General features: G+C 37.1%; 3 protein-coding genes across 5 annotated transcripts; 1 reads left to right on the top strand and 2 right to left on the bottom strand.

The window, feature by feature from the left end:
- Window positions 1-25,618: 25,618 nt before the first annotated feature.
- On the bottom strand, window positions 25,619-107,629 carry UMAD1 (UBAP1-MVB12-associated (UMA) domain containing 1). Of its 2 annotated transcripts, none has more exons than XM_062569164.1 (4): window positions 107,522-107,629; window positions 101,131-101,235; window positions 44,101-44,186; window positions 25,619-27,264 (listed from the first exon to the last, which is right to left on the bottom strand). In XM_062569164.1, the coding sequence occupies exons 2-4, from the start codon at window positions 101,210-101,212 to the stop codon at window positions 27,007-27,009; spliced, it is 426 nt and encodes a 141-aa protein (XP_062425148.1). In that variant the 5' UTR covers window positions 101,213-101,235; window positions 107,522-107,629; the 3' UTR covers window positions 25,619-27,006. The 2 variants fall into 2 exon arrangements, with proteins under 2 accessions (XP_062425148.1, XP_062425149.1); XM_062569165.1 differs by having other exon boundaries at window positions 107,472-107,533.
- A 104-nt stretch (window positions 107,630-107,733) lies between these two features.
- RPA3 (replication protein A3) lies at window positions 107,734-112,166 on the top strand. Its single transcript, XM_062569168.1, has 4 exons — window positions 107,734-107,868; window positions 108,079-108,153; window positions 110,109-110,217; window positions 110,727-112,166. The coding sequence occupies exons 1-4, from the start codon at window positions 107,770-107,772 to the stop codon at window positions 110,807-110,809; spliced, it is 366 nt and encodes a 121-aa protein (XP_062425152.1). The 5' UTR covers window positions 107,734-107,769; the 3' UTR covers window positions 110,810-112,166.
- Window positions 112,167-113,917: 1,751 nt separating this feature from the next.
- On the bottom strand, window positions 113,918-127,172 carry MIOS (meiosis regulator for oocyte development). Of its 2 annotated transcripts, XM_062569162.1 has the most exons (11): window positions 127,095-127,172; window positions 124,678-126,044; window positions 124,371-124,469; window positions 123,161-123,418; window positions 122,017-122,186; window positions 121,389-121,454; window positions 120,506-120,664; window positions 119,759-119,911; window positions 117,721-117,925; window positions 116,481-116,610; window positions 113,918-116,241 (listed from the first exon to the last, which is right to left on the bottom strand). In XM_062569162.1, exons 2-11 carry the CDS (start codon window positions 125,972-125,974, stop codon window positions 116,145-116,147), a joined length of 2,634 nt encoding a protein of 877 aa, XP_062425146.1. In that variant the 5' UTR covers window positions 125,975-126,044; window positions 127,095-127,172; the 3' UTR covers window positions 113,918-116,144. The 2 variants fall into 2 exon arrangements, with proteins under 2 accessions (XP_062425146.1, XP_062425147.1); XM_062569163.1 differs by lacking the exons at window positions 113,918-116,241; window positions 116,481-116,610; window positions 117,721-117,925 and adding an exon at window positions 119,061-119,201.
- Window positions 127,173-132,473: the final 5,301 nt, after the last annotated feature.

Genomic DNA, 132,473 nt, shown 5'->3' with positions numbered 1-132,473 from the left:
GATTGAGTTAACAGAGCTTTTCTTTTTTAAAATTCTGTAGTAGTAGAAAACATGGATAATGTTATGAACTATGGTCTTTTCCCTATTATTCGTCATGTTGGTTTTTGCTGTAAAGATAATATAAGTAAATGTATCAGTAACTTCAGCCCCTGCACTGTGAGCTAAAATTTTATTTGCAAGAAAAGATAGCGTCCTCAAGAGGTGCCAAAATTCAGAATTCTTTTAGAAAGGGGCCTCCACTGGTGTTCTGACAGTGTTTTCTGAGCATTTCAATATAATTCTCTAAGAAAGTCCACAGGCCCAGCTATCTCAAGTCCTGTTATTAAACGCTATGCATTAGTGACAAGGCTTTGAGGAAGGCAGCTGAGAAGTTGTGTGTGCTGGCACAGTGTCCTTTTGGTCTCCGGTGGAATTCAGCAGACTGATAGAAAGAAACAAATAACCCCTCTGCATAAGAACAATAGTAACATGTCTATAATCAACCATAATTATAAGATCGCTACCAATCAGAGCTGTTATGGTCTTGCCTGTAATCAAGAACAACATTATTGCAGAATTTACTACTCTCAAGAGTAATCTGAAATTTATGTCTCCTTGGAAAGAAAAGTATTACTCAGCAGATCTGTATTCGCTATTTGCCCAGAAAGAAAGCTCTGTCTTTCAGAGATCAGGACAGTTCCAGTGAAGTTCATCTTCTGAATGTTTTCTTCAGATTCTTCATAGTCTTAAATGACAAAACCCCCACACACTACTTTAAGAAATTATTTCCAAGTTTGTCATGTGCAAAAGTAAACTGGCCAGCCAGGTAGATACAGGCACACTTAATTTCTTGATTTAACTTTTAATTATTGTAAGTCCAGGATGAAAAAAAAAAAAAAAAAAACAGTCGCAGTCTTTTTCTCCACTTGAAGAAATGTCTCAGGTGGAAGTCCTTCTATGTTACTGAGTTATAACTTTGGCTCTTTCAGCAAACAGCATACCTCTGTTGTGTGAGAGGGAACTTAAAAGAAGGGAACTTAGAAAAAGACTGTATGAGGCAACTCATCATACAAAGTATAGGGAAAGGAAGTAAGAAATGCAGTTGATCATGCAAGGAAAGAAGGTAGAAGCTGTATCTTTTAATTTTGGAAAGAAGAAAGGAAAAATAATTTTTTGATGACTTCTTAGCTCACAAAGGGACAGAAGACAAGTCTGAATCCCAAAGTGGATGTTTGTGGGTGAGAAAGCAATGGAAGAAGAAAAAGCTTGTTACCTTAAAAAAAAAAAAAAAAAAAAAAAGTTATCTCAAAAGTCTTGGAAGCCAATTAATAAACCATCTCAAAGTTCCCCAGAGAAATAGGATGTTTTGTTCTGAGAGTTATATAGATGATCTATAAAGCTGGAGGGCACAAAGGGTGACACAGATAACTCCCCAAACCAAGCGTCTGAGATTACAAGAGTCAGCCCCTTAGTTTGTGCATATGTGGCCAGTTCTGCCAAATCTTTCTTGGATACAGAAGTAAGAAGGATCTAGACTGCCCTGCAAAGTCAGCCCTCCCGGTGGTGTCTTCAGACTTCAGGAAGGGCTCAGTTCTCATACCGGAAGGGTATAACGTGACCCTGTGCCTCCAGGTCGGCTGAGAGGTTGCTAGATCCAGAAGTCTTCTGCTTTTTGCTCTCTCTTTCTCTCACTTTCTCTTTCTCAAAACAAGTTTATCTTGGTATTACCTTCTTTTATCGTTTACGTATAAGATATCCAAAAGATGAACAAACGCCCGAGGCAAGGTGGGCCTTGGAAATGGATCCCCAACTAGAACGTCAGCAGACGAATAGGTAGCTGGGCATTTCCTGGTGCTAGGATGGCTGCGGGCCCTGATTATCATCTTACACTGACAAGTTTTGTCTGAAAACAGAATCTGATGGAGTCTTTCAGCAAAGCGAATCAGCTCTGCTAAGTTTGGTGTTTTAAGACTTTGGTACCAGCCCCTGCCTGAGACGCACAAAGCTCAGGTCTCCAAGTCTGGGCAACTGGGCACTTCCACGCCTTTGCTCGCGTGGTTCTTAAAGATGGATGTTGTCTATTCTCTCACTTCAAGGAGGCAGGGCCCCCATCTAAGGATGAAATCAGGTGTCTGATGCCACAGGTCTACTGGAGTCCTGTGAGTCTTATCTTGGGGGGGAAGCACAGGCACAACAGACATCAGACAGGCGAATGGTGATCCTCTAACCACCCTGGACTGTGCCTATTTATGGATCATAACCCTGAAACAGGGAAAGATATAAAATACTTATGTATATTTGGGGACTTGGGTTTTGGGTTTTTTTTTTGGGGGGGGGGGGTCTTAGAGGTCCATAAAGCAATAATGGAGTTGCTGATGAAATTTAATACATAAAACAACACAAAAAAGTAAGGAGGCCAAAACTCAAGCTTAAACAAATAACTATTGCATGACAATAAACAAGTGAGCTTGATTTTTTTTTAAAACCGGATACCTTTCGGTAGAGAAGCCCCTTTCCTCGCTGCTGGCTGCGTGAAGGAAGGAACAGGGGCAGCTGCAGCCACCTCAGCTTCAGAGATGAGCCTCTGAGTAGTCAGTCCTGCAAGAAAACACCTGGAGAGGCTTAACGAACATTATTTTCTAGAACGTTCCCCAAGCTCGTCCAGTAGAGAAATATACCTTTTAAGTGCAAACATAAACAGGCAATTTTCAAAGAGCACATGGTTTAACTTAAAAAAGCTTTCCTTAAGGGCAGAATTAATTATATATCATGCAGATCTATTTTATATTCTGTTTATACAATTATAAAGCATTATGGTTAATTAGTTGTGGTACAGACACCTGAAGCAGAATATGGTTACAGAATAAACAAAATGTTCAGTCAGCTGCAACAGTGATTAACAACTTACACTTTCAGATCACCTTTCGTACTGAATTCTCCTGAAGTGATTTATTAATTATGCAACTTGGTGAGCTGAGGTTGCTGGTTTTATAAAAGACTAGAATTCACTGGATCTGAAATGACCTGGGATTCTCATATCTTTAAGAGATTAAATTCAGAATATTCCTCAGTCTTTTCTAATTGAACTGTTTTCTCCGTTTACTGTCATAGCAGCTCAGTGAGCGAGTGATTAATCATGATCCTATTATGTCTGGTGTGGTACATGCACAGAACATAAATACTTCTCCATCCCCTTTTCCTCTAGTATGTACTGACTGGCAGTTGGTGGAAATCTCTATCTCTCTGTGTTTGTGTTCTAGCATAAACAACAGCTATTCTAAAAATATGGGTGAAATCCTCATTGTGAGGATTGGACTGGACTGTGTGATATTGCATATGTTTGGTTTTCACACTAAAATTTTACACCATTTTAATGCAATGAAATGAGCTGACGTGACACGTGATGTTAAGGCCTCAGACTATTTGACATGTTCAGATTTATTCCTCTTTTCTCATTACATTATTAAAAGAGATGTAGCACTGACTCTTATTGTTACAGGTGTCCAGGGAGGATATATGTTTTTGGAGATCTCATCAATGTCATGAGGCTAGAGCTAAAAAAAAAAAAAATACTGCAATTTTTTGTGTCCTGGAATATTGTAATGTTTGCTGTACACATACACTAACACCACAATTCTTAATGTGAAAGCATTTATAATATAAATATAGGACAATCTGAGGTAACAAACAAGAGGAAAGAGGGAGAAAGAATGAAGTTATATGAGAATATGTATTTAGTATAAACTAGATATAAACATACTACCAGATACACCACACAATGCATTTATAGGGCTACAAATATGCTGAAAAGAGGATTCCCCACTGAAAATGCCCCAGGCCATTATCAATTCTCAGTTTCCTGAATGCATCATGAGAGAAGTGAGTTTTGAGATACCTTTGTAGAAAGGCTGAGTAGGGTTTTTACAGGCTATTCTGGGAATGATGTTTTATACAAGAAGGCCTGAAATAAGTATATGAAAGCATTTTTGAGCGAAGTAGATACATGGGCCATTGAAAATGGCATAATCAGCTCTGAACAAAGAGCTGCACAGTAGGATAGAAGATAAGATTATAAATGAGTGTCCAGTTGACACTGCTAGTTTGTGTTCAAAATGGCAGTAAAGGGGAATGCCAGGAAAGGATATAAAGAAAAGCTGATAAATCAGAGCAGCAATTCAAGAGGCTGATCTTGACTTCAATGTTTTAGGCTCAAGGGGAACCAGATATGTGTAATGAAAGTGGAGGAATCTCACTGTAGTTACAGCAGTTGAAACAAGGTAATCCCTAGAAATCACCTAAGAAAACATACTAAGAGAATAGAAAGAGGTAAAAATTGAACCTGATGAGATCTTTGTTGAAAGAGAAAACTAAGGTGAAGATCTGCTACTGAACTAAAAGTGAAGGAATTGGCAATGATCTGAAAATGAAACTAGAAGGAGAGATTAGAGCCAAGAGAAGACAAGATTTCAGAGTCAGAGTATGATCAATAATGCAACCAGCAGCGGAGATAGAAGAAGTCCTGAGATTTGGTCACATAATTAATAGTAACCTCAGAACAGCTGAGTGGAATATATACAGCAGAAACTAAAGAAGACGAGCAGAGACAGAGTAGGCAGAAAGTCATGCAACGTAATTGTTCCAGGCAGTGCATTATTTTGTTTTGGAAGTTATAGACAGGAGGAAGACTAAGACTAGGAGTCCAGTGTCCTGTTCTCCCAGTACAAGAGAGACATGGAGCTACTGGAGAGAGTCCAGCATAGGGCTACGAAGATAATCAGAAGATTGGAACATCTCCACTATGAGGAACGGCTGCGAGAGCTGGGCCTCTTCAGCCTGGGGAAGAGAAGACTAAGGGGGGGGAATCTATCAATATCTACAAATTCCTTAAGGGGAGGTGTCAAGAGGATGGGGCCAGACTCTTTTCAGTGGTGCCAAGCAACAGGACAAGAGGCAATGGGCACAAACTGAAACACAGGAAGTTCCGCCTGAATATGAGGAAGAACTTCTTTACTGTGAGGGTGACAGAGCCCTGGAACACGTTGCCCAGAGAGGTTGTAGAGTCTCCTTCTCTGGAGATATTCAAAGCCCGCCTGGATGCAACCCTGTCTACCATGCTCTAGGTGACCCTGCTTGAGCAGGGCTGTTGGACTAGATGATCTCCAGAGGTCCCTTCCAACCTCAGCAATTCTGTGATTCTGTGATTAAGCAGAAATATGAGAGCAAAATGAGATCAAATGTAGGATTTTTGAAAATATGGATGAGACAGACGTCCTTATATGTATGCTAGGGTAGCCATGTAGAGTTAAGGAAAAAAAGAATAAGATGAAAAAAAGCAAATAGAACATTATAGGGCTACTGGGAAAAGAGGAGGGGTAGAAAGAAAATCTGGTAAGAATTGCCAGGATAAGTGATTAGGAGAGAGAGGGAAAAAGTGAGAGAGCAGATGAAAGCAAAAAGAATATGGATTTGTTGATCAGATCTTTTGAGAAGAACTGCTAATATCAATGAGAAAAAGGCAGAGGGGTAAAGGTGATATTAGGAGAGAATTAATGGTAGCTTTGTATTTTACAAAGTGAATATATTTTTGCATTATAAAAATGGAGAAGTCATTACTTAAATCAATGTGACAAATATGTAAAAAGTAAAAAAAAAATTATAACTTCACGTTTTAAGTGTAAATAGTATTAAGATCCTAAGTCGCATAGAATGTTAAAGTTTAAACACTATCAAGGATTTGTGTGGGAAAGTAGTTGAAAGCAACTGTGGAAGAGCTGATTTTTGTTTTCAGCTGTGCAGGAAAAATGTGTGTGGATGAAAACAAGATGACATTTCAAAGATATTACTCCCTAGTATACATAAACATTTGAGTTACCACAAAGAGATCAAATACTTATGAAAGTCTTATTCCTATGTTTGATGCGAGTTGAAGTCCACTTTTGCTATTGTTTTGCCAGTGCCCAGGCATTTCCCTGCTTCCTCCCTGGCAGCGTGATAAGCAACACATCACTGGTTGTTGACAAAATTCTACCAGCAGCATGTTAGTCTGATGTTTAAAAGTCATTTTTATATCTGCTTTATTGTTCTTCTATACCTATAAAATAAGCTTCTTGCTGCTTAAATTAACCAAGTTAAATTAACTTTTTGCTTTCAAATGATAAACTTTCCAAATTAGAATTTCCACTTATGACTTCCCATCTAGCAGTTTACTGAATTTAAATTTCAATATTTTTAGCCTTTTTCCATATCTACAAGTACAGTAACATGAAAATGTGCCGCTTTATTATATGCACGTGAAGAATTTTAATTGTTATTAGTTTTGTAGAAAAACTCAACAATTTGAATAATTGTGTTCTTACATATAATTCTTACATATAAGCCACTATTTAAGTATAATAAGAATCAAATTTATGAGAACAAGGATCACATTGATTTACCTTTTGCAATAGCATTTGAAGTAATTTATTTAGAAGTTCTAATACATGCTAGCATAATGTTTGGTCCTTTGATCCAGACATCAGAATGCATTGAACTGGTATCACTGTGACATCTGAGTGCAGCATTGATATATGTATCTCAGTTTTAAAATAGGAATTGGAATAGATAGGCTTTCTGTATTTGCATACTGGCTTCATCAAGTTTGTTAGTAGTCCAGCTTTTCTGAGGATTTCCTTCTGTTCAGAGAATCCTTGCTTTGCACAGATCTAGCACAGCACTCAGCACAGCTGTATTTCGCAGCCAACACAGGCTCTTGTAGTCACTGGCACTTAAAACAGCCAAGAAAACAGAAAAGCACTTTGCACCCCTCCTTCTACTCCAGTGTAGCACCTAGTTCATCAGATCCAGACAAAGAAGAATCTTCTTTCTGCATCCTGAGTTAATTCTCTGTTAAATATACATAGGAATGCATATCAAAGAGCAGGTAAATTCCAGCAATTAAGAAAAAATATGAATTCTGAAACCTTGTCTTTGTTTCTGAGTCTTCTGTATTCCCTATGTACCATTAGTGAAGCCTAAGTTTGGCAGCGATGCAAGGGAAAAGGTCCCCTTACACAAATGGTTTTTAAAGCTTTTAAAAAAAACAGTTGTGAATCAGTACTTTTTATCAAAGAAGAGAAAAGAAGCAGAGGTGAAGAAAGGAGTGTTTAGTTCTGAAATCAGAGAGATTTTAGGTAACAACAGCATTTTAGGAATAACCTATGAAGATACCTGTATTTCAAGCAGTTTCCACCTGCCCCTAATTATAGTAGTGCTTCACGGTAGTGCTGCATTCTCCCAAGCAGCTTTACACACTAGATACAAAAGTATGAGCTGAGACTACATATAAGATTTAAGATGGTCAAAAAAAGGAGCATAAATTAAAAGTACAGAACAAATTGTTATAAGACATTTAGATTTGTCTTGAAACCACCATTTCCTTCAGGAATTGCAATGCACTTTAGTGCATACAGTGACAACTCTGAAAAATAACATCCTCCAACATTTGAGCTTTAATCGAAGGGATGCTGCTTCAGTACAAGGAAACCTGAATATTTAGAAGTAAAATGTTTATTATAAAAGTACACTCTTAGGAATCTGTATATATTCAGAGAGAGGAAGAATGCTTACAGTAATGCTGTCAGTATGAGTCTGCAAAGGGCGTATTACGCTTAACCAACCTGATAGCCTTCTACGATGAGATGACTGACTTGGTCAATGAGGGGAGAGCACTGGATGTTGTTTACCTTGATTTTAGGAAGGCTTTTGGCATTGTTTCCCGTAGCATCCTCATAGATAAGCTGATGAAGTACAGGCTAGATAAGTGGTTAGTGAGGCAGATTGAAAACTGGCTGAACTGCTGAGCTCAGACGGTGCTGATCAGTGACACAGAGTCCAGCTGGAGGCGAGTCACTAGTGGTGTTCCCCAGCAGTCAACACTGGGGCCAACATTGTTTAACCTCTATTAATGACCTGGATGATGGAACCAAATGCACTCTCAGCAAGTCTGCAGACAATACGGAACTGGGAAGAGTGGCTGATACACCAGAGGCTTGTGTGGGCTTTCAGAGGGACCTTGACAGGCTGGAGAGAATCGCTGATCTTTTTACAATCACATTCAGAATATCAGTTATGAAAAAAATCCTTGACATTATCAAGAAGATGTCCATTCTCCTAGCCTCATTCCTGTGCATATTTCCTGGAATGCAGTTTCAGTCTAGATGTACAACACTTTACAACTACTTTTAGCTATGGTAATGTTTATATTTTGAATGGCTATGTTGATGCACAAAAAGAATAGCAAAAGGATAACCTAATTTTGGGCAGCCTTTTCTGTTTTCACTAAAACATGCTCACAGTTTTTATAGTAGATTCCATGCTGAAAATTGTTTTGTCAGCCCAGTGAATATGTAATACTGTAGAATTTTAGTCTCTTAACTATTTCAATTGACATGGAAGGTAAATGACCCTATGCATGTATTTATTTGGTTAAAACGTAAAAGGCATACATGTTTGACACATCTGGATCCACAGTTGCCAGCTGCGAACAACATTCACTCCATACAAACTATCAAGGTTGTGTTCAAAGAACTATTTTAAGAGACAAAAGCTTGCTTTCCTAATTTGAGAAAGTAAAAACAAAACTCACCTTGCCTAGTTTGTCAGCGTCAGGATGGAAATTTTCTAATCACTATCTTATGAAGTCAGATGTCCCTTTTTCCCCCTTATGTTGGATAGATCGTAAATATAGAATGTATAAATTGTAGGATACAAAAATAATCTATGAAATTACCTACTGCAAGTGAAAAGAAGAGAATTCATTTTGATTTGGATTACGTTAGAGAAATCTCATTAGATTTTGTAGAATAACATGGTGGAACCAAAAGACTGATCTATGTTTTCAGGAAATATGTCAGTGGCATTAGACATGCTATGTACTCTTTGCACAGCATGTACACACATACACAGCCCTGGTAGTGTTCACTACTCAACTGCATAGAGGACTAACAGGGAGAGCAAGTGCTTGGGCCTGAGATCTTCTCAGTGGGGGAAGTGGTTCCTCCCTCTCCAGACGAGGGACTGTCTGGTACAGACGCAAAGAAGCATACTGCAGCTGAAAGGCAATGTGGCGAAGTACCCATTTGTAGAAAGAGTAGGGAGCTGGGAAGGATTCATCACAGTGGCACAGTTCATCCAGCACTTCTTTCTGAAGTAATGCAGAAATACCACCTTTTGTAATGGGAGTGGGCCCCAAAATTGGGCCCCTTTCTACCTATCTGATGGTAGCTTGTACAGAGAAGAACAGCTGCATGTCACCTGTTATCAAGAGCATGGTTGCTGACCAGGGGACCTGTATTATTCCCTTCTGTTTTTAAGTTCTAATTTTCATCTGCTGTGGAAAGATAAAATGAATTCCAGTTTAGCTTGAAGTTCCTGCCTGCACAGATGTGCTTTGAGAATGCCGTTGTGATGTTCAGCTAAAAGTTGGGTGAATCTTGTAGCTGACTATGGTAATTATCAAAACTATTGGTTTCAGTTCCCCTTCTACTTTAATTTAGATCAGATTTGCCAGAAAGTTTCAGATGACTTTTTTCCTAGGTAAATAAAGCTAGAGGATGAAAAGGAAATGATCTTGCTTTTTGATGCACTATCTGGCACTCAAACTATGCAGAAAATGAGAGATGTATATTTAAGACACATCCTCTTCATGAGATTATTTGAATTCAAAATTTTAATTTCCTAGCTATACAAAACCTTTAATTATCATGTTATTAGTTTTTCCTGGGTGGGGTCCTCTGTGCCTCTTCTTGATTCTGTTGTGCTTTGTATATGTAATTAAATACTGCCCAGAGCAAGGAATTCAGCTGTCCAACTCCCTAGATGCACGCTCCAAAGAGCAGGGTGGAGCAGCATCTCTGGAAGTCAGGCAGGGAAGGGTTTGGAGAATTCCAAGATCATCCTAAACATGCTCAGCTGCAGGGTCTTCTGCCCTCCTCAGCTGGGGAAAGGAGGCAAGAGCCAGTGTCCCTTCTTCTCTGCCTCCATTTTTTCCGTCCCTTTGTTCCTTCAACAGAGAAAAAAATTGTGAGGGCCAGAAGTAATGTTTGTGATTTATAGGGGTAGACATTCTCTCCTACTGACCTAAAACTTACTATGCATCTTATGTGAAAGTGGGATGGAATAGTTAAAACAGGAGAGACTGAGGGAGATTCACCTCCAAACATCCTCTCTCCCGAGATTAGAAGATTCATCCAACTTCTCCTAATTTCACGTTGGGCTGGGAAGGGAACTTAATCCAGGTTCCTGCATCTTGCTGAATGAAGCAGCCTGACCATGCAGCTGTGCAGAGGGAGAGCCCATTACTCCAAACCTTTGTGAATTCAACACTTTGGTTCCTCTTCCTTTGTTATAAGTATCCCTAAATAAAACATCTAGTTTCCTGTCAAATGAAATGACTTACTCAAACTGAGACTTTTTCAGTTTTTCTTTTCATCAAGAAAAATAATATTTTGAGTCAGTCTGAACAACTTTTATTTGTTGTTAATTTTTTTGTCAGTTTGGCAACTGATCAAAAAAAAAAATCACTTGCACAGCTCTAGTTCCAGTGTTATCGCTCAATGATTTCTATAAATATAGCAAATAATTTGCCTGATGAAAAAGTACACCTAGATTCTTTCTGTGCATGTTAGTATTAGCTGTGTTAGTCAATTTAGGCCATCAATAACATCTTTGTAATCTACAATTTTTAAATTCCCATCCTAGATACACCTATGCCACACCTTTGTTTTCAGTAGCATTGTAAAGGATTGACTGAAGAAGGAACTGTGTCCTCAAAGTTAATTAAAATGTTGTTGATGAAGATCAAGAAGGAATACTTAGAAGCTATAGGTGGGGAGACTTAGCTACTCAACACGAGGCAGTAGTGCCTAGGCTTTCAGGCTCCTTATCTAAGGAAGAAAAGTGCTTCTGGTTTTTGCAGTTGTGAAACTACAAGCTAACATCGCATATACCTGAAGTGTAGCTGCTTAGGCTTCCCTCAGAGGCTCCTGTTTTCTCCTTTCTCTGAAGGCCCTGTCTCCTCAGCCTGCTGCTGTTACGTCTTTAATAAGATCAATAATCTTCCTCTGGCTTAGCAGCTTCATGAATTCTGACTAAGCTTTATGACAACGGCTGTGTATTAAGAGGGCAGGTTTAGCTCTGTTGGTTAGGGCATGGTGCTGCTGATGCCCAGGTTGTGGGTTCAGTCCCTGTATGGGCTCCACTGAGGGTTGGGCTAGATGGTCTCCAGAGGTCCCTTCCAACCTTACCATTCTATGAATAATAGGTAAGAAGAAGACTTTAGTGTCTCAGTCTCTGAGGCATTATATTTTTTTCTTTAGGCAAACTGCTATTGATTTTTTTTAGTTTGCTTTGATTTCCAGTGTGGCCTCTGTAAATAAAGTGCTAGTACACAGTACACTTACTGTAAAACTTCTCATACTTACCGACCAACTGTTTCTGAGAAAGACCTTCTTTAATTGTTCTGTGACCATTAATGTGTATAATTAAGGGCTCATACGGTCTTTGGTGAGAAAGTTTCACGTGCTTACAAGAATTAATATAATAAGAAATTACAATGGTGTCATCAGAAGTAAAATGTCAGAATGAGCTCTGGCACCGCATTTCAACGAAACATCATCATGGAAATTCTGCACAACAATAAAACATTAAAGCAACATTAAAACACAATTAAGTATTTTGGTGACTAGCACTGAAAGAATAACTGTCTGACTACAGGAAGTTATGCTGACAAAAATTTATAAAGTGGAAATTGGAAACCCATGCTCCAAAGCTCCGATCTGTTAACAGTTTGATGACCAAATATGTCATATGCAATTTATGAAAATTCTCTAATGTGATCCAGACTTGGATCCTGTACTACTTGCCTATGAATTTGATATTCTTATTTAGAAAGCCGTGATTTGAAGACCAAACTACTCTCTTTGATTTCTTAAGCCTTTTTAAAATAATTTTTAATATATATTGCTCATGGTAATTTTCTAAGGGCTGCACTCTGCAGATCCTTATTTCCAGTCCTCTCGGGCTCATTTCTTTGGTACTGTTTTATTTTTGGAGACAGGGAAGAGTTTAGGTGAACTACGTATTTGTGTGGGGGGAATGATGTTAGCAATGCAATCATGCAGAAGCATAGATAGACTTATAATTATTGCTCTGCTGTTTTCTATGAAAGTGTCATGCAAACGCAGATCTAGAATGACTTCTATTTTCTTCTTTCGGGATTTGATTTGCCAAATACATGCATAAGTCGTCTTTTCATACACTGAATATTTTGTTTTCTATGTTGCTCTGTTGCTCTTGTGACTGCAGCAGTAGTAAGCATCTTTGTTTAATAGCTTTTATTTTTTCTATATTGAAACCCTTTTATTTCTGGTATTTTTCTGAAATAGATTATGTGGAAAAATATTCAATAAAACTTCTTTTTGTATCTCATTTTTAATGTCTCCTATTAGTTATGAGTATCTATTCCACTGGAAGCTCTCAAGAGATACGATAGAAGCCAAAAGTAGCATATTTGGAAGTTGGCCTACAGTGAAACAGGAAAAAATTATCAACATGCTTTCTTTTATGAAGGAATCCAGAAGGACTTTAATAAGTAGAAAGGGAGGAGAGAGGCAGCCAAGTAGGAAAATATTGACATGGCTAATAAGCAGATTACCACTTGAAAATATGTGGAAATCCAAGGAGGAGGAGCAGTAAGTGAGCTCTTTGGTAGCTGCCATGGTAAAGGTGACCCTGCCCTTCAGAGCAGTTACCTCTGCAGTGAGATTGGTAAGCAGATATCCAGAACCTCAGGGAATATCTTGCAGCAGGATAAATATTCCACAAAGGTGAAGCTTGGGGAAATTGAATCCAGAAACAGGGAAATTAAAATTAAATGGTCTGATAGGGGAAAGTGAATGAATAATCATAGACACTAAGAGAGAGATTCTTTTAAAGTTATTTCAGGATGCGGATGTTTTTGAGGTACCTTCCTCCACGATTACCAACTGGCAATTTAAAGCAGTTAGCTATCTTGGACTCAAGATATCTAGGCACGAGCTAACCAGCTTCATGTTAGTTCACAGGTGACATATAGAAGAGTATTCGAAATATGTTTTATAAATAAGTAAACTTCTCTGCGATTTACTTTAAACTTTTTCTTTAGCAGAATATACCAAGAACCATTTATTACTACAACAGAAAGAATGCAGGGGGAGAGAACCTCAGTTTTTGATGCTTAATGTTGTACGTGTAGGTATTCTCTTTTTTTGTTTGTTTTTAATAAAAATAGTCCCATTGATTGTTTGGGTCTTTCATACATCAACAAGGAAGAAAAAATGTTTAAAAAATTAACTGTACAAGCCTGAGTATCTGCCACTACTTTAGAAAACAGTGAATTTCAAGCTGACAGTATTCATATAGATCCAAATATGACAACAGGCAACTAGTGCCAAAAACATCTGTAACAATACTATGGACTTATTGGGACTTAAATCTGATTATCACAGCAGTACCTTCAGTGTCCTGTTACTGGCAAACAGTCAGTATCTGGAGTTACAGCATCACATTGCTTTTTCTTCACCAGTTCCATACATACAGAGAAAACAGCTTTGCCAGTTATGCAATAGTGTACAATAAAGGAAATTTCTTCTTTGTTTGGAACAATTCATATATTTCCAGCCTAATCTAACTTTAACTGCATTATATATGCTACAAGGTTTAATTACATACGAGCCAAGATGAAACTGGAGGAGCCCAGTAACCATGGAGATTAGTGATCAATAATATACTACTTGTTAGTAAATTATCCATAGCCCATATATCCTTTTGTAAAAGGCCAATAGGCAACTGATATCCAGGCAGCACATTCAATTTATTATTATTATTGACTATCTTCCCATTAATAATGTTATTTTCAAATTGTTCAATACGATATTGATTAGTCAAGATGTGTTTTGAGTAGCAATATAAAGCTCTCCAACACAGAAGCAATATAAAGGAGTGACAGTAAAGCTAGATGAGTGAGGTATGGTGAAAAATGCTTCTTTTTTTGACCAAAACTCTTCATGGGCACAGCTATGATGTGCTATTATCCCACAGCATGGTTAGGAAAACATGAAAAAGCATGTGCACCATACACAAAACACAATTTGCTTTCCTAATTCCTTTTCCAGTAAAAAAGTCTTTATTGCAAAGCTCACTAAAAGTGGCAATCATAATTTGAATACTTTTTCAGATAATTATTATGAAGAATCTGGAGGAGGTTTTAAACCTTACAGTTTCTTTTCCTTTTGGCTAGATTAAGAAAATTTCTGACTAAATGTTATTTATCTTCCTCCTCACTTTTAAAGAAATTACTAATCATCCTGCTGAGAATATTTTCCCTTGGAAAATTGATAATCATCAAAATTTAAACTGCTCACATGGTTTACTATTTTGTCAACTATTTGGAAGATTTTCATTATTGTTAATTTCAACATTTTTTAAGATTTCTAGTTGGTTTTCAAAATTACATTGCTAAAAATGATATTATAATGTCAAAAATCTTTTCCACATTTTTTACAATTATAAGTAACGTAAACACAACAACAACCTGTTTTACATTTCACTGCATGAAATTTGGTGTGGATATTTGGGAAAATTGGGGAAATATTGATTCTGGGGAAAATAACGATTTGAATTATATAATTGTCATAATAAAGCCCTCTCTCATGATTTCAAAAGGACATGATTTCAAGCATCTCTTAGGCTTGACTCTGTGCTTGAAGAGTTCTTGCAGTGACGTCTTATGTAAAAGCAACGGCTGCCTTCTGGTGAGGAGAGCCTTCTGGTTTGGATCAGAAGCACATTTCTGAAGTCAGTCTCTTGGTCATTCTCCCACTTACTGTGCAAACTGGATTGCTGTTGAATGAAGCTAAACCAGAAGATATGCTGCAGAGTCCAGTGGACATTCAGCTCATAGGACAAGACTAGTGGTAGTCTAAATACTCCCTACCCACACACTCAACTAGAAATGCTAATAAGAGGGGATATTAGGCCAAATCTCCTGCCATAGGGCTGCTGTACTTGCTAGTGTAGTGCTGTGGTTATGGACAAAGAACTGATTAATGCTCTGGAGAGATCTGTTCAATAGAGTGAATGGGGCTCAGGATTTTCTTTAAACCTCCTGCCTGTGACCACTCTGTACGAATTTCAAACAGAGTTCCTCCATTATTTGCTACTTGCGCAAAATCCTGTAGAAGACTTCAAGCGGTTAAGAAACTATTTACATCATATCAACCCACAAATATCTTACCAGTTGCTCTAGTAAGCAGCAGATTGATTTTAAGCTGGCTCTGCTGACTTCTAAAGTGCCTAATGGAGTTGGTCCTAGATATTTGTGGAGTTTCCTTCTCAAACCTCCTGCTGAGGAGCAATACTTTAACACCACACAGAAATTTCACTTTTACACTGGAGGTACTGAGGAGTTGCAGTGTTGCTATGGTGAACCCAAGCATGTAGAACTTGTTTGCCCATGACGTCAGGCTTAGTTCATCCTTCACTCTAAGCAACACCTGGAAACATTTGTTTTTTAATGGTATTTTTATTTTGGCTATGAACAGACTCTTCTTGAATGATCTCTCCCTGATTGTTTTCCCTAAAGTCTTCTGTTCATTTTGCTCAGCCTCTAAAATTAAAACACATACCACTCTACCAGAAATGGAAGGAAAAGGCAAGGATTTAATTCTGAGGGTCAAGAACACTGATTCCTCATGAAAGCAATTTGGCTACTACTGATCATGGATATAAGCTATCTGTGTCCACCTGGGACGCAGGATGCTGAGTCCTGCAGCCCTGGATTTCTAATGGTCCAGATGAGGATCTACTAAAATGCACCACAACCCCTCCTCTGCCTACACACATTTTTTCCAAATGAAGGTAACACCGGGAAAAAAAAAATGGATGCCAAGACCTCATTTTGACATGCACCCAAGACACAGCTTGAGTGTGCATCTAAACAAGGAAGTTAATGCTTTTGACCTCTGAATTAGACATGTAATTACTAGCAACTGGTAGGTAGGAGTCACTGTCCATGAGAAGCGGGATTCATGTCCAGCTGGGAACCAGGAGCAACTACTAGTCACAGAAGCTAAATTTTGCCTTCAGAAGAAACAGAAACTCCTGGCTCCCAATTGATCTCCTTGCTTCTACTGAAATCAGTGACCATCCTCCAGGAGCAGCAGGCGAACCCAGTGAGGGGCTGTCTCAAGCCTGTATCAGTTAGACAGGCAATTAGCTGAATGGTGGTACCTACAAAGCACAACCCCTAGGTCAGCTGCCTTTTAGGAAACCTGCAGTTTGCTGAGTTTCCGGAAGTATTCCTGATCCAGACTATTCCTCCTAAAAGCACTGAAATTCTCATACTTGTTTTGTTTTGCAACCTTAATGTTCTTTTAGATTAGAAATTACATGTCTTTAATTGTCTCGATTTAAAACACACACACACACACACACACACACACATCGCACAACCCCAAGACAAAGTGAACCCATGTCCTGCCCTGAATTCCCTTACATTGGCTCAAATTGCCACCCCACCTGACTTAGCAGCACTGGAATTCAGCTTCCTCATCAGACTGGTAGTTGAAACCATCACTGCAAAGGCACAAAGACCTTTGCCAGTGCATTTCTCAGATATTTGCTAACAGCAGAGAAAAGGTGAGACAGAGTTGCCTAAAAATAGACATGAAATGCTATTGTAGGGTAAGTTCTGTTGACTAGAACACACAAGACGCACACAGAAACCTTGGCAGGCATTAAATACATAAATAGCACATTTTAAAAAAGCACGGAAGTCAGCCACATTTTAATACGTTCTGCCTGCCCATTTTAAATCTCACTTCAAAAAAGAGGTCACCAGAATTGCTTTTCCTCAAGCCTTATTCTTGAAAATATCTAATGTAGAGGTGAATTGGAAGTGATCCTGCACCGGGAGTGATCACTGTTCTTGACCAGATTCTGCAGCTTATTTCATTCTGATTATTTTCTCCTCATTTAGCACTTAAAATCAATCACTAGGGCAGGGAAGGAGATGAGGTGTGAAGGGAAGATGACAATCAAAGTCATAAGCAACTTGCTTCCTGATAGAGAATGTATGCTTTTATAAATGATAAGTAAAAGATAATCATTTTTTGTGTTTGTGAAATCAAGTATTTTCATAAAAAATCAGTATTAACATTTTTAAAAAGCTTTAGAAGCATACTACCAGGTTTTGTAATTAGAACGAGAAAACATTTTACATTGCATATGTGAATTTAATCTCTTCAGTCGAATATAAAAAATGTAAATACTTAGAAAAACCTGATTGCTTCCAGCTGCAATTTTCTATAATAAGAAATTATGAGGATAGAGTATAATTCTCTAGGCAAATATTTCATGTGAAACCAACAAAAATTCAGATGTAAAACTGCAACTTCATCTGTGTATATAACAACTTCACATAAGTTACAACTGGCAAAGTTCTGAAGTACTGTTTTTTTAAAAAGACATTTAAAAATATATTTACTCCTTCACACAGAACAGCTAGTAACTATGCTGTTAACAGCAGATATGGCACAACAACACAGAATTCCAGCCAGTAGAGTCATGTGAAGCATCTGACATCTGAATTAAAGGAAAATGTAGGAAAATTCTTCTGGGAAAACTAAAGACCAATCTTACACAACACGTCTTTCTGTGAATAATAATTTTTTATATATACACACTCTCTCTGTACATATATATCTGAGGTTATGACACACTTATGCTATCCAAATTCTTTTTACACTAATTTTCCTATAAGCTTTAGAACAAATCCTGTTCTCGGTTATGACAATGTAAATTATAACAACTTTTCTGAAACTCAAGTTTGTGCAAAAATAGCTTTTGCCTTTCAGAATTGCTTTTTTGTGTGTGCACAAAATAGCTTTTTATTCTGTGGACAAGATGTAGGCCCCCACTGGCAACTGAGCTTCATGGAAGTTAGGTAAACTCAGGAGGCCATTTTCTCACACATTTGAAGAAAGACATAGACCAAAAAACACCAGGTGATTTCTTTTGCTGACCTACCATTAAGCAGTATATTATGAATTCCAAATAAATTCATTCTGGGAAGTGGTCATTATAACTTAACTTCCTCCCCGTCTTTCTACTTTGAAACGTTGTTCACTTCATAACTAAAGCTGCACACACAGAATGAAGTTTTATTTTTAGCTGACTTTTCCTTAGATGCTGCATATTCTGATTTCCCCCTCTTCCCTCCACAGCTGGCAACAGACCAGATCTTTCATTACATTTGGAGCAAAGAAACATCCTACTGAACCTTTCCCAGACCACATTTTCAAGGCTTAAACACTCTGAGCAAATCAAAATACTTATTTAAAAAAGTAAATGAATTCCCACTTGATACAGCCTTCCACTATTAATGACAGGTCTGATCTCTGCAGAAATAACTCATCTGGGGAGAAGTGGGACAAATAGGCTGAGATAAATTCAGCCTAGCTTCAAGCCCTTAGCTGGAGCCATCTCAGTAACTGTCATATTTGGCTCCCTTCATAGTTGGACAAAGGAAGAGAGGACAAGCCAGAGGGTAATTCTGATTTTAAAGTTGGCTGAAGAGCTTCTCTTTCCCTCCTCTCCTGAGAGTAGAAGGAAACTAGGACAACTGGGATTCTAATTAAGTGCAGAAGCATGAAGTAAACAAAGAAGAGATTCTTATCTGAGAACTTCCCCTCTTAGACTCCCTGGCCCAGACTGAGCCAACATACCGTGAGGCACTTGAGCAAGACACCTAAAAGTTCAGGTTGGATGTATCTAGGACAAAAGGTTCAAAAGAGGGAATTCTCAGATAAGAATCTTCCCTCTTCTCTGTTTACTCCACATTTCATCATCTTAATAATATAATAAACATTGCAGAAGAGGCTTCTCCAGGTCAGAGGAGTTTAAGATCAATAGATATATACTGAGAGAAAAGGTAAACAGAGTAAGTGTTGCTGAGTTACAATGTTCTCAAGAACATCCCTGTTCAGATATTACAAAATAGATTCACAGTATCTTAAGAAGTACGAGGAATGCCAAGCTACCACCTCATGGGATTTTTTGCTGTGTGAAGCACAGGATATTCTCATTTCTGATGTTGCCAGTGCCCTGTATTAAATCCTATTGTGTAAGACACCTTCTCTAGTCTTCCAATCCTCTGGCAATTCCTACTTTGATCCAGTTTGCTGCTAGTTTTGCAAGATTTTCTATTCTGATGCCAGTTTGGAATAGTCTTACGAGGTGATGGACTACTCCGTTGGAGACTGACAAATATTAAATTATGATTCCCAGACATATATCAGAAGTGAATGGTATTTCAAAGGCAAACTTCTTCAGCATTACCTTCAAAGCATTTCTTTCGGGAGACACACTATCAATTTGTGCTTAAGCCATAGTAACTCTTTGAAGCAAGATGATGCAATAGATCCCAACAATAGAGCTTTGTTAATTGTAATTCATCTAAAAACACAATAAGCTATTTGCATATTTCCAAATAAGAGTTTATCCTTTACTTGAATTACCTCATCTGTTTACAAAGGGTGTGCTAGTTGGATTTTTTCCTTCCTAAATAACAATTATTTTTCTTTTGGAGAAAATAATCTTTGTATGGCTGTATGGCTCGCTGCGGTAGCACACACCCTATAACACCTTTTTGACAATACACTGTGAAGAAGAGGATTTATTTACAACTCCACCTGACACCATAAAGTAATTTTTTAATTGCTATGTGCATATTCTTGTGAATAGGCAGACTGTTCCATTGCTACAGGAGAACTTCACAGAACAAAAGTCTTATCTGACTCCTTTTTGATGTCTAAGGTAAACAGATCAGTCTTGGGATGACTTCCTCTTCTAGGAGGTAGCCTCTAGCATCTTGGACTAAATCTCTCATTTCAGTTGAAACAGGGCAAAATGGCTCAGGCAATCTGCTAAGATTGGAGGACCACCAAAAGATGACCACCAAAAGTTCAATGTTCTTAATGGTATGCTGTTTTCCAAGAAGACAGAGTAGGACTTCAACACCACTTTGCTCATTTATAACAATTGTGCCAGGTATCTGTCATTACCTGGCTAGTTCTGTAGGAGACAAGAATCTAAGTTGGTCAAGACATTCTGCCTTGCTTTTACCCCCAGGATGTTGATGTGAAACATCATTTTATTTAAGGACTGTCACCCCTGAGATGCCTATCTGCCAGGATATACCCCATCCCTGAAGGAAAGTATCTGTCAGGACCCTGGATGGAGTAGAGTATTTCCCCAAGAGGCCTTGGACTGACACTTCTCAAACAGCACAGCTTTCTTCTGAAGGAGAGACACTCACTGCAGGTGGTGGGGAAGAGGGTTAGTTTGAGAAAGGTAAGGATTGTAACCAGACTTACAGGTCTTAAATGTGAATGTGACCAGTTTTGGATAAAATCTATCATCTCAGGAAAACATTTTATTCCTAAAGGATCTCTCAGATTTGTACAAAACAGCAGCTAAATCAGTCTGTTGTAAAAAATTATCGAGATAATTGCAATGTGAATAATTTCATCAGAAATTCTTTAAAAACAAAAACACATAAGCTACCTTTATTTACTCTAATAATTCTGACAGCTGTCCTAAAATTTAAATTTTGTCCTTAATTTAAAATAGTAGGATTCAAGATGAGCTTTTAACACTGATTTCTACTGCAAAACATTTTAAAGTTCTATAGCAAAACACTGTATTTCCATTTTTGGTATTCAACAGCATATAATTTGATGCCATTTAAAAATCGATGGCAACCTTTGGCTTTGAAACAGTTATTTTGTTAACTTTATTGTTGAGTGGATGAATCTCCTGCACAGTACATGTAACAAACATGTAAAAAGGAGCTAGTAAATCTCTTTATTAATGTAGTATCCTTTGCCAATATGCCTCCTTCCCACCTTTAGCCTGCCCCCAAACGTCAGTTAAGCCACATTAAATTATGAAAAACATTGTATGTCAAATTTTAGCTATGATTAAACTACTATGACTGATATATCTGCAAATACTGTAATGCTACCTGATTTAAAATTTGGCAATCCTCTCTGAGGTAAATTTAATGCATATGATCTATTCCATCCTATCAAGTAGAAGCAGAGGTGTAAATGTTATTTGAGAAAACTGAAGGAGAGTTAACTGAACTATAAAAGACACAGAAGTCAAACAAGTATCAAAACGATCCTTTGGATCAGTTTTTAAGTTAAATATTAAAACTTTAACAGAAGTCCTGTGTACACATGTAACAGACAAAATCACATTTACAGAAATCTAAAAATGTCTTGAAGAGCAGAATAAGCCAAACAGATGTATCAGAAGTTTCTAAAAACAGCAGAAAAGGGAAATTACAGCACAGTGCCCAAAACATCACACATTTTCTTAAGCAGACAAATTGGAGCTCTTGTCATAAAAAGGGTGACACAGTGGTCAGACTAAAGTCCCAAAGTCTTTTTCAGTTCTAGCAAGTATCCGTTTTTTTTAAATAAGAAAACTGTCTTCTCACCATGACAGTCCTTTTTACCTGAGTCCTTGTTTTGTGAGCCCATCTGCTTCATGACTCATTTCCAGTGAGATTTAGGTGGATGCCCAAAGCTGACCTTTCTCAACACTTACATGAACAAGTGGCTACTCCAGCCATAATGGTGATATCCAGACAGTTGCATGAGGGATGTTTATAATTGAGGCTCATCTTTTTTTTTGTTTGTTTGTTTGTTTGCTTGCGAACAGTTTCTTTTATGTGCTGTTATTGAAGTGCATGTGTTGACTGACTTAAGAGGACAGCCTTGTAAATGAGATCTTTGATCTCAAGAGTTTATTTTATCTTTGCAGCAAGGAAAACTGAATTGAATTGGCTGGCAGAACTAAGCCCTCTCTCTTCTCTGTTCTACGGCTGCTACATCCTTCTGAGGTCATCACAGCTTCACTTCCACTGCTAGATACTCTGTTTTGCCACAGAATTAAAAAAGGCTTCTCCAACAGCTCTGCATAACCTGCTTTTTACAGCTTTAACCATTCAGTGTGCTCAGCTTGTTTTGTTTCTATAGAAGGACAAACCACTGAGCTATGATGGAGCAAAAACTAGATCTCTTCAAACTACCCCAGTATCTCATGAGAAAGTAAACTTTAATTAGCATTAGGACCTACAGGCACAAAAATGGCCAATTAGGCATTAGCACCTTTGGCCTACCTACTCCATGTACACAGAAAGACACTGTAAGGGACAGTACCAGCTTACTTCCTGATCTGGATCACCAAAACAATAGTGTCATCATATTCTAACCAACTGCACTTCATTTAGCATCTGTATTTTCATTACATCCAATGTTAGCTACTACAGAAATAAACAGTCTTGTATCACATAATACAAAGAAAAACCTCATGTATCTGCACGTAGAACCTAAGATCTGTGCTCCAGAACTAGCCAGACAGTGAGATACTATGCCTAGAAGATCAAATTTATTTTTTATGCTGTTGGCATATGAAAATGATGAAATTCTGAACTGTAGAAAATCTAAATCTTGTTTTATAGGCAGTAATAACTGACTGGCAACATAACAAGTTAGTGACTTTTCTCCTCTTACAATCAATATGAATGCTTACATTTCTTTTGGATGGTTTTGATTCAGAGAGGAAGGCTGGCTAACAAGTCTCTATGCAAACAGATCTCTCTTGCAGAATGAAGGGTAAGTCTCTTTGCTGAGAAAAGACTTGTCACTGTAAAAGATGTTGAAAGGAAAAAGATACTTCTCTAAGAGAGTCAAGCAAAGCACGTATGCATCCAATTCTTCACCCCCAGTCCTCCTCTCCCACCCTATGCCAAAAAAACAAACAAAAAAAAACCCCCAAAAAACCCACCAAACCTCTCCATACTCTCAATGGAGCATACAGGAAGATTTATAATTTTCCTTAGATTAAGGAATTCAACATATTGATGGGAAGAAACCAAGCCTAATGTACCTATTTCTGGCTTTGCAAGCTCATTACATAATGTCAAGCTTAATGCTCATGAACAGATGCAGCACAGCAGAAGGGTGGAACATACCCAACTTGGCTTATTGCTACACTAAAAGGGAATCTACCTTAGGATTTTAAGGAGTTATTCTCAGGATTCTGCCTCTTTGTTGCTGTCACAGACGCTCTCTGGCTTTGAAATTAAATCTGGTTAATCTGGAATTGCCTTGTCATCAGTAGAACAGTTGCAGTTACCTAAGAAGGGAAGGACTTACCCCCTATTAGTTGCAGTTCTGGTTTCTCTCCATACTCACTAGACTGAGAAGAGAAAAACAAAACCAAGATGAATTATTATGTCAAAACAAAAGGGTGGTGGTGAGGAATAAAGCAGTTTCTCATATGGAAGTTTTATGCTATGGTTCCAAACAACTCACTCATCTTGCATCAAAGGCTGGTTTACTTCTGGTTTGAACATAACAGTTTCTCTAGCTAACAATGGCGTATTATTTTAAGATACTGTAATTACTGCGGTGAATATACTCTGTGCCTTTTTCCTTTATTTGCTCTGGGGTGAAAACCTCTCATCTGTGACTACACAAGGGTACGTCTGGCAGCTGCAGTACTGCAGTATCAAGGTTTGGACCATACTTTACAGAAAACATCAACAACTGAATCTGTAATTGTCTCCTTGACTGACCTCCAATACAGTATTGTCTGATTCCATTTCTGAATTTGTCTCCAGGGAATTGTCTGTAGGGTCTAGTTCGCTATCAGCCTTCTGCTGGGCTGTTCTGGATGCAATTATTCTTTGATTTACCTTTGAACATGTGGGCTTAGCTCTCCTTTTTCTACTTTTAAAATTAGACTTTTCCAGAGACCTGCATTTACAACTTTTTCAGAGGAAATACAAAGTGTCTTGTTATGTTTGATTTATTAAGAAGTTCCATAAGGAAGCTATCACACAAAGCAGAGCATATCTCCTGCAAGTAAAATTTAGAGGATGGCAAATGAAACTCAAAATCTGCTACAAACTAGTATAACTCTATCTAAATAAACTATTTTATAAAAGAGTGAAGGTCTAGTATTATGTCCAATAATGGCAGTAACAAAGCTCCCATTTACAGCACTTCACTGGCACAGGTTTATACTTCAGTCTTCCATTATTAATTCTGGAGTTGACAACCTCTCTTAATTTTGATGTTACTGATATCAGCCACAAAATATCTTTCAGTTCTAGCTAAACAATCTACATACATATGCATAACACACATAGCTAACAGTTCTAGTCAAGACCTCACTTTTATATGTGGAATTTGCAGAAAGGACAGCCATGGTGTTCTGACATCAACAGTGATTACATTTCAATAGCTTCTTAAATGAAGTTTTTTTTGAATTAATTATATTCCTTCATCAGTGGTCAATGTTTGAGTGACAATATATAGAACCATTCAATATTTCTTGACAATGACAAATAGGCATATATTCCAATATTCATACATCTACGCAATAATCACTTAGAATACGATGTTAAACATGCCTTACACAAGTGATATGCATTTTTGTATTAATTAAGACTGTTTGAAAGCTTTAATTTTCACACGATTTTGTGTCATCTTCATGTCATTAGTGGAGAAATGCGAATATCCATAAATGCTATTAGTTTATAACAGTTTGAATGTATTTTTTCTTATCCCAGCAGGAAAAAACACACCTCTGCTGTTTGGATAGCATTAAATTTCAATCCACGTTTTATGGATGATGTTAAGCAAGGGAGGGGTTTGAGCCCCAAGGCTTTCTAAAGAGAGGGCAATGAGAAGACATATTACTAGTACTCTTGTTACATGCAGGTTTTACCATTTATGGAACACCTTTAAGAATGCCGGTCAAATGTTTACCTACTGTTGATATTTCTTATCATGGGTGAATACAACCCCCATACCCCTATGTCTCTTCTTTTCTTATGAAAGGACAACATACTGGTTTGTGAATATAACAGCAGGATTCTGACAAGGTATAATTATTTAAAGTATCTAACATTAATCTAAAATGAATGCCAAAAATTTATATGTGAAGTCAGTTAGCAAGCAAAAAACAAGTATTGTGAGTGTGCTGTCTCTTCAACAGTGTTTTGCAGTTCTGCTTATAGACTAGCTGAGCTGGAGAAACTTTCCAGATATGAAATGAAAAAGAATTTGAATGAAGAATGCTATTTTCCCAATAACTAATGTGTAAAGGTTAAATATAAAACAATCATGAAGATTAAATTTAGTGCTTCAGAGAAGTGTTAACTAGAAAACTCAGCACACAGAATCAGGTTTAAGGAGCTTGGTAGAGTCGTCAGAAGTCTGAGTACTTCCCGATTCACTACAGTATTATCCTCATAACAGTGTCACGAATAACAACTAAACCATTGCAAGACAGACATAGCACAAAGTGTACATTAGATGAAAATGTGATACATTTGATTAACGGGACTCTGATTTTTAAATGACACTGAAAAAAATTCCAAACAAAAATGAGTTCAAGCTCCCATGAAAACTGAATGGTCACAGCTATAACAAACAATATCGATGAAGCTGAGTAACAACCCCCACAAAAAATAACTCAATACTATTTTACCACTTTTTTATTTGAGTGCAGCACAGATATTTTCCCTGAAACAATTAGTTCCAAACATTCATGAACATAATTGACAAAAATATACTAACAAATTTACTTAAATACATACATTAAAAAAATCTAAACCAAAAATATTTAACAACCAACTCAAGACATATTCACAATGTAACTTCTCCACCATTTACAGTATTTATCTCAAATACCTTAAGATGACATGTCTGAAAATACATATATTTTAAGCTATCACAGATCATAGAAAATATATGAAAATACCCACTAACATTTGGCACAATATAAATATTCTATCCCAAAAGAAAACAAGTGTAATCTTTTGTGTGATACAGATATTTCTCAAACAAATCATGATGTTACATCAGCGAGCTGTTGTTCACGCAACAACTCAGGTTCTAGTTGGAAAAAACACTGCATACTCAAAGCTTGTGGGCACGCAACACAGTGGTCTGTGAAAATGCATGTTTAGGTACTTAGCTATTTAATTTAGCTGGACAAGAAACAATGTAATGTTTTCCTGTTGTTAAACATTGCCATCTGTATCTCTGGCACACAAATTAAAAAAAAAAGAAGGGTGTGACCATTAAAAGTACGTGTCCTGAGATTTCCTTCTTTAGGGGGCAAAGAGGTTAAAATGGAAAAGCTGATCTGTGTATAAATCAGGAACACATGTGGTAATGAGAACAAACAGCAACCAACAGGCAGCCAGAAAGAGCTTCTTAAGACAACAGGAGAGGCACAAAATGACAAAATGAAATGGACAAAACACCCACTGGAAAAGGAGCGAGACACCTAATTTTCACTTTGAAGTTGGTAAGTCTAATCAATTATATGAAATATTCATAACTCTGAAAGTATACATAATTAAGTCTCAGTTTTAAAACTCAGATTGACTGGAACAGTATCTGCCTGGTAGTATGAAGCAGTATTACTTCAGCACTAATAGTGGGCTTCTATCTCTAGAAAATCAAAGATAACCTTAAACATGCATAACTTGATCTATGTCTTAAGTATCAAGAGTAAAATAACTAATAATACAGAAGTGTGTAAGCTTCATCTTGAAGTTATGAAATGTTTGAGTCTATAGCCTACCTACTAGAAGTGGTTCCAACAGCAAGTCTTATACTCAGGCTGAAACATAGCCCTGCTTCATTTCTTTGGAGATAAACGTAATACTTAACATAGGAAGTTACATTTCAGTTAAAACTGAAAAATACAACACAGTACTGAATAACAACCCTTTTGATTTAATGAGTCTGATATACCACTGGCAGGCCCCCAAAACATTAAGATGTTAAAAATACATCTTAATGTTCACATTAAGACTTGCCTCGACGTAGCCAAAAAAAAATAAAAATAAAGAAAACATTATGGATTACAAAGTACCGAATTTTCAAGTGTAAAGTCATACCAGAATCTTGATAAATTATCATTGATGTCGTAGGTGAGCAGTCGGTCAGGAACGTCATTACGGGCGCCCTGTACTGCTACCACATGTGGCGCTAGGGCAAAGGGTATGTCACTCAGAAGATCTGACATGAAAGGGCTGCTTTCCAAATTCGGACTCCTTTCATTTCCCACTTCTGCACTTGATACGGTCAACTGCGATCGGTGCCCTGTATTTATCTAAAGAGAACAGAAGAACAATAATTTAGACACCGTATATCAGGCAGCCTAGACTTTCTACTTGAAAGAATCAAGACCTATTAATACATAAAACTAAAATAAAAAAAAAATCAATTTCAGTCTTTGGTTCAGGTAGTTTTAAAATGGCAGTTCTTAACACATGCTGGTATAATTCTTCGGGTGAGACTGAATTTTGTAAAGACTGATAAAGACTTTTTTTTGAATGATGAGTGGAGTTTCTCAACCTAATGTTGAGAACCTAATGTTACCATGCATGTACGAAATGGAGGATTGGTGGGACTTTGTGACATTAATTCCATCTTGTTATCTTGTTTATGGGAAATGCTCAATACAATTCATTTCAAAAACTGTTCCATCTTAAATACAGAGTTGTTCCCACTACTCCCTTTCTGAAGTTATTCTATGAGTACATGGCTCTTGTAATTAAAGGAAAAATTCCTATCCTAGTTACTCCAAAGTATTACTAACGTTGATTTCCAATTTGAAACAGATTGCTGGAGTTACCTGTTGTATGGTGATATATGCATTGCCAAACATGCACTTTTCTAGATTATTAGAAAAGCTCAGTTACCAAAACCACTGTCTCACCTAAAAAGTCCTCCCCCCCCCCCCCCCCCAAAGAAAACAATAAAATAAAAAGAACTGCCATGCAGAGGAAGCCAATATAAATCATGGAAAATGTCAGTAGACAAGATGTTGGACACACAAGACTTGCAAGTTTTGATACTGACCTACCAATAGTATCATCTTAAAGAGTTTACCTAAAACTTCTACAATTTTAAAAACTAAGAAAAGACTGTTTACTCTTCCTCTGGAAAGCAAACCTAAATTATTTTACTACGTATAGCTATGAAAACGCTATGTAAACCAATAATTCTCACATCATGTCTATAAGCAAGGTGATTGTTGCATGAATTGCTATAAGCACAAGCACAGAAACATTCAGCCACTCATTCAAAAGTGCTTAACAAATCAAATCGGAGCCAAGAACATAACAAAGGAATTTCTGATCTGCTGTCCGGCCTTATTCCTTTCAACCCTACATACTCAGTAAGCAGGCATCCAGCAAAACCCCAAACTTGCCCTGTTATCCAGAAAGGGAAAGCATGGGAAGCTTTAAATGCCGATTTACTGTTCAGCTGATCACAGGAGTTAAACGTTTTGTTTCAAGGAGGTCTCTTTTATTCTATGAGTCTGAGGGGAGTTATGTTGCTCAAGACCTGACCTTCTTGATGTGAATGTTACAGATTATGGTATAGGGAATCTGAGTTTCTGGCTGCTTGACAAAAGAGCAATAGGGGGGGGCGAGAGGGATTCATGTTTGTTTTCTAGCCTGGGGGGTATGTAACACAGCTATGCATTTAGCAAGGTAAAAGAGGCTCCATCCCCTCCTCATAGGAAGGACTGGATTTGAATTGAATGCAACCTGAGAACTACAGTCATTCCTTACACCTAAATCCACCACTTCAGCTTGTAAAAAAAAAAAACAAAACAAAAAACAGACAAACATTAAACCTTCTGTTGAAGTGTCAACAATTCAGTAGATAATCCTGCCAATTTAAATCTGTTCAGTCATTGCTCTTCTTAACTGAACTGAGGAAGCTCGCTCCTCCAGAAGCATGTAGGGGAGAGGGGGTTCGGGGTGCTGCACCACCTTCAGACTCACACAGAACAGACTCACACGTGGAAGGTGTTCTTCATAATCATGAGGACTAGAACTATAAACGTTATGATAAACTTCCCTGAATCCAAGACCATGATGTAACGAGGCATCGTTAAATGGCAAATTTCCTAAGGTTAAGAAGTTTTATTGAAAGGAATGGCTGCTAGGTTTAATTAGCAAACTTACTAGTTATGATCCAGTACAAAAGATGAGCGAATGAGCTCCAGTGAAGGCAAGCACCCAAAGCAGCTTGCTTCTCAGCTGCTGGGATTCACTTCCTAGTATAAATACTATTGTTTTTTCCCTCTTTCAGATCACCCTCAGGTACATAGCTGCAAAACTTTATTTTGTAAGAATCGAAAAGGAAAGAGTAGTCTCAGCTTTGTCTATTCTTCTAGGCCACCTCAGAGCCTTCTGGAGACAGAAAGGGTGCGTGGCTGGGTCCCTCCTGCACCCAACCTCCTAGCTACTCCAGTACTGACATGTCTGGACTACCTAATTCCTCTAGCTGCAGTTTAGGTGCTTTCTCTTGCTCTTCATTTCCTCTAGCCTTCTATTTTTCAGTTCCTTACTCTTATACTAGTAGCTAGAGCATTTCACTATATCCAACAGCAAAGGCAAGAGTTAGTAAAGATTGCCATTAGCTTTCCTCACAGATTCTGGTAACTTTAGAGGGTGGAAAGCTAGGAAAGCAAGCAGAGACAATAAGAAGATAGGTTTCCTACTGCAGCTTTTCAAGCTCTAAGTAAAAAAACCCACGAAGTCTTTAAGTTCAGGGAAAAAAAATACTTGTGTTTGTTAGTACTCTGTTCAAATTGGCACAGTTATTGTCAAGTCAAAGATCAGCTACTCTCACTTTAAGTGATCTTAGCAGCTAATTGGTAACACTTGTGTGGAAAACTTCCTTCTTGTCATAGGCAGATAGGCTCAAGGTGTGCAGTTTATTAAACTTCAAAACCATACTTCCGCTACAGACAAATTCCCTTGCTAAGAACACTGCCAAACACAAAGAACACCTAATGAATATTGTCAATAAAAAAGAAAAGCAACTGAATACTTCAAATATATACTGAAATTTGCAGCCCCTGTAAATTTAAAAACTTCCCTTTAGATTCTACTCTGCACAAACCTGTTACATTCCCTCTCAAGAGGAATACCTGCAGAGTATTTACTGAGGTGCTGGTATTTTCTTATATTACATCAGTTCCATATTCTGAAGAGGAGAACTGAGCCAGAAAGCCCCAAATGAAAAACAGGAAAAGTTTACATCTAGGAATCAGTTAAACAAACTCTTCAAAGAACCCTCCTCCTCCCCCTACTCCCACATTCCATGGAAAAATGATCCCTTGCTTGCTGTCCTATTCCCATAGCCCAGATGATAATCAGAAATCCCTAGAAGCTAATGTTTATTTTGTTTGGCAAATTATACTTTTAAGAACACCTGTTTACATCCTAATTGTCCCACAAACTGAATGAACTCCATTTAAAATGCAAATTAGACTATCATACAGCAAAACTAATTTCAAATAGAAAAAAATCAAGAGAACACAAGGAATCTTGGGTCTTCTTTTCTTCACCAAAAGCCTTACATTTTTTAAAAGGATGCCAAATGGGCAGCACTAGAAATTAAACTACATCTGCACAATGTAGATACTGCCTATTGGCATTGGCAGAGCAAGAACAAGCTCTCCTTACTCTAGTCGCACTTCATTTTTCAATGCAAGACTGCAGTAAGGAAGGGTGAATTAAATTAGAAATCTTTTTAACTCCATTTTGCCATCTTCAGTCTTCAATTTTCACTCACTACGTACTCTTTGCAAGGTTCTTCTGTAGATGCTGATATCATTTAAGTAGTCAAAACAATATCATGAATAAACTCCGAAATAGCTGAGAGCAACATGGTATGAATAACTCAGGGAAAAAAACAAAGCCAGGTCAGCATAAAAAAATGCCATAATCTAATCTCTGATCTAATAGTTTGTGGTCTTAGTTTACCCATCTCCTCATGGGAAGATCTTGCTTCCAGTATTGGAAGATGATCTTATGGCAGAAACGAGAAAATGACTCAACGTTTTCTATTTCAATTTTGCACATAAACCACTACTGTCTCTCCCATGAAAAGGGTGTTTTCCATTGTCTTAAAATTCTCACATTCACTTGGTTATTTTTAGCGAGTCACACCTTAGGTTATTTTATTGGGCTGACTTCCCAACAAATTACACAATGTGAAAATACGTAACTTAGGGAGGAATACTCTTCAATGCACCATGCCAAACCCAAGCATGGTATAAAGACAACTAGCCACAATTAGCCTGGTCAAACCTCCTTGATTCCATGATGCTCATATAAGCACTGCTTAAGATGCAAGGGGTGCTGTAAAGGTATGTGGCAGAGAGGAAACAGGCAAAGCTGACTCCTCTAACACATAACCCCTTGTAAAACAAAGTAGAACAGCTCCAGGGTGCAGTAGGTGGTGGTAGCAACAGTGTATGTGACATATAGTGAAGATAGACCACTGGAAAATTCTGTCACAGCTTAACTTCTTAAATACTGTGGAGCTCATCCATGATTTCCAAATACTCTTACAAAGGTGTTTAGAACAATGGTCTCATGCAAGACCACTGCAAGCTAGATATATTTCTGTGCTTCTATAAAGGCATCTTTTAAATGGGTTTAGACAATATAAAGGCATCTTTTAAATGGGTTTAGACAAATTTCACTCATATGCTAGCAAATTCCGTATCAGTGAAAGGAATCTGATGGAGCCACCTGACTAGCAGAGGCTTTTTTTGTTTTTTAAATACTGTGTGTAATGTAACTAAGAACTGGACATTCTACTAGAGAACATCAATAGCCCATCAATGTTAAAATCACCCAAACTGGTTACAGTGCAAATACTAGGGCAACGCTATGTTATACAAAGTCAAGGTTATGAAATGGCTTATGTTTTCATGCGTGCTTTCTTCTAGCATATACAGAACTGCAAGTGCTAGAGAATTTGATATCCCACATTAGTCACACTGGTTTCTATTTAAATGACTAACTTATTTATCCAGAATTACAATCTATTCAGAGCATATTCTTTGGACATTAGCTAAACAAAGCAGTGCCAAATGCTATGACACACAATCCTGCTATGAGAAGTATTAATCAAATGCATTTAGAATATCATCAAACAATTAACACTTCACCAAACATCAGGGAATCAAAAAATCTGTTACAATCACAAAAGGCAAGGTACTCAAAGTTAATTCAAAAAGCACGGTATTTTCTTCATTGTTGGTTTGGAATCCCAATGAAAATGGATAAAAGAAACAGTATATAAATATTTATGATAGCTGGTCAACAGACAGTAATTGTGCTCTGATGGCAAGGGTGAGTTATGTGTTATTTCAAAATTAGCAAAACATAAAAGTTATCCTTTAAAGTAAATGCATTCTTTTTTGCTCTTATACCTTTCATTTTTATGTTCCTCAAAAAACATTTAATTTGTTGCATCTATGTATGCTAACCTCCAAGTCTGCCAAGAGTCTTGTAAGAAAAAAAAAAAAAAAAGTTAACTGTACTAAGATAGAAGCTGTATTTACAGTGCTCTGAAGAAGAAGCAAGGATTAGTGCTAGCATTATTACTATCATCATCTGAATTACTAAAGAAGGTTTTCTAACAAGTCATTCATTTTATGAAATTTGCACTCTTCGTAAAAGAGGATTTTTTTTCCCAGAAGCAGACCCATTTTCCTTAAAAAGTCAGTCTTAAGAAACAAACAGATGTACAACATTCCAGAATATTTAGTAGATACCCCACAGCATCATAGTTATGAGAGAGACCTACTGGTGATACAGAAATATCACCTTTAATGCAGGTAATTTTGTGGTATTATAGCAAATACTGTATCATAATGCTACATAAATTCTAAAACAGATTATGCAGTTATTTCTGACGTATCTAGAGATGAAAACTATCTTAAGAGATTATTCTTCCAATTGTGGTTGAATTGATGCTTTTAAGGTATTCTTCAGCCTTGTTTTAGAAAACCTGTAGGAATTCCAAAGTGTGCATCACCATTGGTGACAACAAATCACTTTTCAAACAAGAAAAGTAATGGCAAAGAAGAGCAGAGGGAAAAAAGAAAAATTATTTGCAGGGCTCTCTAAATATTTAGCACTTTACATTCAGAAGTTTAAGCTAGCGGAAAATGATCATAAAGCCTTGCTGATATGACATGATAGTTTCTAAATGTCACAAAAAAAAAACCCTCCAAATCAAAAAAAAAAAAAAAGAAAAACAACCCCCCCACACACACACTGAACTAGCCAGTAGGCATGTGACCTATAATTTTACAGAACCACAAGAAGAGAAGAAACCCACTAGGACACGTAAAATCCAGATGCCCTTGAGATGGTTCAGAAACAAATTCACGTGAGTCATGATAGCTGCTATTCTTTAGAGGCTCACTTAAAACTTTAGTCAGCATCCTCCCCCAGGGATTCAAGAAAATAAAGTTGTTTCTACTGGAGAACCAAGCTAAGTTGAAGAAAAAGTGCAGGAGATCTTGCAGGAGCTGTAGTGCAAGAGTGGTTTCTGGTTAGTTATTCCTTTCTCAACGGAAATGCAGTGACTCAAGGGGGAAGACTTCTCCCTTGAAAGGTGCAAGCTAAGGCTGAGTCCTCGGAGCGGCTTTCATAAGCAGCAAAGACTGCCAAAGGGACTCAGCTTTTCCATTTGTCCAGGGCTGATTTTTAGGCTCCACCAAAATCAAGGTCAGGTTAAGCTGCTGAAATCTTAAGGAATAAAACCCTAAAGAAACAGTTAAAAGTACATGTAACGTGCTACAGTTTTTCTCTATTATAGTAAAGCTCCCCATAGAGTATTCTGGTACACAAAGAACATTAGCGCAATCCTTGCTAAACCAAGCTTTCAGTAAAATGGTGTACACTTGTACACTTTTATTGGTATAAAAGCAAGCAGAAAAATGTACTTTTTCAGAGTATTTTCTCTAATGTAGGAAAAATTTTTAATGCAGAATGAACTTTCTGGATTTAATACACATTCCTTGTTCTCTCAGACTGCTAAAGCTGTTAACCTATGCGGAGCGGAATTGCGAGGTTTGTCATTTGAACTCTGGATACTGTCAATGTTCGTTCCACGGTTAAAGTGTGTTAGTTTAATTATCCTAGTAAATATTAGATAAAAAGATGCCTATGACTTTTATTTGCTAAACACTTCTAAAACACAATTCTTCCTTGAAAAGTATTTTTAAGTAACAATATCTAGTCCCTAAACAGACATCTCATTTGTTCATTCTATCTTAATTTTTTTTTAACGACTTTGCAAACAAACTGGAATGACATTCAAATCCTTCTGTTTTTACTCAATCCCCTAGAATAAATATGGGCACAGGAAAAATTTGGAGGGGGTTAGTAATAAATCTCCTTAAACTTGAGCATCTATAATAAGAAATTACATAACAGTGAACAAACAGATGAGATACAACACAAAGGAGGGCTGCAGTACTACTAAGAAAAAGTACCAATAAGAAAGCCAAAAAAGGATTCCAAATCCTTATTAAAAATTCTGAGTCTTAAGTTCCCATTATAATGGCATTTCTGTCATAGCAATTTAGACTACATAGGCTTTTAAGTTGAGTATTTCCAGATTTCAGTACAATGAAAACACACCAAGTTGTACAAACCAATAATGCAGAAGCTCAAGGATCTAAAAACAGCAATTAAGTAAAAGGCAATTTTGCTCTTAGTGCTGCTACAGATTTGGAGCTCTATCACTCAGCGCAGAAAAATACTAAACAAAAAGACTGACTGTTATGTTGATCATGATGAAGAATTTGAAATAGCAGATACAAACAAACACGTATAATCCTAGTCTCACCATTAAGCCTCATGCAAGTGAGGTGGGACCCTTACTTCTGTAACAGAAAAGACTCGCCTGTTCCCCTTCCCTACAGCCAGTGATATTCTGGGTTTTGTCACCAGTTTAAAATGTCCTTTCAGGAGAACTGCAACTCATTTTTGTCTGGGAGCTGCACAACACTATCATAGAATCCTCCTATAGTAGATTTTTTTTTAGGAGAAAATATTTTTTTCAACAATTACATTTGTATTGGAAACAAAACTCATTTCTCTTATTTTTCTTTCTGTCTCAAATGAATTCTAGCATTTTTGAATCTGGTTCATTTCAGATCTGTATCAGCATTCATGCAGTCTCTGTAGCAGGGTTCCTGCGTTTGCTCCATCCTTGTGCCTCTCTGGAAGCCCCTGGGCTTAGGGCACTGAGCTAGCAGGTGAATTTTTGACAACTCTTTCCTTCTACAGCATGAATATTGTAGTAAGAATTATCTAGAAAGAAAGAGAGAGTAGGTTCAGTGAGGAACAGTTTGTCTAGCTCCCCTGTTCCTTGGAAGTACTAAGCAACCTATTCATAGCAAAAAAATTTATACAGCACAACAAGCAACATAAACAATATTCAACAAGTTGCCAGAAAGTGTTACTAAATAGGCCAGATCATTCTCTCATCTTCATTTTACTGTAGCAGGTATAATGAAAGATTTTTTTTAAAAAAAAAGTTAAGACAATAACTAATCTAAGCAAGCTACAAGCCAGAAGAACATGACATGAAAATATATGCAGCTTCATCATCCAGCAGTGCATTCAAAACCCCCAAATCACCAGTGAAGGACAAGTCAATATATTACAAAATGAATACAGAAGCCTCATGAATGCTAATAATGGATTTGTTCTGTAGTTTCAGTGTCATCCAAAAGCACAAAATACTCAATCTTGTTTTGCTGATGCCTGATGTAAATGCAAAACTTCGGATATTAACAATTAAAATTCAGTTATCTTTTGAAGGAACTTTGAACTGTGAATGAGCTATCTGTATGCAGTTTAGATAACCGGAATGCAAATGTTATATATTCCCCCAGAAAATAGTCTTTTAATAGGGCTAGAATCAGGGAAGAAAGGTTAGACTTCAACTTTTCATGGTTGCCAGAGAACATATTGAGAAATGAATCTTCTATAAAATGTTGATTGTACATTTAAAACAGTATTCAAATCATACATTGAGCAGCTATGTTTGGACAATGTGATTTGAGTTTCTCTAAGTCTACTGCTCCAAGCAAAGAAATATTCTGAAGACTTTTTGGGAAGGTTGAAATCTTCCTCTTCCAGGGGAAGTGTTTAGACAAAATGAATCCCTGCCTCCAAGTCTCTACTTTCTGCTCCTAACCTCTGCAATTGTGGAAGCTCCTAGGGCAGGAAAAGGATGACAGCTTCTCTGAGATGCATTTTCTCATTCTACCAGTGAATGAAAATCCTAGCACCTGAATGGGTAAGGATGCTGTTTTTCACAAGAAAAGTCAATACAATTTTGAGCAATTGTAGCACATCGGAAAAGCTGCCTAAATTAGAAGTTAAAATGGTTTTATTGTTTCAAGAAGAAAAACAAATCTCTCTTTTTTTAATCCAGGAGAAGGAAAAAAGAAATTCATCTTGGATTTGGTCCTCTGAAAATGTTCATAAATTAGAGCAATTATAGAAAAGAATTGCAAGTCTAACCCAAGGTAAAGGTCCCTCTAGATCTTCCTAACAGTATGTCTTAAAGAATACAAATGGATTCTCAGGCAGATACCTGAATAAAAGATGCTGCACTAAGTGCTTTATTCTGAGTTTTTTCCTCTGCTGCCTAAAATCCAAGCATGTGGTAAGACTATCAATATGACCTATTTACAAGTTTTAAATATTCTAGTGCTAAAAAAAAAAAAAAAAAAAAAAGTGAATTAGGTGAGTATTTCCTAGGGCAACTTTCTACCTGCTCTCCCCATAGAGATTCAAGTCAATAACTGTCAGAAAAAAATTGCAGTAAGATGGAAATTTAAGTTCCTCCGCACACTCTGTATAGCTGGAGCACTTACCAACAGTGCAGCAAGCAAGCACCAGAAAAGCCAGAGCTTGTAGAGCTTCAATCTACAACCATTAACAATAAAGGCTGTGTTGTGCACAGCTTGTACTACTAAGACTTTTGAGCCAGAGGAATAGAAGTAGGATGACGTTTAAAGCCGTAAAGGACCAATAAACAAAAAGAAACAAATACTGGTTGTCCCTTTGAATTACGGTTGTTTGTTGCAGCCTACTGGTTCTCTATGGAAAGCACATAAGTGGACCACGGTGAAAAGGAACATGGGCAATTTTAAGTATTTATGTTAATTTTATCAGTCAGGTTTACTAATAACATTACAATACTAGAAGAGTATTCTTAAAATTTGAAATAATATGGAAATAAAGAACTTTGAAAACAACTTCCGTTTTATACTGATGCATTAAAAAAGTGTTTTAGAACAAAATTTGACAATGCGCTATCCAGTATACAGGGTTCATGGCTGACAGAGTTGAGTGGTGGTGAAGTTGGCAGGTTTTAAGGCAGAAATTTCAACAGCACATTATGGTGAAAGGATCAGGCCACACTGAAGGAAAGCATGGAAAAACAAATTCCCAGTTTATCAATACCAGAATTTAAGACTGAAAAGAGGCAATTTTCATGTAATTTTCTGTTCTGTTAAAATGGACTGATCATGGCTGGTTGTTCCCTGCCATCCCCTTCCCTTTACTGTGGCAGTAAAACTAACTTAAAGACATTGTTACTTGCCTTAGTTGGTGTTTAGAGTAATCATTAATAAGCTGCACCGTATTACAGTCTTTCAGCCACCATTTTGCACTCATGAGTCATGTTGTAAATATCAATGTACCATCAGGCTAAATTAGGGCACGGTCTGATCAGGTGATGTATGATCTACACTGTATTTTAAATCAATTTTAATATTTTGAAAGCCCAGAAAGGTCACTCCCAGAGGCAGGACGACTGACCAATCCATTTGCTGACAGCAGGAACATGAATTACCGGCTTTTAGTCTGCCTTCATGTGCTTGGGCAGGAGATACAGGACAGTGAACAATTTTTTCTGGAGATAAAGTCAGTGAGAAGATTCCAAAATTACAGAAAGATTAAAGAATGTGTGCGGGAAGATCTGGGCACCTAGTTTGAATGTCTGTTACTACAACTAACCATCCAATGTAACTGAATGAGCTCAAAATTAAGCTGTGCATATAGTAAGCTTCTGCCTAAACTAAGCAGTGACTTACGCAAGTTGCGCTTCTGGATACATGTACTTTGGTCATTGTTTGCTCTATCTTTGTTCCTTCACTAAAGCCTAGCTCTCAAAGTGAAGAGGCTACCATCCAGGCCAATTTTACTATTTTATGAACTTTTTACATGCACGTATATACATAGTTATAGTCACTGAACAGTGAAAACGTATCATGTTTGAGTGCTACTTTTCCCTAAAAAGTCATTTTGGTGTCTTTGGTCACTCACACCTGGCCTTTCGTGTGGACAGATCACAGAACTGACTCACAGCTCCACAAGCACAGCTACGGGAGGCAGGGATGCTCCCATGTCTTCACTGGTGTGTTCCTTCTGTTTACAGCTATTTTCTCACCAGACAGAATGTTCAGGTCCCTTCCTAAAAAAAATACTGTCAAGCTTCTTCAGTTCTTGTCACAATGAAATCACAACAGAAGTTAAACAAAGGAACTAAGTTATAACTAGCAATAGTTCACATTTGCAAAGGGCTAGAGAAAAGTGATTTATAAGAGCACTGCTTTACTTTCTTGACAACGAGCTGTTTTCCAAGTTCAGGGAGGAAGCTGGTGATGACCAAATTAAGATTTCTCAATTTCTACTCTATCGATATTGATGCTATTGACATTACATTCTTGACATTATTTAGCATTCTTGCTTGCTAAGTATCTGAAGCAAGCCCAACTGCATGTCATGTTACACAGATAAGAACTCTACTTACGTTAGAATGAAAAAAAACTATAAGATGGCACTATTACAAGACATCGCCAGGTCCTACTGGCTGACCCTAGGTCAACAGATCGCACAAATCAGAGTTTATATAATCTTGGGTTTGAGGCCATAGTAACTTATCCTTTGTAACTTGCAGAACCATACTTTCTTATGGACGATCATGTTGTTTAAATTATATATGCATGGACATATACATACATATAAAATACACACACATATTTATACATTATATATAAGGTGGAGATACACACCAACTTGTGCAGCTGTTGACGGAAGACAGAAGTCCATTGGCCCGTAAGTTTTGGAGGTCTTTTTAGTATGAAGATACCTCTTAAATAATTTGACCAATTATCAAACAGACAGTAAAATAATCAATGCAATGCAATTAAGCTTTATAAAGTAAATATGCTATTGCAGTGGGATAGTTGATTCTTTAGCCAACTAGTCTATTTACCTTCTTTCTCAGTAAGGTTACAGCCCTATGCTGTGATCTCCTTATCATATGGCAGTCCTGCTTTGTAGGCATTCTTGATCTGCAGCTGCACAGTAAATGCAGGTCCCCCAGTGAACTGCCACCTATGTACTGCACATGCACACTATGGAGGGAGCTAAGAAAGATACTGTCCATTGCAGCTGTAACACTGAAAACTGTTTATCTTTCCTTAAGAGTAGTATTAAAACTTCACTTCCTATAGCACAACAGTTAAATAAAACATTAGATCTTTTTTCCAGCAGATTCTCAGGTACCAGCAGTCAGAGAAAAGCACAGGCTTGATGACCTGCTGCAGACAGTCTTATTCCAGTCCCTTCTAAGAGTGGGTAATTTCATTAAGTGATTATTGCTTACATGTCCCATTAAGCAGAAAGATAACGTGGACCCCTTCTTTATGGACTTTATAGGTGAAAAAGTACTCAGGGTTAAAATGACATATGATGAGCAATTAATCTAACCAGGCCATAACTAGAATTCTAGCTTGTGATAGCTTTTTAAAAAAACATCTAAGCAGTAATATTTTCTATAAACATTAGTATTTGTCAAAATGGAACAAACTAATCACAGTCTTTCTCCAGTGATTTTGAAATACCAATCACCTTTTCTAAAGCAGGTGTATGGAATTTGCAATGATGCTGTACATGTAGCTCAGAACATCCTTCTCAAGTTATTAAATACCAAAGCTTCTAAATGATAAGCTAAGAGCTGAGTGACAGAATAGAGATATGCTCAGGAATATCTGCTTTTCCAGTAACTTGTAACTAAGATAAAAATATCTTAGTCAACTACAGTAAAAACCAGGCAATAATAGGTCTGGAAAAACTAGTTAATATTTTTTTTAAAGGGGGAGGAAAAAAAAAAAAGAAAAAAGAAAGGTAACTTTAGCATTGTTCATGCCCTGTAATTATATCAGATTTTTACAAGGGGATCTGCTCAAAAGTCTATCTTAGAAGTCTATCAGCTTCAGCAATAAGTGCTAATTCCTCTGAAAGAGTAAAAAGTCCATTATTAAATTCATTTTTTCACTTTTAAGCTTTACAGACACAGTTTCCATTATCTTTTCCTTGATGTTTTATTGCTCATGATAGTTCTCTCTTCCCAGTTGACTGACTGATATGGCCCCAAACCTGATGCCTAAGAAACTACTATTTAAATCTACTCAGAATCATGAAATAGCAGAGCTTTAAAAAGGATCAATTTAATGATATCATCTATATATTGAAATAAAAATATATTTAATTGGATAAATCCTAATTTAATTGGATACTGACCCAAAACGGTGCACACTAATATCTATGTGCAGAAAACTATAGACAATTTTACATCTACCTCATGAAGTATTGGCCTTCTATTTGCTACATTCTCAGTCTATAGTATCAAATCAGCCAACAAGAGTTCACAAGAACTGTAGCAGAACCATTGCGATTCAAGAAAAAAACAATGTCCTATGATGATAAGTATCACAGTAAGCACATAATTAAGAGTGACTGTAACAACAACATATAAATTAGATAATTATAGATTAAGCAATCCCTTGGGGGATTCTATCTTGCCCTAGAAAACATGTAACAAGCTCCTAGGATAAAAGGCAGTAGTGATTAAGTATTTGAGGGAGAAAGAGAACTATGAAGAAAAATAAAAACAAACAGTAAGAGAGAAATATTCATTTATAGACTCAATATGTAGCTTTTTTAAAATGCATTTACTAGTATTGCAGTTTCTGCCCAAATCTGCTGTCATCTGTTGGCTAAAGGGTGCGTGTCAGATTATCAAGAAGGGCAATACCAGGAGAAACACAAACTGCTTCCCAAGGCGACAATGCGGAGATACAAAGCACTGCAGTTATTATAACAAACGTAATTTTTGTTTCTTGCGCCAATTTAATAATCCCAGGTGTCCTGAACACCAGACATACAATAATCTCTATAAATCCTAATTCACAGCCCTACCATCTGTCAAAAATAATTTTTATGTCTCCTAATATATATTCTACACAACTGCTCTCACAGTACGACAAAAATACATGATTGCACTAATTCGATTTACCAATGGAATAATTCATTCTCGAAAAAAAAACCCCACCCCAACAAAAAACACAAACAACCTAGCACCAACCACATGACAGGTTTTCTAGCACTTTTTATACATCAAAACTAACCTTCTGTTCTGTCAGTTTCTACAATCTTAAATTCTCAGGGAAATTAGTTAAACATTGAATTATCTGCAAATTGTACTATAAGAATGGAAAACCCAAAAGCATAAAAAAAAACACATAATATCTCTTTCTTCTCTGATGGTGTTACGATTAAAATTAGAAGCCTTGTGTTTCATACTCACAAAGAGACTAATTTAAGTTCTCAGTTCTGCAGAGCACTAAGCATTTTGGCCCCCATCCAGAAAAGCACTTAAACAAATGTATAACTTCTAGTTCATCAGCCTGAAGCGACTTCAGTGGGATTGTACAGGCTTGATTAGGTCCACAGCAGTCATTACCCTACCGGCCAACATGGCATCTCCCTCGGACTAAAGTATCACAGGGAGATGATCCTCCCAAAGCGGTGTCTGTGCTCATTGCAAATGCAGTGATTACGCCACATGGGATTGCTCAGAGGAGCTTCTTTTTCCACCCTGCAGAAGGAGGCTGCACGTTTAGACTAAAGATGGCCTTTCAGAATAGCCTTCTTCCCACCAATTTTCTAAATATCTGAGTTTCCTTTATCAGCATCTCATACAGTATCGGAACTTCTTAAAATAATGATGAAGGCTGTAGGCACTGCAATTGTTATGAGAGAAGCTGTTAAATGCTGCTAGTTACAGCAAGATGATCTTGTTTTAAACTTTTATTTGCGCATTAGCTTTATATAAATTAAGCAAGATTACACAGAAGTGTGCACCTGAGAGTTTAATAATTATACTCAAACCAAATCCAACAGTACCTAAGTAAATGGGAAACTCCAAAGGGATCTAAAATTACTAAAAATACTTCAGAAGATACTTTCTTCTTCAGAAACAAAACCAAACTCATTTCCTTTCCGAATGAGGGGGAGATCTATGAACAAAGTATTAGCAATTTCATTTTTCTTTAAATCACATTGCAAAAAAAAAATCACTTTTCACATCCCACAAAGTCTCACCTGTTAAGTTATAAAAACAGATCATACTTAAAAATAAAAGCAGGTTTTCACCAAGTGACAAGATGCGGTTAAATAACTAACAAATTTTCTGCTCAACTATGCATGACAAATAGCTAATACTACTTGAAGTCTAGCAAAAGCTCTTTTCACATACTCTAGTATGTTTACAAAGTATTCCCATATTAACAGCAACGAGTCCATTATTTCAAATAGTGTTCTCTATCTCAATGACACATTCAATATGTAACATAATGTTTTTCTTAAAACATTAACCATTAACATCAAAAACCACTAACTTGGTTTTTCTCCCATAAATTTATAAACATGGATATACTCACCATACTGAAATCATTTCATTTCTATGATCCTCAGTTGCTCTATTTAATTTGAGAACCCTTTCTGAGTAAATGTCAAGTCCAAACAGCCAAATCTAAACACCAGGATTTATAACTTAGATACTACCAAATGCTGTATTTGTGGTATCTTAATTTAGATGATATTGTCACAAACAACTCATATAAGTACTTCTGTGATATCTAAGTTTTTCCAATATAAAGATGAAAATAAAAGATTTACTTTCTCTGTCACGTCTACTGTTTTATTTGGAAAACTTTGCTTCATTCCTCTTACTTATAAAACACTTAAAATCTCTAAGATTACACAAGTTCCTATTTTACTGAAACTTCACAGAATTGATACAGATATCTGTATCAGGCACAGTTTTTAATTTAAAATTAAAAAAAAAGAGAGAGACTACATAGCACCTCCCTACACATCAACCATTTTTAAATGAGTAACATTATCATATATACCTCTGACAGACTACGGGACTTTGCAGTAATAAATATGAAAACGGCACAAAAAAGAGAGAGCAAGAGAGAGAGGAAATTTTGAGGACAGATATGAGAAAGAGGGGGAAGAAGAAAAGGCTAAGTAAGAAAAACCCCAAAATATTCCCCTTGCCCAAGAACATAAAATTCCAAGCAAAATCTTTCACAGTTACCTTGCAAATATCTAAAACTAAATGGCAATGGAAAGGAGGCTCATACACATTGCAAAAGCATTTTCACAGGAGGTGAAAAGAAGATAGTATATGTACACCATATTCAGCAATATTCTGGAAAGCCTCTTTTGGTACGCATGGGTTAAACAGTAAACAAACAACATGAAGAAAAGGGAATCCATACACTGAAAGAGAAACAAAGGCAAACACAAAGACATTCTATTATACTCACACATTTACAACACATTATTTATAATGATAGCTGTAGAAAGAAATTACTTACATAAAAGTTTCACATTTTCCATCACTATTCACCACACTAATGCTTGCATGCAATTCATTAACATTTGGGCTATAGTTTCACATTTCCACGTCTCAAGTATAAAAATAAAAAATACTCAGCAATACTACACAGCCCAACCTTGTTACAATTTCTTTTTCAAATCTAATACTGGTGGCCTTAGTAGTACTGTCATCTAGTTACTAGTAACGTTTCTTTTGTGATGGACAATAGGAAGGCTGAGTAGGAACCTAGTCTATGGAATATGTGAATTTGCCAAAACCTTCTCTGGCAGAACAGTCCTGGTTTGAGAAGCATGAATTTTCATCTTGCACACATAAAGAAATAGTCTCCTACCTGTGGAGGTTTATTGTACATTGGTTTGATCTCTGGAAACAATGTTTTATCCTTTGACTCTCTACTTTGATCATCAACTGTGTCACCTAGCAAAGAAAAAAAAAAAAAAAGCTTTAAATCATTGAAGTATGTTATAGTTTATAAGGAATAGGAAAAGACTTGAGTCTTCCTAAAATCAGATTACGCTGTTCTCCATGAAAGGGAGAATTCTGTTGTTACATTTATATTTTACAGTTTTGAACACAAGGAAACAGAGAAGTGTTCTGCAAAACCAGAAAATAAATCTGACTCAGTTAGTTGAAAGAAAAAGGTAAAGTAAAGGAAAAGTAAAGCCAGTCCCTATTTTTGTAGCATTATCAAATTCTAATAATGGCAAAGTGTCAGACAAAGGAGAAATAGCAGCATGCGTGTGTCTGGTGTGAAGGCTACACCAGGTGCACACATTAGTCACGTCCTAACCCCGTGTCAAGCTAGGAGCAAATGCACACCATAGCTCTGTCCTCACTTGCAACCTAGTTTCCACACAGATTTTATCTGTGCATGAGATCTGAAAGAGAGGGGCAGCGTACTCAAAGAAATTTCCTGTTTTTTTAATTTGATGGATAATGACTACTATGCAGTAAACTCACCCCACTGCACAGGTTTAGGTACCTTACTAAAGGTAAGGGATCTCACTGTTAAGATGTGATTCAGTTCATCCCAAAAGTTGAAACTAGCACCAATCTGAGAAGGGCACACTATGGTAATAAACCAGAGAGAGAATATTTCATCTGATTTTAGAGATTGAAAGTACCTTAACAATTCTGGCGAAAGGTAAAATAAACTGTAGTATTTATTTCTCAGATATTTTAAAACAAATATCCACCTAGCTTGTCTTTTCTAATGTTATCTGTGGGAGCTTGCACAAGTGACTGTAAAGATTTGGTGGATTATCTCATGCTGTCAGTGCTACTCAACAAGTAGTCTGTAAGAGGAGACATCTTAGAAAGACGAAAAGGATTTAGTCATGTAACTTTTTTTTTTTTTGATTTGAACTGATACTCCTCTCTGAAATGGATTATTTTATAAGTCTGTACTCTTAAAAAAAGTTCTACAGCAGCAATTCTAAATGAAAAGTTCTACTTAGTATATTTGAATTCCTTTGCTAAGCCTGTGTTTTTGCCTTGCTTGTTCAATTTTCTCCAAGTTTAAGGAGAATCAGTGCAGTCAGTAGACTCAGTCACAAACAGCCCCTATCTAGTTAGGTCTGGAAGCTCATGACACCCAAGCAATGCATCTTTCCAGAAGGACTAGTGCGTCAGGCCTCCTCAATGCAATGCAAATTTGGTAAAGTTTCTTAAGAAAATAAGCAGAAATGTTTAGTCATCAGGTATGCTTTCTATATACTATTTCTAACAGTGTATTTAGAACATCATCAGTAAATTAGCTTTGTTATAGGTCATTAATGCCTATTAATGCCATTAATGCCTAAGCCTGTTGATCTTTTTTGAGGTTGAAAAATGCTTCACAGTAAACTATTAATTTGCAACTTAAATTACTACAAAGTACTTGTACTCATATCACCTCTTAAAAAAAAAAAAAAGAGAGAGAGAGAGGGTGTGGGAAGTGAACAAATGAGACAGCGAGTCAGTTCGCCTTCAATTCCTCCCTGCAATACTGTGAAAAACAAAATTTGTAAGCACCTAGAAGGTAATGATATAGAAGATAAGATTAGTATCAGCCACGAAAATAAATTATGTTAAACCATTAGTTCACCTTTGTAATGAAGTAAGAAGATCTGCAAAGAAAAATGATTAGAAGTCTTGAAAACAACCTACAATGAAAGATTGCAAAGATTCTGGAAGGCATGAAAACAGTTAGCAGACACATGAAGAAGACAGTAATAAAATCTCTTTTTTGGGGCACCCATTTACTGTGGATGAGGAGGAGTGCAAATGAATTTAAATTGTAACAAATTTGGGCTAGGTTAGGATCAGTTTATCCAGAAGTAAGGCTGATTCAAATTAAGCACTTAAATCAACTATGTAAGGAAGGAGCGGAATCTCCACCTCTCAAAGTTTTTAGAGGTGAGTTGAAGAAACATCTGTCATGAATGGTGTAGTTAATCCTGTCAAGACAAGGGGGATAGTCCTAAATTCTTTGAAAAATGCAAGAGGAAAAACTCCACAGGACAGCCCTCCCTGAGATCAGCGTTTGACATGGGACCGTAGGCTGGCAGCAAGGAGACTTGTGAAGATGCAGGTAGACTGCAGCTAGCCGGACAAAGGCTAAGCAAGTGTCTAAGGGAAGAGGCGGGTAGCCAGCAAAGGGATAGCTAATTGAAATCAGTGAGATGACTCATATTGGGCAGAATTGGGTGTATGCATAAACATACTGAAAGAGTTACACTGGAGATTTAAGAAATATTAACACATATGAACCATTTTTTTTCTCATTTTCTTTACATACCCCCCCCTGAGCAAACACTTGGAAATTTTTATACGCATCAAACAAAAGACCTAATTCATACATGTTAGTGCTATCCAGACTATACTTTTTTCCTGTGATGATTTTTTCCTAAGATGAAAGAAGTCTTTGTTTGAAATCAGGACAAAAAAAAAGAAGGTCAAAAATGTAAAAACATTCACAGGAAAAGCATAATAAGAACAGCTCATTTGGAGAGAAATTAAATATTTTTTGACTTAGAACTTTGACATCCAACTCCCAAACGTCATAAGTTCTTAAGGAAACCAAAATGTAGTAATATCTATAGTGTTTTACAGTTCTAATTGATTTTTTGCAAGGTTAGTATTTAATATGGATCTTTTCTTTGCTCATAAAAAAAGCAAATGAGAAAAATCCTACCCCCCCCCCCCCCCCCAAAAAAAATACTTCAGTTTTATGGTACTACAATGATCAGCCATTACTCTTTTTAGAAACTTACTATTTGAGCTGGTGAAGTTAAAGCAGCTACAGCCAAGTGCACACTTCTTTGAGATATCCACTAGGATAGAATACTGAGAAATCAGTATCTTCTGCATACTTCTTTGATTATTTCAAATATCGAAACTAATTAATATTCCTTATTTCTAGAAATCCAAATAATGAATATCTCACATCATCTCCGCAATCCCAGGCTCTCACATCTCCACCAGCTACCAGCCTTGCCAAATTTGCCATAACCAGCCTATCTTGTTTCACCGCTCCCAGGTTTTTTTTGGTCAGCTGGCCTCGGTTTCCCACCCATCTAAGTTTTAATCTCTTCCTTCCACAACAGGTCATAGTTTCTCTTCCCAATTCAGTCTCAGCCCCTCAGGCTCTTCTTACCCATCTGGCATTTCCTCTTCTCCATGAGGATCCCTGCAACCTCCTCTTTCAGTCTACCTAGCTGTTAGGAAGGCAGATGAAGTAAAACATTGCATAGATGGCACCTCATCAGTGCACAGAGTTTGAGGAGCAGAAACTACACGGGGCCTTCTGAGCATCTTTTATGTTCTGATTTGTAGCTCAGTTATTCCAACAAAATTTTTCAATTTAAGTCCATATTGAAGTACCTTTTAAAAAACTGGCAACCTTTTCTTTGAACACAGGCAAAAATATTTCTGCCTTGTTCTCAGAAAAAGCTAATCTCTTCTGACTGAAAAAGAAAACCAAAATCCTATACAATCTTGATGCAGATAAGTCTATAATGATAATTTTGCCAAACAAGACAAGTGAAATCTGGCTCTGAAAAACCATGAACTCCTGACCTTAGTAGGCAGCACCCCTCCTGACTGCCCCCAAAAAGCCTTTCATAAGAATTCAACTGCAAATAAATTCACAGATAAGGCTAGAAGGGACCACTGAAATAATCTACGCTGACTTCCTGTATAAATACAGGCCATAACATTTCCTGAATTAATTTGTCTGAACTAGAGTAAGTTTAAAGCTGTATTTTAATTAAGAGATAACAGGCAAAATTTTACAAGACAATGAGATTCTGGCTTGGTTTAAGAGCATTATGTGAAGTTTTAGTCACAAAGCTCCTATTAAAAATATGGAAGTTGTATCTATAATTTGGTATGCTATTTAGAGAATACAGGAATTAGAAAGAAAGGAATACATGAGACAAATTCTACACAATGTGGTTTAAACAGTAGCAACATAATCTGTGACATGCAGGATATCACCAAGAGAATTTTTCAGGAAAAGTAAATGACATTTATTCCTCTAAAATATTGCCTCATCAATGGAAATACATTTTCAAGTTTGAAAAGAGAGCAGTAGACATATTTGTCCAATTTTCTGCTGCACCCACATGTCAAATCCTCAATTTTGGGTGGCTGATTTTAAGTCATACTAAGCCCTTCCCAGGTCCAAATGAGTGATGTTAAATTCAAAGGTCAAACATACATTTTTCCTTTGACTGAGCTGGTGCTGGATTTGCATCAACATTCTCTGAATTCCACTGGCATCTTCTTTTTCCAAGAACTCCAGGTAGTTGTTGCTCAGGGAAAAAAAAAAAAAAAAAAATCTATTCTGGTCTTCAACAGGCACTTTTCTCCTTAGATCTCAAAAAGAAGGTTTTTGTCTTCTTCAAGAACTAGCATGTAGCTGCCTGTCTAGATCTCAGCAAACTCTTGTATAGAAAAGTTCAACCACAAGTTTGGCTTCTACTCAACAAGGAAGTGGGGTTTCTATTTATACTCTTTCCTCTTCCAGCATTTTGTTATCCTCAAGCTTATAGTCTCTTGTTCAACAGATAGCGTTTCAGTACCTACATTGCTCATAAAAGTCTATCCAACTCTCAGTTGAAAAAAAAAACACTGTAAATATATTTTAGTGTCTTTTATAACTTAATAGCTATCACTTGTCCTAGTCTGTGCAAGCATCCTGTGAGAAAGTAGAGCATGTACAACACAACTAGCAGTAACTAGCTATCAAATAGATAAATTTCCAAATGTCACCTAAAATTCAAAAGAGAGACAGTTATTTTCCCTTATGCTTTAGGTAACTGCCTGTCATTACCTACAACAAACTACCGTTGCCACAGTACTACCTTTTAATACTATGTCCTACACAGAGATGGTTCCAGCAAATTTTATTCTGGCTTCTACTTGAAAGCAAAAAGACAAACAGTTTTGAGAGAGGATTAGTAGGATCTGAAAACAAAGGAAGCTGGCTCTATGGAAGTGTAAAGGTTTATTGCACTTTCTGGCCCCTCTTCTCTCTTACTCATAAACCTTTTCTTCTCTCTCTGTGATGAGGAAGGAAGATAGGCCAGACACACCAATATTAGGTCATCCTGCTCCAAAAAGAAACTAACAGAACTTCAAACTTCAGTCCATTAATAGTAGCAATGCTTTCAATCTAGAGAGATATTTTAAAAAACTACTATATTTCCCTCTCCTCTCTGAATATCTGATGCATAGGACTCCCTACAATCTCACTTTTCTGAATTCTGCTCTTCTCTCAGCCTCATTTAATAGCTTTCAGATCCTTCAGCAGGGAGGAAATGTGTTTCTGCTCAGTCCTCCCAGCCCTACTGGTTTCACCAACTGCCAGGGTCTCACAGCTTCCACTTGTTTCCAGCCCCACTAGAAACCTTTTTTAAGAAGTTCTTTCCCTTTCTTCCTCTTTTTCCTTCTTCTTTTCTTTTTTCTTAGCACATCACTTACTGATTCACCTGAATCAATAAAGTCCCTGGCCAACTGCTGTCCTCTTCAATGAGAGAGATAGGACCTTGACAGATGGTTCTTCTCCCTTCTTAAAGTGGGACTACCATTTATACAGTATTAGTACTGTGCTAGCTACACTTTAATCCTCATCAGCTTCTATGTGCACATGGCCAAGACATAATAGCCTTTTAAGAATATGTACAGTTGGCAAAACAATGAAGTCATCCTAGTTTCAGGTCACCCCATCCGGGTTTCATATTGAAGCTTTTCATATCAGCAGCAGTTTCATTTCAACAAGCTAATAATACCTCCTAAAATCCAATATATCAGCAAAAAGGTTCCCCACAGCTGTAACTTTCAGCAAAACAAGAGTTTAAGAGATTATGCTGTGTAAGGGTGAATGACAAGGAAGTCTTTGTCAGTCCATCCTAAGGCGTAAGTCTGTTAGCCTAAGCAGGCCCATGGCAAAGCGGTGGCAGCATTATATTAAGTTTCAATAGTGTTTTTATTGCTGATATAAAGAGGTCCTAAAAATGTACCCTTGATCAAGACTAAAATTTAATAAGCATTTTCTCTCATTACCCTGATGACCCACGAGAAAATTTGTATGAACATCACAGTTGCAAGTGAAAACCCTGAATGACTGACTTCCAACTTGTTGAAAGAGAGGGGGGAAACTGCAACAAGGTAAAATGGTTTTGTGTTTACAGACATGAAGCAACATGTACACTGCCCAATCCTTTTCTTTTTTCTTTCTCTCTCTCTCTCTCTCTCTTTTTTTTTTTTTTTTTTTTTTTGTCAAGCATGACTATTTAAGAGGAATAGCAAGTTCAAGCACTGCACACACCACTGAAGATTATGGAGGTGGTACTTCAAATTGCTAACCAGCAATCACACTGATAACACATCCTTCCCTAGTTGTCCTTAATGCAGAGTCTCCAGTTTCCTAAACAACTGTGTTAGATGACATGTATGCCTGTCAGAATGGGCTATCAAGATCACAGTAAACTACAGATTCATTAAACTATCCTACACTTTTCTTTTCCAGGCTAAAACTCTTGGGGAGATAGCAATAGAAAAACACTACAAGAGGATTAAGACTCCTGTAGAGTTTCAGCACCTCATATATAGACACTTCTAAGTTTGCAAGAAGCTTTTTACTTTTGTCAGTCTGCAAGCTGCATTTTTTTCTATTTCTATGCTTTTTGTATTTCAAGGACTTGAGTTCTTTCCAAGCTTTCCTAGACACTAAAATACAAGACGCTTAGAACTCAAGTTCAGTCCCATCTCCAACCACTTCAGTGAGGCTAAATCATTCCCGCTCCCTCCAATCACATGCCTTTCTCTTAAGAGGTGGCTGACTCTTTCAGAAAACTGTGAAGGATTAAAAGCTAGATTTGTAACAAAATCTCAGCTGGAAGGAATCCTTGCAGGTCACCTAGTGCAACCTCTGGTTCAGCGCTGAGCTAACTTCAAAGCTAAATTATGTTGCTCAGACTCTTGTCCGTCTGAATTTTAAGTCTCCAAAGACTAAGATTCCACATCCTCTCTCAGCTCTCAATTAAATCTCTCTCTCTCTTCAAATGCAATAATTTCTTCTCATCCAAAGAAAGCTCGAGAATTCATTCACAAATGAGCCAATATGTCAGCTTCCCCTAAGATAAAGTTTTGTTTTGTTTTGACATGATGATGCTTCCACGTAAAGCAAAATGAAGGATCAATCCCATTCTGTTTTATTGGTGCAATGCTTCCACATAAGCACATTCCACTCCATGATATACTCATATCAACCTTTCTAGGTAGCTCACCAAAATGTATATCCTCCTCATTGCATTTCTTTCAGCAAATCTCAGTTTTCTTTTTTGCTGTTCAGAAGCCCACTCTAGAGTTCATTACCCTAGATGCTGAAACACCTTTGTTATCTTGTTTTAGTACTGGAATAAGCAAGCAATACAATTTATTGGGCTACTCAATATATCTTCAGTGCTAAAGCAACCAACATATTATAGATCCAAGTAAGGGCTTATGACACGTTCAATTAATTTATACGACAGAAGCCAAAAACATCAGCCACCAAGCAGAAGCAGACAGAACAATCACGTGCCTTCCTAGGCGAGCGTGCCCAGACCTCAGGGAGAACGTCAAAATTATTCACTACTCTTCCTTTGTTAAACTTGCATTGTTCTGCAGATAAGCTCCCAACATAACTACTATTTGTTAACCTTTTTCACTTAGATTGTTCTTAAAAAAAATCTGCAAAACTGCCTGGAAGGCATACATTAGATGCCATAGGCCAGTTTCCACATGCATTAAGTTGCAGTTCTTGACATTCCTAGAGAACCTTTAATTCTTCCTGCCATTTACCTCATCTGTCAATACGTCTATTCTCTTCACATCAAAACAAATGCAAACCTTCTAAGCTTAGTTAGCCCAACTGAATCATACTTTACCGAAGAAGTAAGCCACCTAATCTTTCTTTTAAAGTGAAATTTTTTATAAATTAATTACTTCTTTCTTTAGATTTACTCTTTACATAGTTGCTGAGTGTCAGCTTATTGTCATGGTCATCTAAACCAATGCAATTATTCCACAAAGAAACTACATTAGCTTGATGTTAAGATTGAAACGGGAAGTGCTTTAAATTCTTAGATGTTTGGAGAAGTTTACTATTAAATCACATCACCTCCTTCCTTTCCACTTCAACCTCAGATCTGCTTCCTGGGTAGCGAAAGCTACCTACACTTAGCATAATCCAACTGTGTTATAAAGATGATGTGGTATGCAGCGAATACAAAAGAAGCAACCGTGGAAAACAAGTTTTTCTTCCAAAGTTACAGCCTGTACAGTGTCCTTATCGTTTTTCCAAGAGAGGAGAAGGAGGCAACAACAATATTATTTGCCTTTATTAGTTTTAGTACTATTGCTTAACTCCCTGTTCTTTACCTTTGATGAGGATATAACCATCCTGAACTTCATAATCCCTCCTGCATTTTCTTACTCTTCTTGGAAGGGTGATAAGAACTTTTATCTTAAAACAGTAAAAGTCTTTACCTCTTTAATTCCTGATAATTCCTGATTTAATTCCTGAAATAAAAGGCTATGGGGCAAAATTAGTAAAAACAACAAATTAAAAAATTTTAGTTGAAAACAACACTAAACACTTTATACAGTACTGCTGGTAAACAGCCTGCTGTTAAACATCTACATTTTAGCAATTTCTTCCCAGCAGTTCAACTAACATAAAATCTATCTAAGATTACAGGCTGAAGTGTTGTTCAACAGGTAAATATTTTTTGTAACACTCAACTTTGCACTATGAGGTTAAGACTCTTGAGGCATAGGGAGAAGAAATCTTGCATCCCTGTCCCTCCTACAGTTTCCATGGTGTGGTTTCTATAGGTACTCCTAGACAGAATGAAAACAGCACATCATATGCTTTGATGTGCATTTTTCTAGCACTTAAAAATCTGCAATCTGTTTGGATTGCTAATAGTCTCTTGGTTACACCAGGTAACCTACATGTCACCAGGCCCAGCATGCATTAGAATGATTTGCCTGTCCAAAATGGGGGTGTTGACAGCCTGAGGTTTGCATATGAAAGTGGCCACATAAATGCAAATTATGTTAGACAACCAATAAAGCATATTTAAGCTGATTTCCCAAGGAATTAGATTTGCATGACCCACCTCAACCCCTGATAACACAAGAAACCACTGTCAAATATGGTTGAAACTGGCACAAAGATAGAAGACTAGGTGATTTTTATAGAATCTGTAGCTAGATAGTGAAGAGAGACCAAAAGTCATGCCCTTACTGACAGAAAAACCCACTGCTCTCCGTTCTTTTTAGTCTGCAGGCAAGACAATCAGCAAATATTGCAGTGGTTGGTCAGCAGGAATGCTGGCGAGGGAGGCATAAGAAGCAAAAGTCATCAGAATAACTCATAGAAATAGCTATGTTTATCATAGTGAGGTAGAAAGAATAGCATATACCTCACTAAGAAATTGAGCTTCCATTCGAGGGAACAGTGTTTTACTCTGTCTTGATGGCTTTTTAGATACATTTCAACAAAAAGCAATTTTTAATAATAATGAAGGAGAGGGGAGAAACGCACAGAAAAATTAGTAAATCAGTCAGTCTACCGGTATTAGGACTACTTACATTTTTGTCTCGCTAACTGCTGCGGGAGTTTTGCACTGTGATAAGCAGGTGATCATGAACAGCCTCATTCCCTTAATCAGCCTTCATATGTGAGCAGCTACATATAACATTCATGGAAGTTATCAGGATTTTTTTTTCTTTAACATCTTCTAGAAACTTTCAAAGCACCAGAAAATCAAACTTTGTGGGAGAAGAAAAGATACATATGACAGAATATTCATTTAAAGTAACTTTTTATGCTACATAATTGTACCAAATCTTCTCTAAAGTAATCTCAGCTCCTACTTAAAAGAGTTAGCATCCTCTCAGAGGCATAGTAGTCCCTATGCAACTCTACAACAGGCTTTGGTGGAATTAATTTAAAACACAAGTACATATGCACTAAGTTATATTGATATATCAACATACAGTTCCTGTGTGTCTATTTGACCTACAGGGATCGATATACCTGCTGCAAAAATTCAAGTCAGAATATTTAAGCTTCCATCAAACACACTTTGGCAAGGTTTACAATATTCTGCCTCCAGAAGTTCACCTCCTCTCATTTTTCTAGAAGGCAGCCTGACTGCTGCAGTCCTGTGTCACCGTGACAATATATATAATGTCAATTCTGAGTGAAAACCTTATGCTATATCTGCTGCTGCTTTTGCTTTTCAGATGTATGCTTGTAGAATATTTATAAACACAATGTATTTTGTTTTCCTAAGGAAAGGAAGAAAGCAAACAAGACAACAAACAACAAACAAATCTGTTTGGTTTGTGTGTACAGACAAGTACAAGTTTGTAAATGAACCTAAAATGGTTTACACACAAGCTCTGAATAGAAAAAAAACAGGAAATCAATTTTAACAAATCATTCAAGAAAACAAACAACGAATCTCTGCCTCCAAGACCTCTTTAAATACTGGTTTCAGTTTACACTGTTAATTTCATTCTATTACTACCACTTTCTGATGTGCTTCAAACCTGGGCAGGCAAAGTGAAAAGAAACAAACAAAAAACTCCCTCCAAAATGGGTTAAGAAATAGCCAGTCTCCTCACAGAATAAAATACAAATCCATTTAACCTGTCCTCAGAAATGGCAAAAACCAGCACAGTAGCTAATCTTCGGATCAGACCTCTCTCACGAATAACTAGCTCCACACAGATGATTAAAGGACTACATAATTATATTTATTTATTTTTTTTAGAGCACATAGGTCAATAATGTGGATTAACTAGGATTAAAGTGTTATTTTCTGATTACTTTTGTGCTTTAAGCTGGTTTAGCATTTCTAGGAACTTTATTTTAAAGCCAGCTTTGTAAAAGAAACTACACTGTGGAACTTTTTGTTTACTTTTGACTTCTATGTAAACAATATGGAAATGTTCATTTTAAAGTATGATCAGCAGATTGCTTGAGTGAGTTTAAAGACAATGAAATGCTAGAATATAATGTTCACAGATTTTTAGTATTTCTGAATTCCTTACATTAAAACCTTTCTAAGCATTGTTTGGACTTTCACTTGCGTTTTCACATTACACAAGTAGAATAGTATAGGTTTATTAGGAAAAAATTTAAAGTATCAGGACTTAAAGTATTAGCAGACCTCTTTAAAATCATACAAAGAAGAAGGCAGAAATTATTTGGGGGTGGAAGAGGAGGGATGGAACAAATAAAGGCAAATACAAATTTCTGAACAGAGAGAGAGGTTTAGCTTATTATAAAGGCTAAAAAATGCATTAAAAATATCCATTCACAAGGATACAAGGATAATGAATCAAAAATTCTAGTTTTTATAATGAACACGGTATGTTTTCAGTTGCATCTTTCAATAAAATGTCAAACATTTGCATATACACGAAAAAGTCACATTGACACTGCCTGCAATGCAAAGAGAAACAATCGAACTAAACACAATCTATGCAGTATTCGAACAACTCACTAAAAAAAAAAATCCGCCAGAACTTTGTACCATATTCTTATCATACACAGAAGAAACGAAGAACAGCCACAGCTGTCTACAATTTATTATCAGCTGTTAAAACTGTGCTACTGATCATATTTATGTCAAATTATGCCTGCACTGCAGTAATATATGTCAATCCCTTTCCTAATCTCTGTATAGAAAAGGTATATTTTTTTAATGGCATTCTCTAACTGAAAGCAAAACATTCACATTGGTTCCAAAAAAAAAGAAAGAAAGGGGAGTAAAGAAAACCCCCAAACCCACGTAGGCTCATGTCAGCTTCAAGAGCACACGGGAAGCCGGGCAGTTTGCAGGAGGAGTATTGCTGGTTTCCTGACAAGCAACCACACACTTTGCCAGAGGCCTTTGGGAACTGACTGTGCGAGCTGCAGTGGGCTTTTTAAGCACTGCAGCCAGGGTTTCCAGGGAACGTCAGCCTTACAGACACCCACAATACGCTGCAACACATCAGGTAGGTTAACAGGGGCTATCAGAAAATGAGAGAAACTCCTAAGAGAAACTTCCCAATGTTCATGGATGAAGGACCACTGGAAAGCCTCTGTCTCAGGCTTTGGAGCATCCGAGATTGAGCACGCCAGAATTACAAAGGCTTTTAAATTCCCCCAAATCCAGTGGGCAGACTGCCACAGAGTCCAAGGTACACAGTTTTCCAGGTTCTGTGGTTGTTACCTACTTGCTCAATGTCAAGCTCCCAGGCAAATACACCCTGCATGTGTAATTCTTTTGCAGAATAATTTCATGCAATAACATGATTAGAGTAGAATAGGTATCTATTTCAAAACATAACATACCGAGAACATTCAAGGCCGCCCTATAAAAACAAGCTACGTACATCTGATAATTTCCTTCTGGCTATTAGTTGAAGAACTGTCATTCAGTGTATGGCGTGAACACTATTACCTAAGGGTGAGTTTTCACAACACTGCTGAGTCAATCTAACAGCCTGGTGCTGCCAAAAGGAGCAGTCCTGCTTCTCCCTACAATGCCCTGCAGTCCCAGTGTTCCTGTTACTTAGGAAAGAAAAACAAAAACCAGAAACCAGTCCCCACTTTTTGCCATGTTGGTTTTCTGCTGGTTTAAAGAGCTAAGTCGGAGATGTCAAATAAATACCAGAGCTGGCCCAAGGGGGAAAGTAATCATGCTTTCGGGAGGAAGGAGAAGTGGAATCACCCTTTTTGATGGCCGAGGGGCTCAGCTGTCTTGTGAAAGCATATCCTGTCACAGCAGTCTTTCTTTTTGTTGTGAAAAAACAAAAAACCAGTATTTCAGGATTAAAAGTAGGCTCCACTTTCCTGTGGACAGTATACAAATCACCATGTAAATTTTCAAAGATATATTAACATTCACTTCAAAATAACACAATAAAATTCTTGAACATACAACAAAACTCAAACACTTTATTATAATGTTAGGAAATGCTGCTTTTTACAGAACAAGTTGCTGCTACCTGTAGGCTGTAGAAAACCTGAGATCAATATATTTTCAGCTTTCCTCCTTTTCATCAGGAAGTGGTCAACAGAACAGCTGGTTTTCTGCCCTTTTCTTTCTCCTGATGAGAATCTTAGCTTTTACTTTGTCAGCCCCAGGGAATCAGACAAGTGAACACACACTACACAAAGCTGAATTGCTGTGCTCAGAGTCATCTCCAAAAGCAAACAACATTAGTGTGGATGACAACTCTCTCAGGACTTCCATAAACTGGCTTCACCAATCATTATGAGCACAGTGTTTTTACAAAAATCTAAAATTTTCCTTGAACAATGCAAATAATCTGTCCAAGTATTTAATCTCTTGCAGGTGTGAATATCAGTGAGTATCAGTAAAAATGTAGGTAGGATTATACAATTGCATAAATTCTGTTTAGGATACATCCAAATGGACCTGAAGAACACACATTTTACTAAGATGAGACACAAAATAGTCATACTCATATTTATTTCCCATTTCTTGCTATATTCCTTACCATCTTCATTTTGAACTCATTACCTGGTTAGTCAAAGAAAAGTCAAAATACAGATCACTCCACTGTTCTTACAAAACAAACCAACCTACGCCTAAAGGTCTGCATTACCAGATACCTATCTAACTGGTTGAAAATTGGCAGCTGAAATTCTAGGTCACAAAGACCTCAACTCTCGTGTTTGATTGGGAACCATTACGGTAGATTAATGATCTTCACAAAGCAAATGAGATTGCAGTTTCCATGATGCGGTTTCTACTTTTCATGTGCTCAACTCAGGAACATGTCCTGTATTTGCAACCTGAAATTTTCATGTTGTTACCTGCCCCCAATCCAATGTGTAACCTGATGTACACTGAACACTGGTGGGAGGAAAATCCAGAACAACGATCACAAAATGACACTCCCTTCTTCTCCCCAAAACACAGTGTCTATCCAGAAGGCTACTGATTTCATATTTTCTTCTAAGAACACAGGAATGCAGACTTTGTGCCTGGAAGTCTACAAACGCAAGCGCAGCAGAAGGACATGACTGCAGTTGCACTAGCTAAATATTGCCAAAATGAGTGGTCCCTTGCTCCTTCCCCAATTTGAGATGTTGTTTGTGCCACTTCCCTTGTCCAGTTCTTTGTCTGAGGCTAGTCCAATTCTTCAGGGCATCAGTTCTGCTCTCTGACCTGGAAGAAAAATTTTTTTTGCTGGCTGAATTTTTTGACAGCTTAGTAAGTGGGCCTGGTTCACTATCAGATACCTTAACATATTGTTTGATGAGATATTAAAAGGCTACATAGTATCTCACTGATGCCTTGAGGATGTGTTTCCATTCCCTCCTCCCATTCCCTCAGCACTCTGCCTTCACTCTTACCTTACGTGGTTCCATCACTCAACCCCTTTGTGCCAGCTCACCTTACTAGAACAGTACAACACTAATCCATAAGAAAAAGACAGTTCACAAAATTGCAGAAAATTGAATGGCAAGACTGTAGAGTCTGCAGCTGGGTGAGAAAACTGGACCTCCCACAGGGGGCCGAAAGATCAGCTCAGTCCGTATGGAGCCAGCCTAAGAAGGAGAGATTTTCTAAATAGAGCAACTATTTCTATGTGCAATATGATCAGTCGTCTTTAATTTTTGCCTGGAGTAAAGGTGAAATTCCGTGAGACCAAGTGAGCTGATCTAATCGCTCACTGCCACTAAGAAGGGGAATTCATGTTCCCTCTCCCTCTTATGACCCTGCCATTGCACTGACTCTGATGAACATCAGGCTTTCTGCTTATTAACCCAGCAGAAAACTACTCACTTGTTTTTCCTGGGAGTTGAACTGGTTCACAAAGAAGTCCAACAAACACCGGAGCTGAGGCAAAGTAAGATCACTGAAGTGGAGGGCAGTAGCGCCTTTGGGTGGCAATAAGTTGATAAAATCAGATTATCCTCTCTCAAAACCACCAATGGCCAAACAAATTTTACATGAACGAGATCGGACATGGGAGAAGACAACATACAGGATTCTATCATTCAGATATCCCACATCAGTTAACTTTAAAGGTTCTGTGGTTAAAAAATATTTCCTTTGTTAAGACTATGTGCTTTACTGTCTTGCCCCAAAGGAATTAATTAGGAACCAAGGCCTCAAAATCCTCTGATCTCAAACTTTCTAAGCAATTGGGAAGCTGGAAGACTGCATCTGTTTTGAGTTTGTTAAAAAGTAGTAAATTATCCCCCAAGCAATATGGGAGAATATGACAGCTCAAAAAATTGACAGACAGTTTACTGGGAAAGGGAAACAGGTACAATATAGACACCTAAGTTAGGAGATGAGGCTCCCCATGTAGTTGATGTTAATAAGCTTCTCCAAAGTGATCAGAAAGCACCTAAGTTAAACACTGGCTTTGCATGCAGAGAAGTCTCCTTCCCTCCAGTAATGAAATTGGAACCTTTGCTCCCAGATGAAGGCATCTGCAATCAAACCCTCCTACAAGTGATCTATTTCTTGATCTCCGTACCATTCAGCACCATAAAGAATAGACCTCACCTAACCAGCTATTCTGAAAGGCTGCAACCAGGAGAAAGGTTCTGCCATAGAGAGAACAGTGTCAGATGAGTGAACTGAACATGTGCACTTGCTTCTAGAGAGTCACATCTAGAAAGAGGTCCCAGCCACTGCGGAGATCTGGGAAGAAGGGAATGCTTCAAAGTTTAAGAGACCCCCACCTCCTCCCAGTTCCCTAAGATCCAACCCAAACTGCAGCCATCTTGTATGTGTTTTCTATCTTTCAGGCATCAGTGCAGGCAAAACAACTCCTACAGCGAAGGAAAGAACTAGGAGCAAGGATCGCTGCCTTAATGTGAAGATCCAAGACAGAAGCACCAGGGGACAGGTGTATAAGCTTCAGCTAGGCTTAAGTGTATATCTTCAAAAAAGGTGTAAGAGAGGGATTTTGAGTTTGCCCTACTTGATTTTGCTTCTAAATTAATAAAAAGGCCAGTAAAAAGTAACTGACCTGCGAAAGTGTCCTGAACCACGATTTCCTGTTCCTCATCTGCTGGTTTAATCAGCTTATAGTTGTAGTTACAATCAAAAGTAATGAAAATACAACATATCTTAAAATTAGTGTCTCTTTAATATTGTCCCAGAACCATAAATTAAAAGGCCAGGACAGACCAAAGAAACATTACCATTAGATTAATACTTGATCCAATTTTTTTTTTTTTTTTTAGAACTTTGTCACGGGAGATCTGAGAAAGGTGCTCTCAGTTGCACAGACCCTTCAAATATTTGCACGGACATACAAATAATGACTTTCTTTCACCATCTCACTTCTAATGCATGGGCGTCAAATGAGTATATGCACCGCTAGAATCCCCAGCAGCACATTAGAGAATGCAGTTCAGAAAACAACCTGTCCACCTTTCAATCTACCACGTGTGAGCTTAAAATATCCTAGCACTATCAACACTCTCAGTGTTCCCAGGGGTCTGGGAGGAAAACAAGATTATTTTCTTATCTCAACCCACATGGCATGGATATATTTACCTGCATTAACCTGAGACCAGGCTGTTCTCATCTGAAGTCTGTATTACCTTCCAACCTCCCAGCTTGCTCCCCATAAAACGAAGTGTCACTCGTGATAATTGACAATCACTGCTAAGTGAACCAGAAATGAGAGAATGGCAGGGATCCAGCTGACTCATTAATACCAGTGTAACGGATTAACCCTTTCACATTGTCTCCCCCCCCCAATTAGTCGGCATCAAAGAGGTTTGGGACTGCACACATCGGAAACATAAAATGGGACAAAGTGTTTGAAAACAAAGGAAAACATCTAGGAGCAACACAATATTCTGCCGTAAGGACTGTTATCTTCAGGGGCCCTTTTATGTAGTTGGGAACAGTGTTTTAAGAAGTTAAGCAAAATGTTGTGTAAAAGAGAGCAAGGGAAAAGAAAGGCTGGTCGGGAAAGAGTGAAATGTTCAGATCTCTATAATTAACTGTAGGTACAGAACAAACTTGTCAGACGTATGAAGAATGTATAGTTCAGCATGAAACATACAACTAGCAACTCCAAGTTCAAAACAGTTATTAACTGTGACTACAAAATTACTACAAAATGTGAAAACTCAACCTTTGTTTTAGTTTTTGGGTTTTTCTTTTTAACATATGGGCAGCACTTTCTGACTCATGATGTGAAACAAGATATTTTTGGTTTAGTCAAACACTGCTATTTAGAAAAATCCCATCCAAAACAAACTGTCAGTCTGAGGTTTTACATTATATGAGATGGAACACTTATTTCCCCATATTTACTATCTTTAAAAAGTTATTATAAATGTTTAACTGTCATAACTGCCACTAAAGATTAATGATTGCTCTCAATGCCTCTGGGAGCCTTCTATTCTATTTGATAAAATGTGAGGATCTTTAGTTGTTAAAACAAGCATATGTGTAAAAGTATGACGTATACCCTGCTGCTCGGACAAAAAACATATCCCAGACAATTTAAGAAATGAAAGAGACCTCAACTGTATTTGCAATAATACTTTTGGAAGACTGCAGCATTTCTCATTATGATGTTATGCACACACACACATTTTCCCCTATACCCCGATTACTGCATGGCATATAACTTGCATGCTAATATTAAAGACTTAAACCCTGTTTTATGCAATATATATAAAACACCTCCATAAACCAAATGTTTCATCATGTACATGGCGGTAGTAAATTCCTGTCCCTATATTATTTTATAAAAACTTCTCCTCTTTTTAAAAATTCAGTCACAGTTTAGTGAATATTCTGGTTTTAAAGACGTCCATTCAACATTTATATTTGCTTCACATAGGCCGTCTCAATTATACTACAGCTGTCTCACAGGGCATAGCTGGCCATCTCCATCATGAACAACCACCACAGAATCTGAAGTTCTTGATTAAAAAGCAAATGGTTTTGTGAGCCAAGCTAAAACCACCGCAGCTGCTCCATTTCACAAACCAAGCACCATTCAGCTGGGAAGAATGGCACCGACTCTGAATTGTTCTTCCTGAAAGTTTTCACAATAAAAACAAACCACACTACTTCCAAATTTTCAAAGACTTGGGGAAAAGAAAAAGAAAAAGAAAAAGAAAAAGAAAAAGAAAAAGAAAAAGAAAAAGAAAAAGAAAAAGAAAAAGAAAAAGAAAAAGAAAAAGAAAAAGAAAAAGAAAAAGAAAAAGAAAAAGAAAAAAGAAAAAAGAAAAAAGAAAAGGAAAAAAGAAAAGGAAAAAAGAAAAAAGAAAAGGAAAAAAGAAAAAAGAAAAAAGAAAGTCTCCACTATTCTGGAAACAAGTGTTTTCTTTTTACCCTGAGCTTTTGATTTTTATGTCAGTGTTTCTCTATGAATAAAAAAACAAAACCAAAAACAACCCCTCCCCCAAGTGTACACACATGCAGGTTCCTACAGATACTTTTAAAAAGAGTATCTACAGCAAGTCTGCAGATGAAATAAATGGGAACTACAATGCCAAACTTTAAAAATCAAGTTACTGGTCACCATTTGATCACTAGTAAAGCTGTTAAGTATCACATTCAGTCACAGGACAACTCCTGAAAGACATCACAACTATTATTATTGGCATGCAGTCACACAGTAACACAAAAACCTATGATCTCCTTCATCAAGACAAAATATCCATCAGCTCCTGATCACCTGCTCTCCAAGCAATTACTTGCCTACTCTAAAATATATGAAATAAAACAATCTCACTACAGTCAAAGTGCAGCAAATCAAGTCATAACATGTAACTTGGACGAAAACCATATTTAGTACCACTTGCAATGCAATACTTTTGTATGTATTGCCTCATTTTTTAGATAGTGGCAACAAAATAATACAAAACACAATGTTGAAATAGATTTTTTTCTACTCTGTTGGAACTACATTCACTAAAATATCAGAACTAATACTATTACGGAGGTTTCCTACAAAATCCTAACATCACTTTCTTGATGGTTCAGCTACCATGTGTCCAGGAAACACTCTAAAGCTAAGTTTACTTTTATACTTCAAAAAGAGTGAATGGTTAGTCAGATTTTTCTTTTTTAGTTATTTGACTGCATGAAATTTATTTGTGGTCTTAGCCAGAAATAAATTGTACATACCTGAAAACACTCTTCATTTTATTCAAATGAAAAAAATCAGGAATTCTCCTTAAGCTAATATTGACTGATGCCAAAATGAGAACCAATTCCTTCCAGGTGTTAAATTCACTCAGTTCCCAGTCATGAAAAAGAAAGCTGAGCTCTGTTAAGGCATTTTCTTTAAATCCCTCTTCTATCACCATTTCATTTTTTTTTTATCTTCATCCCCATTATATTTGAGCTAGATTAGAAACAACAAGTTAAGTACAGAACAGAGATTATATAATGCTTCAGAAAATTACCTTTGCAGTATAGAAAAACAGAAAAAAAAAAAACCTCACCAAACTTAGTCTATTTTACTTTTCATTTTATCTTTAGAATTTGGGAAGGGTTTGATTTTGTTTTCCTGATTAATGAGGATTGTTTTTAGGTTATATACATCACTGCTGTGTTTTAAAACAATTACAAGCAAATTTTAGGTTCTTGTTGCTAACTCGGGATAACACACTAACAACTATTTGATATCTTTTTTGTAGTTTTTTAAAAAAACTCAGTATTTTAAGAACACAATGGTAGATGGATTTGGTTTCCCATGTCAATGCAGTCCATATGAAAAAATTAACTGACTTTTTAAATTGTTTTAAAATATTTTTTGAATCTCTGTTGTATACAGAAAAGATATTGTGAAAGATGAAAAGAAAGTAAAGTTTATTTGCAAATAACTTGTAATTTTAGATTTTAATGAAAGACAATTTTCATTCTGAAAACCTTATATCCCATTTTACAGAACTGTTTTTTTTTTTATTATTTTTATTTTTTGACAAATTTTGAGCCTAGGAGAAGCAAGAATTTGCAGTGGTCTTACCACAGTCCCTGACACAAAGTTCTACTGTGCTACTTCCAGTTAAAAAGAAACAAACAAACAAACAAAAAAAAAACCACAAATCTTTGAGCCAGTTAAAATTCAGGATAAATTCTGAACTTCTTGAAACAAAACTATTAGTTTTGTTTTACAAAGTCATGCTTTAGTAACCATCAGACAGTATTTTCACTTTAATACAGCTACATACAAGATAGCAATGAGTATTCTAAATTCATACTTCTAACAGTAAAGATTAACAGTTTGAATATATTTTGATTTTCACTCTTGTATACTTATTTATCCAATTATGGAAAACACAGACTCTTTTGAGGCTGTGAGAACAGGCAAGGAAAGGACTCTGAATTCAGAATTCACCATCAGAATCCATGAATCCTACGGACTCAATGTTGTGGTGTTTCCCAGCCTTCACTGATCCAAAGGTAACTGGATTAGCAAAAAACTACGTTGCAGCCACATGATATTTCCTTTTTTCTTGCTATTCTGGACTATCAGGGCCAAAGGCCTTATTACTACCTTTTTGATATCTTGAGACAATGAACTAGAGGCTGGGGATTGCCGCAATACTTATAATTTTCAATGTAATTCTTTCTGTGCAGTAGAGTACAAATCCATTTCCACCAAAAGCTGTCCCCCCAGGAATTTTTATTTTGCTTTGATTTGAATAATCCTACCGGAAAACTAAAATATGAGTAGTGAGATGGGATGGATATTTATCCATAATATTTTCTCCACACAGGAGTTCCCACCTGATTCCAGAGTTTCTTTCACACGTAGCAAATAGGCAGGATTATACATCTGTATTCTGCGCTGCCAGCATTCAAGTTGTCAGCACTTGCTGTCACACCGCATTCAAAGACGAGCACTGTGCCTGGTTTTTACACTGACATGGATTATTCCCATCCATTAGTATCATGAGGGTAGATAGAAAGACACAAATTACAAAGAAAGAAAAAGAAAAAAGACTGTAAGATTAATCACAAGCTAGTTTGCTCCCGGACAACATAAAGGCATGATGTCAGTAATATTTGGGACTTTTCATAAAAGCCCAATTTAGCATTATACTTTTTGTGAGACGTTTATATAAACAATAGCCCCTTGCTGTATTTATATACAACATTATCACTCTGTAAATGGCTTAGTCTGGCTAACAAGACAGGAACATTAAAATATATATATATATATATATATATATATATAGTACTAGATGATAAATGATAATAAATTATTACCATTTTTCTACCAGGAAATCAGAGATGATGAAAAGTGTATTTCCTTAGAAACTACTCTATAAAGACATTCTGTTTAGGCAGAAAAGCTGGAAGGTTAGTTCAACTATTTACGTTTTTCAGTCAGAATTCATTAAAATTCCACACTGTGATTTCTAAAGATCTTCATGTAAATGACAAACCTCTTCCACCAAAACCTTTGAATTTAATGTTATATGAATGTATTATATAAAATGGAAGGCCTCTTTCGTTATATAACAAAAAGAGTGTTTACTTTAAATTGGAAGTGCTTGTTATTTTTACTACTTTTTCTTTACAAGGAGAAGTATACATCCATTGTTTTTCCTCTGAATTTTCTATCACAGTTTGGTCTGCCCTCGGATCAAACCACCCTCGCTTGAAGTCATACTAGCTGCTTTCCTTCAGACAACCTGCCTTGCCATCGCCCTTCTGCAGTGCCTTTCTCTTCGATATATAGGCAGCTGCAGCTCCACACAGGCTGGTCTTATTCCACTGTTCTGACCGTTCCTGCACTGACCATCCTTGTTCATTAAGAGTGCGGCCATAAGCTAGGAAGAAAAAGAGAGAAACGTATCATTTTCCTAGGGTGCTGTTCTATGAGCCCCTTGCAGAATCGTGGCAATGGAACTTCGCCCGTGCTTTCTCTACATCTCCTTGTTCTTAGGATAAGAAGATTCAGAATTCCTTTGTTTAAGTTTCTACTTCCTCTAAAACAAAAGTGGCTTTGAAATTCTGGTATTTGAAGAATTATATGCATTTATCTATAAATTATCATCATATATCAAGAGATACACTGTTTAAATTTTTTCCCAAGATTAAAATTAAGAAAACCAACCCAACCCACATGCAGAGCAATGCAGACAACCCCCCGCCTTTCAGCCTGGTCAAGCAACTCATTTCAAGCAAATGAGAGAAGAACAGAAGTCTCAAAAATAATTACATCTTCACAGCTTTCATGAAGAAGGCAGCTGGGCAGACTGAGAGTTTAATCCTCTGACTACAAAAAAACCTTCAGCCAGATCTTGCAATAAATCATGAAGCAAATCCATAGCAGTCAAGACTTCATTAACTCCGGCCCTTCCCAAAACGCTAGCATACTACTCCTTCTCCATTTTTTAATTTTTGGCTTTTTAGCGTAAGTGACATAGGGAGGAGAGAGGGGAGGAGGGAATTTAATGGACCTACATATTGAACCTATATTTTTAGTTTCTTCAGAAAATAATTACTCATTGTACTAGATCTGCTAAGGGCTACTTGAAAAACTTGTCTACATTTTTCAAAGGACCTGCTCCCACATCCTTCCAGTGTTTTTACAGAGACCACCTTCCTTCTTTGCTAGCTATTCCCCTGTTTCAGAGCTTGCCTTTCAATCACTGATGGGCCTAGGCCTTGTATAAGCAGAAAAATCTCTCACTTGAATTCATCAAGGATAGAGAGAAAAAGCACTATTACAAGTTTTTAATTAAGAACCCATTTGACATCTATCATACGTGACCATTTTTACTCACTAGGCATTATTCTCATGGCAACTGAATATTTGTAAAAGGGGATGATGAAAAACATAAGTCTTATTTTTAATAACCTAATAAACGTTTTATCAAGAACACTCTCCATTCTGGAGGTTCTGAATTAAAATAAATGCAGAATCATCATTAGGATGCAAATTAAAGAAACTTGTTTTAACCATAACACAGTACTATGAAACCACTTCTGTAGTTTTAACTTTTGATAATACTTTCCAATTCACTCAAATGTAAGACCTGCTACTATAGCAGTATGACTCACAGAAATCAGGTGACATTCCTTAAAGGCTCAAAAGAAAGCTGGTAAGGAGCATTTAAATTAAGGTCAAAAATCAAAGTAAGCTTCAAAAAAAGTCTTGAGGTCAACATTCACAAACATATATTCTTCACAAAAAGCTGCTTCAAAAGGAAGCTAAACTTGCTTAGGCATTTAGAAAAGTAAAATAAAAACTAAGCAAGATCAATATGCTTTCAAGAACACTCAAATGCACGATGCAAATACAGCAGTCATTGTGTTAGTCATTTGGCAGATCTGAAAGTTTGTACTGGGTATCACAAGGCTACAAAGTACCTTTTCTGAAATCCCAGCTATTTAAGTTTGACAGGGATTTGGTGACAAAGTACAAGGCACAACCTGCAAACACCAGATGTTAAATCAGAAATAAGCAGACCTAACAGTACTACAAATGGCAGGGGGGTGGAGTTTGGATTCAGTTCCCACTTTGATAAAATATCCTGGCAATAATGAAATAAACTGGATACTATCATGACCTTTGTTAGGAAGTTAATCTTAATAAATGTTTTAAAGAAGCTAGATACATCTTCACTTACCATGAGAAGCAGATTTTTTTTAAGCACCTTCCTGCTATGTACTATTATTATATTTTAAAGTTGAGTTTTGACTTAAATAATCCAGGATTAAGACCATTCAAATAACATGAACCCTCTGTTCTCAGCCATCTGCACTTCCGTTAATTTAAAAATTACAGTATTGATATTTGAAAGATCATAATAACATCAGATTCAAAAGCCAAAACATTTTCCGTTACCAAAAAAAAGAACCAAAAAAACAAAAAAAAAAAAACAAAAAAAAACAACTTATAAAGATCTTTTAGGTGTGGATAACTGAAAGAAAGGAGTAATTTCAAGGCACAACAGATTAGCTGCAGTACTACTATAGTACAGACTAAAGTTAGCAATAAATGGTTATATATGGCAAAAGCAATAGCAGTAGCTTTTTGCTGCAGCAAAACATTTTCCATCTTGCATAATTCGTATCCTCTCACTCCCTTAATATTTTTTTTAATCTAATACCAGAGATAGCAACATTCAAGACATGGAGGAGCAACCTAGAACAACAGCTGGGTAGAGAGTCAGAGAAGGATGTGCTTTATAGCTTGCTTTTTTAATTTTTAACAATAAAGTGATACAGCTTTATTTTTTTCACATATCATTTGCTGATTTACTGGCAAAAGTTTGTTCTGAGAAGGTAAATAACTTTCGAAAGACACAGTGTGAGTAGCGAGCCAAGGAGCTGGAAGACAAGACTGTGAGGCAGACCCCTATGACACACAGAAGAAAACAAATGCACGGTGGCTGCGCAGTACAGCTTGCCAGTGAAGGCATCAGCCTGGGTTACGACAGGCAATGCCCTGCACAAGTTTCTACTCTCAGATCTTACAAAGATCCTTACCACCTAGTTGGTACAGTGATCTGCTTTCTCCAGGGTTGGATTGGAGGCCAAGTGGCCCCTGCACACTCTCCTTCATACTTCTCACAAAATGTGCACTTTTTCGAAGAACTGGCAAGGGCTGATTTTATCTTTCAAGCATTTTAGAGATAACAGAAGTGAAATAACTAGTGCACAGAAGCAGCAGATTACTGGCTACAAGCTTCTGTTTAACTAATAGAACATTTGTTCAGTGATCAGTTTGTGTTTTAAATGTGTTTGTCAACATTTGGGAAAGTCATATTCCTTGGGACTGTGAGACCCTCCTCCCAACAGCAATGCGCTTCTCTTGACGGTGATATTTGTCTTTGAGGGATATTGTTAGTAGAACAAAAGCATTATCCCTTTTCAGTATTTTCTATCTCATTTTGCTCTCTAATGAAGCGAGCATCTCTGCATTTTTATCTCCCAGTTATGCCACTTCCTTTCTACAGACTCATTACCACTCTCCATATTTGCTCAAGTATTTGTTCAACAGCAGCAGAGTATCTCTGCATTTTTATACTGCCACTCTAAGTGCATGACCTCCAAGCTGTATCTCAAGTTTATTTTACAAAGTATTTACCTGAAATAACATGCTTTTGCTTCTTATAAATTATGTAGCATGCGGTCATTCCCAGTTTGTGATTTTTTAAGAGAGCGAACCAAGCTAAATGCTCGCTGCCGCTTAAAAGAGTTGGTCCTTCACACTGTCTTTGCTGTTCATCTGATGCCTTGGTGAGACAGTTCAGTTTATTAAGCAGGCAGGAAACCCCAAAGCGTTGGGGTTGGGGGGGAGGGATTGACTTGTTTTTCACCAGCTTAGTGAACTGAATCAAATCACTAAGAAATCAGGCAAGCGTCTGGACTGACTCAAGGAGCAGGGGAGAGCAGGCCAGCCCCTTTTGGGGACAGCGCTCTGTTAAATGAACTCACCAGTCCTGTCTGTCTGCACCTGAAGTGGAAGCCTCTTGGACAAAACCCCACATGATTTATGATCCCCCTCTAGTAGTCATAAATTACCCTTCCTCTTTTTTTTTAAATATCGATGGATGGTTTAAGAATGGTGCTCAAAGCTAGTAGGTTGTGCCTCAGAAATGGGGTATATGCGAACACTCACAGTTACTGCACATCAATGGAAAAACAGCAATTCATTAAGCTCTACAAATTTATCACTAATCACATATATAATGCAACGCTGTTTATGACACAAGATTTTTATATGCAAATATATCAATCAAAAAGCACCCTGTTTTTGGTACTGGAAGTCAGCCATTTTATATTAAATATTTGTGATAGGATTTTCAGAGGCATATATGACGGGTTCTTTTGAAGGTCTTTCTCTTGACTTGAAATTATCCAAAAGCAGAATGTTCCTTGAAATGTCTGTACAACAGAAGCAGCTGGCATTTTAAAGTTGCAAAAGCACAGTAGTATCCTCATAGAGAAATAATTATTAGAGCTCTGCAGAAAATGAGCCAGGGGAATAAAAAAAAATCACTTTATGCATGTCCATAGAATCTAAATAACTATTTTGAATTGCAATCTGAGATTTAATACAAAATATCATATTGTTCATACCCTAAATTTCATTTGTATTAGAGTCCATAGTACCTCAAGATATCAGAACATGCTCAACCTCTTATTGCCAAGTGTTTGGGGACATTCACAGTTTCCACAGTGTTGTTCCCACTGCTCACAGACACTCAAAGAGCTTCTAAAGTGGATGTTGTCTTTAACATTTTAGAAAAAAAAACAATTAAAAATACATGAACCATACACAAGATAATAAAGTTACATTAACTGTTGGACAAGATCTGCATGCACAACTCTGACTGTAGCACCACTAGATCAAGAATATCTTGTACATTCTATGTACGAGTAATTCATTATCACAACAACCTCACCCAACAATCACTTGCGTGGCTGCGTTGGCCCAGAAGTTGATATAAAAAGCCTTAAAAAAAAGTAACTCAATTATTTTACTTTTTTGTCCCTAGAGAAGGATCACTTCACTCCACTTCCAACATGAACATACTCTTTTTGGTGACATTCACTTGTAGGCACAAGATGCAGACTCCAGTCCTTCCCCCCAGTCACTGCCCCATTCCTTCCCCATCCACTGTTTCTGGAAACAATTTTGATTGGCCTTCATCACTCTATTTTAAATGTGGGTCAGTGTTGTTGGGTTTTTTTGGTGGGTAGAGGCAGAGAAGGGGGAAGGATTTGTTTTTGTTATTTTGCAATAACTGGAGGAATAATACCGAGTTACATATGCTATATAACAGGACTTTTAAAATGGTAATTGAATAGAGTAAAAAACATCACCAGCAAAACCTGTGGTATCGTTAACAAACTTAGCACATCTATTAAAACTCTACTGAACATTTATGCAGCATCAATCTTCCTCAAAATAATTCCAGTACAAGCAGATCCTCACCTACTCCAGCGAGCTAAATCCAAAGTGGTACCTTTCCCAACAGCCCTTACATTTGTTCTTTGGAAAAGCTGCAGGAAAGGGAGCAAGCCAGAAACTCTAGATAACAGAATGTCTCCAGATAACATTATTTCTTCCCTTAATTGTGTTACTCTTAAAATGCCTCTTGTATCCTCTCATGGGGTTTGTTCTTGGACCCATGAAAAGTAATTAATTTTAATGATGCAAGATCAAACCAGCTGTAGGAATAGTAAGGTTCTACTATCAAAAGAAGCTTGGCACAAATATCCACGTGCCAATACAACAAATTCAGTGAAGGTACTTATAATGCAAGCGGTCACTGGAACTTTCTTGGGGGCAAGTCAAAGTATTTCAGTAAAAATGCTAAATGCATTATACTAAAATTAGATATTATTACAAGTGCCTGTGCTCTTGATTTGTTTATGCCTGCCTTCTCCCTGCATCTAACACAATGCTGCTTTGCCTCCCTGTTTATACAACTTAGATCACTGCCATTATTCTGGTATGGAGGAAAAGGAAGGGAAGAAACATTAATCATATCCTTACTCATTAACTTTGAACTCATAATCTGATTTTTTTGTAGTTAGTTTGAATAATGACAGCCATATCTAGATGAGCAAGTCTGTAATTATATCATCCACATTATTTACCACAACATAAACATAGTTGTGTTTTGTAAGCAAAAGATTGCTTTATACAAAACCAGTGTCATTCATATGCTTTTTTTAAAAAAATAAAGATCTATGAATTATTAGAAAATATGAAGACATGTTCCTTTGCAAAGAAATATGAACTCTGCCACTTTTTTTTTTTTTAATACTTCGTTACTTGTATCTATTCATTGTCTCAGTTTTGTGATCTCTTCTATAGTCTTTATGCTGTGGAGACAGATGATGTTTCTTTGTTAAATGCTTTGCTGTTTCCCGTTGTGAGAAGTTAATTGACTGTTACTATTCAAGTCCTAACAAATAGCATTTCTACTGTCCTTTGCTAATTATGCTGTGCCTGCGTTTTACATAACATTTCACACTACATTTGGTTTTCTACTTTATATTTTATTTGTAAGAATGTTCATTTATGTTCATATTATCTTAACCTAACAGACCAGATCTGATTGCTTTTTAAACGTATGCGAGTAATTGGCTTGGAAACAACACTCACATACAAGTGCTGCATAGTAGTGTGAGGCAAGAAGAGTTAAACTGGGCTGGCACTTTAAGTGAGCACAACTTGCCATCTGAAGTGCCTGTTTTGCTTTTGGTCCAGTAATAACACAATTGATCCATTTGCGGATAAGAACTGAAAACTCTGCTTATCTCATTGAAAAACAAGCCCAACCTGCTGAAGAGAGAGCAAATACTAGACTGTCAAATGTAAAATGGCTGGTGTCAAGAAAAATTAAAGGGTACACTCTCAAACAACCAACTTTACTTTGCTGAAAAAGTAAAGGATCTTTCTACTTCTTTTACTACAGTTAAAGCAAACAAATTTAAAAGAAAAGTACTAGCATATATAACTGCTAAAAGACTACGAAATAAAACTAAAATTATTATTTTAGTCAAAAGTGTTATTTAAGATTTGTTTCTTAACAAAATGCTAGAACAAAAAGAGAAAGGCCAAAAAGTAGAGATGGGCAAGATAGGAGAGGAAAGATAACACATGCATCTTACTCCTTTTCTTAAGGATAGACTAAGAACCAGCAACAATTTTGACTAGATGAAAAAATTGCTTGAATAATGTTACGAATATGTAGAATTGCATATAGCCTAATCAGAGTTAAGACATCTTTTTTATTATCACTGCGTATCTTTTATTCTGGGATTTTTGATTATGTTTTCTCTGATTTGGCATGGAGAAAAAGCTGGACATGAACGCCTAGAATCTCAGCATCTCATGTACAGGTTACAAAAGAGTTTGATAGCTACGAGAATAAAATAAATCTCTGCCATTTAGAAATTCAGATAAATAACAAGGGACTTTCAAAAATAATTACAGAGGTGGTTTGTTGTAGGTCTAAGAACTCAAAAAGGACCAAGTTTCTGGGTAAAGGCATTATCTTTTATTAGACCAAATAGACTAGACAGAAAAATTAGGGTTTGGATTATAGAACACTTCAAGCCTAAAACCGCATGCAGTAGCTTTGAAAATGAGATATGAATGCAAAATGGCTGCTCAGAGTTGACTACAGCTTTTAATGTAGGTGTCTTATATTTTATTTTAACTGAAGGATACTAAAACTATGGCCTCAGAAAAGATCTTGGTTGTACAGCAATTCAAAATCCCTATCCTCTAACTAACCTTCCTTTCCTCTAAAAGAATGAGGCCTACAAACACTTCCTTTGCTTTTCAAAGTGCCACCTTTCTTTTCTTCTGAGGATACTTCAATTTACCTAAATTTTGAGCAGTTGCCTTGAATTCTATCTAGCTGAGATATAGCAGCATTTTTCATTTTCATACCTAAAGAAGTGCTTGTATTTCCAAAAGCAAGTCTAGTTTATCTAGCTAGATACATGGCTAATAAGGGATACTTACCCGTCCTAAAGGTATTTTACCAATTAAACATATAAAATATGTAAAATAAAACCAAAGTGAATTAAAAACTAATTTTGAAGGACAAACTCTATGCTAGTTAGAGAGATCAGGTTACCTAAATTTTGACTGTTCAACATTTCCTTTGAAAAGTATAGGAGAAATACAGAAGCTTTCAATATAACGTGCAAGTATGTTTTCACATATTGTGGTTTACTGAGAGAAAATCTGAACTAAAAATTCAAAGACTAATCTGCTTTTTAAACATAAGGCAAATTCAATTAAATTTCTGTAATTTTAAGGTCAAAGACACTAGAGCAAATAATCCATAGCATAAGTGTAAGATCATTTTTAAGCACAGAAAGTAGAGTCACATCTTAAACATTTATATTTTAAAATAACCTGATGGTGTTAACTAGCATCATTAATACAATGTATACAAACAGTTAACACAGTGTAATCATGCCTTACCTTCTGTATTTCCTGAGTTTGGCTCTCAGTTCCATAAGTGACACACCATCTGGCCAAACCTCAAGCAGAGTCTCGTATGTTATCACAATAAGGACATCTGACAACAGCTGGAGTAGCTGGCGACCAACTCTATGTAAAAGCCAGCAAAAAAGACTACACTGATGCCCTTTCTCTCTTTTCAAAGCAAAATCTTTGGCCTATTTGCCCTAGAACATCCTGTGATGTATTTACATTTTGACTTCGAGAAAAAAAAATACAACTAATGCTATTAGTAGAGTTTTCTGTATTCTAAGAGGTAGAAATACTTAAAATAATGGCTGATTAGAAAAAAAAAAAACTAAAGGTAACAATTCAATCTTAAAAGCCGGTGTTCTGATTTCAAGCACATGCTAGTCCAGAGCATGATAGTCCAAAGCCAGTGCAGTGGACAAATCTCTCAAACTGCACAACTTCTACTGAGAATAGTTTGGCTGACAGAAGTGTTCTTAATTCTGATGACCGTCAACTCACTGCATCGGCTAATGCAGTAACTCTACAATAAAAAAGTCTCTACGTAGAGCAGAAAGAAAAGGAAAGAGAAAATGTAGTCACCACTAGATTCTAACAGCCATCTATATCCATGGTCTGGGCATCATTTTAGTTATGACCATGAAGATTTGCTCCAAAAAACTCAGTTACCATACTAGTTAGCCTCTACATGAGTGAATTACATAACCTCAAAATGCTGACGCCAAAACCAGTCTGAGCTCCTCTTCTGACTACATCACGCTGACAGCCTTTTTATATTAGCTCCTTAGTGTGAATAAGCCTTCACCTTTTAGCTTTATCCTGCTGCTAATTTTCATTTCCAATTTACTCATGAAAATAACATAGCTGGTTTCTCTGATGAACTCCCTGATGCCAAGAGCCATCCATGTGAAAAATTACAAGAAAAAATTATAAGAGTTTTCATAAGAGTTTTCTGATCTCCGGAACATGTACAGCAGATTGCCACTTAGTAACAACAACTCCAGCTTTATTTCTGAAAAAGAAAAAAAGCCGCCCACTTCTCATCTCTTTCCTGATTTGTGCAAATGTTTTATCTATCTTTTAGACACAAACTCTCAGTACAGGGACTTTCTGTGATATGCATACACACCTTCCATAACAGTGAATCAGAAAGTTGGCTACTAGACACAACTTAGAAAATTACCACCAAACAGGAATTACTACTACACAACAATTTTGTCTGAATCAGTGTTGAAATATGACTTTTATTACAAAGAGCTGAAGAAAAAGATAGAAAAGAGAATAAGTAACTGCCACCATAATTTTCTGAAACCTATGTACAACCTTTCTTATTCCACCCCTGAAGTGAAAAATGTATGTCTTTGGGCTTTAACATATCCATATCTACTGAAGAAATTAAGACAGTTTATTATCTTGTATTTCCCTCAAACAGACTGTTTCCTAGTTCTTTTTTTTTCTAAATTATAGTCCCCATATTAGTACAGGGAAATTAAAAAAAAGAAAAGTTTTGCAATCCAGTGTAGATTCCTCTAATGACTAGCCAGCAGGAGTGTTCAGGCACAACATAATCACTCCTCCACTGTATCCATCACTATTGCATTAAGCTGTAATTTAGTTGATCCACTTCTAGGAGTCATTTATTGCATTCTGAGTTCTGTGGATAGGATAGTGCCATAAATGAAGCTATAAAAAAAACCAACTCTTATCAACTGGACATATAATTTTATTACATAAAAGTTTGGTACATATTAAAATTTATTACATGAGCATTGCTCTACGAGGACATTGTTTGTACAGTAAAGTGGAGGTGATTTTTCTTTTTCAGTCGGTAGTTTGTTTCACTTGCTTCCTGTACACTGTTAGGAAGCTGAAGATTTTTAATGTAGAGTATTTCTGAAAGTGAGATTTAATTCTTGACAAACTAACATACTTAGTCTTTTAAAAATATGTCTGATCTAGATTGGAACATATTATGGTGTTAGTATATGCATGATTTCCTTATGTTAGGGAGCAATGATAACAATGAGGAAGTTCGATGTTCTGAACGGCCCTGCACCTAATTCTCTTGTAGAAATGTGTGAACAGAACTTTGTGAATGCTAAGATTTGAATATAAGACTAGATTAAAGCCCCAGGCTTTATATTGGTCAATTAAAGCTGTACATTCTGTAGGTGTGAAACAGATGTCATAAGAATCTGCTTTCAAAGTTCTAAGGAATAAATTATTTTTGCTCTGCATTTAACAGAACTTTCTGGTAAAACAGATTTCTAAGTGATCTGTCACTTAATAGGAAGTTGCAATTAACTAACTGCACTCCTGAGACAAACTTTTTCTTTTTAAGTACTCCCTGATGCAAAATACTGATTTTACATTCTTCAAAACATCCCTAGTAACCCTATAAATAGAGGTATAAGAAGAAAATTAAATACCTAAGGAAAGCATATACATCAAACTGTTAAGTGTAACTGCCTGAAACCCCTAAAATATATTGCACACTACATGGTAAACTAGACTAGAAAAAAAGCTTTACAGATCAAGGATGTGCTAATCTTTACTTAGTTTGGTGGTACCCTATTGCACTTAAAAAAAAAAAAAAAAAAAAAAAAAAAAAAAAAAAAAGCCTGTGTGAAAAAGTTACTCAGTCATATACAAATTGACAATTTGTTACTGTAAATGAATGACTCAAGACTTTTCAGTCTATATGATTTTTATGGCATAAAAAAAAATCTAGTTTCATGCCAACAATCTACCACTTGCTTAAAATATGTTCCTTACTCAGAAACCAAGATTTGTATTTGCTTTAAGCTGTGCCAGGAGAAAATTCTGCAGCTACAGAAAACCCTGTGTCCTTAAACCCCTCAGACGAACACACAGCCCCCTCAGAGAGCTGCATGCGGATGCATCCTGCTCTCTACCTTCTCTATTAACCTGCTCAGCCTACCCGTGTAAGACAAAACCAGTGAAATCCAGTACGTCCAGAAAGCCAGAGCATGAAGAGAGCTAACTCGACTGAATTACTACATCAGTGAAATTAATTCAGTCATAATACAATAAATCAATTTTCCACTTACATTAAATGTATTCTCCACTTAACTGTAAGATATCTTATATTTCTAATTACTTCTATTTTAAGTCTTATTAAAGTGCCTGGTTTTCAGAAAAAGAACTGCTTTTGAAAACAAGCAGCCTCCCTCACCCTGCCTACACATTTCTTCTGATCACACCATCTTAGAATTCACACTGCGGAAAAACACTAACATTTACTATGAACATTCAGTCAATTGTAACAGTCTTCTTATAACATGTACTAGATTTTCCTCTTTTTTTTTTTTTTTTTTTTTTTTTTTTTTTTTTGTCTTTACAGAAACTCAGTAAGTACGCATGTGGTCTCTAGGTTTACCTCAAAAGGCTGATTTCATAATCAATCTGAAACAACCTAGGCGCAAGCTGCAGCTGAGCGAGGTCGTGCTGCCAGCCGCCTCCCCCGCGCGCGCGGCGGCCCTGGCGGAGCCCTCGCCGCCTCGCCGGGGCCGGGCTGGCCACGCGGCGCTCGGCCTGGCCACGCGGCGCTCGGCCTGGCTCGGCGCTGCGACGCGAGTGGCGCGCGGCCACGCCAGCGCGGCTCGCACCAGGGCGACACGCAGCTGCCGCTCCTCGGCGGCCACACGCGCGGGTCTGCGCGGGCCAACGAAAACGATCCGCCAGCCTGTCCCAGAATAGCAGGCAAGACAGCATCTGTCACGGGTAACGGCAAATGCTCATATAAACCTAAACAAGTTGTCATATATGCTACTCAGCAAGTTATACTTTAGCCTTCACTGTATGCGCTCCGGACCAGCCTGTTACAGAAAACTCAAAACTGCGTATACAAAAACCTACTTAAAAACACAGGCTTATGGCATTTTTTTATTATTATTTTTATTTCCTGTGGTAATCATGAATCATGGAATTCTCTCAATTGTGATTAATGGAGCAAGTTACTCCCTACTCCTACAACGTTGTTTGCTTCATTTGAAACGGAGTTATCTCAAGTCTGGATTCCAGATACCCTCTTCTCATAAAGCACCTACTGTGTGCTTAATTGACACACTTCAGGAAGATCCCTGTATAGTGTAGCACAGAAATGTTCTCATTCTGTATTGGATCACTAAAACTATCCACATTATTGCACAAATGAGTACTGAGCCTTTAGTGCACAAAAGGTGCACTAAAAAATAGCTGGGTTCTCATATATTCAGAGAACAGACAGCTATGAAGTTTAATATTATACAGAGATCAAACTTCAATAAATTGGTAAAACATAAATCAGGATTTTCAACATTCAATTATTTGTTTTCAAGAGTACACCACATGGCTGTATGATTAAAAATCAAATTAGATCTTGATCATCCAGCAATAAACTACAATGACTCATTGAATACAAATGCCAGCATGAGATCTCAGTGAAGTTAGTTCCTTTTTAATATGTTATTCAGAAGCAGATGAATGCAAAAGTGAAAGAAAAAGATCAAGAATGAGGTTCTTCGCTAATTAAACATGCTTATCACAGGATGTTGTGGCAAACTGACATGGTTCACCATACAAATTTACAATAGAAAAACAAAATATGAAACCCTCACACTCACTAATCAGCAAAATAGTCTAAGAAGGAAACAATTAGTGGTAAAAGTCTGGATTCCCCTTCACTTTCCAAGTTGGTAAATGTGGTCCTTAATAACAAATAGTAAAGAATCAGACAAGTTCTTTAATAAACATGGTTGGACTGAGCTATTACAGATAAACTGTACAACCTTTCACTACAGCAGATTTATGCCATTTGTCAAAGAACATATTTCTTGAGTAAACAAAGAAAAAAATATCAAAACCAAAACAGAGTCTTTCAAAATATTCCACATCCGCAATTTTAGTGGCTCTCCTAAGTTCAGCAGCTGGCCAGAAATAACATGGCAAAAATCAAATGTAAATATATTTGACAACTACTTACAACATGCTGTATACAACTTTTAACTGTTTTACCTTTAAGTTGACATCTACAGGATTCTCCAGCTAAATGCAAAATTTCTTATAAGACTTCTACATCAAGCCCTGACAACCTAGCTAATTCTGCTATTTTAAACACCATAGAAGAGGGAATAAAAAACACTGTCCTCACTCCAAAATCTACTTTCTCAATTTTTTGTCAACTATCAATATGAAACATTTTTATACCACGATAAAATGGAAATGAGTAAAGTGTTAATGCTAACAGTGTTAACAACAAATCTTTACAGAACACGACATGACATAGCTAAATAAGTATTCTTGGCATCCACATTCAGTTCTGTTTATCCACATTTTGAACAAACTTTTGAATAATTCTGAACGCAGATAAGTTGAAACTAAATACTGTTGTAGCCTGATGTCAGAATCAGATGGCAGGGGAAGCCTAGTCTTTTAAACTTCTTTCAGTTAGCAAAGTTCCCGTATCTAGTACATTTAGCTATAAAACCTGCAACTTTTTTTTAAAGGAAGTATTAAGTATACCCTTCAGGAGAAGTCAAAAATTTATTTCACTGGCCAAACCCCAGTACATATATTTACTACAAAACCAGAAAATTTTAGGTAAGCACAATACAGAGAATAGGAAAATATATTCAGATACACTACTGTGAAAGATATTACAATGTGCCCAGATAATGTGCAGGATTTTCCTTTAAAAACGGACATCTAAAATAAGATAGAATCTACAAATAAATACCTTTTTCCATTTATTTTGATTACTAATGCCTAAGAAAGGAAATTTCAGGTGCCAAAAATCAATTGAACTGGTTCTGATCAGTTCATCAATGATAAGTTGCAATATAATGCCCTCAAAAAGCCCTTTAAAAGCACAACTCTGCTTTCAGTTTTTAAAGATGGGACATGGACATGTAACTGAAACAAGAATGTTTATCAAGGCATATAGTTTTTAAGAATGACAAACTGTTAAAAATGTTTGAATTAAACACCAAGCCGTAATGAAAGCTCCCAATTCTGAGTAAAATTGCTGGATTGAAAATAATCACTACTGAGACAATAAATTGACAAGAGATTTAAGTGAGCTTATTAGTAAACTCATGGGTTTGGAACAAGACTGATGCCCAAAAAAGGCATTTAACATGACTTCCTTTTCTTGATCACGCTCAGAAGATTATATTACAAGACATGTGACCTTTCAGTTCAAATGCAGCTTCTCTATGTTACAGTTTACTGGACTGACATGGTAAAATAAGTCATAATATAACTTTTGTAGCAGCCAATAGCCATACATTAATTATTTTTAAAGCTGTACTGCCTTCATAAACCTAAAGAACCACCTCATCCTGATACTCTTGTAAGCCTCCCTCGTATCATCTCCTGGATGGGGACTGAGCAAGAGCCTTGCCCTTGAGCTGGAGGATGTGCCTATACAGGCGTACGCTGACAAGCAAGCTCCCTCACTGACCTTTCCACACTGGCAGATGTCAAGGCAGCTCCAACCCAGACAACGCAGCTCCAAGGTAATCAAAACCTTGCTCTCAGCAGGTCATTAGCTCAGGCACATTTCAACACTGCTGCATTTTAAAAAACATGGAAGTACCATGTCCAGTCAACCTGCCCAGTTCAGTCAAAATGAACCAATCTGTTTGCACTCATCTACACAGACAAACCCAGAGGCACCGAAGATGCAACCTTTGGTTAAATCAGCCCCCTAAACCCCTTTGGTTAAATCAGCCCCCTAAATCACAGGCCATCCAGCCAGAATGGCTTAAAAAAAATCCTAACAGTGTCACTAACTATTCTCTTTCCTACAAGGTTTCAGAAGGGCAAAAGTACAGCAGCAAGAAATTAAAAACACAGCTCATTTTTCGAGGGTATAAAACAAGCCACCCCTTTACGTCTTGATTCTGACTCGCAGGAATGGCAATAAGGCATTGTATTTGCAGTCACCAGATGCCAAGAGGCTGATTGCTTGTTCAAACTGACAATCCTTAACAAAACCTCTTCTACAAATTTGGGTGTTCATCTCCCCCTGGTGGACTATGCACAGACAGGGGAAACTTTGCTCCACCTAGAACAGGGCAGCTCCTCTCTAGAATCAAACAAATTTATTTATTAGGAATTTATTAGGAATTCCTCATCCTAGATGCACCAAAACCAGCAAGAGCATCTATGTATACTGCGACATCAGGATGGCCAGCATGTGGCCGTGTGGCCAAGCAGGTAGCTGCTGCACTCTTGTTCTGGAACTCACTGTTCTGAACACCTAAAAAAACAATTATTAATAGTACAAACACAGAGATTTTTTCTGGATTTACCTGCTGTGGCAACAAAAGACAGAACTAGAGTTCTGTTTGTACACAGTAAGTTATAAAAGATCAGCCATAATTACTACAGGCATATCATGAGAGATCTGCATCAGATGATGAATTGTTCCTTCACTTTTATACTGAAGATTTCTTCAAATCAGTTTGCCTCCATATTCTGACTATATCCCCAGGGCTTCAGGTGAAGAAGCAGCAGGACAATATTTCAGTCATATCTACAGAAAGCCAACATAATTCAGAGATGAAGCACAGCATACCTTACCCACACATGACATATGAACCTCTCCATCGTAATTACAGCTTTATCAAGCTAGTCAAATTTATCCATTCACAGCAGTATTTGGAATGCAACAAGAGAACATGTGGGTAAATATCAGAATTAAAATCTGTGGAAAATAGCAAAACGAGAATATCTTAGTCTTTTTTTAATGGAAAGGGGAATTTCAACATTTGAACAAACATGAAAATAATTTTGTGTCTTCCTACATAATAAAGCCAATAGAACTTTGTCCAAGTTCCTCTTGCATTGAACATACCAAGGATTTGAAGATTTACTCAGACATTTCCAAAATTCTTCTTTCAAATTGTGACTGGTACAGAAAGTCTCAACAACGGGTACATTTTAATTTAGAGCAACAGAGTTTACATGCTTCTACTTTGTATTTTCTAGGTCCCCCAAATTTAGCAATGTCTACACTCTAGCAGGACATGTAGCACAATTTGAACAGCCTTGCAGGGTTATACAGATTTTTTTTCCAGCTATTTCTCAACGCATACTGAAGTAGAACAGAGGTTAAAATAAATATACATGGAAGAACTGCTTCAATATCAAATCAGATTTACCAATTACAGTGTTTTATTCTCACAGGTCACCATGGTGTACAAATAAACTAAAAGATATGTCTCTTCCCCAGCCTGAGTTAGTGCAAGCTGAAAACTGCCACTGTAAGTTTTTTCAGGATGATAACTGCCCTATTCAACACTTAAGGATTCTTAAAAACTTTTATTTCATACTAAAAATAAGCTTGAAGTTACTTTCCACAGGCAATATTAAACACCTCATCTCTATACGTAACACACACAAAAATGTTAAAACTTTCTGAAAATCTAACTGTATTAAGACTTCATCAATCTTAACAAAAGCTAACTTGGTCAACACAGAGGAAACAGAAAGAAGAAAAGTTGGTATATAGAGCAGAAATACAAATAATGACCGTACTTTTCTTGGAAATTTACAGATTTTCTTGAAGCTTTACAAAATTTCTGACTTCATCTGGGTCTGCTGATAATCACCCATTTTTCACACTAGCACTAGAGTAAGTTTTTCTGCCTTCTTCAACCTGAATTCACTGCAAGATACAGCACATGTACTTAATTCACCATGAAAAGACCTGCCTTAACATCTCTTGTGAAAAAATACCTGATTTAAACAACACATTTTCTTAAACGTACCAAGGTATTTAATAAAGTCCCTTAAACACACCAGTAAAACCACTCATGTTTCAGATGGAAATACCCTGGAATCCATCAGGTTAAACCACAAATTCGCAATGGTTATGCATCTGTATGCATACATGTTTTATGTCAGTACTTCTTCCAACGTCAGTCCAGTCAGGGAGCTACTTTCTTTAGATGATGCTTGGCTTTAATAGTTAAGTGTCTCTGAAACTATCAACCAGTACCACTATGTATCATGCTTCATCCATCTATTCTCAGTAACCTTCACTGCAATTCCACATGGCAACTTGTGTTCTTAGGAATGTAGCAGTGGTAACCTGTCCCCATTTAGTGGCACTTCTAAAAACCCATGCATTTTTTGACGTGTTTCTCTTGTATACTTACCCTTCCTCCCTTTGAAAGGACTGAATCTGAAGTATCAAATCACCTAGGTATCTAGCCAGCATACAGATTTGCAAAAGCAAATAACTTTCTTTTAGAGAAAGATGCATCTGTGAAATATCACTAGCTTATCATATTCTTAAGTCAGCTTCTGGCATATGATTGCTCTCAGACAGGTTGCCTTGTTGTTTCTACTTAAACCAGTGAGCTCACCAGTGACAGGCTTTGAACTCACCTAATAAGATGTTTTAGTGACAGCAAATTTCATAGCTTTATTTCTGCAGAGAGTCACCCCTAATTTACATTCCAGCATATTTATTTCACTGTAGGTTTCCTTAGCACTTTCTTCTTGATACCATGTGCATATTCTCATCTACTTCAAACCGGAGGGTTGCAGCAAGTTTCCTTGCAGGAAGGCTCACTCCTTAACATCCAGCTTGTATCTGGCTAGACAGCTAGCCATCTTCCCCTGGCACGAGCAGAAATGATAGAAAACTTTCTTGCCAGATGCAATGGGGCAAATCAAGTCCTTGGGAACTGTAAGTACCAGCATTTTCCTAGATTTAAACATATCACCTTTTAATAGCTTTCCTGAAAGTTACTTTCATAGCAAGTCTAGTATAGACTTAAAAAAAAAAATCTAAATTTGAGGTAAAATCCTCCTGAGATAAGGCAATTATCTGCACAGAACTTTATTCTCCCTGATAAAGATACTGGGAACGGGCAGGCAAGTGTTCTCATACTGACAGACCTTGCTAAGAGGTGTGCACTCCAACCTATTTCCCTTCAAGGAATCTGTCATCTGTTTCCCATTCTAAGATGTGAAAGTAATAATCAAATTATTCCATTTAGAACAAATGCAGACAAAAACAAAAGAAGGACTATCAATTCAGTGTCACAATACTTCAAATAATGCTCATAATATATAAATAATAGGGTTTATGGAAGAGATTGAGCTACAGTTACTTAAGTTTGTGTCAATGTAAAACTAACCTAGCAAATCTTATATACATAAACAATAGTTATACCAATAAAAGAACACATCCTTGAACCATCCTATTAATACTGAAAAGAGAAAGCAACAGTGACAGGACATGAAAATCCAAGTTTTTCCACAATTAGTAAGTTCCACGTAATGCTTACAAACAATGAAAAATTAAAAAGATAGTTTGAAAATATTTCTAAAAGAAAAAGTTAATAACATCAATACAGGCACAAGGAATGAAAAATCCTACTGTTTCTAAATATTCAAGCCATAGGCAGCTAACGTTTCTTAAAAAAAAAATAAAATAAAAAAGGGAAGCTTTTGCAGTTTCAAGGCCTGCGTATTTTCCTTTGTTATTCATTAATAACTTTTGCGATCCTTGGTCTAGGTCAATTAAGCTTCACGAGAGTCTCTAAAATAGAGCTGCTAAACCAGATCACCACAACCAAAGGTTATGTGACTGCAAGCAGCCTCCCTAGCCACTTGCTACCCACCAGCAGCTCAAAGCCAAGCATTTTGCTACACTTCCCGGAGAGGGGCTACTGCTCTGTGTGCTAGCTGCGTTGGACTAGCACGCTAGCTGGTCGCAAAATGTGCTGCTTCTTGCCAAGCTGGCAGGCTAGAGTTAAAAGAGAAGTTTGCAGGGGGAGGGGAGGGGACTGAAGGAGAAAAAGGAAGGGAGCTAAGGTTAGGGTGTAATAAAGCAGTAGGAGACCAGGCTGTATTGGTTTCGCTGCTCACGGAACTGCCAGTTCTTTTGAAATGCGCTTTCCTTTCAGATGCATTAGGTATTGCATATTATTGCATCCTGCACTTGCCTGACTCACAAGATAAACAGCTTTCATACCTAGTAAGAAGCATGCAATCACACTAGCTTAGTAGATGATAACACACACAATGGATATGCTAAGTGTAAAATTTCAACTTTTTCACCGAGAAGTACATACTAAGTGAGCTAGAAAATCTGTATAATCTTTTTTAAAAATCTAATTACAATCCACTAGAAGAAAAAAAAAGTGTTGAAATGTATATTAATGCAGAACATATTAATGCAGAAATGTAGTATTTAGTTCCCAAAATATTTTTCATGTTTTTAGTGCAAGAATACATTGCATTCTTATTTTCATCATTATTATCCAAGATACTTGCATTCTTTACCTCTCTAACAGTCAAAGAGCAAAACAAGCCCAAATTCTTTGGGATAAGATGGACTTTATTTTAAATTATATTTTTTTCTCAAGCATGGGCACCATTCTGTGCCATAACTTCAAATTTTTAAATAAAAACATAACATTCAACTTTCATTGCATCCTACCAAACTTTTTAAAGAATAATAAGGCATACTACAGAAATAAATATGGAGAGGAAATGAAGGTATTTTCTGGAACTATTTATAGTAATCCAGTCATGCTGAACTGATTGTATTTCCTCCTATATTGAAAATGCACAGACAGCTGCATACAAAATAGATGGCATTCACTTTTAACTTACATTGAATACAAAAAACAACAGGTAACCATACTAGTAACCATACTAACACTGTTTCCAGTTTACCCAAGGAAAGAAAACTTTACAAATTTTTAGTTTCAAGATTTGTAAAAACAATCGTATGCATCTGCAGAATACATTAATACATGAGCCCCAAAGATTAAACTGATTTCTTTTTTAAAAAAACCTAGATTGTTACAATATTTATTTTCATCAGTTAGACACAAAGTAAACTGTTGTCAGCATGAAGTTGTTTTCTTTCTTTTTTAAAAAATTTTAATTAAAAGAAGCCATAATGTGTAGTTATAACCTAACATTTCCCCCAAGTGTCTGGAAACTAGCTAAGATCTATTGGTTTCTTTTAGATTTAAGATACAGTCTTACAAACAACAGAAGCTGAATTCTGAACGGGGATACCTAATACTTTGCATCATGTCTTTTGTAAGTTATGTTTTTTCTACCTGACTACCTATTCATTTTAAAACTTGCTAGCTTTGAGGTCAAAATGGCATTCTAATTTATGTGGACACTCTAACCCAGTGGACAGGCCACCTGAAATCAGTTAGCTCAAAAGTAAATTAAAGACATATTTGGCCGGTCTCCCATTTCTTCCCATGCTCTAAGGTAGTAACAGAGAATTTAGTTGCAGTGGTTTCATCATACACCATGTTTAATGCTCTGAAATTCCCCTGTGTCAAGAGAGGAGGTCATGATCATGGAAAATACTAATACACTTGACTCTATCGTGGTATTCTCCGTACAGTATTTCCTCCAGTGAACACAATAACAAAATGGTATTATGAGACTGGACCAGATATTTAACCTTTTCCTGTCTCTCGCAACTCTGACTATTATCTGACTGAGTAACTCCTCTGGAAGTCAATGGAATTACTGTTTTGAACAGTAAACAACAAGCTTTCACGGCAACAAGAATTGTGGAACTCTGCTTCATTTGATTAATTCTGTATTTAGCTTTGATTCTTTTCAACTTTAATTTTGTATCTAATCTATTTCCAATGCACATATTTATTTTAATTCAGGCTATTAATTCATTTGACTGTCAGGAAAATAATTCCTTACATTCAGATTGGCAATAGAAAAGCATATACATATGGCTTGCTAGAAATATTTTGTTCAGAAGCAGGTAGTGCACATGCAGCAAAATTTAGTAGCATTCTGAAAGTATTTTTCTCTGTATTGTGTAAGCGAGGGGAGAAAAAAACACAATAATTAACACTCCCATATTAAAACGTGTAGAATTTACAGGGAGAAAGGGTGACAGGACACTTAGTTTACAAGAAACTAAATACAACAAAGCCTCCCTCATCCATAATGTTGTTTATTCCAGCCATATTTATTCTATCCATTTACATCAAAGTTACTAATTTACAGAGAACCTGTGGATTTCCCCACCATCAAACATTTTAAGCTTCCACTGCCTTAGTTCATTAATTGCTAGCACTCTCTTCCTCAGCATATACTGAGATTTAAACATTGAACACTTCTACCACAACCATAGCACAGATTATTGCCACTGGCAAAGAAACCTCAAGAGATCTACTGACAGAAATAATAGTGTATAAATCCACAGTGGGAGAGTAGGAAGGCTACAGATATAACCGTAAACAAACACATCCTTGAGGTTTCAAGGGAATCTACAAACTGTTCCTGAGCTTCTTCATCAGTTTGTAGTTTCCCAAGTTCACAAACAAGAGTCTGTCCACCACGATTAGCTTCAGGGTGCACAGTAAGTAAAAATAAGATGTCAAGACATTTCCTTTAAGAAGGAAAATTCTAATTTGTTAGTATACCATTATAATGTGAGAAGCATAAAAATACAGAAAGCTCTTCCTTTAAATGTTGTATGATTTTGTCTGTCAGGTGTATGAACCAAGGCTTTTCTGGCTATCTTTGATTTATAAATACACAGTAAGCTAGCAATATTTAAAAGCAGATAGGGTATTAATAACTAGCAGTATAAAATGCACTTCAAGATCCTTCTACCTCTGTTTGGCTTGAATTTTGGCATGTTTTTACAACACTGCAGGTCCCATTAGTTATCCTGGTTATGTGCATATTATACTTTCTAACTGGTTTTCATGCAGCTCATTCAATTTATAATTCAGAGTATCACTTCTCAGTTACCAGGGTTGGCTTTTTGGAGGGAAGGAAGAAGGACAAGGACCACATTATACTCTTACTAGCTTTCACATGATTTCTGGAGGCACTGTATAGGGCATTTATCCATCTTAAATAACACACTCAAAATCCTGACCTCTCAAAAACTATTTGGTTTTACTATTTTAACACCAATCCTGTTCTTTTGAGTGGTTTTACAGTAATAAAAATCTTCTCAGACATATTCACAGAGTAAAATTAAAAACAAAAGCCACACAATATACTACACTGCACAGCCAGCTATCACCTTCTGCCTGCAGCACCTCAGGGTAGCACATGGTTCAAACCTTTCAAAGGGGCAGACTGAACTTCTGGAACATGAGACCAACAGACTTGACCTTAATGCTCCAGATACTACATTAGACCACTCACACTACTTTAAGTCATGCAGACAGATAACAAATTTAATTGTTGATTGCTCTCTGGATGGCAAAGGTAATGGTATTCCTGTGGAAAGTCTCCACAAGAAATAGAAAGGACAGACAAGTTTTGAAGAAAGAGCCTCCAAGAACATGTTCTTGCATCCCATGTTAAGCCTTATCTTCAGAGTCAAGATCAAAAGTGCCTAGACATGTTCTCACCAGAACGACCTTGATTTCATAATTCATTCCCTGTACAAAAAGCTCATTGATTTTAGGTACAAAATGCAAGCAAGCAGATGTCTTATGCTGTCAAGAATGTGCTTAAGACATAGAGAAATATCAGCCTGGGAGTGCAGAGGATTTAGAAGTTTCAGTGGTCCCCAGTTGAGTTGGGGAGGGCTAGGGGGGAGGAGTGAGAAAGGAGAGAAGGGAAAAACATAAGCAAAAACTTATACATACCATACCTTCTGAAGTAAAAATGCAAAAGAAAAAATAACAGACATCCCTAGCTTTTCATCTGGTTCATCAAAGAGGTTAGAAAAGAAAGGATTTCTTACTCAAGAATAGGTGTTAAGAAGCCAAGTGCAAAAGATGTGCAGCTGAAAGATACCTGCTTACATTAAGCAGGTATAAGTCTGTACTGCTTAATTTGTAAAAAGTATCATGAAAATAATTTAGAAGCATCTTTAGAAAAAAAAGGAGGAGCTATGCCTTTTTTGTTTTAAAACAGAGCACTGCAAAAAACCCAAATACGGCAAGATAAATTATCCCAGGAATATAAGGATAATGAGGGGACCAAGAGTGTTGCATAATTCTATTGCCCTATGCTATTTTAAACTAGCTACCACAGCAGTATTGTGCTTCATGTTTAAAAAAGCCTTATACAGGTGAGTAATATTTATAAAATATGATTTTATACTCTGAGGTTCTCTATAATTTATAATGATTAAATATCCTTCAGAATGTACCAAACAGTTTTTATTATTTCTACACAAAATAAGATCCTATTATTTTACAAATAAGCACTGTCAACTATAGTCCTTCTTACGGGGTTAGTGAAAAGGGAGAAAGTCAGTCCATGCTACTTAGTTAGACCACTAAGCCAGCAGAGGGAGCAAATACAAACCAAATACATTATCTGCTACAAAACAACTGGGCCTGCAACACATATCTCAGTAACAAAGCAAGGCTTATTTTTAATTCCATTTCAATGGATAATGGATGTCTAAGCAACTGTGATTTGTTGAGGATCATATTTCAAGTGACATTTAATTATTTTTCTTGAAGTCTTCTCCTTTTTAATATTTTATTATTATTCTTTAAAAGGTAACGGAGTGAAATGGCAAAGATTCACAAATACTGAACTTGACTGCAAATACTATTTAAAATGAAAACATATTATAATAAAGGACAACTCATTATCATCACACAGCACATGTATTTTGCTATCAATAAGATGATTAGAACAAGTATAATGTCCGGAAAGGCTTATCGAAACAACAATCTAAAAAAGCAGCTGTCTCTGAAGCCACAGAACACATTAGGGATCTAAATTCATTAGCTGTAGCTTCTGCACATAAACAGAAACATCCTGGATCTGACCAGGAAGCTGCTTGACTCCCACCTCACCTCCCACAGGGCGTGCTCCAAACACAGCTGGCACCTTTCCCCGGGAAAGGAAAGCAGGGGAAATGGGAGCAGATCCGGCTTTTCGCCTAACCTTCTGCCTGGAAGGCTCAAAAGCACAAACGTGAGAGCTTGGCCCCATGATCTGAAGGGATTCAAGCCCTTGCTTCCCCTGGAGAGCCCTCACAGTCATGCAATAGCCCATTTTGCTGGGGGCAGCTTTCTCCCATTTCAAAGTTGGACCTGAGTCATCCAAAAAGGAAAGGTTGCAGAGGCGGAGGTAAAGCAAATCAGAAGTAGTCTGAGCCCGATGTCTAAGAGCTGGGAATGAGCTCATGTCCTTTCAAAGCAGTTTGTATTTTTTTTGCCTTTAGTCACTTCTGTTAGAAAAAAAGAAAACAAACAAAAAACCCCCACCATCTAAACAGGCTAGGGAGTACAGACCGGTATCCAAGTTTCCTTCCTCCCAGGTCATTGAAGTTTAATGATTAATGCAATATCAGAGAAGCTCCTAAATCTTTAACTGTTGAAGCTGAACCAATGTGTAGCCAATACAAACAGTGGAGAACCTCCCAACTAGACTATTTCAGTCTTTGATGCTAGATGTGCATCTGACTGTGCTAAGACTGTGCAGACCTACATTTGAGGTCTCCCACTTCTTTGATGAATGCTTGAACGAGCAAGAATACATGCCAAACGTATTTCAAGAAGAACATTCTGTCACTTCAACTTTTGGTTTTAAATCAAGTGGACAGATGTGCTTGATGTACAGAGCCTTGTTCCAGAGCGCAACAAGAATTCAGGCATACTCATAGTCTCTGCTTGTGCTATTGGCTCATTTTAGACCAATTTACTCAAAATACATTTTGTAAATTCATTTTCAGAGATGTTTAATTCTATTTCTTGGATCATTCCTTCCTATTTTTGCATAGCACAATGTACAAGTTGGAAAGTGCAACTAGTGCTTTCCTGGGTCTCACCTCAGGTTCACAGAACAGTAAAGCAGGAGTAAATTTTTATAAATCATTGTGCCTCTCCTTATAACAGTGTTGATATAACTTATAGGTTAGTAAAAGGAAACAGTTCTAGCAAAAATAAAAAAATCTCCCTTCAAACTCTTTTTCCTAATGGGGAGCGCATTGGTATGTGTATTTAATGTCCATCTTTTAAAGAAAAAACTGGCTGCTTTCTGCTATACTATCTATGCTAATGCTTTTGTAAATCAAATCTTCCTCAGTGATAGCCTTCTCCCTCAACAAGAGCTTAAGGTGGAATCATTCAAAAGCAATTATTTTGGAAGGTCTCCTTAAAAAGAATTAAATGGCAAAGAAACAGCCATAAAGTCCCATTCTCTCTCTCTCAAATGCAAGTCAAGTTTCAAGAAAACTGAAAAAAGGATCAAAATTAATCCTGTGGGTTTCAAGTTGTTCCTCTCTCTTACTCACTCCAGAACAGGAAAACTATGAGCTTGAACTCCTGAACAACTGCAGCAGACTGCTGGTCTAGACAAAATCCAGCAGAAAGGAGATTTAGAATGTTGTAACAATATATATAACACACACACATATGTATATACGTATTGTTTCTGCAAGAAAGGTCTAGGACTTTGGATAATTTTAATGTAGTTTATCTGTTTTAAGTTAAAAAAAAATACATATTGTTTAATGCCAGACACATGCTTAAAGAGCTAAGCAGTAATAAGGGAGTAATGGGCGGGGAAAGAACATCCCATCAAAATAAACAAACTAAACCACCCCTCACCATTAACAACTTACTACTACTGATTGGGAGAGCTCTCTCTACTTCTATCTTTAAAGACAAAATACATATACACCTAACTGGAGGAGGGTCAGATCTGGCCAAAAGGTTTCAAGTTTATGTGTAAACAGAGAGATCAGTTAATTAGCATCTAACAGTTCTACCTGCAGATCACTGTGTAATAAACCTTTGTTTCAACATAACTCTGAAACCAAACAGAAAACCTCACGGAAATGAAGAGACTCTATACATCTGCTGAGCGTGTTCCAAATCCTACATTTATCACAACTGCTGGGAGGGCTTCAGAGGGAGAAATACTGCAACAATATTCCTGGCTTAAAACTCACCCAAGCTTTTGAATGATTTCCTGTCTGTTAACATTTTTGCCCCATACTTAATTTGTATAACAAATAAACAAGCATAAACTGAGGAAAAAAATATGCAGAGTAAGTCTGTGATGTACATCCTGTGACACAGGTCAACTATAATCACAGCAGGGTGTGAGCAGATGGTTAAAGGAACATGAAATTTGCACTGCTCAGTGACAAACTTCTCAAATTGCTTGGGTTGTCATCAGGCAGCCCACTATTTTGTATTCCCCTTGATTTTTTACCACCATCTATAAGGACATCTCTTTGACAACGGAAAAAGCAGTAGAATGATTCACTCAAAGATATAAAAAACAAACTGAAGTGATTGTAGTCACGACGACTACCGTGTAATTTCCTCAGCAAGCCATGGTCAATGCTGTGAGCAAATAGTCATCATTTTTTTGCTTTTGATTGACTGAAAATACTTTCAAAACTGACTCTACAAAGCTCTCATTTGGGGGAAGGAGGAGAAAGCAGCATGAAAATCCTGAGGATTATTCAATTGTGTGAGAAGAAATCAGAAAGTACATTATATTTTTCACAATCACCAGAGACAGAAGTAGAGAGATAGCACTGAAGTGCAAAATAAAATTGACTGGACCCATCACATATATCCGTTACATACTTTGGCCCTTACAGAAAGATTTTAACTGGTATAGCAAGAAAGAGCAGCTAAAGAACACCTCCATGTACAAGCAACAAGCCATCTTTGATTTTATAAGAAAAGACTTAAAATTATAGTACTATTACATGCTGAGGCTTATGACACAACTGACTCGTAACACATGTGAAATGCAGAAAATAACTTTGAGTTTCATTACACTACCTCTCTAAAAACAAAAAAAAAGACGTCTTTTACTCAGAGTAAGTCATAAAAAAGTGGCAGAGTGGACGGCAATTTGGCAAAGTATTTTCTTCTTCTTCCACTGCAAAAAGTACCAAAACATTTACTTGCCAGGGATGGGGAGGGGTGTGTGTAACTGCTCAACATTACATTTCATCCGGAGAAAATTAACGTCGATTAACAGCTGCACAGGTTTGAATAACTTCAACCAGAGAGATAGTGATTGCATGGGCTCTCCTTGGAAAGAATGTTCAAACTGGACTGCAAAAAAGAAGGGGACTTCAATATGAATTTATCATCTGCCAGGATAGCAACTCAGACTCCTGGAACACATTTTTCCATCTCTTGTTTTTCAGTTATTCCTGGCTGTAGGTTCACCTTAGATTGGAAAAGTAGACTTGGGCTAAAAATATACTTTGTTTTATAATGCAAAGAAAATTGTCCAAAGAGATTTTTCACTCCTAAAGATTTAATGACCAGTATATTCTGGGAAAATGTTCACAAGCAACATTTCAAAATCCCTACTTTTCCACTATGTTTCGCTATTCTTACTTTGTTTTACAATAAGCAACCAGTATTTTCCTCTTTTTTTTTTTTAATAAACATAATCCAATTGCAAGTTGCTTTAAGAATGTTATGCAGACTAAGGCATTAGTAGAGAGTACTACATATGGGAGTAAAGCTGTGAGAATTCATGTGTCAAAAGTGATCAGAATACTATAAGTAAAGATTAAAAAATAAGGTAATAACTACCTAAATACACTGTTGCGAAACTGTCATCATGTCAAAGGAATGCCTTGATTTTTCCTCTGGATAAGATTTTTTCTTTTGGGTGGGGAGGAGGATTTTCTTACTTCAACACATTCTATTTCTATCACTCTATTTGCAAGAGCTTTAAAACCAGCAGGACCAAACTTCTCAAGAGCATTTTGGAGACTTAGACATTTAGACAGTGACTATGATGACTTAAGTCAGAAGGGAGTTAACATGAAAAACAGGAATATAGCTCCAACCAATATTTTCTTAGAGGGCTGGCAGCAAAATGTCAGATGCATGTGTGACCTCAAAACAACCTTTTGCCAGATGCCTGTTTAACCTCTTAAAATTACATTAATTTCTAAAAGGACTGGTATGTTTTACCATTTTCCTCCTTTGGTTATGCAACTTAAGAATATGTGCTTAAAAGACAGGTTGAAAAGGGTTGATTTTGCAGACAGAAAGTGTATTTTTCCCCATCTTAAAACCTCAAGTAAGAACCTCTAATACACCAGCACATACTTGAACTTTTTTCTTTTTGCCTCCCCAGAAATATAACTGCTGTAGGATTTAAACAAGAAATCTTCAGCTTCTTTCCATTCTCCTCCTTAATGTCACTATTCAAAACCCGGTAGCTTTCTGAAATAGCTGTGAAGTAAGGGCCAAGACAGTATTTAGTCTAACTAGCAATGGAAATACCATTTTTATCATAAAAAATACATTATACATCATATGCTGTAATCAACAGAAGCCAACACAATGATTCACATTATTCATATTCAGAAATTCCCTGTATGCCAGCATTTCAAGAAGGATATTTTTGAAAATTTAAAAATAACCAAATACATAACATAGAAGCATCATGAATGTGTTTCAGGGGCTAAAATCTTAGAAAGCAAAAAGGCCAAAGAAACAAAAAGTATGTAGGTCATGTATACTAGAATGCTAAAAATACTCAAATTTAATTTGTGGCTGAGAGGACTATTTATAGAAATCAAGAGATACACAAGTAAATGACCGATTCAGCCTTTTTTAATAAAAAATATGCTTTGATAAAGCATTAAAAAGAAAGATAGTTTTCCTATACTGTATAGAATCTAGGCAAAAGAAATACATCCTTTAAGAAATATACCTACTTATGCAGCAAAACAATGAAGTTCAGTTGTTCTGTAACCCGGTTCCTTTAATCTGCATAAGAGATGCTGACTGAGTTCACTCAACCAAATCACTACTGGCTTTCAGAATACAATCAACACATGCTTTTCAACAGTATTAATATAGCATGAAGCTTGTGCTCCTAATTATTCATGTTTTTGCATTCTGTTTTTTCCCCCTGCTGTAAAATATGCAAATTTACTTCTTTGTGTTATTTGGGTCCCACATGGGCCTCAACAGATCCGTTTGGAAGGAACTGAAAGCCAATATCTAGATACATGCTGTCAACATTTCAAGCTTCATTATTTTTATTAGCTTGGAATGCCATTATAGATTTGATATTAGGCTTTAAAATGCTTTTCTATAAATCTGCTGAAAACTTACAGTTTAATAAAATGGTGTACTGATAATTACTACTACCCGACTGTGTAGGGGGGGGGCTGTGTGTATGTGTTTGCTTGTGTGAGAGTGAAGAGACTGAGAAAAAGCACTACAACTATAGAATACAAGAGAAATCACCATCTAGTGGTACTATTGAAAAATGCAGTTTGTTTTTGTGTAAAAAACAGCACCCAAGAGGATTACTTGACTTCACTACTGAATAAAGGGTAGCCATTACCTTCTGACAATTTAAAAGAAAAATCAATGTCAGAGAAGACTGTTTCTTCTGATTTTTTCCTCCTTCCTGTGCAGTCAACTCTGACTTTAGTATTCAATGCCTAAATGTGTTATTAACACTATTTTTAAAAGTATAAAAATTCAGAACGCAGCTCTTCAAGACATAAGTCATTTAATACAGTAACTTTTTGGTGCATCAAAAGTGTTCACCCATATTGGCATAAAATGACATTTAAAGCATTCCTTAGATAAATATTAAAAAATGTCCCCAAAATCTCAGATTATTTTAAAGTTAGCATTAAATATTTTTACACTCAAACAATATAATGAAATAGCAGTTTGTTTCTTGGAAAACTGGAACATTGGAAATAAACACACAAACACTGCCATATTAAAAACATAAGCAAATTAAGCTCATTGAGGCAGAAAGTGAAAGGACATTTTGAGACACTTTTTCCAACTGGCACAAAGCTCTGTGCATTTCTTTAATGTAACAGTGTATTTAAGAACACTACAGCACCCTAGCATTCCACACTGGCACCACTAAAGCTCCTTAAATATTAACAAAGAAAGAAATGTGCAGAGATTCACAGGATCCTCCTACACATTACTAACAACTCATAGAAAACAAACAGCAGCAGCAACACTAAGAGTTTACAATCTCTTGATGTATTTAATGTTTGAGGTGTGTGTATACACAGGAGAAACCAAAAAGCTATTAGAATTACACCAGTAAAACAGTACAGAAACCACTCTTTGATTTGGAAGGATCAGCATATTAAATTTACCTTTCATAACATACTTACTCTTGGAGATTTTAAATCTGCAGATTTCTCTCACAAACAAGCATTTAAGAAGTTCTTTAAAACATCTGTAGAGATTTTACTAAGATCAGTATTATATATACACTAAAGATCTTACTGGAAGATCAATTTAGATGAATGGTGACAACATGGGTGTTCCTTAATTCAGATATGCAAGTTACCCAATTCCTTTTTCCACAGATCAAAAAAAAAAAAAAAAAAGACTGCATATAGAAAAGATTCATGGGAAAACAGAAAAACAGAAATGGAGGAAAAGGAAGGGAACAATATACATAATATTGCTCTTCGGAAAAATAGGGTCAAAATTTCCAGTACTGAAGACTGACTTTTGTTGATCATTTTCCTTCTTTACCTCTTCAGTACAGATGATTTCCTAATTTGTTAAGGATGTTATTTTGCAATATAACCGCAGTAACTATCGTTAACAAAGGGAAACATTTAGGTGGCTGTAAATCCTATTTTTCTCAGGCCCACAGCTGGGTGAGGATGCTCCTGCCTACAGATGAGGAAGATCCTCGTCCTGTATGAAGGAATTGTAATGCTGAAATAACTCAGTAATATATATACTATATATGTGTTTTATATAAAACAAGTTTTATATATTAGTCCAAGTCTGACGACATTTGTTTTGTAAAACTCCTTCTCTTCAGACAGCAGCATTAGACATAAGGTATACTTTGGTTAATTCCACAGATCCAGCACTTACTTAACTGCCACAAATTCTTCTCCTTACTGGGAGATTTCCAAATATTTCATTTCCATGTCTATGACTGTTTATATTCTCTTGAGAGGAAACATAACAGGCAAAAATAATGTTTGCTCCAATAGTTGTTACTATAAATTTTGTTTACTAGTTCTGTATGGCCTTCCAGGATTTATGAAGGCATAGTAGAGGAAAGGGAGACTTACGGAGCAGAAGTATTACTTTATTAATAATTTGGATTATTAAATTCCTACCAATCCTTCTCACAACAGTCACAGCCTCTCTGCTTCACTGACAGTCATTTCATTCTGAGGAGAATCCTGTACATTTTCTTTTTTTCTTCCCCTTGGACACTATTTTTGAATCTCCTAAAAATTCTCCACTAAGATTGCTCAAACTTAGAAAAAAACCTTCAGGTAACAATTAAGTGCTTCCTGTCAGTCAATAATAATATTCCTTATTGACATGGTTTGTCATCATGGTTTGAAGACAGCTTGGCCTTTAAATACAATTAAAAAACAAACAAAACATAATTGAACTCAGGTATGGTCAAAGGTGTAGATGAAGAATTACTCAAAGATCAGCACTATCTGTAGATGTTAGTGACAGAGAACACAACCGTCCTGGCACTCGGGGTCTGAGGTGCACCAAGCTCTGCACCTCCTCTCTCTATTCCAAGAGTTTGGCTGCCTGTGCCTAAGGCAGCACGCTGTGATGCAGCCCTCAGCATTTGGACCAGGGTCTGGTGGGCAAAGAGCTGTGTGAAGCCCTGTTGGGGGCCTCTGCCCCTTGTCTCAGGAGTTACATTTAAGCCAAGACTCTTGCTCACGGTCCCTGCATGGGCTACATTGAAGAGATGCCCACGTCTGCTCTTGTACCTGTCTGCTCTGGCCTGCTGACTCAACTTCCTGGCCTGATCTCAGACCTGCCCTGTCACTACGGACTTGTCTGGCGATCACCAGACTCTTAAGATCTAATGCGATAGTTGTATGTCAAAGTAAAGTTCTTAGCACTAACCTGTCTTCCATGTGGCTACCGACAGTAAGAATGGATGGCAGACTGGCATTTATTTTACATGGTAAAAGCCTCAAAATATGATAAATTCCTCAAAAAATAGCTATTCTTCAAGATCCCCAACCTAGCTGAAAACAAACAACAGCATTCAGAATGTTAACTTTAAAAACAATTTGTAATTATCAGGCAAATCCCTGAAATAAATTTTCATATCACTGCAACCGATTCACCCTTTAAAACCTACTGTGTGTGTTGAACATATCCCATAAGCCTGTCTTCCCTTTACAGAATAATAATTTTGCCAGTTACAGAACATGTATTACTTTTACAACTTCACAAAAAGATAAGACCACGAGCACTTGGGAAATGGGTGAACTGGCAGTTAGGTATAAAACTCTCTTAAACAATTTTTATAATTATTTTATATAGATTGCATTTTTTCTTGCCTCTCACACACGCAGTATTTCCCCAATATGGGAGAAAATCATGCAAAATTGTTTTTGGTGCTTCAAAAGTTGTCTTTCCAGTTGAAGAACTTCCTTTGGAGATTGAGAGCACAAATGTAGTGATATTCTGCAAACAAAAGTAGATTTTGAATATCACAATCTATAACACAGCTTGCAGGAGTTACAAAAAAATGAACAGCAAACATAAAAAAGCTAATCCTCAAGATGCGACATGGTTATAGTTCTGATGGATCTTTCTCAAGAAAGTGTTGAACCTTCTTCCTCACTTTTTAAAAAAATTAGATGATGCAGAAGCAGATAAAATAATTAAATGTTGTTAGGAAAATCACAATTATCTACATATAATTGTGACACTAAGTACTCACATTACCTTCCTGTTTAGACTTCTTTGATAATGGTAATGGGCACAGGCATTTAATTCTTTCTTCGCAAGTTTCTTCAGGACTTCCAGTAAGAGTTACGGCTTATGTTATCATTGGTGCATGGAGTGAACAAAGCCTTCCAAGGGATTTGTGACAGACAAGCTTTCCTGGTCTGTCAGGAGCAAGTGTCCCCTGAGGATGCTTTTTTCTCCTCTTTTTCCTCCACAGAAAGGAAGAAAAGCACTTCCTTCCTGTCTATGGAATATTAGCAAACCAGGCTTTCCATTCTTCTATTATTTGGATGAAAAACTGGGTTTAGGAAACAACTTAAAACATAGTAAGTTAAATTCTCAACCTACTGAAGACTTTTCACTGTCTAAAGCTGTATTCACACTAATAACCTGAAGATGCAGTTGTAAGAATGGCCATCCTGTAACTCTCACTGAGATTTGTTGAAGACATTTAATATTGGCATTCTAGACTATTTTACACCCAAGTTTAAAAGTTTCAGTAGCTCCTTTTTGAATAATAAAAACAAACCAGCAGAATAGTTACATTTTTTGGACTGCCCCTACTTCTAGATAAAAAGCAACAAAACTTCTAGATAAGTATCTACTTGAGTACTGACCTAGAACTGCCTCTATCTAGCAAGATAGATATGCTCCACTGGCAGAGCTGATGGCAATTCTTTTGCCAAGTAAAAGTAAGGCAAGATGAAATCACAGTCCATTTTGTAGTAGCCTGCAAAATTAACTGTTGTACTAGCAAAAATTTTTTAAAAGAAGAGAAGGTTTAAGCATAGTTGATATTACTAAAGTTTATATTTTACAGATTGCTTTTATAAACATTAATATGAACAAAGTTTAAATAATCACTGATAGTGCTTCAGGAAAACAGAATGAAGCAAAACTGAATTCAGAATTGGGACCACTGAGATTATTTTTGTGGCACCTAAGAGATATTTGGTGCAGAATGCTCTGCCCATTGCAGAATTTGAAACTCACGGACTATTTCTTAAATAGTCACCAAATCTTTCTGAGATCAAAGTATGTGTCCTTTAAGTTCTCTACAATGCAAGTGTTGGAGTGATTTTATATAGCTGTCAAAATAAGGGCGAGTAGACAAAGTGCAGAGGAAGAAAATCTTGTGGACACAACTGTTAAAACATGACATCACAAAGAGTCACAGATGTGACACCAGTTCTATTTTAACAACTGGTAGGTGGTCTGGGATATTTGTTCTATTGGAGAAAAATTACAATGAATTTAAGTGCTCCTAATAAAGCTTTTGTATTACTAGATTTTGATAATCATGACTTAAACATTGAGAAGTCTCAAGAAGAAGCAGCGCTTAAATAGAACAGCACAATAAGATTCCTGATGAGAAAAAAATCAGTAAACCAGAGCAGCAAAAGTTGAATATTGATGATGACAGGTTAACAAGGAGGAAAGCATGAATTTTTAGATGGTGAAAAAGAAAAGGATCAGTTACAGCACAATGACAATAAATTCTTGTCTTCTACATTCTTGAGACTTCTTACAAGACTGTGGAAGAGTTTACTTACAGCTGAAAATTTATGCAGTTCACAGGTTAAGAACACTACAGTTTCATTTTAGAATAACAAAAAGACCTCAAAAAACTAAACTGCTTAATTTTCTTCAAATTAAGCAAGAGTCAAATTCTGAGACAGAACATCTACACTCACTATATGACTAGCTATACAATGATGCAATGAGGCTTTTAATATAAAAAGTATTTGGGGGGCATACTAAAAGGAAGGAATCTGAAAAAAGTCCTCTAAAACAGCTAAACAGTCCTCTAAAACAGTAAGATATTCTCTTCTCTCAACTCTAGCCATAAAGCTAGAATCCTCAACATTGAGTTTATTTGTTTTGTAAGGAGATAACTTTTCCTTGCTCACAGTATGAGAGGAAAACAAGAAACATCTTTAACCATCTCAAATAAGAGTTTGCGCCTATTCAGAAAATGAAATATGAGGAAAAAAAACTTTAGGTTTTAGTCCAAATGATGAGATTAGGAGTATGAACTCCTTTGGGAATAAAAGTGAGAATTCTGAGTAATTTTTATTATAGCTTCTGTTACCTTTTTTCATTTTGTCTAAGCACCACAAAGAAATCTTTACATTTCAAAGACAATAAAAACCATTTTATACAGCTGTATCACTTACCCACAATAACAAATCCATCTGCTTCTCTCTCTGGCACTGTAACCTTCTTTGAATCTTGGCTTTTTCGGAAGAAGCTGAACATAGCCTCTTTTTTAAAGTTGTTATCTAAAATGAAGACAAAACCTTTTAGGTAATCATAAAACAATAGAATTCAGCATAAGAAGTTGGCACTATTCCAAAAGCTAAACACAGTGCAGTTACAGTTAAGTGCTTATCACCAGATTTGAAATTTGTCTGTCAAAGTACCTTACTGATGTAGCAATTGACTTTCAATATACACACACAAAAAGAGTTATGAATGGAGGCAGAATCATGAAAAACCTTCAATCTTTCTAAAGAAAAGTGAAAGGAAACTTGCTTCATGTTTGTCAAGCACATTTCTGTATTCTCATATAGCTTCCGCCACTTCAAATTGTTGTTACACAAACTTTCTTAGTTCTAAAGCATCTAAACTTCGAAGCCCAAAGCACAATCCCATAGGAAATGTGTCTTCATGGTGAAGCTGTACTTGAATGGAGCAAATTACTCTAGAGATTTTCAATCTTAATTCTTGCACATTGATTTAAAAACAAAAACAAAAAAACCCAAAATCCTACACAATTTTAGCGTAGTCCCTAACTTAATTTTTCCAGATTGTAAAGGCAGCTTAACACTTGGGTGTATTTGGTTAAAGTCACTACTGATTCCTTTAAAAGAAAGTGCAACATAATTGAGTATGTTTTGCATAACAGTAATTCACTAAAAGAATCTCTCAAGGTGGCTAACAACTCTCAATTCACATCAAATAAAACAATAGGGCATAATTTTAATGGGATAAAAATGTTCACTGCAAAATATTATACTCAGGATTTCTTCCAAGATTGGAAGACAATATTGAAGCACTTTGTAACAGCTTAAAAAAGGACAAATTCATATTAACAAAAACCCTATAAGCATTACCCAAAGATACCCAGCTCTGCCAGCTTTTACAGAAGTGCAACAACTATGAACCACACCGTAAATCTGCATACAAGCAATAGTCTTCTAAGCAAATAATCTAACTATTCTAAGCTTTAAGATACAGACTCCAAGACAAGACATACAGAGGTTTCATTTCTCCAAAAACTTACGAAAACCTTCATAAGCTCTGTTCCTATGAAGAACAAGCAACAGGACTTCAAAAAGCTGAACCCGCAAATGTGTGCTTATTTAGAGCATACATGAAACATCTACTATTTGCTACCTAAATTTCACTAGTTTCTATTGAATGCAGCAACAGTGCCATTCTCCACTGCTACTTCCAGCAACAGCAGCCTGAGTCCATAGATCTTGAGATAATCAAAAAAGGAAAGAGGCTCTTGGCAGCAGAAGCTGCTTGAACATTCACCTTCCTCCAGCTCACAGGCAGAGGTGCAGACAGGCACCCAGAGTGCTGAATTCAGACAGCTGGACAACAACCTATGTAGCAGTTTGTGAAGTGCCTTGGATGAAAGATGCTATGCAAGTGTCAGGTGCAGAAATAAAGGTTTAAAGGAAGCTACATAAAGCTCTTCTCTACTAAAATACCAATATAACCCATGGAAATTTGAAAAATGTCATTTCAAGTGTGAAACAGTTAGAGAATCCTGATTTACTTTGCAGACACCAGTATTTAAAGGAACAGGGAAAGAAAAAGCAACAACGTTTACAATATACCTCCAAAAGAGGAAACGAGCAAAATCTAAAGAAAATATGTATACAGTACAAAGTTTTGACAACATTATTTCAGACTAAATTTAAAGAAGAACCTTTAGAAGGAGTAAAACAGAGAACTACCATTTTGTGTTTGTAAAAAGAAAAAAAAAATAATAATAATAATAAAAAAGCTTGGATTATTTTCCAGAATTCCTCACTTACTATTCAAATTTTAATAGTACTATAAGCAGGATTTTTTTGTCCTAGTCAGTTACCCATAGCAATTTACTTCACAGTCCGCACTGATTATTCCCCATATATAAACTGCCCCACACTCCGCTGTTACAAGTGATATCAAGTATTTCTATAAACCAAATCATAGAAATTCCTATATGAAGTATGAGCATTGGCTTTGAGGAACAATACATAAATAGTAGGCAAAAATCAGCTGCAATTCAAACAGTGGAATGATATCTGAGAATTAAATACAACATATTTCAGAGGCTGGCCAGCTACTGTTTGCTTGGGCAGATGCAGTGGAATTTTGAGCAACCAAAACTGCACTGACACACACAGGAACAGGCCAGACTATCCTGTCTCAGGTAGGTGTTAAACACACACACACACACACACACACACACACACACACGTACATTACTTATCCTCACCTTACTCCTTTTTGCTGGTATTCTTACATTTGAAATACTAATATGCCCAGTTCCATGGAGATTACACAGTAGAAAACTCCTAATTACCTCATTTATTCCTTGCCTTCCCCCCACAGCAACCCCCACATCCTGGCTCAACACATGGCGCCAGCAACATATTCCTTTTTCAGCCCCTAGGGAGTAAGTCTTCTCCTGCTACCAATTAGGGTTGTCAGTCCTATAGTTTAAGTGGTAAAAAACAGTGCTGTAATGCTCAAGAGTCAGGTTTCGGCTCCAATGATGTATGAAGGAGAGGCAGTTGTGGAACAGTTTAAAATGTGATTTTACCTTCTTCCTAAGCACACAACAGCAAGAAGCAGAATCAATTTGATGTGCAAAGTCTCAGGATTAGCCTTAGTAAAGGCTTTCAGATTCCAGTCAGCTACTTAAGGTGCCAGAGCTGTGGTTGCCCCATGCAATCACATTTTTTCCTCTTTCAGACAAATGTTTTTGTGTGGTTATCAGTACTATCAAATAGTGTTCTTCTTCCTCTCTTTCTTGCACACACCAAGGAAACCATTTTACTCAGTATACATGTAATGAAGGTACAAAGGATTTGTACAGGAAGCCATACCTTTGTCATCTTTTAAATCCTGCGCGTAACATACATAAACTTCAGAACTTTAAAAAAACAAGCAAACAAACAAAAAACCCAGACATTTCAATTCTGAGTCAAATTAACGTTACAAGAATTTTAATATACAAGATGTTTTCCTTTTGCTGGCAGAAGGCAGGTCTTTCCAAATATCCCAATTTTAAAAATACAGAAATTCACCTGATCTGTATAGGGCTTCATCTTTATTTTGTAGTTCACAGTTTTCTGAAGTAGGCTTCTTTAACTGAACTGCATTACCTGCAGTACTTCTCAAAAATAAACCACCTCTCCCCTTTGCTTCAAAAATAAACAAAGCAAAGTATCCCATAAACTGAGGCCTCAAGTTCTTACTGATGAAACCACTGGAAGGTTTCATTAGAAGGAAGAAAATAGCACATGTCGTATTTTGTGGTTGTGAATGTTAGGGAGGTGGTAAAGAATCTGCATATTAAAAGACTAATATGCTTTATGGGGCTTTCTCTTTCTCTGGTGTTCACCACTGAGACACAAAACTAAATCCTAAATCACACAGATCCACATAACTCAAATGAAGTAAGGAGCATGCCAATTATTACTTGAAGTATTTCAATAGGTTTGCTGAACAAAGTTATTAAGTCTAAGCTTAACAAATATCCATTAAAAATAGGAAGGGGGACACAGAAACAAAAAGTAAAGCAGTAGAAAGTACGTACATATGTAAACAAAGTTCTTGATGGGCAACACTATGATATTTGCTGTCTTAAGAATTTTATCAACTGTGGTACTTTGGAAGTAAACATAAACCTCTCAAGCAATGTGAAAGTAACTGCTAAGTTTCTTGAGTTACATGTTAAAACCAGAACAAAGCTGCTGTCCAACAAAGAAACACCAAATTGAATGGAAACCATCATGCTCTTGAAGATAAGAACACAGTTTAAACACTTGCAGAATCAGGCTGAAGTTTTACTCCTTGTAGACATGATGAGGTTTTAGTTAACGAAAGCTGAGAACAACTGGTTTCTGCACAAGTTTAACTTCAGATTAAAAACTAAATTTGAAGTTAATGGACCTGGATGCATGGTCATATAGAATAAAAAAAATTTTTTTTTTGAAGCTGACAACACAAAATGACAGAAAATGCATCCATCATTCAGGGATAGTACCACAGTCCTGCAGTAATGTCTTCTATATAGCACAGCACTTTCCCTCTCCAGATGGGATTCATTTTATTTCTACAGGAGACCTGAAATTGAATTCACTGCCTAAAGATAAAAATCTCCCTTGATAGAAACAAGCAATTCCCTTCTCCTTATGTTTCACCCTCACCGAAAAGTGAACATAATTTTTTCTTCCTACAATCTCAACTGCTGATAGTTAAGAATAACACTTTTGGCACTGCTTCAGTCATTAGCAAGCAATAAACTGCAAACTATAGCAATTCTGTGGAACTACACAAAATATTTTGTCTTTATGTGAGGCTCTGAGAACATACACATGACTAGACAAAGATGAGTTACAGAGCTGTACAAAGGGGTTAATTTGTTCCTTGTGCTTTTTGTCAACCTCATTTGACAAGAAGCATGGGTGACCTTAGAGACAAAACAGTATGTTGCATCCAATAAACTTTTTGTATACAGTGATGATCCTGGCATTCAGCACTATTTTTTAGCTGTTTTCTCAGGATGCTCACAAGTGACAGGAAAAGTAATTTAGTGTTAAAAAATGCCAACAATGTAGCCTAAGACACAGAGAGGATGCCCAGGAATACAGCAAAGCAGAACTGCAGTGGCATTCTCAGCAATTATATGAACAGTGAACTGAGGTCAGAACAATGTACAAAACTTGATCTTAAAAAAATCCACACAGCTTGACATCTAGCAGCTTAAGCTATATAATTTATGGAAGGAGAAAATGAAGGGCATTACAGAGATTCTCAAACCCTTCCACATTAGCATCCACCATGATTCACAAATAAAGTAGTAATATGAAAAATAGCAAGATGCTTACAGCCCTGCTTAACCCTCCTTGTGACAGGAACAAATTTAAGAGTCAAGAATAAGCACATTAAAAAGAAGGTATCTCTCTAACACTGAAAGAACAGTTTAAAAGGTTCTTGCCTAGTATAAGTTACTGTCTAATCATCATATTCTCTGGCAATTGAACTACTGAAAAGGTGAAACATGTAGTGACGAGATGAGATGACATCCAACTGCAGCCCATCAAAACCATGACGCCACTGCTGTCTCATTCCTGGCTGCATGCTGGTTCCGCGCAGGTCCTGGCAGTAGTGGGATTCCTTGGTGAGCTGGTTCAGCTTGCTGAGCCATCACAAAACTAACACAGCAAAGCAATAAAGTTGCTTTCTGCTAGTCAGCTAGCTGAACTAACCCACTGCGGGTCAGAAGAGACAGCCAGCACATAGGTGGTGCTGGAATTGCCCTTTTAAGACACAGCACCGTTAGATAGTCTCAAATGTTTCCTGAAACACAACTCGGGGCAAGGGAAAGGAAAGCTGAAGGAACTTCTGCACACAAAGACGTGTGAGAAAATAGTGAAAAAGGCGAGATCTTATGGTAAAGGCACCCAGGTCCAGATTTTAGCTCTGTCTTATGTCAGTTAGTTGTTGGGTTTCAAAAAGATGAGATAATTAACTCCCAGGACTGGTACAGCAGCAAGCATATGTTCTTTAATGTGAAACACTCAGATAATACTTTAGCAGCAGCTAAGAGGTGTTTTTAATCTGAACAAAGAAATGTAAACAGTACACACCCCTTAAAACAAATACGAATTAGGAACGCAAAGCTTTAGCAGCTTTACTCTGAGGTGAGTTCTGAAAGTTTCTAAAGGGCTAGACAAAACAGTGAAAAATAGTCAATACAGAGCAAGATGCTTGGCTAAGAGGAAGAAGGAGCTTCATTTTAGGAGGAAGAGGGAAAAGGGGCCAACTGGGAAAAAGGGAACATCCATAAATAGTACGATTCTGAATAGTGGGGAGATGTAGGAACGAGTAACAGCAGTACTGGAAGACGCGCCCCTCTTCAGCAGCCTAGAGAAGAGCCCGACCGGCTGAAGGGCAGAAGCAGGTCTTGCAGGTTTTCCTTTTGGCGGAAAAGTGAGCAAAGCATCACGTCGGGATCTTCGAGGAAAGAGGGAAAACGAAGATCGGGAGCACGAGCACGGCCGAGGCGAGGCGGCCGGGCCGGGTGGGAGCCGCAGGCAGCCCGGGCCCCGGCCCCGTGGCCGGGCAGCACCGCCCCGGGGGGGGGGAGGGGGGAGGGGGGAGGGGGGGCGGCCCCCTCCCCCGCCTCGCGCCCAACGGACGGCGCCGCCCGCGCGGCCACGCGCCGCCGCCCCGCCCCGCCCCCGGGGGGCGCTCGCGCACGGCCCCGCCCCCCGCGCTCACTCACCGGCGCGCCCCCACCAGCCCGCCCGCCCGACGCCGCCGCCGCGCAGCCACCTCCGCTTCCGGGTTCCGTCACGGCCCAGCACCCGGCGCGCGCCCAGGCAGCTCGACGCACCGAGCTCACTTCCGCGCACTCCCTCGGACGCAGCGCGCCTGCGGTGACGTCAGTGCGCGGGAGTGCGGGGGTGAGGCTTCCCGTTGCAGCAGGAGATTGGCAGGCGAAGCGGAAGTCCCGCCCGGACGCTTCCCGCCGTTGCCAGGTAACGGCGGCGGCCCCGGTCAGCGCGGGAAAGCGGGCGGCGATGGGGGACGTGCACGACGTGCCGCGCCCGCGCATCGCCACCAGCCACCTGGCGCAGTACATCGGGCAGCCCGTCTGCTTCGTGGGCCGCGTCGAGAAGGTACCGCGGGCCCTGCCCCGAGCCGCGGCCGCCCTGCGCGCCGCCTGCCCCGGGCGCGGCCGGGGCGGAGGGGCCGCCGCGGGGCCTGGGGCGGGCGGAGCAGGCCACAGCGGCGCTGTGGCGTCTCGCTTCGCAGTTCCGACGTAGAAGAGCTTCGTCTGCAAGGTTTACAGCTGTATTTTGAGCTCTCGGACTTGGTTTCTTTTGTAGATTCATCCTTCTGGGAAACTTTTCGTCCTTTCGGATGGAGAAGGAAAGCATACAACTGTGGAGCTGAGCGACCCAGTAAGTTAAAGATCGCTTTGGAAGTAATTGGCACGGCCTCTTTAGGTTGCGGGGCTCTGTCCTTTTTGATATCTGTGCGTGTCTCGAATGTATTGCGGTTTTAGTCAGGAAAAAGCAGAATCTCTCTTGTTTTTCCCTTTTCCACCTGCTTCTTTCCCTGTTCTGCTTGCTTCTTTGGCTGAACTTTGCAGTCTTGGTGTTAATCAGTTCAACAATTTTCAGACAGTGTGACAGATGCAATTCATTCCCTTTCTTCAAGGGCATTGCTGGTTGACTACTTTGTCTTACTCTATTTGTTGCTTACAATGTGGTATATTCTGCTATATTTATTTGCTTTATCTTTGTTTTGCTTTTTTATATTCCTAACAAACTATTTTGTAAAGACAGTGCAAAAAAAAAAAAAAAAAAAAAAAAAAAAGAAAGAAGAAAAAGAAAAAAAAAGAAAACTATATTTTCAGGAATCTACTCTTGAGCTGCCATTTCACTGTCCTCTTAGAATGCTTTTCATAGTATTCCAGTGAACTTCATCATTAGCTTAAGCATTCTTTTTATTAAAAAAATTACTAAGCAATTAAGCATTTATATATTGACTGTACATAGATGCTGTTAAGAAGTTTTGCTTCCTGTGTTACCATATTTCTCTGTTACCACTAAAGGAATAAATAAGACTCTGACATTTTCTTGTCTTGAAGATTTTTTTCCAGCTATCAGATAGTGCATCTATGATGGTAAATACTATGGCTTAAATGAATATATGCGTAGTGTTTCCATACGTTTCTGTAAATGAGTTGTTAAACAGTGATAAATCTGCCCTTTCTTGTGAATTAATTCTGTGTGATACTCACTGGCCTTCAAGATAAAAATATGACCTGACTGAAGAAAAGTACAGTTGGATCTGGCAAATACTTCTGTTTTATAAAAGTGAAACTTACTGTTTTCATCTTCATCTTATAGGATGTCTTGTATTGTCTTGCAAGTTCTGCCTGTTTCTTAATTCTTATGTGAGCTGGTGAAAAGTTTTTCTGTATTGTGTTGTCAGCATCTGAGCGTGTATGATTCTGCAACTTTTTTGTAACAGAATAAATGGGCAAAGCTTATAAGTGCATAGTTGCATTAGGCATTTCATAGTCTGCATTCCAGTGCTGTATGAATAGGTAAGGGAGGAGAAACTGGTGTGTGCAGAAATATCATGCCAGGCTCATCCGTCTGGTCTGCATAATGTAAATGGAGAGACTTCAGATTTGCTTATCAAATGCTTTCTAACTTTCTTCCTCTGAGAGTTTCCTTTGTTTCTGTGTGTGCAGTCCCTGCTTTCAACAGAAAAACACAAAATTACATGGTGAGAGAGGAGATCTATTTCTGTGTTCCAAGAAGCTTACTAAAAGGTTAAAAATAAGTATTAGGCTACTATTAGAAGGACATCATAGAAATAGTGTCATATTCTTAAAATGAGAAACTTAAAAAAAAAAAAAAAAAAAAAAAAAAGCTAGATCTGTGTGAGTTAAATCAACATGTGGTAAGATATAACTTGTAGCTTTCTTTCTTATTCAACCACAGGTTAATGCCAGTGTCCTTGTATTCTGAATACTTCTTGACAGATAACTTTAAGAAAGAGAAAGGCATTAAAATCTCCTGGATTCTTCTGCTGTGTTGTAGATTACTACCTCTGTTCAGTGATTAAATGGCACAGCTGTATATACCTATTACAGTGTTACCTTCCTTCTGATGCTTCTTCATACTTATTTTTTGCTCTGTTAGAACCAAAATGTGTTACAAAAAACATACTATAAAAGCTTTTGCCTTTTTTTTCAGTCATACTGTATTGCAAGACAAAGAACAGAATCTATCATAATGAACAAACCTTCAGTTTGCTAAGAGTTTTTCTCAGTTCTGTACAGAAGACAGTGCACCTAGCTTTACCAAGTTGCTAATGTCATTTTTGCTGTGTTCTCTAGTTAGATGAAGAGATCTCGGGAGTTCTTGAAGTAGTGGGAAGAGTAACAAATCAGGCAACCATTATGTGCATGTCATATGTCCAGTTCAGAGAGGATAAAAGTCCTTTTGGTAAGTAAGAATATATCTTTATAACATTAATTTTGCATTCTGAATTTGCTTCCTTCAAGAAGGAAGATGGGAGAGCCTAATAATCCTTTCTTTTGGACAATGTCATGCTTCAAGCTGCCAGATACAGAGAAGAATGTAGGAATAGACACTACCATGGGAAAAATTATGCACAGAATATACAGCCCTACTGATAAGCTGTAGGAATAAACTCAAAGCCTAAGCTGATCTAGATTATGGCTGTGGTCCAATCATTTGTCTGCTTCCAGCCCCTTGGTTCTTCATCTTCCTTTATCTTGTACTGGGGCTTGTTGATTGTGCAGTTGGCTGGCCTAGAAATAATCCTCCAGGAAATGAAAATTTGGGAGGCTTGGGCAGAAGTAAGGGGGGTGAGGACAGAGGTGAAGAAGGCTTAACTATACTGCCCCCAAATAAGCAACATTTTAATGCTGTCATTCGCTAGTCAGGAATTTAACCTATGCATCACAACCATTTTCTTTGCCATCTTTCAGATCTGGAACTCTACAATGAGGCACTAAAAATTATTCATGAATTCCCTGAATACTTCCCATTTGGTCCTACGAGGAACAATTAATTCTTCTTAGTGTTTGTTTGGGACTTCAGAGGGGACAACAATACCATAGCTTTCTTGACTGACAGTATAAGTTGCATAGATTTCCAAATAATATACTGAAGAGATGCTGTTAAATATGCCGTGTATGGCTAGTGAAAAACATTTTCACTGAGAATGAATTTATTCAGCTAGAAGCAGAACACTCTTGTGGCCATCTCACTGTTTGTATATATTTAACCCCTTTGCATCCATTAGGAATTCTCTTTCAAGATTTGAGTTGCTAGAAACCGAAATTTTTATAGGCATTTTTTTGTTGTTGTGATTCCAGGATGCTTAGCAGGAAACTCCTATTGAAGACACTGGGGATATAATGAAAGATATTTTTTAAGATTTAATTACACCCAGTAAACTTACGTTTTGCATCTTGGTAATGGCAACTTGTCCAATTAAAAAAAAATCTTGACTGCATTTAACTGTTAGTATCATATCTCAGAGTGCAATTTTCAATGATATGTGGTGATCCTGTTTTGTTTTACCTCACACAAGTTATTTAATTCTAACATAATGCAGCATATAGGCTACTTGCCTTTTGCACTGATGCTAATGATGTTGCAAATGTCTAATTAGGCTTGGTGATTTCAAGCACTGAGTTCCTATCACAGCCCTCGTTCTTGGTGGGAGCTTAAGCAGAAGTACCAACAGTTCAAAGGCATGTCATGACTACTTTAATCATATAAACTTCTACAGAACTCCCAATTTTGTTATTCTCCAAGCTACTTATAGTACATGACAGAACTCTTAGATCTGTTAAGGTAGCACAATCAAAGTAGAAGTATAACTTCTGAAATGTTCTCTGTGAGTTAATAACATTTCAAAGCATTTTAAATAAACCTTGTTAGTATTCATGTTGATTAGCTTGTCATACGAACAGTTTTGAGTTTTAATATCTAGATATAGTGCCTTATTAAGAATGCTCGTTTTATGATTATTTATGGAGAGACAATTTGTAAGTGTTTGATATCTTCAGCCAAGGAACATTTTACTTTTTTAAGACTATTCATTTATCAAAGTTGCTGCAAACTGCAATACTACCAGAATATGTACAAGACATTAGTGGATTAGTACATCTATCTGTAACTGGATGGATGATCAAGTTGACAGGTTATCCATTTTTTTCCCTTCTGTAATTAGAAGATGGACCGTGCCAAAGTTATTGTCATTGGGAAGGAGGAGGGCTCCTTAAAGTATGAGCAAGTCTTGTATTGCAAACTAGAGCAAAAAGGTCCACGTTGGATGCTACCATGCTTTCAGCTGTATTGCTACCACTGCTGTAATTTAGGGCTCAACAATGTTCAATAAAACAAAATATGTCACTTAACAGTTGCATGCTTATTTTTCTTAGGTATTTCCTAAAGTCTTTGTTTTGTATTATTTTAATTTAGAAAATAGGTATGTTGTGCAGGTATATATTCTTCTGTAGAATGTTACATACAAATTGTTTCAGTTACCTGAAGACTATCCATAACTATTAGAATAAATTCTGCCATGAGATGGCTATAGCACTTTACCCTCCCTATAGAGACCATTCTTAGACGTGTCTTGCATATGAATATTAGAATGCAGCAGTGTTGTAAATGATTCAGTATCCACTTGTCATAAGCAGTCAGGTCTCTTATTCTTTCTGTTCTGCAGTGATGTTTGGGTAAGCAAGTGGTATAAAGTTAGTAATTCCCCCGTTTCCTTTTCTTTCATCGGCTTCCCTACATTGTGCCAAGAACTGTAATTAAATGGCCTACCTTTATTGTATGGCTATACCACCAGTGTCTGAAAGTGGTATCATAGGGCCTAACTCATTACTTTCCCTATATTTACACTAAGAGGATCATAATGTGGGAAATTGCCAGGCATTCCAATTACCAGAGACAGGAATGTCCATGGACATTCCTAACCTTTGTTTATGGAGACAATACACTGACAAGTTAAAGATGGGAGAAACTGCCACAGTCAGCTGGCTTACTGAAAGAGAAGTATTAGGGCAACTCTAAAGGGATAGCATGTCAGCAAAACTTGGGGGCGAACAGCAGAAGTGTAAATAGGGGCTGGCTGTTTATTTGGGAAGAGGGTGGTGAAGGGGAAGAATAGGGGAGAGGAAAGAAGAAATGATGCAATTGTGGCTGATTGCAGGGGTACTTCTTGATCAGTTCTGCCCTTAATCACTGTGGTTTAGAGCAGGACAATAAACCTACTGTTTCTACTGCGCTTATGTCTGACTTCTGGGGCCTGGCATGATTTTCCGTGGTGTTGGTGAGGAAACATCCAGAGAACACTTCCCACCATTGACAAGGGGACATCATCACATCACCTCTTTCTCCTTTATCATCTGGCATGGATAGTAGTATCCTGATCTGAAGGCATCTGATGCAAGTGTAATTGGAGTACTAGTCATACATACAATAAAAAAGAAAAGAGAAAGCTGATGTCTTTCTACCATGGGTTTAGTTAGAACACTAAAACCTAATGATAAATTATGCCATAATGATGCTGTTAGGAATACCTGATACTATTGCCAGCCTTTATATCAGAACCAGTGGACAGTAAAATTTTCTGATCTGAAGTACACAAAATATAGAAGCCTCAGTGGGCCTTGCAGGTGCCTGTTGGTGACAGGTTGTTATTTTACAGTCATTTTGTTGCACGCTGAACTGCTGGAAGAAGGAGGTATACAAACATCAATAAAAGGGATAATCTAAACATTAGCTGACATGTGGGGACAACTAAAGCATTGTGATAAACTATACTGTAAAGTGATTTTAGACTACATTTACAGTAAAAAAATCAAATCTTGTATTACAAATTATCCTTTTTAGCACACTTCACAGCTGCTGTTTAGTCAGTGCGTCTGAAAAACCATTTAATTTTGCTCCATATTCCTATGGTCACAATTTCATTTTATCTAGCTATAATATCCTCTTTTGTATCAAGTGATACTAATTTGGTTCAGAAATATTTAACCCAAACACTTAACTTTCCACTACACAGAATCCAGCAGATAGTAGGAAACTAAAATGTAAACATAACTTCAGTTAATGAAATGGCTGTAGCTATGTTTTTGGTTAAATGACAACATACTACACACACAAAACAAATTTTATTAATTTAAAAGAAAAGCAAGAAAATATTGATTAAAAGCACAAACCTCTCATTTTATCCTAACCTTTTGCAAAGTGAAATTATTGGCCTGGAAGCTTGAACGTAAACTACTATAACCAAAGTTGGTACTTACATTGGGTCAGAATATGCACACATTCATAATCTAAAATGTTTCAAAGCCATGCTGAGAATCAGAGTATGCTTCTAAATTAATGAAATGATAAAAATTGACACAAACATGTATAGTTCACTGTACAATGTTGTAAATGAGTTTTCTTCATGTACAAAAATGAGAGACTGTAAATTAGTTGCATTCAACTAGACGTGGAATTTCTTAGGGAAATTTTGCTAATTGTTACAGCAGAGGAATAACAGCGTATATTTGATGCTTACAAATCTTTGTTGCCATTAGATGAAAGTTTTATTGCCCATATTTACAGAGAGTATTAAACACCAGTTTACATTTATTAACACAGGACATTTTAGATCAAGAAAGCTCTCTTAACAGCGGCAAAAATATTGGAAAGTGAAATAAACTAAAAGGAAAAAACATTTACTGGTCTTCTATAACAGTCTGACTTAAAATATCAAGTACCTCTTAGATTTGAATTTATAAAGATCTTTGTCATTTGGCAAGAATTTTAGATCAGAGTAAATGCAGCAGATGTATTTACAACATCAACATTAAATCAGAAAACATAAAGTCCCCAATGATGCATCATCATGTACATCTACAGAAAATACATTTTCGCATTCTATCCTGTTGCAATCACACTACACACTTAAAACTAATGGTATATAACAGTATATTCCCTTTTAAAACACCAATTTTCACAGTCCTGGCAATACGGTACCAGTTTATTGCTAGCATTCCATTTAGTATTTCATAGCACACAAGTTTTAAGTAACTCATTTACTGTTTCTACCAGTAAATAAACACACACCAAATAAATTGATGTTATTATCACATACCTTAAAACAGATTTTTCCCCTAATTTGTGTGAATTTTGTTGCCTACAAAAATCAAGGACAACAATAGTGATGAGCTCCTAGCACCGTACTAGCAAGTATCATTGACTTTCTTATAAGTTAATAAATAATCTCACTTTCAGCTGGAAATGTATCTACAACTATTTTTAGTCAATGGTCTAAAGTTCAACTTTTGGGGATCAAACCTGTGTTCACTAGTGACCTGAAGCAGGTGTGCAAAAATACTGAAAAAGAAGTAAATATTCTAACAAGGAAAAAACATTTACTGGTTCATTTCACACTTCCCAGCATATTTCAAAACCACAGGTAAATCCCAATTATCCAGAAGTCTTTAATATTCAAATATCTTTGCTATTCATTTGTAGCCAAAACTCAGCATGTAGTTTAAAACTGACTATTTACAAGTCTCCAGTCTTTGAGATTTCAGATCTTCACAGCACTATATTAAAAATAAATTAATCCAATCCCCCTTGGTTTACCTGCACTTTGCCCTGAAACAGATACATGATTTTCAATGAACTCTTCTCCAGGATGCAGATTTCTCTGTGTGGAGAGGGGTGGGTTGATCCTAACAACTGCTTAATGTTAAAATTCACATCCGTGAGGTATTAGGTTTATTTTGTAAGATCTTGAATTGCAAAGATATTGCTTTACTAGTAACAAAAGTTGAGAAAAAATGGATTTTTCTTTAAAATAAAAATCTTTAGAATACAACTAGTAGTGGCATTTTGAAGAACTTAGAAGAAAATGACTGCATCCAAAAGTTATCAAGCAATGAAAGGAGGAATCCACAGTATGATTGTGTGATCTTCAAAAAAAACACTCTTCGGGTGTTTATTTTGAAGGTCCATTTTCACCAAACACAGCAAATAGGTGGGTTTTTTTTTTGTTTTTTTTTTTTTTTTAAGAAAACATATATAAGAGCACTATCCTGAAAACCTTGTTAAAAGTGCTTTGAACTTTAGCAAAGCTTCTAGGAGTGCTTTTGAGCTGAACTGCTTTAGCCTACTGAAAAAGCTCACATAATATACCCTGAGCTCACTAGCTCATTTCAGGAGTATCTCTCTCTACCAAGTACAGTCATACACACATTAGTTCATTAATCTGGTAACAATTTATTTTTTCACAGTCACTGAGTCACAAGCATCCTTCTAAAATATATGCTTGGACTGTTACGGAAATCCATCAGAGCATTCTACATTTTCAAACTTAATATTTATGCTTGGACAGTCTCTGCTGGAATGAGATTCCCTGTTGTATCCAACTGCATACACTTACATGAACAGGCAGAAACTGGGCACTCAGTATGGTCCCTAGATAGGGTAAAAAGGGGAAGAAATAGTAAAATAAAATTAACAAGAATTTTGTAATCTGTAAATTTAAGCCTGTGCAGCAACACAATATCCACAAAAAACTCAACAGCATAATAAGTTGTGCATACACTTAAAAAACCCCAAAACATAACAGTAGATACTACAAAGGAGGCACATCCTATTCAGTGTGCAGTTTACAAAATTTAAGTGAAATACTAAAAGTTTTTAAATCAACTTACCTGAACCAGCTGAGCATATGTCCAGCATGTCCACCATGTCTGCAGTTGTGGCACCAGGTAAACCAGTTGTTGAACTGGGCTAACTTCTTGTCTTTGCTCAGATCCACTTTTTCATCAGACTTGGATCCTCCTGTACAGAGGCACATCCCCAACCCCCACAAATATCCTTGTAAATCATTATATTTCATTACATTTCAGTCTCAGTAACATTATTTGAATAAATTTGAAATTAGGATCATCATGTGAAGAAAGTGGCCTGCTTTTACAAGAAAAGTCAGTAAAATTATTAAACAGCTCAGAAGCTGTGAAAAAACAAAATAATAATTATATTGCTCAACTATTGCTTCATATCTTACAGACATGCTAAACTTGCTTATTAAAAAGCTTTTACAGAAAGAATTTCTTTCAAGCATGATTTATAATTCAGTGATTGATTTCGGTTCCAGTGATTTATTGACCTGTTTTACTGCACATGAACTGTTCTGCTTTAGAAATATACCAAAACAACCAACAAAATCTAAGTTATGAATTGGAACAATTACAATATAAATGTCTTAACACAGATTAATGAAAGAATGAGAAGATACAGAAGATACATGAATAGAGGGCAACTGCACAGTTCACAGCTGCAACAACACTGACATATAAATATGGATAAAATGAAGATTTAGATGATGTATAACACTAAGCCCAAGACATTTACAACCAAGAGATTCAAGTCATACCATTTCTTAGCTGTCATAGTATGACAGGTATATTCTTTTATACTTAGGGATAGAAAGTATGCCATGTTAAATTTATTCTCTCTTCCTCTTCCAGTTAAAATAATAATAATTTACATTCCAAGATTTTTGTACTCTCCCTACAATTCACCTTAAGAAAACATTTCTTACAACTTTAAGACTCTGAATACTAAACACCACAACACTTGAATATTTTTGTCTATCTAAGCCATGGAAATTCACGGACAATCTCACTGAAAAATGGTCAAAACCAACTAATTGTGCATACTGCCTGACACAAAAAAAAACAGAGACACAGGTTTCATCACAGGATTGGATGGGGAGGTAAACAAGTTTTCAGTTACAGTCTCCTTCCTTCAAAATTAAGAGCATGAATCTTTACAAGGTAAGTAGAAATACAAAGAAAAACGTGCAGTGGAATATCTTCTAACAGGAACTGTTAATTTAGCAGCTAAATTAATATTCTAGCTGAATAATTGAAAACCATTATACCATACCTGGACAGCTAGAAACTGGTGTTCCCATATTTATCAAGCAAAGTGCACAGCGAGGAAGAGGTTTACGACAACCAGGACAGCTTGTAACCTTTGACTTGGTTGGTGAACCACTAACCCCATACTGGCTAAAGCCTCGTCCCTGATGAGGAATAGCTGAACAGCTGTAAGAAATCGACTTTCCACAGAAATTGCAACTCACAAACACCTAAAGAGAACAAAAGCCAGTTAATGTTTTGCTTTCATTTCTGCTACAACTGTGAGTAAAGTTGTTCCAGTCAACCTATCAAAAACATATTCACCACTCACAAACTAATTTGAGATTTTTTTTGTAAAATTGAAGCTGTATGTTACTGACTCTTTCAGATATAGAGGGGCATTAACTAACAGCTTCTGCCTCCCAGTCATTAGCTCCTTGTTATTTGTATTCTTAGCATAATAATTTGTCTCTTACATCCTAGAACGGCCAGTAGAATTGGCAAACTAGAAAAATGCAAGTATTGAAAAGGCAAACATGCTGATACTGCTCTCCTCCTCCATACTTCTGGATGTCATCTCCAGACATGGAGGAAAAGAAGGTGATCAGGAGTAGTTAGCATGGATTCACCAAGGGGAAATCCTGCTTAACCAATCTGATAGCCTTCTATGATGGAATGACTGGCTGGGTAGATGAGGGAAGAGCAGTGGACGTTGTGTACCTTGACTTCAGCAAGGCTTTGGACACTGTCTCCCATGGCATCCTCCTAGGTAAGCTCAGGAAGTGTGGGTTAGATGAGTGGACAGTGAGGTGGATTGAGAACTGGCTGAAAGGCAGAGCTCAGAGGGTCGTCATCAGTGGCGCGGAGTCTAGTTGGAGGCCTGTGGCTAGTGGTGTCCCCAAAGGCTCAGTACTGGCTCCCATCCTGTTCAACTTGTTCATCAATGACCTGGGTGAGCGGACAGAGTGCCTCCTCAGCAAGTTTGCTGATGATACCAAGCTGGGAGGAGTGGCTGACACACCTGAGGGCTGTGCTGCCATGCAGAGAGACCTGGACAGGCTGGAAAGTTGGGCGGAGAGGAACCTCATGAGGTTCAACAAGGGCAGGTGCAGAGTTCTGCACCTAGGGAAAAATAACCCCCGGCACCAGTACAGGCTGGAGGCTGACCTGCTGGAGAGCAGCTCTGCAGAGAAGGAGCTGGAAGTGCTGGTGGATGACAAATTGGCCACGAGGCAGCAACGTGCCCTTGTGGCCAAGAAGGCCAATGGTCTCCTGGGCTGCATTAGGAAGAGTGTTGCCAGCAGGTGAAGGGAGGTGATCCTGCCCCTCTACTCAGCCCTGGGGAGGCCTCATCTTGAGTGCTGTGTCCAGTTCTTGGCTCCCCAGTACAAAAGAGACATGGAGCTACTGGAGAGAGTCCAGCGTAGGGCTACGAGGATGATCAGGGGGCTGGAGCATCTGCCCTATGAGGAACGGCTGCGAGACCTGGTTGTCTTCAGCCTCAGCCTGCAGAAGAGAAGACTGAGGGGGGATCTTATCAGTGTGTACAAGTACCTGGGGGGGGGGTGTCAAGGGGACGGGGACAAACGCCCCTTGAGTTTGTCCAGAGAGGTGGTAGAGTCTCCTTCTCTGGAGATCTTCAAGGCCCGCCTGGATGCAACCCTGTCTACCATGCTCTAGGTGACCCTGCTGAGCTAGGTTGGACTAGATGATCTCCAGAGGTCCCTTCCAACCTTACTGATTCTATGATTCCATGATATCCAGTAAATTGATGGCAGGCACACATACACATATACCTACACATACACATATACAGCATATACACAATCTGCTAAGATTTGGAAAGGTATTATTTAAGATTATAAAAAAGTTGTATGTGAAATAATGAAAGAAATTAAGTTTACTCTACTTAGCGTACAATTAAAATCATGTCTCTCCCTCTTAATAGTCAGCCAACCTGCTCCAGAGTCCCCAACATGAGGTTTTTCCTAACAATCTTCAGCTGCATACCTTACAATCCTTTCTGGATTGTCCACACTTCTTTAAAGAAGAATCACATTTACCTGGGCTAAAGGTTTTGAACTGGGATCCAGCTTACTCCTATGAATATCAAATTCTGCACGTTTATGCCAAAATCTCCAAGCATCTAAGAGATTCCTGTAGTTCTCGATCCAATACTGAACCCTCTCATCTTTAAGTACATCTGATGGAGAACCCTAAAGCAGGCAGGAAAAAAATGCCAGATACAGTAAATATTCACAATTCAAGTTACTCATCTTTGAGAGAAGTTTTACATTGCATACCACAAGGTAAGTGTAATGTATCTAGAAAAAGATAAATTTTCTGCTAAACTATAGCTTAATTTGCTAAAACTTAATTTTCTTAAGTCTGCCTCTCAGGCTGAAAATACTTGTGCCACCATGTCTTCCTAAAAACTCATATCTGTCAGACCAAGGATTATAAAATTCTATCACATATCAGAGTATATGTATCAGTATCATCATTAAAACATGTTTTGAACCTATGAGGAAACCTATCAATAATAAACAGGAGAATTGGTATTCCCAGCTCAGCTAGTGCAAAGAACTTTTTTCTCTTTTTGACTTTCCCCCCCCTACTATCTCAAGGTATTCTAACCAGAGAGAGTGGAAATGTACTTGCAGCTTCAGATGGTTCCACAAACCAGACACGATACTGCCACAATTTATTTCCTACAATACTTTCTAGTTCACACTACACTGTACTATAGTGCTTAAGAAAGTTTGTTTAGTTCTCTTACATAAAGGTTTATTTTTGAGGGAAACACTAACCTGCAACATACAATAGCTTGCTGTCTGGACATCTCCAGTTCTGTCAACGTAACTTTCCATCAAGTCCACTCCGTCTTTTGTTAGTCCTGTTAACAGTATTCCCTCCAAATTCCCAGCATCTTTCATTTCATTTGTTAGCTTTTCAATAAACCTATTCAGCTATATATATATAAAAAAAAAATTAACTTTTGCTTTCTGTTTATCCCTTTCTAACTCATTTATTTGGCATATGACAAAACTTTCAATGATTTGAATAACTCTCTTTTGCTAACAAAATATGCTATTTACTGAATGTTACACAGAAAAATGAACGTGGATTCACTATACTGCAACAATGCAAATCTTTATCTACATACTTAAGCCTCCTGATATGAAATGGAAAGATGGAAAACACCTATTCTTTAGGCACCTCAGTGTATTTAAAGGAAAATATTCCTACTGTAAATTCAAACCTGAATTCAAGAGAAGGTAAACATCTAGAAATAAAAGTAAGTTTCACCAAACCTGTTTCAGAATCAAAAGACTAAACTGTGTTCACAATTAAATGTAAGCCACAAAAGAAAGCATGACTGAGAAACAAGCTGTGACACAAGTGACTCAATTTTAATGGCCTTATTTCCCAAGGACTGGACTCTTCACCATCACAGGACCTGACTAAGTATGCAGGATATGATCTCAGCATGGTTTGTCGCAGAATCAAAAATAAATTGCTATGAAATTGATACCATCCCCCACTGAATATTTTATACTATGAACAAGTAAAATAATCTCCAGTAAGACAGACATAGAGTTAATACAATATAATTTAATAACTAGCATGGCATTAATAGTTTTCGGGCAGGGGGGGTGTTACATTATGACAAAAGTACAGCCGCACACTTACCTGAGCATCATTGAGGAACTTACAAGCAAATGCAACTCTGTCTCGCACAGCTACATTATTTTCATACTTGGGAGAAAAAAATGGAAATACTATCATCACAAGCAAATTTCCAATTTTTCAATACATTATAAAAAATCAGAACATTTGTCTTATTGAGTAGCTAATATTATGAATTTGATGATTTACAAAGAAAGCATCACATCTGAGAAAGTTACTGTGAAGTATCAGCTGACTTAATCATTCTCATGTGTACACATACACACACACACACACACTTAATCCATGGCACTTTTATACAAACTTCTGAAGATGTGAAACTATCCTGTTTGCATATTATTTCAGCAAAGTAAAATTATTTTAACAAATAAATATGAAAGAATAACATAAAATTCAAAGAAAAGATAGCTTTAGAAAGAGTTCTGTGAACTTCCTTGTACATTTTGTTTCCTTTTTTTCCATTACGAACTTCTCTCTCTTTAACAAATAATTAAACAGAGGAAAGAAATGCATTTCTAATGGTTTAAGAGTTCCACATTAAATTTTAATGGATTTACTATATACGAGAAAGCGATGTCTTTTATAGTTATAGTTATTCAAAGGAATTTTAACGTAACAGAAATTTACTCACCAAAACACCATCATATGAACCTGATTCACTTGTCAGAAAAGCAAACATGGCACACAAGTAGGGATTGTTCAGTTGCAATCTAAGAGTGCTGCACATTTCTCGCCAAAGTGAGTTCTTCTCATCTGTGTAGCCTGATAGAGCCATTGCTACCACATTAAGGTTTAGATCACCTGATTTATTAAAAACAATCAATGAAATAATATCCAAGTTTAGGACTTAAAAATTCAGTTAAAAATATAATTGAAAGCATCATTTTGAAATAGGATGTTTAGTCAAAATGCAAGAACAAATGATATACAATTATCACTAAACAAATACATTTCCATAAACTAGCATTTTTTTAAGTCTGTTTTAAATGCCTTTGTACAGCTAAGCTACCAAATCTCAAAAACACAAGCCTACAAGCATGACTACCTGAATTATGCTTTCAACAACATCACACTGATTCCAGTATTTGTAATAGTTTTCAACTTCTATATGCATCACTACTTCTATCAAAAAACACTGTCATTACCATAATTCATATCCACAAGAAAAGATGGGATTGTATGTATGGCCATTACTAGCAGAGCTAGCTGGAAGATGACAATTGAATTTTGTAATAGCTTAAAGTTAATAAATTTTCTAAAAACAATTCCAGCTACTGGCTCTAAGAACATTAACTTTTTCCTCATACATTGAAATTCTGCCCAAATATTACTCCAAAACAAATGTTTCCTGCAAATCCAGAATATTACACTTCAGTTATTCCACAGCCACAGCACTGGCAGAAAGCAGCATACAGCCAACTAGAAAGAGATATACATGACATATAACCAACATGTATGTCATTAAAAGATTTAAAAAAGTCTTGACTGTATCACTTTTTGGGGCATATATCAATAGGAAATTCTAATATACATCTTTTTCAACTAGAAAGTATGGCATACAACAGTCTCAGTTTAAAAAATACATTAAAAGGGGAGTCAAAGATCAGCATTTGTCAAATTCTCAGGCTTCAACCCAACCACAGCCAAAATCAAGCAGGTTTTTAACAAGACTGAGGGTACCTTTTTCATACTGCCTTACAGATTTTTTTTTAACAGAAAAATCTACTAAGATGATAGATAACTCCAAAATAAAAAATACTAAACACAATACACACCTTTTCCTGAGGAAGCACCTTTATTTAGGATTTGAATTGCTCGCCGTATGTCCAAGTTGAAAAGTGCTACAGCAGCAGCACGTTCCCAATCTCCTTCCTGTTCCAACGAATTTAAAAAAGGTTCCACATCTAAATCTGTTCCCTTTTTTATCCACCCACAGAGCTGCAAAGCCAAGGATCTCTCCTCACTGAGATACTGAATAATATCTGCCTGTCTATCAGATCCACTCCTGCTGTGTCTGAGGTTCTCTGCCGTTCCTAAAAAGGGGAAATAACTTAAATCATGATTTCAATAAAAATCTAAATTGCAATTGTAACACTTTGATTTTAATAGTTAAGCTGAGTACAAAAGCTGAATATCATATTTTACTACTTTAATATCACTATTATCATATTAGTCAGTAGTAAGGAACAGCATACATAAGAGTTTATTTTGATCTGCTAGAAATCACGCATCTAGACTTGACACATATTTCCTGCTAAGTCTTCTTCTCTAAACCCTATGCTTTGGATGTTCCTGTTAAAAAACGGATATGAGCGATCAGTGTCTTGAATTTGAAAATATGTAATACTCAGTCAAGCACATGCTCCACTGATTCTCTTATTCTCAGCAGGTATGAAAATGTTAGAAGCTTCTCCAGCATTGAAGAGTTATTTTTTCCTCTAAGGAGCATAAGTATTAATAAAGCATACAATGAATAGAGAAGAAAAGATTCAAATAACAGATTAATAAATAGTTCATTGAGCATGACAGGCATAATGTGATGCACAAGGGGCAATTACAACTTCAAAATAAGGTAACCTATTTAAACAGCTACAAAAATGTATTTATTACATTAGCAGTAACTACAGTAAAGAGTTTTCTAGAACTACATCCTTATGTAGAACTTAGAAAAATATAACATTCTTACAGGAGAAGTAAGCATTTTCAGTATCGCAGTCAAAACATAAATGTCTGAAATAGTTTAGTTAAATATTTACCTCAAACACTAAGGTATTTTGTTTTTAAGACTGACTTTCAAAGAACACCAAAAATTCTGGAAATTACTGTAATACAAACTGTTCAGTTATATATATATTAAATCACAAACAAAAATACTTTCTGTATCTCTATTTCTATATAGCCTCTTTCAATAATTCTTTCAAATGAACCCACAACTGCATCACTGTCTAAATATGCTGTAACGTATTAAATTTGGAACATTCTTACCCAAAGATGACTTCACAATTGACTTAATGCCAGCATAAACTAAGGGACCTTTGTTTCCTGTAAGTTTTTGATCCATATCTTCAGTATACTGCTTCATAAGTATTTTCATGTATAGGAAGCTTAATTTTTCCCAAGCATTTGGAAAACATTTTAAAAACTAAAATATCATATGCTACTAACATACACAAATTATTTACAAGATGTTGCATTATTTAAGACTTTCATGTATTTCATGTAATTGGTTTATATGTAAAGGTATATTGCTTCTTTAGAATACCATAAAATAATACAGTAAAAGAAAGGATATAATGCAGCGTGTACCAAAGTGATTTCAGCTGAGGATCCTCATTTCCGGCTAGGAGGTGATTTCTCCAAACTTGCTCAGTATCAAGACCATATCTTGATAGAGCTCTGAGTCGCATTTTGGTAGCTATGTCCTTTTCCAAGGAACTAGCCTTTCCTTCTTCTGTACATTCATATAGATGTCGTCCACAAGCCCACATTAAAGATGTTACTGGACTCCATGCAAGAGAAATCCTTTCAAAAACTGTGAAGTCAGACATAGTCCTATTGGGAGTCACTACCACCATTCGATTTTGACTTGTGGGATGCCAGGCAAACGAAGCAATGTAGTTTTCACATGGCTGGACGCTTCTTTCAATTATTGTAGGCTCAGTTTCATCTCCAATAGGTGTAGGAGTGTGCTGCATGTCATACAGTCTAATGATATTGCTATCCCTTGTTAAAGTAGCTAACAGTCCAGTTCTTGTTGGACACCATGCGACTTTTGTTAGAGGTTTTGGTTGCTCCGTCAAGGTCAAAACAGGCTTTTCAAACTTTCTTAAATCCCATATGGCAACCTGACCTTCATAAAAAGAAGCTACACGATCATGGAAATACGGATCGACAGTCACTCCCTGAACAGCCTTGGTGTTTACAAATATTTTTTGGCTTGTATTCCTTAGATCAAAGATAGCAAGATTTCGGTGCATTCCAGCTAAAAGAAGCTTCTGATCCCGTGGAAGCCAACAAAGAGAGAGACAAGCATCATTCTGTCCTAATTCATAAAGTGGCTTTGTTACTACCAGTCCTGCTTCTGGATCTCCTGCTGAAAGTCTCACCTTCTCTGTAGCAACTGCAGTCTCTGGGGCATATTTGCTACTAATATCCCAGATCAATACTGAAAAGTCAGCCCGGTGTTTATCTAATCCAGCAGCAAGCCAGTTACTGTCTAGTGGATTCCATGCTAGGGTATTACATTGTCGTGCATGCTTGGGAACAAACTCTTTGCCTATCAAATCTTTAGATTTTGAGTTGTGATCTTGACCAAGGCTGGTAAGCACCACTCGACCATTGGCCTGTCCAACAGCGAGAAGACATTCGGGATCATACTTTGGATACCAAGCCACACATTTCATATATGGTGTATCTGAATTTATTGACAGTAGCGTAGCTGTAGTTTCTTCCGATAACCGCAGGGACCCTGCCTTCAGTTCTGAACTCACAGCAGATTCAATGTGGTAAAGACTTAATTCCGAGTCACATACAACAAAACGGTCAACATGGTGTGGGGCCCAAAGAATATCAGGTTTGGAGCCACTCATATTTAGAGTATGTTTACAAGCAATTTAAACTCTTTAATCCTCATTCAGGTGATATCCATTCACATGGAAACTGTTAAGAAAATAATTTGTAGCAATGTTATCAAAAAATCAAATTCCTTTGAAATCTGAGATCATATTTAAACAAAAAAAAGCAGAGTTCCGAATTACTTTTAACCGACAGGATTAACAAGGTTTAACAAACCTTAGGCACTCTCTATATTACATCACTTTCCCTGCAGCATGCTTTGTTTTTGCTGGAATCTATCTCCTGAGACAAAAACCAACGTAATCATGTACAAACTAACAACAGGATTTACTGTGTTTACAAAATCCTGCTAGTATTATTTCATTATTATGGTAGGAAGAAAAGATCATTTGAAATGTGATGTGGCATGATACATGGGTGCACTGCTGGCAGAGCCACATTCTAGCACATGTAGAAGACAATTCTGCAGCCTAATTTAAGCGCACCAACTGACAGAAATTAGAGTCTGCCTGTTTTGAGTCTTTTCTATAACCTGAAAAGGCTGACTCTCAAGATACGTATAGAAATGTGCCTTTCCACTCCTCATCTTCTTCTACTGCTCCTAATTCTACTTCCTGCCCCAATGCTACCTTGACTTTGTTGATATGTCGCAGAGTGGTGTTCATAAACTTAGGCTAATTTTTATTTACGTTTACATTTTCAGCAGCTGCATGTCCCGACTCACTACATGTTCGTACATACAGAGAAGAGGATCCCATACACCCTATAGCTCTCTTCTGAATATGGGAAAAAAGATTTAACGGATGGGGAAACTACAAAAGCGAAGCACTGCCTCCCTCACCCGGGCCTCCTCTCTGCGTCTGCGAGTCACTCGCCCCCGGCCCCGCTCTCCCGCGGCTCGTCAGCCCGACTCCTGGGCTCAACGGGCGGCGCGGGACCCTCTGCCCAGAGGCCGGCCCGGCCTCGCCTCCCCGCCGCAGCGCGGCGCGGCTCCCTCCGCGCAGGCCTGTCGGGACACGGCAGCGACGGCCGGAGCGGAGCGGCGTGGAGCTGCGCGGAGCAGCGCGCCGCCGCCGCGCGCCGCCGCCACCCCCCGCCCGGCCCGGCCCGGCCCGGGGCGCGGCAGCTGCTCACCCAGCCCACGGGCCTCCGACACCGCCGCCGCCGGCGGGGTTGAGACCGCGGCCCGGTGCGGCCCGACCTGCCCGAGGGGGGACGAGCGAGAAACGCACAACGACTTCCGGTTGCGGGGGCCGCGGGGAAGAGAAACTCGCGGCACTTCCGGGGCGGGGCGGGGGCGGCAGTGCGCAAACTGCTTCCGGCGTTGGGGGGCGCCTGCGGCGGCTGCGGGGCGGGGCGGGGCCTCGGGGCGGGGCGGGGCCTCGGGGCGGGGCCTCGGGGCGGGGCCTCGGGGCGGGGCCTCGGGGCGGGGCCTCGGGGCGGGGCCTCGGGGCGGGGCCTCGGGGCGGGGCCTCGGGGCGGGGCGGGGCCTCGGGGCGGGCTGTGCCTGTTGGGGTGCTGTCACCGCCCGGCGCAGGGTTGTTCCGTGTGTCAGCCGCAGTGAAAAGGTGTGTGTTGATAAACATGTCAATGGCAGAAGAGGATGGAAAAAGAGCAACAGGGGTAAGGAGTCCAAGATTCCTTAAGTGGAATTAAGTAGCAAATGTGGAACCACTAAAATTATTTATTAAACGGCGTTTTTTTTTCCTGAAAAATGCAGTGAGTATGAACTGAGATGACAAATGTGAAACCAGCCATAAAATTTTATTGAGTTTGTAAGCTGCTGTTGCCTGTTTACCTTCCAAATGGTTCTCCAGAGCCTTTCCAAGACAGAACAGGGACATAACATAGGTTTCTGGTAACACGATGTCTCCTAGCTTCTGAGTGCCTCTCAGTAACGGCGGGGTAGCAAATCCAGATTTACTCAGGTGCATGTGCAGTAAATCCAGTGCTTCTCCAAACATGAAAAGAAAGTTGGTTGTGATTGAGAAATAGGGCTTATATATATACATATATATATATATATATATATATATATATATATATATATATATATAAAATCTGACAACGCTTTTCCACATCAGGAGCTTGGGGAGCTTCTAAGTCAAATTTTAATTTTCTATATTACAGTTTTGCTTTCCATGCAAGTAATTCTGTGACATGTTAATGCAACTGAAAATTAAATATTTCTGCTCTAAATGGTGAAATAGGTGAGACAGAGGGCTGATACTAGCAGGCTTGCAGATGGAGGCACTATAGGAACCCATGGCTTGATGTTTTCTGGTAGAATATTAGGTTCACATTATGAAGAAGAAATAATCCCTGCAATAGGTATCAAAGGTATGGTGTTATTCTCCAGCACTGGAACTCTAAATCAACTAAAGGAAATACCTTATTTTATTTACATATTTTACAGATATAGTGCCAGAATCAGTTGCTGAGATTTCGTCGTGTGATACAGGAGGTCATAATAAAAGAATAATCTTTTGTCCTTTAAATGATGCAATCTCCTTCTCTTCTATTTTTTTAATTATTTTTGGAAACACAAATGATATAATTATACTCCTTAGCATATTGGGCACAGATGGCACATAGGGGGCTCCAGAAAAGAAAGTTGATGGTACTTTGAGCTGGCCAGCACTTGTCAAGTACTTCTCAGTGCATCAGCAGGGAAAAGAAGCATGTTATGACTGAAAATAAAAGTGCTGACAGTGGTTATTGGTAAGTAGAGTTTGCATCTATAACTCTAGTAACTGAAGTTAAGAAAGCACTGACAATATTTCATAGATACTGTCCCTTTAATAAATGACTTCTTATTTCACCTAGATATGTAAGTTTGGCTAAATGCCTCACCCTTAGTTTCAATTTTGATTAACAAAACATGAATACAGCACCAAAAGGATTCATAGGCAAGGTAATCTTCATTGTAAGCAGAGAGGCTATTCATTTACTTATTCATCCTATAAAAACATATTTTCAAGTCATCTTGTCATTTGAAGTTTGGTCTTCATTTTGCTGCTTAAATTCATTAAAGGTAAGAAATACATAGTTTAGAGCATTTTTCACAAATGAGATTTTCTGAGTACTGAACAGAAACAGTAAAATGTGTGTGTTGCTCTTGTTAATTCTAGTTGTTGTATTACTGTTTTGCTTGGTGTATTTTTTTATCTTCTCAGAAAAATATTAATAAATTTGTAGCTACTGAAAAATACTGAAAATATGTTTAATAAAGATGTTTATTATACTGCTAATTGTGTGATTTTGATGGTGATATTTTAAATTAACTGATCTAAACATGTTGGTGGTTTTTGAAATTAGTGTCTTTGGGAATCTATATTGTAGAAGTTAGTTACCACATTGACTAGTATTTTTTATTTTCCAGATAATTCTGTATACTTGGTTTCTAAGAGTTTATAAGGTATTAAGATTTAGAATTTCACTTGTGAACCGGTGCCTCTGGAGAAGAAGAGAATGTGCACTCAGCTTTGTAAACTTGAAAGTAAATCCATGTATAAAGTTCCATTTAGAAATACGAACAGTAATTTCAGTTTATTTGTTAGTACAGCTAACAAACAGTTACAAACCTTTCTAGTTTGATCTATTAGGCGTGATTATGGACAGACTTACCAGAGCTTTTACCCAGCTATGTGCTGCTCCAGTGGAAAAAATGCCCTGAAATATAGTTCTGTTCTGCATTGCAGTAATGCAAAGGGCTATAAAGAGCTGTACAGCTGGACAGTAGTAGCTTAGTTTCATTTAGAATTTCTTAATGAGACAACCAGGCTATTTCTAAAAGCTGCAGATTAGATATTTATGAAGATGGTGTGTGTTGCTCATGCAGAAAGGATAGCAGTGACCATTTTTAGAAGCAAAAGGAACTCTTTAGCTTTCTCCCTACAAGTCTTACCAGTATCTCTCTCATTCCCTTTCCAAAATCCTTCCCCATGTTAATTTGCGTGTTCAGTGTGCTACTTCGGCATTTTATTTTGAATTTACAATCTTTTCATAAAATGATATATTATGCAATGCTTTCTCATATTGTTGAGTCTTTTGTGTGTGCAACATTACTGAGTAACTGTTAATTTTTCCAAGAACTACATAAAGGTTAGTGCTTTTCACTTTATTTGCCATTTGCCTTGAAAATACAGCAGCCTGTGAAAGCAATCTCATTAAAAAAAAAAAAAAAAAAAAAAAAAAAAAAAGATACATTACATCTTTTATCAAGCTAATACATTGTTTCTTCCTTTTCCTTTTCAGGAAGACTTACAGCACAGGTGAGTTTTATAAATTGTTACTTCTGTCAGGTATCAGTATGACTGATTGCCCTGTCAGGGTCATTCAGCTGTATCAGAACCCTACATTTTGCTTTCTCTTGCCTGAAAGAATTTTTTTACAAAACTTTCAAAATGCAGATGTCTTTTGATGCTGTTGCTCACCCAGATCCCGCTACCTTTACTACTGCTGGGTCATTCCTCCTTCTTGACTGTGTTCATTGGTGTCATTTGGACCACCTGTGGAATAAAATACTACTCACTGTGGGATAGGTGACTGAAACCTGCCCAAATCTGTCCCAAGAATTTCTGTAGGATCACTGTTTGATTTAAATTCCATACAGCCCTCTCACTAGGCAGTGAGAATGAATAATTTGGGCTGTGCAATAAAAGCCTTTTCTTTCAATAGTAAAAGAGGACTTGTTCTCTAACTATATCCTTTTTTTTGTCTAATTAAAAGTCAGCATTTTATTTGGTTCAAGAGGAAGAATTAGAAAATCCTTGACTGTTAAAAATGCTTGTTATCTTCATATTGTGTGACAGAGCTGGAGGTTTGCTACAGAATTTGGGATTGTTTTAATGGATATTTTGCTGTACATTTTTATACAGAAAATTCATTTTGTAAGATTGTTTGTTGGCTGCATTAGTAAAATACTTCATTTAACCTATGTACAAGATAAATTAATACTATTTGAAATAAATTTGTTTTATTAAAAATAATCAGAATGTTTAAATAGACTTTCCCTGTTACTTATAATAATTCTTTGGATTTTTTTGGGGGGGCCTTTTTTAAATAGGGACTTTCAACTATAAAGGAGAAAAGGTATGATCATAAAAATACTAAGCAAAGGGGAATCATGTCTATAAAAGTAATTGTTTGAGTCCTTATAGTCATATGGATTTTCATCTGTAGACATAAGCTTTTTCTTGGTTCCTGTTGTAACTAATTTTGTGGAATTTCATTTCCTAGTGAATTTTTTTTTCTTAAATACTTTGTTGAATAAGTTATTTGTCTTCATCCTCTGGAAACAGCCTCATTACCTTAGTTCAAACAAAGACCATGAATACACAGTAATTAGCTTGTTACATAAACCTGAAGAGAGAAATTGTCTAAAGGAAGCTTTGCCTAAAAAAAGAGGCTGCATATTTTATGTTTATACTACAATATATATTATTCTTTAACTTTGTAGGTATTGTTATTTTGTGCTGCTCCTGGGAAAAAAAGAGTTATATGTCTTAACTACAGTGAATTAGCCTTAGTGCTGAACTAAGTCTTCCCTACATACCAGAATTCTTGAATTGGAAGAACATGTTAAAACATTTTTAAAAAATAGGAATTTATTTAAAAGATTTTAAATTATTAGGAAAAAATAAAATAGTTAAATCTAAACTTTTAAATATATTAAAGTTATGCTAAAATGCAAAAATTATTTAAAGAAAATCCTTCAAACATATAATGTTTTAACACTTTTTATAGGGTGAAGGAGGAGGATGTGGAACAGCAGAGCTAAAAGGTGAGAGAGTAAGCTACACTTTTTAATTAAAATGTTTTGCATGATACAAAGTATGCAGTACTTCAAAATATTTGAAGGGGTACTTCAGAAAAATAAAGTCCATTTCACAAGGAAGTGGTGTTAGTGGATTAGTTACACTCACAATTGAAAAAAAAAATGATTTCATTAAGATCAGGTTTTGTTCCTAGGTAAAACTTGAAATCTCTCCCTCAGACATTACCTCCTGAGTTGATGTAGTAAAAGAAAGCAAGAGTAGGTTGTCAGTACTAGGGAGGAATGAGGAGCGTTGGAATCCTAAATCTGATTTGAAGTTCTACAGAGGAATATGGACCTCGGAAGACAGACTGGCTGTTACTTTCATATTCAGCCCTTTTTGCGTTTACTCCCTCCAGATTCTATCTTTCTGAGTTATTTTCCACATTCCTGTGCTTTTTTTTCCCAGTTCCATTCTCTTGAAATACTTTTTTTTTCTAAATTTCTCTCTTGTGCTTCTATGTTCTACAAATGGCAGACTCTTATTTCTCTTTTCCTTTTCTTTCCTTATCTCGTTTCCTCACTAACATAAACTGCAGCTCTCAGTTGCAGTTTCTTTTCCAACCTACCATCAGGGTCTGTCCCAAATGTCCTTGTTGCAAGCTATTGTACTCTCGTACTCTGATTTTGAATCACAACGCTTTCTCCTGTGTACTGTGAGAGCCTTGAATGGTTTTCAGCCGTAGATATGTCCT

Source organism: Rhea pennata, chromosome 2 (genome assembly GCF_028389875.1).
Source record: "Rhea pennata isolate bPtePen1 chromosome 2, bPtePen1.pri, whole genome shotgun sequence".
NCBI lineage: Eukaryota > Metazoa > Chordata > Aves > Rheiformes > Rheidae > Rhea > Rhea pennata.
The sequence above is the reverse complement of the archived record's forward strand: the minus strand, read 5'-3'. Positions and strand labels throughout refer to the sequence as shown.

Coding starts and splice junctions, on each gene's coding strand:
- UMAD1 (XM_062569164.1), bottom strand. CDS start 101,212: ATGTTCAGCTTCTTCCGAAAAAGCCAAGATTCAAAGAAGGTTACAGTG. Junction 44,187..101,130: donor AGATGGATTTGTTATTGTGG/GTAAGTGATACA, acceptor TTTCTTTGCTAG/GTGACACAGTTGATGATCAA. Junction 27,265..44,100: donor TGTACAATAAACCTCCACAG/GTAGGAGACTAT, acceptor TGTTCTCTTTAG/ATAAATACAGGGCACCGATC.
- RPA3 (XM_062569168.1), top strand. CDS start 107,770: ATGGGGGACGTGCACGACGTGCCGCGCCCGCGCATCGCCACCAGCCAC. Junction 107,869..108,078: donor TCGTGGGCCGCGTCGAGAAG/GTACCGCGGGCC, acceptor TTTCTTTTGTAG/ATTCATCCTTCTGGGAAACT. Junction 108,154..110,108: donor CTGTGGAGCTGAGCGACCCA/GTAAGTTAAAGA, acceptor TGTGTTCTCTAG/TTAGATGAAGAGATCTCGGG.
- MIOS (XM_062569162.1), bottom strand. CDS start 125,974: ATGAGTGGCTCCAAACCTGATATTCTTTGGGCCCCACACCATGTTGAC. Junction 124,470..124,677: donor ACTTTGGTACACGCTGCATT/ATATCCTTTCTT, acceptor ACATGAAAATAC/TTATGAAGCAGTATACTGAA. Junction 123,419..124,370: donor AATTGTGAAGTCATCTTTGG/GTAAGAATGTTC, acceptor TCCCCTTTTTAG/GAACGGCAGAGAACCTCAGA.